Below are 143,103 nucleotides of genomic sequence, written 5' to 3'. Positions count from 1 at the left end.
ATAAAGCCCGTCGATCGGCCCGTGACCCCAAGCAGAATGCAAACATTAGTGAAGTTAGCCTCCTTTTTCTCTCGTTGCAGAGCAGAGAGAAGGAGAGTGAGGCTAACTTTTCTACGGTGTTACCGACCCAGCAGCGGCGACTCACTCGCCTGTTTTAGGTTAAGTAGATTTTACGTATGTAGTCAGTCGCGAAGTTCTTTGAAAGTTCTTTGAAAGTTTTTAAAAAGTTTTTTTACTACAGAAAAACGTGGATGCATAATTTACCGTATATAATTTAAAAATACTATGTTCTAAATTTCCCCTTCTGGGTTACACACACTTGGGGTACACTTTCGCCAAATCTGATGGGCCGCCGATGGCCTAAGTGGAAGTTTTAGAGCAGGCCATGGTGTCAATTTTTAGCAGCAAGTCATAATCCAAACGATCATACCTGTGCAGCTTCACTCAATTTACGTAAATTGAGGCTTCATTCACGATGAGGGAGTGAAGGAGAGTGAAGCTGAGTGAGGGACTTGAAAACTTTTATCGAGTGATTGAAGGTGAGTGAGGAAGGCTGAGACGAGACATGAGTGGAATGAAGGGTGAAGGAGTGAAGGAGATGAAGGATTCATCTTTTTCACTCCTTCATCTCCGGGAAAAAGGGTGAAGGAATATAATTAGTTTACATACTAAAATCACCGTGGCCATATGAAAATAGTGAGTCTCATGTCACCCCAGGAAATTCTCTAGTTGCCCCAGCCTCGTCTTACACTGTCCAGGCCAAGTCTCACATTACCCCAGCTCAGTCTCACCTTACCCCAGCCCAGTCTCACATTGCCCCAGCTCAGTCTCACCTTGCCCCAGCCCAGTCTCACATTGCCCCAGCCCAATCTCGCATTGCCCCAGCCTAGTCTCACAAAGCCCCACCAGATGGCGCCAAAGTATTTAATTTTGATGACACGAGGCACTTAATTGAATGAAAGAAAGAGTGAGGAAAATAGCTGAGTGAGGGGAATGAGTGATGTGAGAGGAATGAGGGAGTGAAGGGAATGAAGGAGTGAGAACTAGATTTATCAGTGAGTGAAGCCTCACTCAGCCTTCCTTCACGCGAGTGAGGGGAGTGAAGGCAAACTTGACTCGAGGTGAAAATGAGTGAAGTTGAGTGAAGGCGAATTCACTTGCACAGGTATGCAAACGATTAAGGTCTGCAATTGTGGATATAATTCTTGTGAAATCAATGAAATGTGCTCATAGCCAATGTGTGACAACTTTTACACCATATGACCGAGCCGTGACCTATTTTGAAATCCAAGTTTCCTTTTCGAATAGGGTGAACTTCAAAGGTTTTCCAATAGGTTTGGAAGTTTTGTCCGTGTAACTATTGGCTTCCACTGTAACCCTTTCTACTAGAGCAAAACAGCGTCTCACTTACTCCTGCCGATTAATTCCCATCCATCCCATCCCAGGGGGAAGAGACCAGGGTATGCTACCCAGGGTTTTTGGGGTAATGGGGTTTTGTGGGTCTTGGGGTAGGAAATCTGAGCAATACCACGGGTAGTCAGGGTAGTCGGGCTAGTCGGGGTTTTCAAACTTTATAAAGTATTATAACCGGGGATTATTAATAAGTCTAAAGTTAATTAGGCTGTGAAAATTAAATTAATAAGCGGCTTTGTTGAGAAATTACTGAAAAACAGATTTTTTTCAAAACCTAATACATGAGACACAGACTCAGGAGGGGAGCTTCACCACCTGCCCTTCACAGATCTTGATGCCCTTTGGATATGTGGTAGGGTCCTATGAGTGTACTATAACCCTGAAGTGGTTTGACTCCATGGCCACATTTGCGTCCGCCACACCCACTCAAAGGCGCCAAAAACACGAAAAAAGCCCTGTTTTCATGTACTTCAACTGCCACCAAAAATCCAATTTTACTCGGATTTTGATAAAATTTACATTTTTGTGATCCCAGATACTTGTGTGATCATATCCAGTAGATATCCCAACTTTTTTGAAATTTTGAATTTTTTCGAATAGTTCATCAGCTCGAAAATTTCTACAATTTCAAAAAAGTTGAGATTGCTATTGAATATTATCAGGCAAGTATCTGGGATCACAAAAATGCAAATTTTATCAAATTCCGCGCAAAATTGGAGTTTTGGTGGATTTTTTAAGTTGGTAACTTTTGTTGTTTTCATCCCTTTGAGTGGGTGTGGCGGTCGTAAATGTGGCCATGGAGTCAAACCACTTCAGGGTTTTAGTACACTCATAGGACCCTATCACATATGCAAAGGGCATCGAGATCTGTGAAGGGCAGGTGGTGACGCTCTCCTCCTCAGTTTACCCCCAAAAACCCCGACTACCCCCAAAAGCCCGACTACCCCCAAAACCCCGACTACCCGCAAAACCCAGGTATAACCCCTGGGTTTTCCTTACCCTGGAAGAGACCTTCGAAATTTTCCTACTTTTAGTGTACGTCTGATTTTTGCTTTGTACAAATCATTAAACCATCACCATCAAACATTTGCCTTGTTAAATTTACCCAACACGTGGCAAATATTCACTGGGAAATGTGCGTGTCCGATGCGACCGGCCGCAAGTGTGTGTACTCCAGAAAAGGAAATTTTGAAACTTACGATTAGTATTTTTATATTATACACACGTATATTATGCATAAACGTGGAAAATTGTAAATAGCAATTATTACCCGTTATTTGTGTATTACATAATCACTGACCAACATTGAAATACTGTTTATATGTATACAATACTGAACTGACAGTGCATCACTATATATGTGATTTAGTTCTTGGATGATGATGAAATCTGAATTGTTATACATTGATAGTTTTTATTGTCTCAAATTAGGTTCTTGTTCTATACTCATCATGTCAAACAAATGCATCATATTGTTGAACACGATCTACTTTCGTCAAACATTTGTCCAGTAATTACATAATTGTTTAATATCATTAAATATACATTTCACATTGTTTTGCGTATTGCACGCAATTCAAACTGTAACCTGTGCAGATGTCGTTTCGCTAGCTCAATATGCATTGTAAATAATAATTTGTTAAGTATTATTCTACAGTTTCAACTTGGGAGTTAGAAAGTGCTAGCCGTTTCAATAACAAAATCGAACACATTTAGAGAATTTGGTTACTATGTATTGTTACCAAGACGCGAAATATCGAAATATCAGTTATTTTACCGAAATGTGAACTGATCCTTCACTCTTCATATCTTCTATAATCTTTAAAAAAATATCTAGTGGATGTGCATTACCCAACAAGCAGTCCATTGTCCGGGTTTTAAATTGTTTTGGAAATCCTTAAATTAAGACCTAGGTACGTCAATGTGATGAACTAATCGAACATTCCATAAATTATTCAAGGAAAACGACTACATACGGTAACTACATACTGTCTTGCAGCGTGGAAATGTTGCTACAATCTTGGGGTAAGCTAGACCAGAGCTGGATGAGCTATTTTTACTTTTAGGACGAAGGTTATTTATTTTAATTTCAGATAGGGACAATTTTGTGCGGCGCTGGTCGCCTAGTTTTTCTACATGATGATGTAAAATATGATATGAACTCTGCTATACACTAGTATATACTCGTAGAAATAAATGTCACAATTTAGGTACCATTTTACCGTACTTTCTTGGTGAAGTATTTTTCAGGGACATGGTTTTATTTACTAGATTTTAGACAAATTCCAACTACAATACTGTTAATTGGTAATTACATGTTTAGCTCCCCTGGGCATTTATTTTGCACTGAATCACATCCGACATAACATACCCATCATTAATAAATAAATATATATCTAAAACCTTGGGTTATGTATTATGTTTTTGAACATCATCTATTTTCGCCAAACATTTGTCACGCAATAAATTATTTAATAATAGAAACAAAGACATAAAATTGTTTTTTTTTATTTTCATTGCACGCAATCCAAGCTCTTAAAATTAGCAAAATTTGAATTCGCTTGGTCAATCTACACGTTTATTATTCTAAATAAAATACCAACTGGCAAGTTGAACACATTTGACTGTTTCAGCAATAAATAAGATGTGCGTTTGGAGAATTTGGTTCCAGGCTAATTGTTGGACGCCAAAGATTAATTTTTCACGGAAATATGAACTGATCATTCATCAATTTATCTTAATCTATGAAATTTACTGGATAAATCTGACTCGGCAAGCAGCCCCTTGTTGCATTGTGAATCTTTAGAAAAAATTGTCACAAATTAGCATCGTCGGTTTTTTAATCTTTTTGGAAACTTCTATACATCTATATTATAAGAGGGAATGTCTGTTGGCAACGGAAGTGAAAGGAATTTGTTCGCGACGGAAGTGAAAGCAGGGAAAGTCGAGTTTCGAATGGCGCGAAAATTTAAAATAAAGCAAGTTCAAAACATGTTTCAAAAGTTAAAGGAGGGGTATCATATGTTTTAAAAGGGTGATTATCTAATGGTGGCTATCTGACGGTAGTCGTCTTTGTGTGATTCTCTAAGGGTGGGCGTACGTGAGTGGTTATCTTTGCGGGGTTGTTTATGCGTGATTATCTTTGGGGGAAGTTATCTGTGGGTGGAGTTATCAGAAGGTGGTTATCTCGATGGATGATTATCTTGGTGGGCGGTTATCGTAATGGACGGTTATCGAGATGGACGGTTATCTTGGTGGGTGGTTATCTTGATCGATGGTTATCTTGGTAGGTAGTTATCTATGGGTGGTTATTCTGGTTATCTGTGGTTGGTTAATGGTGTTATCCGAAAATTGGTTATCAAGCTCTTGCATATGGTCTTGCACTTCGTAGTTTCAAGTTGAAGTGCAAGATGAGGTGCAAGATGAGGTGCAATTGCATTTCACCTCATCTTGCATATGCTCTTGCAATTCAAGTTAAGCATTGGAGGATGCGACGTATTGCAAGAATCGACTTCAATGCAATAGCAAATGGGCTTGCCAGTCGTCTTGCATTTCAACTTAAAGATGCCACGACAAGACGTATTGCAAAAAACGACTTGAAATGCAGTAATAAGTCGTCTAGGTATACGACCGGCATTTCAACATGACGACATGTTGGTGGCGTATTTACTGAGTTGCTGCAATTATTGGACTGCTACGCTTACTGGACTGTAGCGTTTTATGGGCTAACTAGCGTATAGCCCGGCCAAGGCCGGGTTCTAGAGTTCCAGTGGGGGGTGTGCCCAAAGCGAAAAATCCGTCATACTATACTTTAAATAATTCCCAGTGGAGACTTTGTCATACTACATACATACATCAGAGTGAGGGTTTGCCCAAGTCATACTGCATTTTAATTAACCTGATCACAGTACAATTTGATTTCCCCCTGTGGGAGTAGTTGAATAGCTAATTACTTAAATTCCCGTCGTGTGGGAGTAATTGCATAACTAACTATTTATATTCCCACGCTTCACGCTCCCGTTCAGTTCCATAAACCCCAACTTCTATAATTAACGCCAAGCTATTGACGGATTCGGATTCAGCGTCAAAAATACATTCGAATTGATATGCGACATCACGAATAAGCCATATTTGGACACCACGGTCACGGCAAGGTCACGGGGGCCTCGGAGGTCAAAAACCAATGACGGCGTTAGATTCAGCGTCAAAAATACATTCGAATTGATATGCCACTCGCTGTGGGTGGAGTTTCTCAAACTAAAAAAATTAATTAATAGTGTTTATCAAGATCACTTATTTCTCTGGGATGGAAAATCTCCCGCTCTCGTATACTTCGTGATATAAATGAGGCCAAACTGAGTCTTTTTCCCTCCCACAGAGATATTTGCTCTGCAATATGTTTATATACAAAGACATTTAATTTGAGATTGATGGCAAGCGTACGTGGAAGTCACGTGCAGGCGAAGTGAGACTCATGCAGTATGAAAATTCATGCATGCAGTGGTTGCTCCGCTTACTTCTTTGTCTCCCCTATGGGGCAAATTGCATTGCGAAGACGGACCCAGGGATCATACTACCACTTTATTAGAGTAGATGGGTTTACTGGTGCGTTGACTGGGCTGATTGGTTTACTTGGCTGATGGGTTGGCTGGTGCGTTTACTGGGCTGATGGGATGGCTGGTGCGTTTACTGGGCTGATGGGTTGGCTGGTGCGTTTACTGGGGTGATGGGTTTACTTGGCTGAAGGGTTTGCTGGGCTGGTGGGTTTACTAGGATGGTACAGTTATGTAATGGGAGAATATAAAAGTTCCTTTAAATATGCGCCAATTTTAACACTTCTCGATTGCCACCACTAATCACTATCATGGTTCTTTCTAGCTAATTACGCAAATTATCTTAATTTAATTTACTCCCGTTACGGACAGGCATTCAAAGTGTGAAATTTATCGCCCGGCGAAGACGGGCTTATCAGCTAGTATACTTATATTTACTGACAATTTATTTATTTCGCCATCTTTATTTTCAGTCCTATGTATAGCCCAGTGTTTATCTGTTCACCAACTAGCCTTATATGTGATAAATTATTCAAAGAAACTGAACACGAACTTCTTACTCCTTATGACACGCTCGACAGTCCTCAAAACATACCTAGAATGTCGAATCTATTTTTATAAAATTTCAACTCCCTGCACTCAGAATAATTAACATATTTATGTTCATGCCGTCTTGTTATTAACGCAAAATTTGTAGAGAAATTATTGTCTTCCAGATACATTGTGAAAAGCTATTCTGTACTACATATATGCTGATTTTAGCTCCCCTGGGGATCTATATATTTCCATCCGAGTAAAATCCGACACGACAGACGATACCAAATTTTTCATTTTGGGCCAGTATAGTCAAAACTGGTCCGATGTGGCCATAGCCGGCAATTGACTTCACCAAATTTATTAAAAAACTACCAGTCTTTTGACCATAAGCATTGACATTTCTGAAATTCTATTCACCTGATTTCCACCAGTGTGATTTCTTATAACACGTAGAGGTATTGGCAGGGCTCAACCCATTTTTGCAAAATTTCAACTCCATGCACTTATGCTAATTAAAATATTTATGCAAGCACATACCGTTGTAAACTTAAATATTTTTAGGGAGACTGTTTCCTTAGCTTTTAAACAAGTGCAACTGCCATACGTCGATTGGTAATTATTAAGTCCCCCTCGGCATTTATTTTGCTTATATTTGTCAAATGCGAAATATTTCTCATTTTTGCGTCATATCAAATGGCCAACATTGGCTTGGAGTGATAACTTTACCCAATGTTTCCTCATATTTTTTGCTTATGTAAATATGTATCTTCATCAAACTTATTTCATCCGCAGTCTCTTCAATTTTAATTATGTTATGTAAATGTCTTCTCGTGCAGGATAATTAGTTCCCTCAGGCAATTTCAATAAATTTGTAATCTTTCAGTAAAATCTCGCAAACATTTCTGAACCGCGATAACAATGACTCACTTCAATCAACTTTATTCCACCTTCGTCATATTGTGCTGCTACACTGTACATTTTATCTTTATCGATTCCAAGGTAACATTACCCACAATAAATTTCGCATCTGTTGTATCGCCTCAAACCACTTGTCGATATCGCCTCGTTTTCAACAATATTTCCACCTTAAATTTGCCAACCACCCGTAACGTCCCGGTAACACTGACCAACCGCGCTTTTAGAATACCCAACATGAACTACTCTGCAATTGTGATACCAGACTTTTACTTAACCTTCGATATCTTCCAGAACAAGGGGTGGCTCTGCGAAATCGTCATTTTATTTGTGACCATAAATTCGCCAACTTTTACAGACACCCACCAAACATTGTTAGGATATTGGGTTAGTACTGAGAGCAGAGCATATTTCAAAGACGGTGAACTAATCGCCGATGTTCATCCAACCTCATATAATTTGATCGTAATTCCAAGTCGCTTCGAAGTACTTGACTCCCATGCGCAGTCCCCCTTATACATCCAACGTGCCCGGCTAGGAGGACAGCTACCAGTGAAAGTTGCATTGCTATTATTCCTCCCTGAAAATAGGGTGACAACCTGTTACCAAAATACCTTTATTTCAATTCTGCAAAAGTTTGTCTGCACAACGACAACTTTAACGAAAAATACAATTTTACCCGCGACGTTAAACTACCCGGAAGAATATGACCAGCATTGGGTAAACCATGTTGGAGCAAATCCGGTCCCAGCTATCTTATTTGCTACTGCATTAAATAAAATTAATGGAACCCAAAGTTCAAGAATACATGATATATGGTGCTATGTTGGCGGCAAGGACCAGGCTACCACGGAGAGCTGCTTCTATCCGGAATATTCGGTCACAATTGGATATCGTGGGCCGTCTTTAAGACGGGCTTTTAGGCTAGTTCTATTATATAACATATTTCTGATCACTGGTCACGAATATATTGCAAAGTATTTCATGTCTCAATTTCGTTATTTGGTTCACGGGGATTTTGTACTCCTAAATAAACACATACATAACCCACAACTTTTTGTGATTTGCGGATGATGCCACCCGATCAATCGCACCCCATCAATCGCACCCCGGCTAACGCACCCCACCATTGCCACCCCGGGGATAATACCACCCCCAAGCAATCGCACCCGAGTAATCGCACCCCTGTAGATGCCACCCCTCATCAGTCGCACCCCTAGGAGTATCCCACCCCCGGTTTTGTGAGATTTTGAAAAATTTTCAGGCACAAATAAATGAGTGTGCATATGCGATATGTTGCTGAATTTATTGGGGTATATATATGTATTGCTATATATATGTATATATATAGCACATGATTAATGGATAATTTTTATGGTCACGAATTAGATTTTTGTTCCATTCTATTGATATCCACATAGAACATTGTATCACGTATCATGTTTTGTAGATCATTTATTTTCTCTATCTGTCAAACATTTGTGGCAATAAATTAAATATTTAACAAAAGTGAACGCAAACATAAGATCGTCTTTTATTGTACGCAATCCAAAGTAAAAGCAAAATTTGATTTCGCTAGAAACGCAGAAACTTTTTTCTGTTTCCGTAATAAAATCTTGTACGTGGAGAATATGGTTTCTTGGTAATTGTAGGGTGCAAAATACTTATCAGTTTTACATGGGAATATGATGCACTTTATCTTAATTCGCAATATTTAATGGATACGTTTAACCCGGCGAGCAGCCCATTTTTATGTAGTTTGATCCTTAAAAAAATTAATACAATTTGCATCGTCGGTTTTTTAATGTTTTTAAACTTTACTTTCTTTATTATGTATGCACATGTATACATATTGATCGGAAATTTACTTCACTAGCGTTTTTTTAGACTTACCTACATCAGCGTTTTGCCTTTTCATCAACTAATCGCATATTTACTAAGTTATTCAAGGTACAACATACCGAACATTTACTGCACCTTCTTGGTTTTCTTGTTGCCTTTTATCGGCCTACCGAGCATTAAATAAATTATTAAAGAAAGCTGAACACGAACTTGTATATGCTTTTCACACGCTCGTGTGCTAAACACCAGAGCTCACCCATGTAGAAAGGTCTATCTATTTGCGCAAAATTTCAACCTAATGCAGTTATGCTGACAAGGGACACTCACGACCTGTCGTTTGAGTCCAGGGTACCCACTATGTTTTTTAGAATCTACTAGGACCCCAGATGAAGGGTTCATTCATATTTCCGTGTAAAACTCATATTTGGCGCCGTGCCGTGGCGCCAAATTCGCCAAATTTGATGGTTTTACATTTTAAAACCGCCATAACTTTTGAAATCCTGGACGGATTTTCAAAATTTTTGGCAAAAATCATGACAAGGAGTTCAACTTTCGTATTTTATGAAATTTTTCCCAAAATTATCGCTTTTAACTTTTCGCAAAATTTCGAAATTTTGGGTTCGTCGAAAAAATGCTAAAAATATCTCAAAAATTAAAATTTTTTTATTTTTATTTTTTTCTCTAAAATTTCGACTTTTGTGATCATTTTAAGCATAAAATTTTAAAAATCCGACATAAACTGCAAAAGTTATGAGGGTTTGAAATTGGTCGAAAATGCAAATTTTTAAGTTTAGCGCCACGCCATGGCGCCAAATATGAGTTTTACACGGAAATATGAAGGAATCCTTCATCAGGGGTCCTAGTAGATTCTAAAAAACATAGTGGGTACCCTGGACTCAAACGACAGGTCGTGAGTGTCCCTTGTGAGTAAAATATGTAAGTACATACCTTCTTGTTATTAACCTTAAATATTTTTTGGGAAGACAATTTTCTTAGTTTCAAAATATATAAAGGAAAGCTACCTTGCTGTCGATTGATAATTATTTAGTTCCCCTGGGCATTAATTTTCACCGAGTCTTATTTATATGAAAGTTACCATGGAAAACTTTTTTATCCTCGTCCCATTTCTTGTTTTGGTGTCACATCAAATGGACAAAGACGCTCGGGAGTGATATCCTTCCTCTGATAAAATACTACTTAAAAGCTTAATCGGACAATTTGCCCCTGTTACATTCATCCATGTCAATATCGATATATTTTCCATCCTAAAGATTTGCATTCCTTAAACTATCTTGAGTTTTGACTTGGTTAATTGACTTCTTTCATCTACGCGAACATACATAGTTTCGGCTCATATTTTCGATAAATTCTTAGTACTGCACTTCAATCCCACAAAAATTGTAAACCGCGCACAATGGCGCAATTAAATTACCTCCACTCCACCTTTCTCTTGCTGTGTTACACCGTAAATTTTATTTTTGTCGTACCAACGATAGCATTACCCGCTATAAATTTAGCATCGGTCCTTTCGCCACATACTACTTGTCGATATCACCTCGTCTTCAACAATATTTCCACCTCGGATCTGTCAACTACCCGCAACGTCCCCCTAACACTGACCAAGCGCTCCATTCACCCCGAATTTCTTCCTCCCTCCGAATCAATGGATAACGATAAGCAACTTAATGTCCTCCATCCGGTCGATTATAATGCGATGGTCACAAAAAACACTACCCGTCCAAAACTCGAACTCTTTCAAAATAGGGGCTGGCTTTGCGAAATTGTAATTTTGTTTGTCACCATAAATTCGCCAAATTATACAAAATCGTACGCAAATTCGGTAGGATACTGGATTTTTACTCACATAGTGGACTACTTAAGCCTCAGCAGGAATTACAAGTTGAGACTATATCCGGATCATTTTTACTTTGTCTTAATTACAAGTAGCTACAAAATATTCGAATCAAATACGAATTCCCCACTGTATGCGATATCTCGCTACCAAATGAAAACCCCGGTGAAATTTGCGGTGTTATTATATCTCCCTGAAAATATCGTGACATCTTGTTACCCAAAAAGCATTATTCCATTTCTACGAAATTTTGTCTGCAGTTCTAAAATTTCAAACAAATACACAATTTTAATCACCCCTTTCAACTACCCGACAACCTTGGGGAATCATTGGATCGATCTGGCTGGAAAAGATCCAATCTCAGAAATTTTATTTGCTACGGCATTACATAAACTTAATGCAACCCGACATTTCGAACATGAAAGTTTTTGCTTCCCGGTTGCCACCGAACCTTATTGTTTCTACCCTGAGTTCGACGGTAGATTAGTAGAGATCGATTACCGTGCTTACAGTAATCAATTTGCTATCATAACCTTGTCCGGATTCTCATTTTTCTCTTGCTATGAGTTTTTGAGTGGGGTTTCATTTTCTCTATATTTCGCTCCTTACGATCCGATCGTGTGGATCGTAAATCTGGGCATGATTTGCCTATCAACTTGCCTCATCTCGTTAGGATTTTATGTTTTGAATAAGCAATTTTACCTTCTTAAATTATTCATATATTTTTTCAGTCTCCTCATCGACGAGATAAGCAACTTGCCGACAAAATTGAGGATTTTCGTACCCTTCCGACTCTTAAGTATTCCCTGGCTCCTGGTCGGCATGTTGCTAAGTACTTGTTACCTGAGTACCTTCGTTACAAATTTGAACTCACCCCTTCCCGGGGAACGACGCGATAAGTTTGAAATAATTTTCTGTCAAGAGAAACATCAAACAATGATAAATCCCGATATGGTTAAGGACAGATATCGTGCATGGCGCGACTGGCATGGCGATCGCAACGCGAGTTACCGGGCATTTCAGATTGCAAGGAGTTTGCGACGATTCTGCCACACGATTTTGTCGCAATTCGAAGAATATGACGGATATCGGTACTTAGATAGAAATTCATTTTGGGATTACGTATTTCCCATATTCCTTGATCAATTCCTTTACTCATCTATGGACTTGGATGGATATCATTTCAACTATGTTCCGACCTATCCGCAGAATTTTTTACGGTTACTGTATTCCATGATGAATCCTGGGATTCGCTGGTATCCGGAGAAATTGAGATATTCCGACCGTTTAAATGCCACCCGTGTGAACGAGATTATCGAAGAAGATCTTTTGAGATGTGACAGATCTGCTTACATGGGAATATCGAGCCAGGTCGAACCCTACTATGAATATGTGAAGAGAAATTATCCCACTAAAAAATGGTATCGTGGAGACAAATCAATATTTCCATTTCCGATCGGATTAAGGTTTCATGTTTGGCGAGAATCGCGAATGGTGCAATATTTTAAATTGTTTTTTAGTTCAGGGATTTACAACATGCTGACTAATCAATTTCGTCTGATTGAGACAATATTACGCGAAAGGAGGGATAAATTAGGACAGAATTGGAAACTTCGGTATGAAACGACCTCATTTCGCGTGGTCAGGCTGGGTGACAGTATTCAAACTGTTTTCATTCTACTCGTCACCTGTCTGGCGGCTTGTTTGTGTTTGGCGGTTATCGAGTATGTGAAATACAATAGAGCAAATATTGCGATGAGGGTTAGATCGATTTGGACACGAGTTCATGAAATTAGGCAAATGTGCAGCAGACACTTGAAAGCAATTCGATGTAGAATTAATTTACCACAGAAGAAAAAATTGAGGAAGGGATAATTAGATAATTCCTTTCCATGCTATGGTCGGGGAATTATAATTAAGCACAGTTCTGCATAAGTAAAGCATTGAAAAATGTGGTTAATTTTAACCCTACTACCCACACAGCGTAGCCAATGAGTTACTGGTTTTTGACTGGTTTTATCCGACACAGATAAGGTTTAGGGATTCACCAACTAACTCACCTGATCTTAACATCATATAGAATCTCCGGGGATCCCCAATATTTAAGGAACAGAGAAAAGAGCTCAATCTGAGATAACTAAGCCGTTTGAATCTGTTCCAAATATCATCCCTAATCATGGAGGAGAGACACATTACGAAATTAATTATTTAAAAGTAATTTGTGATTTTTTAATAAGTGCCTTTAACCTTTTGACGTGCTTGAATTTTCCAATTGTTGAACTTTATCTCATTTCCCCTTGTACTAATTTGCACGGCAGATTTTCAGTATTACCTCATTGTTTACAATTATTATATACTAAATAAAATACACATAATTTGTCGAGCATTGCCTATTGGGTCATACATAAGTGCATAGTGTTAAGTCTGAAAATCCTAGATGATAATCTTTATAGACTCAGCTTAGATATTTGTTTCATAGTTTTCAAATTTAAAACAATTGGTTACGTATAATGTTTTTGAACATCACCTATTTTTGTCAAACATTTGTCACGCAATACATTATTTAACAAAAAGGAACACAGACAAGGGCGTGGCATTTTTCTTGCACGCAATCCAAGTTCTTACAAAAATTTTATTTCGCTCGCTAAAGCTGATTTTTTTTTCTTCTAGAATTTTAACATGGGAGTTAAAAAGTTTTCGCCGTTTCAATAAGACGATCGTGTACGTTTAGAGAATTGGTTCTGTGCTAAAAGTACTAATTTTACACAAAATTATGGCCTGATCATTCATCGATTGGGAACTTTGTATTTTGCGACACTTTGTATTTTGCGAAACGTGATTTATACTGACATTATGAGCAACTTCGCACCACCACAAAACTTTGTGGAGAATATGAATGCATTTGGTATCTTTAAAGCGCACGACTTCGGTTACGTTGTTAGATATTACATTGTAATGTTTTAACATATAAGATCTTGTAACTGTATCAAACTTTGTCATGTAAGCCGTACTGATAATAATCTTGCTATTAATTGTCCTGATTGAACTTGTCAAATTGGATAGTTATACTCATTGATCGAACTTGGTAATATGCATTTGTCGTTTTGCAAAACTGAAGTTTCAACATGTAAACCGTTATACGTTACTGATGTGAAGTTATTCATGAACCTTTATGGGCCTTAAGGGCTGCAGAAGGGCTGCAATAAATCAATTCAATTCATCGATTAATCTTAATCTACAAAAATTTATTGGATTCATATTCCTCGTCAAGCAGCCCCTTGTTAAAAATGTACTGAACCTTTAAACAATTAGCACAAACAAGCATCATTGGGTTTTTAATCATTTTGGAAACTTTGTTTTCATTATACGCGCAGACATATGCATGAATGTATGTTATTGGAAATTTACTTCACCATCTTCACTTTCTGACTTACGTCCGTCTTTTTTAGTTTAATCAACTAGTCGCTAGTTAAATATATTATTCAGCGGAGCCGAACACGGACGCCTTAGCACACGCTAAAGTTTTAACAAAGCCCAACTACGCAGAAAGTTCAAAATATAAAATGTCAAACAGACACATGCACTTCTGCAAATTAAAATATCGTCGTACTAATTCTACAAAGGCCTAAGTGCAGACAACACTTTATTTTACAAAGGCCTATGTGCAGTCGATACGAAATTTTACAAAGGCCTATGTGCAGTCAATACGAAATTTTACAAAGGCCTATGTGCAGTCAATGTTTTATTTTATAAAGGCCTAAGTGCACAATAAAAACTATAAAAAGGCCTAACTACAATTCCAAAATTATAAATAGTTAGTTAATCATGTAAAATCATTCTGGACACTGAAGTACGAATATTTTGGTCAGATAAGGTTATTCCTGATATGATACTCTAAATTTCAAAACCACACCCTGCAGGGGTGTGGTACTTGGGGTCCAAATTATGTTCACAAAAACCGCGCACTGTAATATTTCATTTTCCTCAGCCCGATAAGGAAATCTAAATAGATAATTATAAATTTGAAAACCACACCCTCAGGGGGTGTGGCTATGGGAGTCAGATTTGATTCAACAATATTTTGGCATGTAATATTTCATTTTTCTCAGCCTGATAAGTCAATCTGAATGGATTATAATAAATTTGAAAACCACACCCTCGGGGGGTGTGGCTATTGGCGTCAGGTTCAATTCATCTAGACCATACTGTAAATTTGAAAACCACTCCTTTGGAATACATGGTTCTTGGCGCCTTAATAATGAATCGGCAAATAGTAGGTTTCTTCAAAATTGTGTCTCATAAATAGAAGAAAAAATGTAATTTCAGAAACACTCTTTATGTTCAAAACATCCGGTTTTTAAGCACATATCGTCGTACTAATTCTACAAAGGCCTAAGTGCAGACAACACTTTATTTTACAAAGGCCTATGTGCAGTCGATCCGAAATTCTACGGAGACACATTGCTGCTGTTCACAGCACGAAGGAACGGCCTCGTTTCTATGTGAGTCTCATGACTGTAACAAATCCTACCTGACCAATGGGGAAGTTTTGAACCACATAAAAACTGAACATTCCGAGAATCCGACCCGACTCCCGTGCACACTTTGCTGCAAAGGATTTGGGTCGATACTCGACACATACTCGACCCTCGATTCAAAACCTCATGCATATGAATTGTGGTCTTATCGTAGTTGCATTTTAATAAAATCCGGTTCTTGCATAATTCATTTGAATGACAAACTGAACCACTTTTTTCTTAATGAGGCAAATACCTAACAACGAAAAGAATTTACTAAGTATGCATTTACCCCACCCAAAAAAAAGTGACATAAATCGATTTCTCGGCGATTTCTCAACCGATTTTGATGAAATTTTGCACAGATCATTGTTACGGAATTTAGAATCGATGTACCAGTTGACTTGGCGAATTTTTGATTTTTACCCGAGTTATGGGCGAAAAAGAGCAAAAATCTGCACTTGGAGTCACCTTTCCATCCATTGTTCCATTTGGAAGTATCATGTAGTCCTAAATTATTGGAAAAAGTTACAATAATTCCTTCTGAACATTTTAAGACCAAGTTGACCGAAATCGGTTAAGGAATCAAGAAGTTATTTAAATTTAAAAACTACAAATTTTGTAAAATTATTCTGGTTGCAAATAATTACTTTCGGTTTGCAGTGTAATAATTCCATTGACAACCCAATTACAGGTTACAAATAAACAAGGTCCCAAAAAGTGGGAAATCTTAGTGAGGCAGTGCAATTACAGCTAATAAATAAATTTGTGTTGCAGAATTTTTGCGTCACCGCTCTTGGAATCAATTCCTACAATAAATTTTGTTTTGCATACATAAATTCTTACATTTATTGAAATATTTGAGATTTCAAAACCAGGTTTTTTTAGTAACGAGAAGTTGGCTAAATTAACCGATACCAAATATAATGGCTAAGAAATTGTGAACTGTGCAAATCTATGATTTTGGATATCCAATTAATTCCTATTCTGATGAAATCAATAGACCTTTAGAGGGGAGAAAATTATTCTAAATGACTAATTAATGCTCCCAGTAAAGAATAGTACCGAGAGCGGTGATGAAAAAATTCTGCAATCTAAATTTATTTATTAGCTGTAATTGCACTGCCTCACTAAGATTTCCCACTTTTTTGGACCTTGTTTATAATTATCTACATACGTTGTGCTATACATACTTACCGTGCCCAACCAGAAGCCATAATCTTTACGGGGTTCGTGATAACTTTGGACTACACAAGTAGGCTTTCCATTGATGACATCAATTTGTTTTGAATTTTTCCCGTTAACCTATAAGACCTCGATTTTGACATTCCCTTTAATCACTAACGTGGGTTTCTACTCGTTATAAAAATACTGAGGAGCGAAAACAAATGAACCCATTATGCACTAGAAAATATAATTTGGGTTGATCGTGTAAAATATTTCAATTTTCGGTTAACAGGAATTTTTTGCTGCAAACACAATTATATCCTAATAACCCTTCCAGTAAGCAAGATTATGTAAACAATTATGTAAATGTAGAATTGGTGCAGTAGTTTATCCTGCGAATAATATGCATATCAATATACAATTTATGAACGCGAGACTTACATATATACTTCGAACATTGAATTCATTCTAATGATAAAATCGATCCAATCTAAGGGTCTTACCTAATTTATTTATCTAACAGAGCCGAAGTCCAAGGCAGGTGCAATGAACGGTGTGGTATAAAAAATTGGCTTCTCTCGGTCTCTGTCAAAGTGACAATTATTGCGGTTTATTAATATGTAACAGTTGTGCCAGCCGGACAATGGACCCAACTAAAACGTAATCTGCATGGAATCGAAGTATATGTATTTCTCCTGGCACAGCAGATTATTAGTCTATATATGTAATTCTAACGAAAAATTTCTTGCTTCTGTATTTGACATGTGCTAAGCTTGAGCTGTTGATATTACTATTAGGGATATAAATACTCATTGGGAGTAAGGACGAGGATGAGACTCACTGTAAACTGTAGAATCCGGATTTAAAGGCCAATGGTCAACGTTTCGAACCTTCGTTCTTCTTCAGGACCGGAGGGAGAATTTTTGGTGACTGCTCACGGGAAGAACCAATGTGAGTGTGAAGGAATGGGGATAGGAAGGATTGAAAGGAAGACTGCCAGACCACGTGGGCGTAGCAGTCCGAAAAGCGGACAAGGGTGGCTCAGTAGTCGTTTGGTCACGTGACCTATACATAGCTGAGGCTCTCTCCCAACTTAGTAATTCTTCATTTTATTGTAAACTTGACCACGATCCAACTCCCATTTATCAAAAACAAGTGTCTAAAACAGTCGGTGATTATGTTGGTAGTGGTGAGCTTCTCCTAATAGCTCAACGTTTGATTGCAAAGTCCCCTCGCTGTTCCCAATTTTATTTACTACCTAAAATCCACAAAGTTGGTAACCCCGGTCGGCCAGTCGTGTCGACAGTTTCATGTCCCACTTCTTTAATTTCAGCTTTCGTTGACTCCGTTTTGCATCCCATTATCGCGCAAACCCCGTCGTATCTTAAGGACACGACGGATTTGCTGTGTTTTCTGAAAGATTTTTCCTTCCCCCTTGACCCACATAATAACTCAACTTTCCTTGTTACTTCGGATGTGACCCAGCTTTACACGGTCATTCCCCATGCTGATGGCCTGACAGCCGCCAAATTCTTTTTTGACTCCCGACCTGAAAACGATCCCCCTTCCCACGTTTTGATACGTTTATTAGAATTAGTCCTCACTTTAAATGCTTTCGAGTTCAATTCAGAATTTTACTCCCAAACTTCCGGCGTGGCTATGGGCACGAAAGTTGGTCCAAGCTATGCATGTTCTTTTCTTGCGTATCAGGAGAAATTATTCTTTGAAATTTATGTTGGTCCCCTTCCCCTTGTATACAAACGCTTTATTGACGATATTTTAATGTTCTTTCAAGCCACTGAAAGCGAAATTCATACTTTTTTAAATGCTTTCTCAGTTTGGCACCCCTCCTTAAAATATGACAACAATATGTCCCCGACCTCTGTTTCCTTCCTTGATCTTACACTTAGCATTGATTCATTTAGAATCAAAACCTCAATTTTTTATAAGCCCACTGATTCCCATTCATATCTTCCGTACAACTCGTGTCATCCCAAACACATTCTAGATAGTATTCCCTTTTCACAGTTTCTACGATTAAAACGCATCTGTAGCGATGATAACGATTTTTTTACCCAAAGTTCTAAAATGCTCCAATTCTTTCTAAATCGTAGTTATCCAGCCGAGCTTTTACATAATGCCCTAAATTAGGTCACAAATCTGTCCCGAGATCATTTATTGACCCCTAAAAATAAATCTGCTGGTGAGGTTTTACCGTTGGTTGTTGGCTATTCTCCTCAAATTACTTCTGTGGTTACAAAAACTAAATCGTTATTCAGTTCCATTCTTTCCCGTAATAACAATTTCCCATCTAAACTTATTTTTGCTTATCGCCGTGCCCCCAACTTGCAAAACATCTCGTACGATCCAAATTACAGCCAATTCGTGACCCAATCAGCAACATTACTAATTTTGGCACTTTCCCATGCAATCGCCCACGTTGTAAAACCTGCACTCATATGCTTAAACGTCCCTCTTTAAAAATTAAAACGATTAATTTTGAAATTAAGTCCCTTTTTACTTGTACCAGCTCTTGTCTAATTTATGCTATCACTTGTAATAAATGTCGTGATGTAATATATATTGGTCAAACTCTTCGTAAATTAGCCGATCGCTTTCGTGAACATTTACAATCAATTCGCAATGATTCTCATACTACTGTTTCCGATCACTTTGTCCGTAATCACAGTGAGAATGATATCATGATTACTGCCTTAATTAACGCTCCGTCAGACGAGAAGGCTCGCTTGACGCTTGAGAACAAAATTATTTTTCATTTTAAGGCTAACAAACCTCCCGGTTTAAATGTAAATTTTAGTTTTCTATTAAAGTAAACTTTGTGAGTTCAATATACCCTCAGTGCTGTTTTTAATTGCCGACGGGTGCCTGGGCGACCCCGAGGTACCTGAGCCTAGACTGCTACGCCCACGTGGTCTGGCAGTCTTCCTTTCAATCCTTCCTATCCCCATTCCTTCACACTCACATTGGTTCTTCCCGTGAGCAGTCACCAAAAATTCTCCCTCCGGTCCTGAAGAAGAACGAAGGTTCGAAACGTTGACCATTGGCCTTTAAATCCGGATTCTACAGTTTACAGTGAGTCTCATCCTCGTCCTTACTCCTTATTATACTCACTCGCACATTTTACCAAATATAAATACTCATTCCTTAGTTATGGCAAATAAATTACAAATGGAATGAATTTGGTCACCAATATGAATAAATAAATAAGTATTTGCATCCTAGATACATATTTATTCCTATAATTATATTTCATATCCTCAGTCTGATCCACTGTCACAACAGGATGAATATTTAATGATCATCGCAAATGTAAAAAACTAATATCAGCATTTAGGAACATGGATACGTATATGTACATATGTATGCATTGTTACTTACATACTTAAGAAATGGCATTACTAAGAAAGCTTGTATACTTGTCATACCCACACTACAATATTGTGTTTCCTGTTAAAACTTCACGTTCCTTCAAGTTTATCTTCTTCTGTAGTGATGCAATTTCAATACATTCGCATTCCCTAAACGAAAACTACGGAGCAATTTTTAGGCACTGGAAAAATGATCAAATTAAATTATCTCTACGCAACTTTATTCGTTTCTTTTTATATTACAATTTTCTTCCTTATCAAAAACAGGGCTGCCTTAGTCACTTCCAATTTGGCATCCGTTCTCAACACTCCCACCCCTTGTCGATATCACATCTTGTTCAACAAGATGTCCACCTCGGATCTACCAACTACCCGCAAGGTCCCTCTTACTCTGAGCAAACGAGACTTTCCGGACGATTTTAATCCGTGGGTCGTACCAATCAATGTCTCCTCGAAACTTGACATACTCCAGAATCGTGGCTGGCTTTGTGAAATCTTAATTTTATTTGTGTTCATAAATTCGCCAAGTTATACAAAATCCCACCAAAGAGTGTTAGGGTGTTGGATTACTACTCAAAGCAGAGACTATTTGACACTGAATAAGAAAATAGATTTGAGAGTTTATCCAGACTTTCATTACTTCATATTAATACCAAGTAGCCCAGAAACATTAGAATCTTTTAAGAATTTCCCCCTCTACGTAAAACCCTTCCCGGTGGGCCGGGACCTACCGGTGAAATTTGCAGTAATATTTTTTCTCCCTGGAAACAAGGTGACTTCTTGTTACCAGAAAAGTATTCCAATTCTACAAAATTTTGTCTGCACTACTACAACTTTAATTAAAGACACAATATTATTCGATCCATTAAACTACCCGACAAGATTGGAGCAGTATTGGCTCGACAATTCTGAGAAACATCCAATCTCAGGAATTGTATTTGATATGGCACTAACTAAACTTAATGCTAGCCGACATTTCTGGATTGGTAACGCAGCCTGTTACAAGGTTCTTACCGAGCCTGCTTTTATCCGTCGTATCTCTACGAAAGTCGAGAGTTGATTAAGGAGTGGCAATATAGTTACCAAATTGTCATAACAAGTTTTCCAGGATTCTCGTTTTTTTCGTGTTCCTTATTTACGCATGGGATTTCGTTTTCTTTGTATTTAGCTCCTTATGATCCAATCGTGTGGGTCGTCACGGTTGTTATGCTGTTCTTACCAACTTCCCTTGTTTCGATAGGGTTTTACTTTTTGAACAAGCAATTCCGCCCGATTAGACTGTTCTTGTACTTTTTCGGTCTTCTGATCGACGAGGTGGACAACCTGCCGAAAAAATTGAGTAATTTCCTTCCCTTCCGAGCCTTAAGTATTGCATGGCTCTTGGTCTCCATAGTGATCAGTACTTGCTACCTGAGTAGTTTCATAATCAATCTGAACTCACCCCTACCCGGGGAACGGGGCGATACGTATGGAACAATTTCTTGTCAGAAGAAACCATTAAAAATGATAAATACTTCCATGGTTTGGGAAAGATGGAATAAAATTATTGAGACAGACCGCGACCTTAGCTCAAGTTTTGGAATTCAGCAGATGGCAAAGAATGTTGGAGGATTCTGTTACACAATTTTGTCTCAGTACACGTCTACACGGGGAAGCCAGAATTCCCTTACAAATTACAAATATACCCAATACTTTTTCGAAAATTTTTTAATTGGTTTTGATTATTCTCAATATCCACCGCATTTACTTCAATTACTTTATTCCATGATGAATCCAAGGATTCGCTGGTTTCCGGATAAATTCGGATTTTTAAGCAAAAACGTAACCACCACCGGAGTAAATGAGTTGATTGAAGAGGAACTTTTGCAATGTGAGAGATCCGCATATGGCGGACTGTCGAGTGAGATCGACACCTTTTACGAGTATTTGAAGAGAAATTATCCCGCTAAAAAATGGCATCGCGGGGAGAAAATAATTTTTGAAATGCCGGTCGGATTTATACTTCAGGTTTGGCGGGAGTCGAGAATGCTACAATATTTTAAGCTGTTTTTGAGTTCAGGAATTTACAACCAGGTGTCTCGTCAGGTTGGTATGAACGCGACAATATTACGCGAAAGGGAGCTTAACCATGGGAGAAATGGGAAATTTCGGTATGAAACGACATCATTTCAGGTGGTCAGGCTAGGGGACAGTATTCAAACAGTTTTTATTCTACTGGTCGCTTGTTTAGCGGCATGCTTCGGCCTGTTTTTAATCGAGTATGTGGAATACAATAGGTCAAATATCGCAAAGGGGGTTATATCAATGTGGGCAAGATTAACCAACATTGTGGAGAAATTAAAGCGATACAAGAGAGTATGGCTTAGAATAAATGGGCGATGTAACATTCGTAAAATGAATAATTCTGGTGCCTCCAAATAGAGTTTGCGATAATGGGAGAGAGTAATCATGATTAAGGATGACGGTATTAAATATTTCATCTTTCAGTTAACCAGCATTTTTTCCTGTAAACTGCATTTTTGCTGTTGCATTTATGCCGCACTATGGGTAAGCGCCTGCAATCTTGATCAGATGATTTTAGCAGCTAAATTTGGATATGATGAAGAATATCTTAAGGAGAATGATCAAATAAATACACATAGATTACTAAATAAGAAATCTCATTTACATACATGTACTTGCAATTCTGTGGCGAACTCTTAAACAAAGGGGCAAGTACAGAACTTTATCAACTGACAATAACTTATTAAACATACAATCGTCCATGCATTATACCTCTTCTACCTAAGAATGGATTTTAAATTTTTGGGAATTTTAGGTTATAATTAGTCCTTGTTCGATGACGACAGTAATAAAAATTGGTTAATCATATTTTCATGTAAAAGGCATTAATTTCCTGAAATTAAAGAAACGGGTATGCAAAAACGACATACGATTGTGTTTAAGATTCTTTGTTGGCAATTCGATTAATTTAGAAACTGCAAATTCTGTTGGAAAACAGAGTTTTATATATACATACTTAAAACATTTGGGTTTCGTGGACTTCCTGTTTTTTTGTCATGCATTCACCAGCCAATAAATTAAACACAAGTGAGAAGAAGCATGAAATTGTTTTATGCAGCTGCACGCCATCCAAACTCTTAACAAAAATTCATTTCAGTCGCTGAATTGGCATTGCTTTACGATAATATTGTATTTGTTGCCCTATACTATTCTAGCTATATGCCGATTTAGAGGCGAAGATTTTAAAATTATAGCCACGTCTCTAATCACGCTCTGTCCTAATGCCTGCCCGTGTTCGAATCCGCTCAAGGAAAACGTCCTAAATTAGGTTAGGCGCGGTTGTTAAATTAAGTATGCAACGCGAGGGGGAATGCGAGTCTAAGGCTCCAATGATATCGTGCCTATGTATGTGACACATTTTAAAGGTAGCAGGCGCGTGTAGTAAATCGCGATTCTTGCCATAGTTAATTTATGAACAGCCCCTCTGATGAAGCCTAAGGTTAAATGTTGTAAAAGTAATGTTTTAACAAGAATGCATATAAATAATCGTGACAAAGAGGAAAAATGAAATAGAAAATCTCAGTGAAACACCATGATTTTGATTTTCATGTGGTGAGCAAATAGCTCACCTATTCGATTTGTTTAACTTATAGTTTTAAAAACTCAAATTATGCTGAAATCAATTAAATTTGCGTCATCTTGTAAGGTCTCGAATTTAGGGCAGAAAGGAAGACAATATTTACCCTAGTCTCTAAGAATTTTAGCCCCGGCAATAATTAGAGTATTAAGGATAAGTGCCACCCAGAGTTGCCTGTTCACCGGCAGGTCGAGCAGTCAATAATTTATTCAAGGAAGCCGAACACGAACTTTGCTAAATCTTATGACACGCACGCTCGTAGCTATTTGCAAGGCTTAAACATGTACGAAGAAAGCGCAATCTATTTTTATAAAATTTAAACTCATACAATTTTGCTAATTAAAATACATACGTACACTCGATCTTGGTATTACCCTTAAATAAGGTGACCATTGTCTTAGGTTGTACATAAAAGAAAGCTATTAAGTATGCACTGTCGGTTTGTCTTTAGTTCCCAGGGGTATTTATTCTGCACGAAGTAAACCCCGACGCGACATGCGATACAAATTTGTCCTTGGCCAAATTTCTCTGTCTGGTGCCATGGCAAATGACCCAAAGTGATACCCTCAGGTTTTCTTAGGATTTTGTACGTACTTTAATCAAATTAAAGTCATTTTTGACCTTTTCCACCTTAACCATTTTCATTTGTTAAACGTCACTCATCTTTAATTTTTCCATGTACTTCGTACCAATGCACATAAATATGTTCCAGACTTGAATAAGCAGTTTTCTCTCGTGTTTTCGATTACTTTTCAAATTTTAGGTAAAATCCAAAACCTTAAGAACTGGGAATAATGATCGAATTAAATCACCTGTATTTTATCTTCCTCTTATTCAGTGGCACTGTAAACTTTATTTCTGTCGAATCTAAGACAGCGCTACCTTGTTTAAATTTGGAATCTGTCCTGTCGCCTCACATTACTTGTCGATATCACCTCGTTTACAACAATATTTCCACCTCAGAGCTATCAACTACCCGTAACGTCCCTGTTACAATAACCAAACGAAAATTTCCAGAAAGATACATTCCGTCCCACAAAGGAACCGATATCCCGTCACGGCTTCATATCCTCAAAAATCGAGGCTGGCTCTGCGAAACCGTTATTTTATTTGTCACCCTAAATTCGCTAATTGATTCAAAATCCCACCAAAAGTCGTTGGGATATTGGATTACTACTCAAAGCAGATATTATATCTTGCTAGACAAGGAAAATTCTTACAGTGAAGTTTATCCAGATTCTTTTTATTTCATCTTAATTCCAAGTAGCCCGAAAATCTTGCAATCCCACATGAATGTCCCCCTCTACGCACAAACTGCCTGGTCTATACTGCTACTACCCGTCAAATTTACGGTGTTATTATTCCTCCCAGAAAATAGGGTGACATCCTGTTTCCAACAAAGTAGTCCCCTTCTTCAAACATTTGTCTGTACTAGTACCACAACTTCAGATATACAAACAATTTTATTCAACCCATTCAACTACCCGACAAGATTTGAGCAGAATTGGGTAGACAAATCTGAAAAACACCCAATTTCGGAAATTTTGTTTACCACGGCGCTAAATAAACTTAATGCGACTCGACATCTAGCGATTGATATGGACGCGTGCTACGAGTCTTTAACGGAAGCCTGCTTCTACCCGGTGTATCTCTACCAAAGTGGATTGTTGATAAAGGATTATCTACATTGTCACCAAATTATCATCACAAGTTTTCCAGGTTTCTCATTTTTCTCTTGCTCCCTTTCCTCGAGAGGAATTTCCTTCTCCCTATATTTCACTCCGTACGATCCAATCGTATGGATTGTCATAGCTGTCTCGCTTATCGTATCAACGTTCCTCCTTTCATTACGATTTTACGTTTCGAACAAAAAATTATACCCATTAAAATTATTCTTATACTTTTTCGGTTGCCTGATTGACGAGGTTGGACATCTCCCCAAAAAATTGAGCACTTCGCTTCCCTTCCGACTCCTTAGTATTCCTTGGCTCCTGATTGGCATGCTGTTGGGCATGTGCTACCTGAGTATTTTCATCACCAATTTAAACTCACCTCTTCCAGGGGAACAACGCGATAAGTATGACATGATTTTTTGTCAGGATAAACGACAAACAAGGGTAGATCCCAATATGGTCAGGTACCGATATTATGCAAGACACGATGTGGACCGCGATCTCAACGCGAGTTCTACAATTTGCCCGATTGTAGAGAATTTGGGGGGATTCTGCTACACAATTTTGTCCCAATTCAGAGAATGGCTGTCGGGAAAGAATTCCTTTAAAAATTACAAATTTCCCGAAATCGTGAATGAACTCTCTAAATTTGATTACTATTATCCGACCTATCCCCAGAATGTGTTAAGATTGCTGTATTCCATGATGAATCCAAGGATTCGCTGGTTTCCTGAGAAACTGCATGTTTTAGACAAGAGTGTAAACACAAACGGAGTAAATCTAGCGATTGAGGAGGAACTTTTGCAGTGTGATAGATCAGCTTATGGCGGACCATCGAGTGAGGTCGACACCTATTATGAGTATCTGAAGAGAAATTACCCCATTAAAAAATGGTATCGTGGAGAGAAAACAATATTTGATGGGCCGGTCGGATTTACATTTCAGATTTGGCGGGAATCACAGATGCTGCAATATTTTAAATTATTTTTTACTTCAGGGATTTACAACATGTTGTCTAATCGGTTGAGACTGAATAAGACAATAATACGTGAAAGAGGGGTGAAGTTTGGAAATAGTAAGAAATTTCGCCATGCGACCCCTTCATTTCAGGTGGTCAGACTAGGCGACAGCATTCAAACCATTTTCATTCTACTCGTCATCTGTCTAACGATATGCCTCTGCTTGTTGGGCATAGAGTATGCCAAATACAATAGGGCAAACATCAAGAAATGGGTTACATTAAGTTGGGCACGATTTTTTAAATTGGTGCAATTATGGTTTCACAAAGCATTACAAGGCGTCATAATTTTACGTCGTCAGAACATGCGAAAATGAATATACGGTATTTATTATCTCGAGCAGAGTTGAGTCGTTTTTCCGTTTTTTTGGGGATAATCCGTGGCCCGATCCGATTCGTTTGGATTGGGTCGGATTTTTTTCAATTCTGAAATCGGATCGGATATTTTTGAGAATCCACAAAACGGATCGGATATTTTTCAAATCCGAAAAACGGATCGGATCGGATATTTTTTTAATCCGAAAAACGGATCGGACTAATGAAAACACGGATCTCTAGGGATATGTAACTACATTTGGGCGATTTTGTTATAAAATTCAAAATTTGCAAAAAAGTCGAACATTTTGGCTTGTATCGCGAAAACTATCCGTGTATGCCCCCATATTATTTAAAATTCTTTATGTACACAAAAAGTACCCAAATTTTAAGCCATCAAACTCGAAAATTGTTAGAGCGCGTAAAACACGCTATTTCATTGTAAATATTTATCTATCTTAACAACATAATGAAACCCCTCATTACTTACTTTTTGATTACAACCAGGGATTTTTCCGAACCTCTTTGTAAACCTTGCATTCGATATATATACCTGCATATATGTGTGTACATGCATACATATTTATCAGACATTTAACTGACTGAAGCATTTTTGTTTTCAGACTTGCGTCAATATTTTGCCTTTTCGTCAGCTAGTGGCACATGTAATAAATTATTCAGCGAAGCTAAACACGAAATTTTTTAAGTCTTATCACACATAGCGTGTGATAAGGCTTAGCCTTCTTAGCGTGGCTTAACTACGTAGAAAGCCATCTTCTATATTATAAGCTGGAAATGTTTGTCTGCAACGGAAGTGAAAGCAGGGAAAGTTAAATTTCGAATGGCGCGAAAATTCAAGAATCTTAATCTTAAAAATAAACATAAGATGGGGTTATCGGGTGTGCCTTATGGTGGTTATACATGGTGTAGCGGCCTGATGGTGGTTATCGTGTTGTGGGGGCCTGGTGGTGGCAATCGGGGTGTGGGGGCCTGGTGGTGGTTATCGGGGTGTGGCTGCTGCATGGTGGTTGTCGTGTTGTGGGGGCCTGGTCGGGGTGTGGCTGCTGCATGGTGGTTATCGGGGTGTGGCGGCCAGGTGGTGGTTATCGGAGCGTGGCGGCCTGGAGCCGGTTATGTTGGGAGTAATTATCTGATTTTGGTTATCTTGGGGGCTTTCTGATGATGGTTATCAGGGTGTGGTTATCTGATGGATTGTCGTTTGGGTGTGGTTTCCAATGCAGATCATTGTCAATGGCGGACTAGGCTGGTAGAGATGGCAGACTAGGCTGGCAAAGATAACTGAGCCAAATAGGGTGCCAGACAAAGTATGTACCAGTGGCACTGCCATTGCCACTGGCAGACTTGGATGGCAGAGATGATAGAGCCAAGTGGGTGACATTTAATTGTCCACTTTAACTTGCGTTGCAAATTGCTTTCACTTCCGTTCGCGTCAAATTGTTTTTTTTTAATAAATAGGTAGTTTGCAAGACTACGTTTTTAAAATCCCCGTAGCTTTTCCGTGAGTCTTTATATTTCTTGATTTTAGTTAAAACTTACGGATGTAATATGAAAAATGCTCAGAGGACATCTCAGAATAATTTTAGGATGGACTCCGGAAGTTTTGACAAAAATTAAGAGGGAAGAAGAGTTATGGAAAAATTACGGAAATTTCAAAAACGTAGTCTTGCAAACTGCCTAATATCTACAAAATATTTAACTGGTGAAATTTTGATAATCTAATTATCTCTCGCCCGGCAGGAGACGCGCTTATAGGCTAGTATACCTATATTGTTATACAATTTCAACTCATTATGCTGATTAAAGTATATAAATATGCACATGCGATCGTTGTGTTAACCTAAAATATTTTATAGAGAATATTATCTTAGCTTTCAGTAGAAACCAAGCTACTGAATAAGTATGCTGTCTCTTGTTAATTTTTTAAATAGTTACCTTCGACGTTTATTTTGCACGGAATCAAGTCCACTTCGACAGACGATACATAGAAAATTTCTCAGTTTGACATATCAAAACGTAAACCCTGGTCGGTCCTTTAGGATAACTTTGCTCAACATCTTATATTTTGTACTTATTTACTTAGTACGTTACTTTCACCAAATTCATTTCCTTAAACGACATTTTTCCCCATTTTTATAACATTTTTATTTTTAAACCTTTTCAATTTTGAATGTTCCAAGTCTTACATACATATGTGCGATAATGAGTTTCATCTCGTCTTTTTCATAAATTTTTAACCCAGTTAGAGAAATACTATAGAAATCAACAATGGCCGAATTCAATCAGCTCTGCAAGTCCTTAATCGTGATATTTTGCAATATAAATTTTATTTTCACCGAACCCATCATTGAATTATCCAATATAAATTTGGCATCTGTTCTTTCGCCCCACACCACTTGTCGATATCACCTCGTCTACAACAATATTTCCACCTCAAATCTACCAACCACCCGGGATATTCCTCTTACTTTGACCAAACGAGACTTTCCGGTCGAGTTTGTTCCGTGGGTTATACCAACCAATACCCCCTCACAACTCGATATCCTTCAAAATCGAGGCTGGCATGGCGAAATCGTTATTTTATTTATTACCATCAACTCACCAAACTATACAAAATTTTACGAAAAATCGTTAGGATATTGGATTACTACTCAAGGCGATCACTATTTCACACTCAACAAGAAACTCAAAATAAGAATTTACCCAGATTCTTTAAATTTTGTCCTAATTCCTAGTAATCCCAAAATATTTGAGTCTGGCATGAATTCCCCCCTCTACTCACAACCTATCATGGGAGAGCTGCTGTTTCCGGTGAAATTTGCAGTGGTCCTATTTCTCCCTGAAAATAGGGTAATATCATGCTACCAAAAAGGTTTTATTTCAATTCTATCAAATTTTGCCTGCTCCACTAAAACTTCAAGCAAATATACAATTTTATTTACTCCTTTAAACTTCCCAATCGATCCAAGATTGGAGCAGAATTGGGAAGAAGTTTCAGAGAATCATATAATCTCAGAAATTGTATTCGTTGCGGCATTAAATAAACTTAATGCAACCCGACATTTCCGAAGTAATTACGACAAGTGCTACTTTGTTTCCATGGAAGTCTGCTTTTACCCGGTGTATTTCTACGCAAGTAAATGGCTGTCGGGTGATTTAATGTATATTAACCAAATTGTCATCACGAGTGTCTCCGGCTACTCATTTTTCTCATGCGCACACTTTTCTAGTAGGCGTTCGTTTTCGAATTATTTCGCTCCTTACGATCCAGTCATGTACATCGTCACAGTTATCATGCTGCTCTTATCAACGTGCCTCTTGTCGTTAGGATTTTATCTTTTGAACAAAGAATTCTACCCGATTAAAATTTTCTTATTCTTTTTCGGTTGTCTAATCGACGAGGTGGACAAGCTTCCAAAAAAACTGAACAATTTTCCACCCCTTCGAGTTTTTAGTATTGCGTGGCTTTTGGTCCCCATAGTGATAAGCCATTGCTACCTGAGCAGTATCATAATGAATGTAAACTCCCCCCTTCCTGGGGAACGGGGCGATACTTATGAAAAAATTTCGTGTCAAGGGAAACCACAAACAATGGTGGATCCGAGTATGATTATGGACCGATTTAACGCAATTCTTCACCTGATCGACGAACTAAATGCGGGTTTCAGAATTCCTCCGATGGTGAAAAATTTGGGAGGTTTCTGCTACACAATTTTGTCTGAGTACGTAGAACGGTGGGGAAGCAAAAGTGCTCCTGCGAGTTTCAAATTTACAAATTATTTTTATCACACTTTTTACTATGTTCATTTTTATTCTCTTGATCCACCGCATTTACTACGATTACTTTATTCCACGATGAATCCAAGGATTCGGTGGTATCCGGATAAATTGAATCTTTTGGGCACCAATGCAACCACTAAAGGAATAAATCGGATTATTGAGGAGGAGCTACTAAAGTGCGACAGGTCAGCCTATATGGGGCCATTGATTGAGGTGGGCGCCTACTACGAATATCTGAAGAGAACTTATCCCGCTAAAAAATGGTATGGCGGAGGGAAAATAATGTTTGAAAGTCCGGTCGGATTTATTCTTCTGGTTTGGCGAGAATCACGGATACTCCAGTATCTTAAATCGTTTTTGAGCTCAGGGATTTACAACCACGTGTCTGATCAGATTATCCTAAACGCGACAATAGTACGAGAAATGGAGGCCAAATTTGAAAGAAACGAGAAAGATTTCCATCAAACATTTCAAGTGGTCACGCTTGGCGACGGTATTCAAAATGTTTTCATTCTTCTCGTCACCTGTCTAGCGGCATGTTTCTGCCTGTTGGTCATCGAGTATGTGAACTACATGAGGGCAAATATCGCGAAAATGGGTTCACTAATTTGGATAGGATTTACTAAAATAGTACAAAATCGCTGGCCACAGAAGAGAACGCGACGTGTGTAGAATTAGGGATCGACCGCATAAGTTTTGGGAGACGGATAATTATGTTACCACAAGTTACCTCCTTTGGTTTCTCACTACATATACTTATATTGGAGTGTATCTATACCTGTGAAGCCCACAACATATGTACTATACATAGGTTGAGTAAAGAATAGGATGCCACAACAATCAGCGACAATTTATCTATGGTTCGGTATATAATACTTGATTTATTATCCATGCTATGCAGGTAAGTTTGTGCTTGTCAACAAGGCTGAAATTGTATAATTAAGTAGCTGCTCATAAAACCAAACTTTCGTTCCTTTCACAAGCTTCAAAACGTTATATCCCGCAACCCCACAATTAATACAGAACGGTTTGATGGCTCTCAATATTCTCCGCACGTACTTTCTATCCCCACATCGCTCCAACTGTCGATCCCACTTGTTCCTTAATTGGACCGCCTTCACATTCAAACTTATCCCAAAAGGTAACAATGCTTCAATAATTACTGGAATCAGGACAGACACAGATGGAAAATAGAGATAAAGCGGCATCGGGATAACGCTGTACAGTTTAATGGTCACGAAATTGAACACAACGCTCAAAAGTAGTCCCAATCCCATCAGAATGGCGGCAGCCGGGACGACAACGCCATCAACGAGTTTCAGAACTAGGGCTAATTCTCGATATTTTCTCATCTGTAGATCTGCCTTAGATCGGTAAAATCGGATTAGAAATGCTCGCGACTCCAATTTATGGATCGCATCAAGAAAAATTGTTATGCACAATGAGAACGTGGAAACCAAGATGGGAAAAAGGCGGCAAAGTTGAAGTATAGCTAGGAACTGGAGAAATCGTAGAGGTTGTGTGACTAATTGATCTAGTAACGTGTTTAATTCGAGGTGGAGAACATATCTTGTAAAGAGAAGGCCCGGATCTAAATCGAAGTAGAATAAAAATGGGCACAAGAAATACGGATATATCGAAAACAGAGCGACATTAAAGTTGAGGAAGAGTCCGAGTGGATCAATTTTCCGGTGTGGTGATGCTGCAAAAAAATCGAATTGGTATGTTAATATTACAAGAATATGTACAATTTTGCATCCTTAGTATTTTTTCTATCGTAAAATAAGTTTCGTTAAGTGACGGTTATGAGATTTTGCAAGCGTACAGGGTGGCCCACTCTAGCTGTAAGTGAAATGGAAAGCTCTAGCTTCAACAGTTTTCGTGCTGCAAATTTCTAGTTAATTTTGGTGGAAAGCCAGTTAATTTTTGAATAGAAAACAATTATTATTTTTCGAGATTTCCTCCTCCTGCATTAATGCAGCACTGAAGAAGACGCCTGCAGTCCTCCGCCGAAGCACGCATTGAATTCTTGGACATAGTGTTCCATTTCGTGGTCAAAAAATTTTTTCAGGGCTCTACACTTTTATAAGGCTTAGAACACACCTTTGCCCCTAACTTTGACCACATTTCATATTCCGGGGATTCAAATTCATCAAGGAGCATGACAACTTCAAAGTGCGGATAAAGTCAGGAATTTGTTTTTTTAGCCACGCTTTGATCACTTTTTGCACTATAAGCTCGTGCTGAGTCCTGCACAAAGGTCCAGTCGACTTCATTGAATAGGACCTCTCCTTAGGGAATGTTCCACGGACCGAAAAACATATTTTGAGAAATTTTCTTCCTTCTCCTTCCCCACATTTTCGACAAAATGTGGAGGAATTACCCCAATTTGCTCCCACCTACCAAAATCATCACAAAACCTGGACAATGTGACTTTCTGACCCTTTGTCTATATGGGCAGACGTCTTTGATCCCTTTTGCATAGATTAGGTCAACTGGTTTGTTCAAAGATTTTTCCGATCTGAAAATCTCCTCATTTGTAAAAATAATCCTCCTCGCTTTTTCGGAGCGTACCGCTTCAAGAGAGCCCTTCATTTCTTTAGTCTGGTCTTCCTCTGAGGAATTTTCAGCATGTAACAGGTACAACGTTTCAAAGCCTTAAGTCCAAGGTTTAATTTGAGCACTCGTTGGATAATCTGCATCCACACTATCAGCCGTGAGGCTATTTTCCGTTAGAATTTCGTGAATTTCCTCGAATTCTATCTTTCAGCGCCTTCACGATGGGTGTGGTCTTTGCAGGGTTTGAAAAAAAATTTCTTCGACTGTTCTTAGTCGGCCTGGTCCCCATGAACGTTTTCATATCCCGTTGGACTTAATTGAAGTACACGTTCGATTCCTGTCACACTTTTAGAATTCGCTATTTCTCCTCTAATTTTTTTGGTGAAAAATTATCGCCGCCCGCGTGCCTTTAACATTTTCCCTGTTGATATGCTTTGCAATAATTAAAATATCGATTAGTGGTTTTTATGCAAAATCGCACGACAAATCCAACGCAAGTATCAGATTTTTATTATCTTCAACGGTTTTAAAGTTAAGAGCTACTTACAGGTAGCTTGGGCATGCTATGTATTAAGATCAGTGTTTCGCTTGGCAAAAACCAGATTGGCCAGACCGCCGGTCAAAAGCGGCCAAAAGTGGCTTTTGGCCACTTGCCAAAATAGGTCGCAAATGGTCAAAAGTGGCCAAAATGCAAAAATGGGGCATTCTACGACAAGGAATAATGATAAGTTAATGATTTTACTAAGGATATTGAGGATTTCGCCAGTATCTTGCAGAATAAGTTGCCGGCTATTTATATGTGACATCGCTCTTTGATTGGATCTAAAATTTCAAAATTGGTTATTAACTCTACAAATAAGCAATAAATTACACATTGCGTCTGATGCATGCATCATTAATTGCCACAGGAATAGCTACGAATTGATCAACGAGCCATTTCTAGTATCAAGCAAATGTATACATTACTTACTATATTTGTCCACGTTGAATTTATTAGAGTGATAATTATTACAGATTATTTCAATTGCATTGTCAGAACTATAATGTACTTTGTGCAAAGAAAGAATAAATAATAAGGGACGAGAGTCTTTTTAAACCCGCCTCGCAAATTATTAGCCAATGGAATACTTTTGACCACATTCGGCCACTTTCTACCATTTTGGCCACTTTTGACCACTTTTGACCACTGGCCAACAAAAAACCATTTTAGCCGGCAAAAGCGAAACACTGATTAAGATTTTGTCATTGAAAATCGCATAATTTTTACGAAGGTAAAAATTTTGTTTTTTCGTAAACTAGTTTATAAAGGATACAAAGAAATAAGGAGTTCACGCATTATATATTAATTTGTCCAAAACTTAAAAATCGTTTTACATACCATGTTTTCTATCATGCCTTGAAATCTGTGTCAAATGATTGCAGCCTGCCGTAAACTCCTCAACATAGAGAAACATAACCAATTCAACCGTTACAACAAAAAAGGTTAATATCGCAATGATAACACAGACAAAAAAGCTTGTAAGTGGGGGTGAAATCGTTCCGTAAATTTGTAGAAGAATAGTGACAATACATACGCCACAAACAATCGGGGTGACGAGGAAAACGACTATGATCCAGGTAATTAGTAAATGTAGTGCCTTTGTGGCGACGAATTTCTTGCTCGTTTTGTCCCAGGTGAAGGGACACGTCCAACAATAGTGGAAAGCAGTTGCAAAGTTTTGCAAAGATTGGCACGCAAGGGGGGACGCCATAGCGGAAATATTTTGTTTCTTCTTCACCAATTGCGAATAAGGGAATGATAAAACCAAGGGCTCAGTTGGCTAAATCGAATGGGTTAGTGTTCGTAAAATATTTAGATTGGAAATCAATTTATTTAGAGTGAGTGAAGTATATATTTATTTACATATACAGGTAAGGTTTAGGTAAATGCAAATGTTCCTTTGCGGAAGTAGTCATGAATTTTTAACTTGTAGAGTTCGTTATAAAACGTAAAGTAAAACTTACCGATCGATTAAGCGTGATTATTAAAACAACGTTTACATATATAACAAAACTAATAATAATATTTTTCTAGAAATGTATATACATAAGATAAAGTTGACTGGATAAAACAGTTTTATGTTTAATTTCTCTTCCGCCAATGGTGTGAAGCCCCTCACTGTTCATACCCGCGCTGTTATGCATACTATATTTATATTCCATAAATTTGGGCCCTGGAATTTGTCGGATGTTTCTGCAGCCAAACAACCTTCGTCCCCCAAGGATGATAAAGAGCAGCATCCTCTTTCTTCCGACACATAGCCTAATTTGCATTGGATATAAAATGAATCTGCATTTATTAATTAAAGCAAGCATGTTAAAATAAATACCTTTAATTCGAGAAATTCCTTGTTTCCCAGCGTTGGTGCCATTTTCATGTTCACTTCATTAATTCGAAGTGAACAGGTCCGATGTCTGCTGATTGATTCCTCCAACCCCATTACGACGACGGAGCTGGCCATTACTAACAATAATAACGCCATCGTATACCCCTAAAAATTACGAATTTGATCAAAATTGGATGCTTAGATAATTGCAGATCTAGTCAATTTATTTCATTTACGAATTTTACCTTATTAGACAGTGTATGTAACATTTATAAACCTATTTGTTCATTAATTTACCTTCCACAAACACACAGGTTTAGAATGCGACTGTGAATTTTCACGAAGTAAAATGAATGTCGCACTTTCCTTAGTAAAAACTCTTTACTAAAGAGTGAATGCGATATGTTTGCCCAACCTATGCATAATAAAGCTAGTAACCAGACGGCGGTTATGTATGTTTTTCCACCTTCTTCATACCAACCAGATGATACTAGAACTTCGTATACTAGCATCCCAGCTAAACACGATCTGAAAAATTCAAACATAGTTTTACATATTTATATGCATGAAGCTTTTGGGGTTTTAGCACATATACCTAATTGCATGCATATTTTGAAGTTTCTTCTTGCATATATTCCTACACATTTTGAGCTACATATTTTCAAAATATGAATATTTTAGTATATATGTATTTCGATTTTTTTTATGCCAGAGTAATTTTCTTCATTCAGCAATTGCGGTACATACATATATACTTTGACTTTGACTATAGACTTTGAGGAATTTAACAACATACATATCCGCCCTATGCTAAATTTCTCTGCTTGCATATCTTTGTTGAGTAAAGCTGACACTTTATTTGTTTATACCTAGTCTGGTCAGATAAAGTGTTACTGGTATAAACGCATAGAACGCTTTCATTTTTGGGAATTCAAATTTCATTTTTATTTCATTGGAAAGACAGTTAAACTTTGAACAGAAAACATGCGTCACACTTGTAAATATTATTCCCTTGTGCCGGTAAACTTTTGAAGATGCCAACGCCAAGCATCAACCACGGCACGCATGGAATTTCTTGATGTGTCACATTGCTGGGTCAGAAATTTTTTTGTCTGATCCTGCTTTGCAGGTCTAGCTTTGCACTGCAGGTCGCCGTCGGCGACCTGCAGGTCTAATTCCAATTTTTTCCGTATGCAGGTCTACGCTTGCCGTGCGGGAGGGTGGTGGGAAAGTATGATAAACGCATATTTAAGTATTTAATCTTTCCTGTACATATACGTGCAAATAATTTCGTAGATAAGTCGATAACTTATTTATCTGACAAGGGAACCTCAACTACTCTCCCATTTCGATATCCTTCCGAATAGCCTTAATCGACAGATAATTTAGTGAAATGTAAACTCTGTTATAGAACATGCTGTGCATAATTACGTTTTCATGAAATTCTGGGATTTACAGAAAATCAATGACCATGAAGCTTCTATTATAAATGACCCCAGTGACCAAAATAAGTACGCAAAGAACTGGATCAAATGAATTTTGGAATCCATGTCATTGGTCATCGTCTTCTGCAGAAAATTATTTTTTGGCTGGACGTAACTCGCTGTCAATAAGTCAAAATTGCTAAAAAGTTCAAAAGATTTGATTTTTTTGCCGAGATGAAATTGTCAAAAATTTACCCCGATGTGGTCACATTGAAAAAGACAGATTTTAAAAGCTAATATCCTAATGAATCAGAAACACCGAATGGATGGACTGGATTCAACAGAATGTGGTAGCAAACTAGCTCCAGGTGGGTGAGAAAAATTGTTTGGGAGTTTTTAGGAAGAAAGTGGTTGTGGATGCCACACACGAAACCTAGCAAACTATGGTTTAGGGTGATTGTAGGGTAGGGTCACTACTTTATCATCGTAAATTTTTAGTAAACCCAGTCTGATATATTTATGGATATCCACATTTTTATGCCAGTCTCTTGCGCTAGGCGCACTTCCCTAATTAATTAACTTTTGAGATTTTTGGTTAAAAAAAACTGTGCGCCAGGAAGACAATAGTTAAGCCGAAATCCAGTGCAAAAAGATCAGTGGCCATACTGCCCCCAAAATGACGCGTTGTCCTTCCTGGGTTTACATAATTATCATTATTAATTATGTATGTACTTGTGTAGTTTTGCACTGTATAACTTTGCAAAATAATTGGACTTTTGCTATATTACTTAACCTAAAATAACTTTGACCGCTGAAGTTTTAAACTGTAAATACGCTTTTCATGTGCTTAATGAAATTAAAATTGGATGCAATGAAACTAAAGTTGTGGAAGGTTTTTTTTTCACTGTGTATAACACTTTATTAATTTTCAATAAGTATTTTCAATGAGGGTATTCAATCACAGGATTCTATAAGCTTAGTAAGATTTTGTCATCGAAAATCGCGTTACTAAGGTTACGATTTTACGAAACTTGACCCCTTGTTTTTTTTATTCGTAAACTACGTTACGATATTAGGGATACGAAGAAATAATGAACACCCTCTGTATTTTTAAGAGCGTAAACTTATAATATTCGAGCAACATAAGTCCATTCTACGCAAACCGGTCCAAAACGTTTCTTGATTTTAGTCTTTTTAGAGCTAGCGGATTTTATGTCGTTTTTTACTTATGTTTTTTTTACTCCGCACATACATAGGTTATCCCATTGCACAACACGGGCACGGAGATGTTACGCAAACACACCCGGGGATCTGTAAAATAATTATAGCTGTATCTTAATCATGGTGCAAAAGAAATTCATAAATATATTATGGGAATTAAAATGACATAATACTTATGTATTCACTGAATAAAAGACGAAAAGTATGGTAATAACTTCTAACAAGGTTTCCAATAATTTATCAAAATATACCTAACTATTCATACACCGTTAAAAAATCAATAATGTAAGCTTTTTTTGTAACAGTCAAGTCTGTATTACATTAAGACCAGGTATTACATATGTGAGTTTTCTTAAATTGGGTTAAAATTTGAAAAGCTGGCACCTTTTAAAAAGATTTTGATTTTGGTTGAAAATTTATTTTTAAATACCGCCATAGGGTAAAACACGAACATGATAGAAAACATAAAAATATGGGGCGCTTGTTCCTGAGTGTGTCAACAATTTAAAATTAATCCGGTCAAAATCAGTGATAAGCACCTCACACCTCTCTATTGTTAGTAAATTCTACACAATCAGACCTCCAGTTCCAAACTTAATTTGATTTTAGTTTCTCTTTAAAACGAAGGGATTTTACATGATTATGATCATTTTGTCACTTTTTATTCCATGCATTTCTTAAACCTTGACTAACTTACGCAACTTCGCGGCTTATCCCAAGCGCTCGTCTGAAAGCCGGGTGGGTAACTGTTTCCGAGATTTTATATGAATCATAAATAAATAAATGAGGAATTTCACGTCAGACTTCGTAAGTCCGTAAGGACATACATAAACTTACGAACATCAGCTTAGGAACCAAAAGCTTTTTTTCTCGTAAGGTTTTTCAGTTCGTAAGCAACAATTATCAACTTTGTAATTTTTTAAGTTTACGCGATTACTGACTTAACAAGGCTGACGTGAATACCTTCAGTTAAATTCTTATCAAAGTAAATATCAAACCCATCCGTACCATCCGCCGTAAATCATGAAGGGGAAATTTTGACGACCTTGTCTCCCACCTGATCGTCCAATGCGATCCTTCTACATAAGTAAATAAGTATATTGTAAAAACTAGTTAAATATGCTGATCCTTCATTATCTCAATAATTTTGCTAATTTACCAACAAATTGGTTGGACTAATATTTGACACAATGCTGACTGATTTATTTGCAAGATTCTCTGGCAGAGCTATTTTACCTCCTGCAAGAAAAAAGTTACATAAATACATTTTATAAATTAGTCCGTTCGATATCGGCGATAACAATCTCACACCTCCTCATTTTTCGAATGAGACGATTCATATATTTGTGGTAATATGTAAATATGCGGTTGACCAATATTTCAAAATATATTAGTCCAACTTTGACTGAAAGCCTTGGGCAAAAATTTTACTAAAGTTTTGGTGCATATTATACTTGTGTATTTGGTGTATAAACCTTACCTTGATCCCCGATTTCAGTACTAGTCTTATACTCTCTTTCCATCGGTAGACTCGTACTCGTTGTAAGAAACAATGTACAAATAATCAATATATTGAGAAACTGAAAAAATAGGATTTATTTATTTATTTAGATAATATAAATTTTACGAAATTTTTCATTAGGTTAAAAATTTAAAAACAGCTTACCCACATTCTACCAAACTTTTGTTTTCGGTTAACTCACGAGGCTACATTCGGATCAAAAGAGTTAAGGATAATGAGAATAACAACCAAGATGCACAATGCGTAAGGCATAAACTTGTACCTGATAAACTATGTAAATATCTGACCCGACCAGGACAAAGTAGTTCCGTACCTCTAACAAAACGGTGAAATCAAGGAGTCAAACCGCATCGTAAAATTAGTAACATTCATCTTTCGTAACGATATACAATGTAATTTTACACCAAAACATGCCTAAAGTGTGTTTTGGGTCCACCCCAACACGCATGCAAAGGATAACGTCCGATATAGGTTCCAACCAGGATATCAAACTGTTAACCTATGTGTTCACGACCACGACCTGGTGCAATAACAATGTACTAGTTAATGAAGGTTCCAATAAAATGTAGCATCTCCAAAGATAAAACCAGTTTTAAGCTCTCATCAAAACCTGCCACAAATATCCAATCGTGTGTTCAAGGAAATATTCAAGTATTGAATTCTTTTCATGTATGTAAATATGTAAGCTACGCTTCAAAATTTTATTTTATTAACTACATAAATATACCGCTAGTTGCATTACATAGTTGTGCATGTACATATGTACATACGTATTTACTTCTATGCCAAACAAGTTAGAGTTCATTTCTTATATTTACACACGTATATATATTTGCCTTTAATACATCGGATTGAATATTTTCGTTACAATCAAATTTTCTTACGCGTGAAATTGAGGATGTGAGGGAATACATAATTGTTACATATTTACATACATAACCACGATTAATAAGGTTAATTACCCATTATGGAAAGTATGTGCGGCATTTTTCATATTTATAACAGTATTTACATAATTGGAATAACGCAGACAAAAAGAGATTCAAGGTTTTTCTCGAACCAAATTAAAAATGTTATGTGTATCACACTTTCTTATTTGCAAAATATTTATTTACAACTTGAGACATTAATTTTCCGGAAAATATATGTAGTGCTTGCAAAATATCACTTGTGTTTATTTACATAATTAACTGCTCAGTCCAGTTTGACACGATTTCCAGAACCTTCCAATTTCCGCCTCTCTATCCGACACCAGTAGTACACTGTCCAGCTAGTGTACATTGTGAGGTAGAAGATGGGCACGTACAAAAATCCGAACAGTGACCGGAGATCGTTAGCTTTAGCATTCGTGGAGGAAAATATACTCCAAAAGATGTGAAATCCTGGGATGACAAATATACCGACCCTCCAGCGTTCAATTGTTGGTAGGTCATTCTGCAAAAATTTTTAGTATCAATTATTGCAGATTCTTGCTAAGAAAAGTAATAATTCATCACCAATCTTAAGCTTTAGTGGGAATAAGTTTCTCATTTATTTTGCGTTAATACAACAGATGATCATTTTGAAACACATTATTAATGAGGGTTTTCACGCCAATTGTACATACTAAATCTGGTAAGGTAAATTTATGAAATCCCATCCTTATGAACTTTCGTATTTAAATATATGTATTTCGTAACAATTAAAAGTTAGGATATTTTGAGCACGATTATTACTTATGCTGTTAAGTCAGGAACTATGTAGCTTTCAAAGCCTTTCTTTACGAAATGAACAGATGAATATTTTTCCAAGGTCTTCCCTTTGTTCATAAATTGGCGAATATTTTTTTTATGAATGCACGGTTACGAAGTCTGTGCAAACCCCCAATTTTTTATGTCGCACCACCCACTAACCTTTCCGACTGCACGAAACAAAGTCCAGAACAAGATGGTCATGAGAGGATTGATGAAAACCATGAACCAGCTGTATATCGCCCACTCGGATGTGCTAACTGAAACAAAAGAAATAATTACGTCGTAAAGCTGGTTATGATTTTAAATAAGATGATTTTCTGGTCATGTGTACGTACTATCCTCGCACTCAGCCCTTGCACCTCATTTGCATATTTTAACGCATTCGCGAGAGCCATAGAGTTTATTCAACATGGAAAGCTCGTATCGCCGAAAATGGGCTATTGAGATTTATGCAAATGAGGTGCAAAGCCTAAGTACGGGGATAGTATGTACAATTAGATGAGATAACAAAAGTTTAAATCCCTTGCAAGTAAATTACATACGCTCAGAAAATTATGTAAGTACCTATGTACATATGTATTTCTTAAATGCAAACTTTTAAGTTGAACATTGCTCAAAGTTACACATAAAGAAAAGCTAAGTATAATATTACTAATAATTTTACAATTTTAATTAATATTGAATGAAATGTGTAATAATTCTTTCATGAAAAAGTTTCCACGTTGAAGTATAATTTTCGCAATTAATAAATATATTTCATACGTTCTGCTAAAAAATTTGCATACCTTCTTCAAATTTCGTTTTGGTGTACTCAATCAATTCTTCTGCTCTGGCAGTGAAGACGAACGTGCCCATTATGGACATTATCTGGAACAATGTAACCACGTAAATACATATGTAAAATTGTGCATGCAAATTATGAATTTTTGCATTTGTAACCCGAAGTATGAAATAAGTAACTTACGAGATTAATTATTAACACCACCTTGACAATTAGTGTCGGATTAAGTCCAAAACAAGGATTTAAATTTCGAAGGAAGGAAAACATAGTTAACAAATATTTATATGCAAAAATATGTTTCAAAATATGTAAGTGAGCAGTAATGCAACAGCTGAGGTTGTTATGCAGTCTGATTTTATTCCTATTCAAGAAGTGAGCACATATATAAGTTCACAGCTTAAAAGGAAAGTTTGCTGTATGTATTCATTAAGTTGTGTAAGAAGACGAAGATGATTTCCAGGATTTTTACATGTGCAGGATATGTACTTGCATGTATTCAATTATTATGTTCCAACCACAACCAATAAGTACTTCCATATACTTGTATGTATTTTCATGCACTCTTAATCCTAACTTTCACCTAGATTTTCATCCAAGCAAATATGCTCTAATAGTTTATTTGCTTATTGATCTTTTTATGTACATAGGTATTTGCGTACTATTTAAATGCTTCATAAGAAACTTGAACTTGTCCCTGATGTACTTTTATCACTCGATATACATAAACTCGGCTAAAAACTGGCATTAAATATTTCCTTACTGGTTGCACTTAAAAATTTGTTACTTCGTACATCCATAGAATAATAGCCAAAATGCCAACCACTATTGAGTCAGCCAAGTTTCCCAAAAAGTTAGCCTGCCAGTTGAATGCACATGAGGGGCCGTTCATGAGTTATGCATGTAACGTGGTAGTGGGGGGGGCGAGGCTACAATGAGATCGTGTCAATGTGACACATGATAAAGCGGGGAGAAGGTTAGGTGTAGAAAATGGTGATTTTTGGTTTACATAATTCCTGGACGGCCCCTAAAAGCAAAACATTAGTGACGAGTCGCCTAATTACAAATAATAAAGAAATGTAATCTATGCAATACAGGAATGCAAACATGTCAGAGTATACTTTGCAATTACTTTTACAATGTATGAGCGGATTTTTCTTACATACATTATAAAAGTCAAATTCAACTTATTTATTTATTTATTTTTATTCCAACGAGGTAACTGAAAAATTTAGACACGACATCCACATAATTAGTTTCACGCAATTTCTACTAGTTTACACCAGCCTCCAACAACGTAATAGTCCCAAGATCCGCATTCATCTCCACCTGTACGCCGATGGGGAGGGTGAATTGTTGTCCAAAGTGTCCAATCATGGCCCCCGAGAAACTTGGAATATTAGCCAAATGACTCCATCTTTCCTCCAGAAGATCTTCCACCGTCCAATGACCCGGTTTATCTGGCACACACTCCATGCAAGTTCCCCAAATGAGGCCCTTCGCATTCTCAAAAAACCCGGCCAAATGCAAGGTCGTGAGCAACCTGTCGAGCCGATAGGTGTTGTCATTTGTATCCTCCAAGAATAGAATGTACGGCTCATCCTGCGCTGGGGCATAAGGGGTTCCAAGAAGGGCCACTAAAACTGTCAGAGTTCCCCCAATAAGCCTACCCCGCGCGGTGCCGGGAACAATGGTCGTTGTTCCATTTGGTGGTCCTCCCCCCAGGGGCGGGGGATTCGAATAGATCACGTTGGGTTCTCCGTCAATCAATACCTTTCGGATGTAGAAAGTATTAAAGTTGCCGCCGAATGTGTCCGTTCCCACGGGACCGCTGAAAGTCACGAGGTCAGTGAGGCGGTTTAATGCAAGTGTGCACCCGGTTAGGTCGCTATAGCCCATGAATACTTTTGGGTTGTTCCGGATCACTTGGTAGTCCAACTAAAAAAATAAATATTAATTAATCCCCTGAATAATAACCCAATCAAATTATGAGTCCGAACCAGATCTAGAATCCGGTTGCAACCCCAGCCCCCTCTGTTGGCAATGATCCCTTTTACGTCAGGGTTAGTAAATGCCCACATAATATCCGAGGCACGTTGCGAATCGTTTCCGGCCAAACCACTCGGCCCGAACTCGAAAGCATTCGGGGAGAAGAGAACATTTAATCCAAGGGCATTAAAGGAACTAGTGACGTGATCCTTATACTCGTCAATATTTGGGAAAACGGCCTGAACTGCGCTGGCTGTATGAATAAAGTGAATTTACATGTAGCGTTAGGAAATTAATGTTTGGAAACTTTAATTTCTGACTCCAACTCAGAAATTTTAACATAAATATTTGACTTAATTTCATGATCTTTTCAACTGTACCTGGTGAGACAAAAGCAATGGTGTCCCCGGGTCTTAGCCGATTTCCTTTGATCGGTGTCCCTGCCCAGGTTGGGTTCGGTTGCAGCAACCAAGCTGTTAAGAAGATCAATCCCACGTGGGAAAGATTTAGTCGACATAGAGAATTACTCATTTTATTAAAAACTTGGAAACCCTTTTCTAGAGAAAAGACGCAATTAGACGAAGCGTATAGTAAGTAGCCTACTGTGATATGCGACTTCGCTTTAAATTTGCTTGACAATTTTTTAATAAATCTGGTAATACTATATACTAATGATGAAATTAATTGTGGAAAACACCTGTTTCCAATTGTAAATACAATCGATTCCTCACTACTGTTAACAACTAATGTAATCCAGCCAGACCTTGTATTATCATTATCACATTCCTCACGAAAAAAAGTTAGTTTGTAGTCTGTCCTGTGTAACTATGAAACCCATCCAGCCAACAAGTCCAAGTTCAACTTCAATCCAGTTTTAAAAAAGGATCGACTACGTCACCCAGACACATCTGTGCCACACAAAAGTCCCATTGTGCATAGAAAATTCCAGCCCGATCCACTTAAGCAACCTGTTGGAATCGTTTATTCATTCGTTCCGTTAAATCTATTTGAAAAGATATAGCGTCGTTGATGGCACACCAAATATATTTTTACGGGGGAGAATATGTCTGGCTGCCGCACTCTTTATTCAAAAATTTTGTACTTTCTTTAGCATACGAAGGATTGGATGACATAGATAATTTAAATTATCTGCTGTACAAGTAATTACTCGTACAATAATAATTGTGGTGTTTGCACTCACCGTGGGCTCTTCATGGGTAACTTAGGGTAGGGTTATCCTAAGAGCTTTGGAAAAGGCTAAATTTTTCTCGAGTACTCTCTGAAACTCAAAGTCATGGGGTAGTTGAGACTGTGCAACTCCACAAGAGCCGTGATTCCGTTCGCCCTCAAACACATTTTTGGGATTACAATTTTGATAGTTTTAAAATCAAGTAAATATTATTTTGCGTATGAATTTCAAATTTTATCAAAATTAGATAATTTTTATTTTTTAAGTGATCAATTAACCGGATTACGACACTTAATTTCCTGCCATTTATGCCCTTAGATTTTTTTTGTACATGCGCCACGTAAAAGCCTGTTACAAGTTTTCTGATTTTTTAAACTTCCAGTTTCAAAAAAACATTTTTATTTCCCGAAGTCAATTTCTATGTCTTGTTCAGTTTTTAGCATTGTCATTATTTTTAAAATGTCAAAAGATTGAAAAATTTTAATTTATAAATCGAATTGTAATGCAAATAGGAATACAATGATATACATAGGAGAGTATATGGTTTTGATGAATGGTTTATTCGTAATTTGGGAGAAAAAATCGCGACTACACCGTGAGAAGTGCACCTAAGAAAGAAACTAGAAATTAGAAAAAAATTGCACGTTTTGGCATTTATCTCGAAAACTGGCTAAGCGCGCCCACAATTTTATTACGAATTATTGATCTACTCAATATCACGCAAGTTTTAAGCCATCCAACTCGAAAATCGTGGGAAGCCGAAAAAACACGATTTCATTGTATATATGTATCTATCTTAACTATGGAAGCATGAGTCATACCATAACTTTAATGATTATATTTTAGAAATGAATACAAAGATTAAATAACCAAAGCAATAAAAAAGTATTCGGAGCAATCGATTTTATGACATCGAACATTCCATCAAAACTCTTTGCTGCTAAACATGAATAGTTGATTGCAGAAAGAAACCATTTTAAATTTACCTATGTATGTCCCTTGAGTTAAATACGCAATAGTTGAATAATTTGTTTTTGCCTACGTGATATTTGTCAGTATTGGATTTTCTGTACGGCTTTATTTACGTGCTCCGTATTGGAACCGATTTTTAATACAAAAATTTGGCTTCAAATTTCTATACACAAAATATTTGTAACGATTTCAACCAGCTTGGGTAACGATCGACTGTATAAATAAATCTATGGCCAATACGACAAGAGTGCACAAAATTCAAATCTGAGTTTACAATTTTAAACAAGGTTAAAATTTTAAATAAGGTGTGAATTTAAAAAAATGAACTTAAAACAATATTTCATGAAATATTTTGTTCTTTATGACACAAATTTAATTTACTATTAACAATTTATCTGAATCAACCAGACTTATGTAGATATTTCGTTGTCGTGATTTTGGTACTGGCAGGTAGCAAAAAAAGTTGTAATAAACAAGTGTGTTTGTGGAAAAATTTATTTTACAAATGCGGTGATCGTTCTCCGCTGAGAGAAATTTATGTACATCCTGCCAAAGTATTAGAATTATTGGGTCTAGAACCCATTTAGCTAGACCTGCACAATGGAAGTAGCAGCATGTCGATTTGGAAAAAAATTTGCGACATTGCCCAAACTGTATAATATTCCACAAGTTTTTGGTGTACCACGGCATGTAAAAAAGAATCCGGAAAAGTTTAGAGGTTTTCTTGCGATGCATATTTTAGATACATTCCACCTTCTTGGAATTATATTTGTTTTAAAACTCGGTCAAATAGGTTGGGTAGATATGACGTTATACGCGAAATTCTACCAATTTATCATTGGTGTTAACGAAGTGAACATATTAATGGAGAGTCATGCCATTTACGTGGATTGGGAGTGGATCAACTGGATTTCAATGGAGTTGCAGAAAATGCGTAAGTTAAGTGATCGTATTCGGGACCGGGGGTTAGAAATTAGCTAAACATCCCAGCATCTCATTGAGGGTATTAATTATGGGTTCTCACCGTTAGAGATTTTAGCAAAAACTTATTTCTGGCTTAAAAATTAATTTAGGATTTTTGTTTCAAAATTATGTACGTCTCCATACGAGTGCGTAATGAATACCCCTATTACGCTACAAAGGTTTTACATAAATAATTAATAATTACGTATGTATGTTAGTCGAGCGAAACAAGTTTCTGATTAACACTTAATATTCAGCCAGAATTAAGTTCTCTAAGCAGTGCTTCCCAATTTGTACATTTTTTACTTTTTACTTCATTGTTTTTTTTTTAATTTGACCCCAAGCATGAAGTGAAACTGTTTCTTGGGGCTATTCTTAACCCATCATACTTAGAGATATGCATTTATTGTATTTTTTTTACTTTCAAAAAGTAAGCAAGTTTTATTATATCTAACATCTACTCAGGTCAGTCCATCCTGGAACCTCGCCAAACTCCTGACCAACTTCAACGTCACAAATTAATGGTGAAAATATGTACCTACGTTCTTCAATATTTGGCTATAAATCTAGCCCAAGTCTATCTCGGGATGGCCACCACACCTTTATTTGGCCAACTTGACACGGGATATTTTCTCATGAGAGCAATTTCGCCAACCTGGCCAACCACGTGGCATGGAATGGCGGTTCGCCTCGCGGTCACCGTTCTGTTCGGGTATCATTGGTTTTTCGTTGCCGTGACGATTTTTACGGCGGTATTGATCGTAATTAGAACCTCGACGGAACTTATGCGCGTACTTGAAGAGGGGACGAAACCGTGTAAAATGGAATACGACTGTCTTCGTATTTTGGCCTTTAGGTCGAACGACGTCGGCAGGTGGGTAATCGGAACGGGACTGGTCGTCATATCAATCCAGTTCGTCGTGTCGGTCAATGTGAGTTTAAAATTTCGAGGGAAAATGCCGCTCATGGTGTATGTCATGTTTCCCCTGGCGGCGGGACTGTTAGTTGTTGTTGCGGTAGTGCTGGTATCTTTTGGAGGTAGGGAAATGACACGGAGTAAAATGTATGTCGCGAAATGGAGCGCATTGGCGAAAAGTGGAGGAGAAGGGGGCGAAGGAAGAAAGTATGAAATTCGGGTTTGGCGGGCGGTGCAACCCGTAGGCGTGGAAGTGGGGAGTTTTGGGTGTTTTGAGAAAATGTCAATCTTATCGTTGTTCGAGGTTTGGATAGACCAGAGTATTGCACTATTGCTCGTTTAGAAGGCAAGAGTTAAATAAATTAATCTAGTTCCACTCTAAGAAATTTTGTCAAACCTATTGCTTATCACCCACCGGTGATGATATGTGACCTTGGTCATAAGCAACCGCTCGGTAACATCTTGGTCTGACCAAGTTTGTCATAACCCAGAAATTAGCCACAAATGTGTATGTACATGGGTATATTGAGAAATCGCTCGAATAAATAAAGTTAAATTAGATGCAAAGATTGAATAAATGTTGATTTTCAAATTTTGAATAAATAAATACATACTACATAAATAATATTTTCCAAAGATTCAATTTTCTACGATAATTTTTTTTTGAATGCTTATCTAAGGTAGTGTTCGACTGGTATTTAAGAATCCTTATGGAATCTGGTCCCGACCACAAGTTCGTTCCTCAGGAAAGCCAGAAGGCTGAAAGAGAAAGGAGGAAAACGTTAAGAACGATAAGACATCGACAAAGCCGATAAGCCCCTCGCCCTGAAATGTATCTGACAGGACCATTTTTCCTATTGTGGGAGGGACTCTTGTTAGCCGGGCTGGCATTCCTTGGGGAAGTATGTAAGTTAACACAAGGTCACACGCGTTACGAGGGTCAGAATTTTGTTTAAGAAGAAAAATAAATATGTAACAATTTTATCTATAAGATATTAAAAATGTGTCATCTGAATTTGCATCATTTTTATTAGCTGATTATTTATTGAATTCATAAATATTTAAATTGGCTAAAGTCAAGGTTTAATTTCCCGAGAAGTTTGAAAATAACTCTGGCATGCAACTACTTTGACTCAATTTTATTATCAATTTAACGACATGGGACTTCTATGTTTATTGCTTTTGAGAACAATAATAAACCAACTACCGGTCCATCCAAACTGCTTGTTGCTAAATTTGTAGAAATAGTTGATAACCTAAGAAAGAAACCATTTTTAATTTATCTAGGTACATAAGTCGATTGAGTTGAAGTATATATGTTAAAGTCGTATAATTAGTTTTTGCATACGTGATACTGTATTTTTCAGCATTGGATTTTCATTAAGGGTTAAGTTGAATGTATACTTACTTACATATATGCTTGTGATTTTTTGTAATAACTTTTCGTCAGGACTGATTCAACAGGAAAATTCTACCAGATATAAATAGATAACGATTTCAATCAGCTTGAATAACGTAAATTAAAATTGGAGTTTGCAATTTTAAACTTGGAATTTTAAACAGTGTTTTAATTTTAAACTATGTATGTTAGAATTTCGCTCATATTTGAATTGAAAAAAACAGAATTTTGAATAATATTTCTTGAATTTCTTGTATGCCTTTATCACATTGACTTTGCCATTAGCAATTACATAATCGAAAACAGACCGTCTTGGGAATGTCATTGTCTTGTCTTGTCATTGTCTTGTCGGCAAGTCCCCAAGAAAGTTGTGCATTTCATTTCTCGTAACATTGACTCAAATGCGGTAACCCATAGTATATGTACTTATGTGTTGTTCTCTGCTAATGAGGAATGTAACAGTCCTACAAGGCAACATACCGAGGTGCTTCAAGAGTTGAAGTTGGACAGCTATGCCAAACTGGCCTGAATACATGACTTGTCCAACAAACTGAAGGTATGACCGTGCACAATTCACTTTTCTTCAAGTTGTGACGATATTCGTGAAATTTGTAAGGACTAATATTTCATTTAAGATTTTGCGTATGACACATACATGATTTTGTGTGTGATTTTATTCTTATGCATATGTACATAATGTATGATTGGGGTTGTACACAAATGGTGCATTAATGCGTACTGAGTATGGTAATTGATCAATAAGCAAGTCCTCAAGGTCAAGAAACGGTGTACGTGTTTTGTTTCCCATTGGGTAAAATAAATGAGGAACGCGATTGGTCAGAGGGCTCAAGCTTGAATGAAAAATAAATTAATTCTTGTGATCGATAGTTATGCTCAAATTTATCTTTTCCTTCGTCCCAAGTTACCTCCAGTCTTCTTTTGCAACCTGATAACTTAAGTCTTGAGTTTCATTGTCCGTAGTCCTTTTTGGTAAAATCTGAACCTTAGTTAAAACCTCCAGAGAAATGAAATATCGAGAGTTTATGAATTGATTTGTCATTGTAATTGAATTGAAGGTTAAAAAGAAAACCTGTCGCGATACTTGCGTGACCTGATTCATATGTGGATGTCCCCGAGGCCAGAATCCTTGAATTGAAATGCAGCATCTCCACGTGCCGGGGAGGAATTCATAGTGGGGACAGGTTTAGTAGATTTAGGACCGTGCTAAAAATAGTGGGTGTACTTATAATGAGGAGGTGTGACGTGGTTATTGCCGATATCGACCAGACTAATTTTAAATTGTAAATACACTAAGTATTAATAAGCGGACCCGTATTTTTGCGTTTTTTTTGAATCGGCACGTTTACGTTCTTTGGAGGAATTTTCAAAAAAAAATTTCAGCCAAAATCAGGATTTTAAAAAATGCTGTAACTTTTCTAACTTGAACCCGATTTAAAAAAATAAACCCAATTTGTGTTCAGAATTATATGCCTGAAAATTTAAAAATTTATTAAAAAAAACTGTTAATTAAAAAAATTATCATTTTTTGGGTTTCTAAAAATTAAGAAATAGGATGAAAATATCAAATTTTTAAAATTAAAAAAAATGAATTTTCATACTTTCAGGGATGTAATTCTGAATACATATGTATCGGGTTTATTTTTTGAAATCGGGTTAAAATTCGAACATCCTGATTTTGGCTGTTTCTTTAAAATTTCGCCAAGGGTGTACATAAATTTGCCTATTCAGAAAAATGCAAAAATAAGGGTCCGCTTATTTCTGGGACTGGACAATTTAAAATTAGTCCTGTCTCGATCGGTGATAACCACCTTACACCTCTCCATTGTTATTCGGTTCCTGACCTATTCTAGCTCCACGCAAGATTAAAGTTTTACCTAAATTTAGATTTCTGAGAAACTACACCACAACATAAGTCTAAAAGTCCCTTAAATGATCCTTGCGCAAAACTTTTGAGACTGACAGGTTCTCAGAATTCTCAATTTCTATAAAAGTTCAAACCTTCATGCAACGAGAGTCCGCACGTAAATTTTATATAGTTGGATAAGAATACTTATCTGCATCATGGAAGAGGCAGCACGCTTAGCCGGAAAAACGATTGTGGCATTTTCGAAACTGTACAGAATTCCTCAAATTTCCGGCGAGCTGAGGGTAAATAGAGAAGATCCGGAAAAGTTCAGAGGTTTCCTTGCGATGCATATTTTCGATGTGATCCATTTCATGGAAATTCTGATTGTTTTAAAACTCGATCAAATCGGTTGGCTCGAGCTGACGGCATACGTCAATTCCTAAATTCTACCAAGTGCTCTTCGGAATCAACGAAGTGAACATATGGATGCAGAGTCACGCCATTTATTGGCATTTAAGTTGGATCAATTGGATTTCAATGGAGTTACATAAATTGCGTTAGTTCGGTGAAGGGTATTCCGACTTTTGTTTCAATCAGAAAACCCATACCTGTTCAATTTCTTTCATTCGAGCGACTAAGGTAGGGAATAATAATGAAATTCCTGTCATTTGAATGAAAATGGCTGAATGATTCCGCAATTTCAGATGAATCATCGTGCATGAAAGGATTCTTCACTCATTTCATTTTTCATCCAATGCATAATTGTACATACATGTGTCGAAGTAAGAAATGAAGTGAGTTTGAAAGAAAATGACTGAATGTGAATGAAAATCTTCAGTAGGATTTACTTTACTGATTTACTTTTGAATGACGACCAAATTTTTGAACAGGTATGAGTAAAGCACCCCGGTTTCATATTTGGGGGTATTCGTTACTATATTTCGCATTGTTAGCAATGTTTAAAACAAAAATTTCTTAGGTTTCCAAAATATTTTGGCTTCAAAATTTATTTGCAAATTTGCGCATCCCAAAATATGCAGTTAGTTTGCAATTGTTTTTGTTAAACTACGTCGCCATGGGAATATGCGAAATTGTAATGAATACCCGTTTTTATAAACAGTTTCAATCAGGACTTAATGTTATAAATAAGTCAGGCGGTACAAGGTGCTGATCAGGATATGCTTCTCCGGGTCTTTTGGGTATTGGGGTTTTGTAGATTTTGTTGGGTTTTGGGGTAGCAAAAATGAGCAATACGCACAAAGTGAGGATTTTCAAATTTAACAAAGTATGAACACAGGGCTTTACTAAAAATTCCACAAATTAATTAGTCTTGAAAACTAAATTAATAAGCAGCTTTGTTGCAAAATTATAGAAAAACCTTGTTTTCACAGCTTAATGCATCAGGCACTGATTCCAATCTACCCCAAAACCCGCAAGACCTATGTAAAACCCCTCGGCGAATAAGGTTTCAATACCCAATCCCCGGAGTTTTCTTTACCCTAGTTCGACCGTAAGTTTTTAATGTAACGTTTTCAATCCAGGTAAAACAACGCTAGAGCCTCGCCAAACTCCTGAACAACGTTCCCGTTACAAACTAAAGGTGAAAGTATGGACCTACATTCTTCATTATTTAGCCCTAAATCTAGCTCAGCTCTACCTCGGGATGGCCACGTCGCCGCTATTCGGCCAACTTGACACGGGATACTTTCTCATGACCTCAATTTCGCCAACCTGGCCAACCACGTGGCACGGAATGGCGATTCGCCTCGTGGTCGCCGCCCTGCTCGGGTACCATTGGTTTTGTAAAAACCAAGCTATCACCTACCCGGAGTATAGTGTCTTTACGAATATTTAATTGTGCTTTGCTCGTTGGAATTAAAGAAAGTGACTGAGTGAATATACGATTATTTTATCTACTTAAACTAGATTTTATTTAAATCAATTAAACGATGGTCAACACAATTCAGAGCTCTGCAACAACACGAGTTGATTGATGACTTACTTTAATTATAAATTGATCGTGGGCAACAAAAAGAACTAACAATTCATAAATTTGACTGCCTACCACGACGACTAAAATCCAAAATGTCTGACTCTGACAACGACTAAAACTCGACTGTACTGACTATTCCTACTTACTTACTACGACTTAACAAAGAGAGACGCGCACCCAAAAATCCCACCCCCGTCGTCTCCATGGCAACCACCACCACGACAGGGGGCAATTGTAGACGCGTAATCAATAAATTTCATACATAAACTTATTTTACATTTAACAGGTTTTTCGTTGCCGTAACGATTTTCAACATGGTAATAATACTAGTTAGTACCTCGACGGAACTACTTCGAGGGCTTGAAGAGGGGATGAAACCGTATAAAATGGAGTACGACTGCATTCGGATTTTACTCTTTAAATCGAACCAAGTCCTAAGGTGGGTTTTTGGCGTGGGAGTGGACATCATATCGATCCAGTTCGTCGTGTCGGTCAATGTGAGTTTAAAATTTCGAGAGAAAATGCCGCTCATGGTGTATGTCATCTTTCCCCTGACGGCGGGACTTTTAGTCGTTGTGGCGGTAGTGTTGGTATCGTTTGGAGGGAGGGCGATGACGTGGAGTCAAGCGTATGTGCAGAAATGGAGCGTTTTGGCGAAAAGTGGAGGAGGGGGTGAAAGAAGAAAGTATGAAATTCGAGTTTGGCGGGCGGTACAACCTGTAGGGGTGGAAGTGGGGAGTTTTGGGTGTTTTGATAAAATGTCGATTTTGTCCTTGTTCGCAGTTTGGCTAGACCAGAGTGTCGCACTATTGCTGGTTTAGTGAGCAAAAATTAAATTAATGCATATTCATAATTCCGCTCTAAGAAACTCCGTTGACGGATTATCTATGTATGTATCACCGATCGGTAACTATGGGGTATGGGATGGAAATATATACACAATGTACGCTACCGCTAGGTCATACTTTTGTAACTGTCTGGAAATAACTCACCATTAGCTCTGTGATTCCCAATCAATACGGCACTCACTAGAGCCGGTAGATTCATCTCTATTTATTACCGAAACACTATCATGATATCGTGTGATATCTTTGTTAATTTTTGTATATAAATAACTTTTGATTGTGTACATAGTAGCGATTTAAATTAACCTTTATTAACTTCATTATCTAGTACTGGTGACTCGAAAATTTGTTGCTGTTTAATAGTCAAACCTTATGATTTAAAATTATTCTTGCAAAACTTATAAACTAAAAATTTCCAGCTACATATGTAAGTTTAATTGCCTTACATTAACTATTGTCAATATTAAGAAAACGAATCATGTGTATAATCTAATATTGATGAACTAATTAACTTACCCTACAATAATTTCATTAAAATTATAATCTACATACATACACAAAGCATGAAAATAAATGGCCAGACGTTTGATCAATTACATACAATTTTATACTGAAGAAACTAATGTTTGCTCTATTGGGGATTTTGTATTTAATTAAAAAATAATAATCAATAACAAATATATACACAATCGAAGCTTACTGTGGTTAGATGTTTACCTTGTTCTTAACATATTAGAATATTTTTTTGGCAATATAAAAATTATAAAGTAAAAAAATCATTGCGTAATTTACTCACTGACCACATAAGTTTTGAACAAGACTTGTGACAAAATCGTCCAAAGGATAAACGTTGAACAGGCGGCCATCTGCAAAAGTTAATTTATTAACGTTGCCTACTTATGTGCATATGTATCACGAAAAAGGTCTGACAATGCAACCAAAATTCATTTCAGCACTTACCCGCTTCGCAAAAATATAGCTCACGTGAAATAAATCACATCCACTTAACGCCACCGGTTTCAACGTTGTAATGATGCGCATCATCTCCTTCAAATATTTCGACGACTTTCTTCCACTGTTTGGATTATTGTATCGCCTCGATTCATTGTAAATTCGGATCACCAGGTTTTGAAGTATTTCGAAAGACTAAATTTTGCAAAAAATTAAAATTAGAAAACCATACGTTCAGTATTATTTTTTTAAATCTCGCGCAATATTATATCGTCATTAATTAATTGATCTCTTAATTGAAGAGTAACAACTAATTTATTCATGTGCGTAGTATGTACCTCTTCATAATTTACGCTGGCCGTGTAGTCGTACAAGTTGAGCATGGCGAGGGGAAGGTATTCCCAGAGGGGTGAATCTCCGAGAAAAGAGTTGCAACTGTTGAACACTGTGCCAGGGATGAGATCAATATGGCAGACAAGAATTAGCGGTCCGATAACCGCGTTGAGTTTGTCCATAACGCGGTCGTTCCTTGCTAAAATGTCGAGACACTAAAAAATTGGTAACACATTTTGGTGAAATGTAAGAAAAATTGAGACGAGCAGGATTTAAAAATTATACTCTTACAAATAATGTTCCCCCTTTGCTAAGTAAACTCTGAATTCCATATTAAGTAACCATACACAATCCGGAGTAACGGTAACTTGATAAAGAATTAAGTTTACTCTATTTAGATTTGGTACAATTTACTTAAGACAGAATCCCGAATGATTTTATGTTTTAAAGGAGTAACGTTATTTGTAAGAGTGTAAATTTTAAAATTTGGCATGAGTTTATTAATTTATGTAGGTATGTACCTTTGCCATTTTGTGCGGCTTATTTTTACCATCATCTTCACAGTAGCTTTTTGTGCTGTCCACTACAACGGATAAGGAAATGGACACCGACCATAGAAGGATGTTAATGTAAATTTTCAAAGTTTTGGTGTAAAGCTGGACCCCCAAATTAAGAATCGTGTATAATACGCTGCAAAGTCCTCCCGTATTGAAAGTGATGTGTAGACTAGTTGCAAATTTCTCAAGTCGGTCAAAGTTCCAGGGTTGTGCGGTCACCAAGATTGCGAAAATAATGAAAGCCTAGATGAATAAGAAAAAGTAGATTTTTTGTGTAGGATTGGAAACAAGTGGGAGGTGTGCATTCGCGTCAGCGTTTGACACGTGAAAATTTTGTTAGTATCAGAAATGTATTTTGTATGCATCTTTTTACGCAGTAAAAGATTATCGTGGAGCTTGGATTTGTTTTTTCTAATAAATTATGCATATTTTTTTGTTGAAATTTATGTAAGAAGGAATGCGACACTATTAAAAATAATTTACCTGTTTGCAAAGTAAATGCACTTCTAAGTTTATTTTAGGCAAGAAAAAGTAGTCCAGAGTGAACTGTCAACTGTAGTCTTTATCAAGCCAACGTACTTAACTCTAGATTTAGTGTACGCTATTAAGAAATAGTAGAATTTTCCAAAACTATCTCTTCATTTTGAGACAGACTATATACAATATCTAATTATGAATGCATTTATATTTCAAAAGGTTAATATAATTTTTAAGAGCTTGGGTATGATTTTTACTCATCTCCTCTGCACACTAGCTTTCCGATATGCCACAATTACAGAATATATGTATGTACGTAGTAATTAATAATTAATAATTTGTACATTTCTAAATGTATTGCACATTTAAAAAAATTCCAAAACTTACCACTCGATTCCGGATAACCCACGCTTTGACAACTTCCTCTTTGTGAGGTTGCGCATGGGGAAATTGTGAAGATAATGTGTCAACGAAATCTTGGAATTTTTCTAGCCTCGTGCAAATCATGAAAAAGTAAGACATCAAGAGTACCGGGGTAAGAAAGAGGTGCAAATATTTCGTTAATTTTGCCAATTTCGTGAAATCTTCGTCCCTCGGAAAATCTTCCCATTTGTCCCATTCCTCCGTAAAGTTGGAGATTGTGGTCAGAATTGCGAAAATTAGCAGAGTTTGGATCACAATCTGTGAAAATAAAAAATTTGCAATATCAATAGCGAAAATTGGCACACTGTTAGAAATCAGGTATATGTAGTAAGGCAGGTATTAATTTCTCTTTATTATAGTTGCTACCGTTTGGAATTAAAAATATACCGGTGCGTGAAAATTTGATAACGATATGGTCTGGAATTCTAAGAGTACACTTTTATAAATAGATAAGCTTAATCTTTTCCGCTTACCCCACGAATTGGATGAATGACCAAATTTTTCTCCGTTATTTTAAACGGGACGAGAAATCCCCAATAGCCGAAGAGCAGAAAGGTCTCAAAACATTCGAATAAACGCTCTGATTCCAAATCTTTACCAAACTTGCGAGCCTTCCTTTCGGATTTTTCGCACTTTTTCAGAGAACCATTGGCGACAGGGATGCTGTCGTGGTTGCTTTCCTCGTCAGAACTTCCATTGTAGGCCGAAATTCTACCTTGGCGTGCAATACTTTTACATTTTCGTTTAACTACTCCCATCGCAATTGTATGTTGGTTGTATTTATTTCTATTAATTATCTAATTACTTATTTGTTTATTAAATATGTCAACTAAAATAGTTGACAATATTTCTGACAATATTTCTGAAGTAGAAATATTTAAATTCTATGTAGAGAAGGTATTCAAATTCAAATGTGTAGTATGACAACTGGGCAAGGAATGGACAAGTTCTGGAAAAAAAGTCCACGTAGAATTATCGTAATCGTGACTAATCAAGGGGTAACTATTGCTCATCCTTTTAAACACGGGACCAATCCAAATTCAATAAATGGAATACCCGAATTATTAGCACCAGGTGAAATTAAAAGGCAGTGTATCATCCTACATAATCTACCCTCCTCTTGAGCAGCAAACAACACGTCGTATGTAGACAAAGAGAAAGTATAAAAGGGTGATAATTATTAATCTTTGGACACATGTTGGACACACTTTTGTTTTAAAAAGTGACAAGCAAGTGGTTTAGGATTCATGCAAATTTGGCATGCTCACGTACTCTCACCCGTTTTCGTGTGTATGTTGGTCGTACATGTACATATACTTATTAATAGAAACGTATGCATGAAAAGATTGGCGATTTTTAATGCGAAATGCAAATGTAGCACTATATGCTTATCTACGTGCATTCATTTATAAATATTTTCATATATACGTGGGTGATTTTTGTTGATATTGATCAACGCAGATATAAATAAGTATATACTTACATGTACATTTGTACATGTACATACGCATGTAAATATGTACATACATAATCTTCATTTGCATTTTTCTTCTTTTCTGCGACATAATTAATAAGTGATGGGGGAAGTATTGTATGCAAAATGTTTTACATAAGTTAAATGATTTTAATTTTAACATTAGATCCCGCATTATTTTTTATATCTATATACATATATGTACATATTTACATATGTTAAATTACTTTAGTATGTAAATGAATGAATTAAACCTGCACTTAATTTGGAAAAAAATGTGTGCACTTTTGAATTTAAACTTCCATTCACTAGGGATACCTTTTCCATGATAGTTGAAAAATGAGTTCTAATTTAACTTTTCGCATGCACCATGATATGTTTTGACTACAAAGTGCAAACATTTTTCTGCAAAACCAATTTGCAAATTTTTTAACAGACTTCAAAGTTTGCAAAACTGGGGGCGGAATAGGAGGTGTGGGAGCTTGGGGAGATGGGGGCGGTCGTGCCCCTCACTATACACTAACCACCTGTGACGGTAATTATGATTAGCGTGACCCAAGGAAATCCATCAGTAACTTATTTTTGGTAAATTTAATAAGTTAGTTGTATTTACTTGAAATTTAATTAATGGTATGAAAATTTAGTTAAGTGATTGAAAAAAATTGATGCATGTTGATGCTATTGTGCGAAGTGGAAAGATCAGTTTGCCCAGTTTGCGCACCAAATACTTAAATTCTATTGTTATTTTAGGCATCTGCTCTTTCTCTTTTGTTAAAAATTTTCTGAAAATGTTCAATTAAGTAATAATATTAGCAATTACCACTCTAAATATGGCGAGAATCATTAAAGTGTGCGAATTATTACTAGAATTAGCAAAACAAAAATACGACACCGCTAGGGTACCTATAATTGACAGTGGTTTAAATCTTAACGATTTAACAAGTGAAGGACTGATGTTAATGGAAAATTTACTTAGTTTTGAAACCAGTACATGTGAATCGCTCGTTGCATTGGAAATTGCCAGTGACGATGAAATTGACATTTACAGTGACAGTGCTGCTCAAACCGACACAAGTTCCGAAGAATCGTCATCGCAGGAATGGGAGATTGAAACTATCGAACACAATAATTATAATCTTGAAGAGATGATAAAGATTGTAAAGTTTTATGACAGTGTCAAGTCAAATAAATTGTTTCAAACTAGACGACGTTTCCCTAAAATCTCAACTTATGCAACAATTTCTCGGATGAAGACGTACATCGACCAGAATGGCAAGAAATTAGAGAAGTTAAAAGAGTTAGAAGATTTTGTGCTCGAAAGATTTAATTTTGCAAGAGAATCTCTAATACACGTTAGTGAAGTGGATTTAAAACGCTGGGGAATAATTAAATCTAAAGAATTATCCTTGTCATTTAAAGCTAGTTCAACTTGGGTTCAAAATTTTAAGATTAAACATAGAATTGTGTCTCGTAAAATAACCAAATATTTAACTAAAGCCGAGTATGCCAACAAAGCCAATGTCGAGGAAGAAGCCTGCGCATTTGTTGAGCATGTTAAAGAAAAAATAATTGGTGTTCAAGCTGACTTTGTCCTAAATTTTGACCAGTCAGGGTTCACCTACGAGTATTCCCCAAAGCGAACTTTATCAACCAAAGGAGAAAAAGATACACTTGGATTGTTGGTTTCGCATAATGCAAACACCCATTCCTATACGGTAATGCCACTAGTGTCAATGAGTGGAAAATTTGTGGGAAAACTCCTTATCTGCCTCCAAGAGCCGCAAGGATGTTTAGGTCCAACAGTTAGCAGACACCTTGAAGTCCCAGAGAATATTTACTTGGTCGTGTCGAAGTCGGGAAAGCTCGACAGAAGGATCATGAAAAAATGGATTGAAGATTGTGTAGCCCCATATGTGGATAAAAACGAAGCTGTGCTCATTTACGACTCCTGGGCTGGACAAGTTGATGAATTTACATATGACTCACTTCCGGAAGAATGCATCCGATTTCAAATCCCTGCCAAAGCTACATCCCTAATTCAACCATTGGACAAATATATTTTCAGACAGTATAAAATATTTCGCCGAAGGATTTTTGAGAAAGTCGTCCTTGATTCAATAAAGATAGATTTACATAAAAGGCAAAATGTTATTAAAATGCAATCGCTAATTTACAACCAGTTTCAATCGGTTGCTTTTGAAGCAATGCTTAAATATTCATGGTTTGCCTGCAATTATACAAGCGACCGAGTGGAGTTTAAGAATGTGGCAGAAACATTATTTTCAATAAGTTTTGATGACTGCGAGAAGGAAATGTGCGACAGAGAGACTTTCATAAAATGTTCTTATTGCTCAATTAATTTGTGTTTTCATCATTTTTACGTCGAAAACCACTTTCATTCGGACAATTGAATGAAATCAAATCAACCAGTTAATTTTCATAGAGGTAAGCTCAAATTTTTGTTTGGTTTAGTTGTGCATATTGACGATGAGTGTACGTATAGTGAGGGGCACGACCGCCCCCATCTCAACACGCTCCCACTCCGCCTATTCCGCCCCCACTTTCGCCAACTTTGAAGGCTATTAAAAAATTAGCAAATTAGTCTTGCAGAAAAATGTTTGCACTTTGTAATCAAAACATATCATGGTGCATACGAAAAGTTAAATTAGAACTCATTTTTCAACTATCATAGAAAAGGTCAGACAAAAAAAAACTGAAAATGTCAATCAATGTCAGATTTGTACAAAAATTATCCCATCTCGACTCGATATACAGGTATCTACATACATATGTACCTAGGTCTCTTTAAAATTCCTTAGCAACTCAAGTTCAACTTAAAGTAGAAACATTCATGGTTAAAATCAACTCGTAAATACAATAAAATCAATCAATACATCGTCTCCATTTTCATGCCCTTTTAAAAAATCAACATTTGAAAGGGTCCTTTATTTACGTATGCAGATCAATTAACTTTAACACGCCGAATGTTCGTGTGAACATAGATAGACTGTGAGTGACACAATGCAGTCAAACATGATGATGCTAAGGTCATACGTCCAAAATATACATATTTCTTCGTTTAAAATTCATTGGATTTAAAAACTTGAAAAAAGTTATTAACTCATTGTTCATAAATTTCTTAATGTAGTGAATGAATAACTTATTCATTCTTTATGAAATAAACGAATTTAACTACATATTACTGGTCAGGGTTCACTGGGTACCCTTCACTATTTTTAGGAAAATCCATGAAAGAAATGTTGTTACATCTACCCTAAAAATCGGCGGGGGGTAAAACAAAAGTCTAGACACTCTACTTTTAAAAAAATTTCCCAAAACTTAAATTCCTTCTAGATTGATTAAGGGAAAGTTCATAAAATACGGAAGGTAAAATTTGTCACGTGTTTACTCTCATCGGCATACCAGGTTACACTCACGTTGTACCATGTGGCACAGGTTGGCCGGTAACGCAATAGCCGACCCCTCCCTCGCCCTCCGTGTTACAGATTTTCTGAACGTTCCCCACGCGTGAAATAATGTTTGTTCCTTTCCCATTTAAAAACTATAATTAAACTTCTCTCCTACAAAGTTCGACTTTTCTTACAATTTGAACTCAGTCCTTTGCTTGCCTTCAGCGAGATAACACTTTACTCTAACTTGTATACAAAAACTTATCAAAATGAAGTCAGCTCGCTTGCTACAGGTTTTGCCCGTACTTGCACAATTTTTCTTGATACCGTTCTGCAAAGGTAAGCTCTTATCCAAACCTTAATTTAAAAACCAGGCAATATCCTCTATAATACAAAGAAATCAATACCTACGTAACTATATCAGTGTTCGAAATCATCATTTTCTAGTGGCCGCCCAGGACCCCGCCACTGATCCAAGTTGCACTTCTGGATCAATGGGTGCCATTCTGGACGATATTTTTACAGCCTTGCCACCCACTCGTCGAGATTTAAATGCGACCGCCAGAATTATTGGGGGACATGACGCGCACAATGGCGAACTTCCCTGGATGGTTGCGCTCTACGAGTTCAAACCAGATTTGGATGGACCTTTAAGCAAGTTGAAATTATTACATTTAGAAATAGTTGCATATCAAAAAATACGAATTTTTTCAAAAAATTGACACATTTTCAGGGGACAAATTTGAACAAATTTGTGGCGCCGTGCTGATTTCGGGGCATTTCGTTTTAACAGCAGCGTAAGTGTGGCATAGATGCGCATCTTCTAACCGCCTTCGGCGTCGGCTTCTAGATAAATTTTAGCCACAAGCTACCACAAATCTCTGCTTCTGCTAAATAACCGAAAGCTGTTTGCAACGTCTGGAGCCGGAAGCTGCACAACAACACTCTAAATAAAAATGAGTAAAATTTACTCAATGTTGTGTAAAAATTTACGCAACTTTGGGCAAATTTTACGCTTGGGTTGTGTCATTCTCTTTTTTACCCAACCTTGAGTAAATTTTACTCATTTTTATTTAGAGTGAACGGAGTGAAAGCTTCAATTTAAACCACAATTTAATTATGCACGCCCTTCAAGATATTTATGTATTTGGTATTTCAGCCACTGCCTGTATTTCGATGGGTTGCACGAATCACAAAACTGGGAGAAAGTCCTGGTCAAAGTAGGATCGACATCTAGAGCTATCTCACAAGGGGATACACGTTCCCAATTTATTCGTGTTGCACAAATCGTTCTGCATTTCGAGTTTGATGACGAAGAGTTGTACAACGATATCATCCTTATCCGGGTAATATAAGGTTTTAAAAGTTGAAATATTAATTTTCAGAAATTTGTAGTCTTGTTCCTCTCAACTATTGAATTACGTCGACCGACATAAATTTAGTTTTTTGCTAAATGTTCGAAAAATACGTATTTTGCTTAATAATACGAAGCATCTTTCTTTATTCGGGATGGTGGTCAGCCGATCCGACTGGACTATCCTCCACATAACATGGATAATCTACCCGGAAATCGAATGAGATCCGGAAAAAATCCGATCCTATCCCCGACGGATCGGATATTGTCGGATCGGATACACAAACCCAACTCTATGCTTTATATTTCCCGATAACATATTTGTACTCTTTACAGCTTTGTCAAGACGCATTACAAATTCCTGGCACCGCCCCTGCCGTACTTGCCGATCCGAACGATCCCGCCAATGGGCAATATGCCGTTCCAATGTTTTCCGAATTAACAGTTGCTGGTTGGGGTGAGTATTCTGTATATTTATGAAGCAACTTATTTCTCAACATTATTTTATCCTATTCTTTCAGGCTTAGACAAAAACGAAGAGGAACCAGAAAACTATCCCAGAATTTTACAAACGACGACCGTTCAACTGCAATTATTCGATGGATGCAATACTGACGTTTATGATGACGATTTGCGAAAGGATATTCAAATCTGTTGCGGGGTTCGCGGTGGTGGGCGGGACATTTGCAAGGTATGAGGTTTTGACTAGGGCATCCAAAGTCGGAAGATTTTGAAAACCCGGTTTTTGGTAAATCGGATTTGGAGTGCTTCAGATCGTTTTTTTTAAATTCTGGGTTTCGGGTAAGCTGAAAACTGGTTTTAAATAAGAAGAACAGATTTTGGATGCCCTACGCGTCTTTCTTTAAAAAACGTTCTTAATTATTTTGAACTAGCGAATTTATGTAATTTGTAAAAAATATATATCAAGGGCGACTCCGGCGGCCCACTAATTTTCCTGCCGAATATCCTCATTGGAATTGCGTCTCACCAAACGGGCGACGTCAGTTTGTGTGGTGATGCAAGTACTCCCGCCGTTTATGCGTATGCTCCGGCCTACTCGGACTGGGTGTTTAACCAGGTCCATTCCATGACTGGGAATCCGTTCGAAATTATTATAATGAACAAAAGATCGCTTGAAAATGCTACACGGAGTTTGTAATCTTGCAAATTACCTTGAATTATATTAAAAGTTAATGCATTAATTCGTAAAATTATTTATGCATGTGCTTCCATAATTCTTATGATGATAATTAAATAAATAATTTCATTGAGAATTTAATATAAGTAACTATGCAAGTACGTTATTATATTTATAATTCTTTTCTAATATTCACGAAAAATCTGCGTATTAATTTTATGACTTTAGTTATTCATGATAGTATTTTGAAAGTAGGAGGAATCTGTGCAACTTACATACCAAAATACATTTTGGTATAACGCACAATCTTAGCAGTCCAGTATGAAAATAACAACAAACCTTTTACTTTGTTTTTTTCAGATTTTGTTTGCAAAATGTACAATTCTAGCCGTGTTCTTTTATTTTGCCGATATTTACCCTCCAAAATACATGTTACAACTCAAGCAAAAAAAAATTCTATTTTGTCCAATCGCTGATAATCATGTCTGAAACCTTCTCCCCAATAGTCATACAGGCAATTTGAATATTCGTGTTGATTATGCGTGGCATCACGGAGGCATCCGCTACTCTTAACTTTGATACGCCAAGCACCCTGAAAATTAAAATTCAAAATTCAAGGAAAATTATCCAAAAATTTCAAATATTCAATTATCAAACCTTAGCTGCGAGTCCAGAACGGCCTTAGGGTCCTCCTTCTTTCCCATTTTACAAGTTCCTGAGGGGTGAATTCCATTCGCTGTGGTGAGAAAATGAACATAACATGTGTAAAGCTTGGCACAATTTTTCCAAAATTGTGACAAACTTTGGCATAACTTTTACTAACTAATCATGCATTATGTAAAAATTGAAAACTCACATGATACCATTTTTACATAGCACTTGTAATAATCATCGCTCTTAAACTCGTAGTGAGTACAGCCAGGAAAATTCTTTCCGAAAAGCTTCATTCCATATCTCCCATAGGATTTGGACCCTTCATAAAAATTTACAATAAATTTCGTCGCGATGACTAAATCCTCAAAGTCTTTGCCGTCCGGATCCGTAAAAAAGTTGAAATCAATGTCGGGCTGTTCGAAGGGATCTGCACTTGCAATTTTGACGCTGCCGTAACTATGCGGTACTCCTAGACTGACCACCGCGCTGACGGAGTCAACGTCTTTAACTTCCTTATCGATTATTGGGGCTGCTAATAAGTCCCCTCGCAGCGTGCTGACACCATTGCCGCCTTGGGCCCATTGTTCGTAGATAATGTTCGGATAACTATGGTTCCCTGTGGTACTCCATAGACCGTAGCCAGACCAAAGGCACGAACTGAGGGGACCTTTCCCTTTGGCGGCGTACCTGTTCAAAATTTCAGTTTTCATTCAAAAGTCTGTCATCGAAATTTCTAACTGAAGATTTTCAGTCATTATCGTTCAAATTCATTTCATTTCACTTCATCGGACTTCATGTCTTACTTCCCTATGTATTAAGCATAGGATGAAGCATGGAAAGAGTGGAAAATCCCTTCATTCATAGTCATTAATCTGAAATGACGGAATCCTTCAGCCAATTTCACTCAAATGACAGAAATTCTATTTTCATTAAAATGACAGGAATTTCATTTTCATTCGCTACCAAAATCAGTCAGATGAATGAAAGTGAAAGGTATGTTTGAGCGGCATACTCGGCGACTGCTTCCGGCGTTAGGTCACGATCTGGTAGGTAGGTTATGTTGCTTGGAGACGTGTTTACGATGAAGGGCCCAACTATCACGGTTGGGTGGTCCCATAACTCGGCACCGACGCCAGGCAGGTCAAGGACAGGCTTGACACCGACACTGATTAAATGTTTGGCGTCACCGATCCCGGAGAGTTGGAGGAGTTGAGGGGACTTGAAACTGCCGGCGGAGATAATGATTTCTTTGGTAGCGTTTACAGTGATTTTTTCCCAGTGTCGGAGAAACGTGACGGACGTTGCGGTAATTGTTCCGTGCGGGTTTGGCTCGAAATTTACCTGAAATAGGGAATCAGTCGTGATGGTTATCCAATCGGATTATACGAATGTTTACTATACATGATAGATCCGGAAATGGGATCTAATTTGCTAAATGTTGTAGTCAAATATGAAAAATACAATCCGATACCTTCAAGACGTAGGCGTGCCGGAGTACAATTAGATTCGGTCTCCACAAATTTGGCAACAGATACTTTTCATAAATCGAACTTCTCTCAGCCCTCACGCTTCCAATATTGACTTGTGTATGGTAAAATCCGGACTGCTGATTTCTGGTGTTGGGATCGGTAAGGTTAAACTTTAAAGATTTTCCCGTTTCGACCCATTCCTTCCAGAGTGGAGAGTACGAGGTCTGCTCAGTAATTTCGAGTGGTCCCGTTAATCCACGTTCGTCAGCTGTCAGAAATTAGAATAATCTTAATTATGCACATGATTTGGAAAAAATAATTCTTGCATATCTTGTATTTGCTATTTAAATTGTGGTCATGCATGGACTCGAATTAATTGAACCTGCATTGCAAAATATTTGCACATGCTTGCTCATATGTATCTTGGAATAATTTTGGTTTTCTTACAAGGTTGCAGAGTTCCCCGATAATGTTCAATTTTCTTAAAATAGGGTAACAGCGAATCGTAACTCCAACTATCGTCTCCCGTTAATTCAGCCCATTTGTCATAATCTCGATAATTTCCTCGAATCCAGATCATCCCATTGTGTGCGGTCGAACCTCCGAGTTCTTTACCTTGACCGATTCGAATTTTCTGCAAATTTAAAGAAAACTCTAACCTGAATTCATACTCTTATAAATCCAGTATAAAAATAATACCAGCTGCTATTCATTCATGACTCTACAACGGTGGTATTGAAATTGGTAAGTAAATACGGTGTACTAATTGAAGTTTTATCATATCGATGGCAGATTTTTAAGGACAGATACAATTTAGATACAAAGTGGTACCAAATTTAACACAGCGAAATCAACACCTGCCTGACTGTACACACCAGAATTCTAACAATATATATTTATGCTGTACCCTGTCCTGCGTTCCGAACGTTGAATTCTTCTGAGGAACGGTTGTAAATTGCCAATCAGTCTCTGAATGTCCCAACGGAAGACTCTCATACAGAGGAATTGTCGTGTTAATACTTGGATCGGGACCAGCTTCCAAGAGCAAGACTGAAGATGAGACGAACAAAAAATCATTTTCACAGAAATGTCAAGAAACAATTTAATCTAAAAAAATTGATACAAGATCTCACCAGAAAAATTGCTCTTATGTTCTGCCAGTCTTGTCGCTAGTATAATCCCTGTCGGTCCACCTCCAACTGGAAATTTTCATCAAGCAAAAACTTATGAAAATTGTACTTAAATATTTACAATGATTTATATTCTAACCAATTATGAAATCAAACGTATCCACGGCTCCGTTTGGGTTATTTGTTTCATACGGAGTTTTGACATATTGTCCTTGAACGGAAAATATTATCGAAAACGAGAGCAATAAAAATTTCCAGGGTTCCATCTAGCCAATATTTACTTATTATGCAACTTGCATCACCAAAGAAATATTCAGGAAAATAAATATGTGTCTAAACACCAGGTCGGTCTCTTCTTTTATGCAAGCTTTTTCTGATAACTAATGACCTTTTTTTAATCAACTAATTACGAATGGAACTGCCCAATACTGACCACAGGCAATTACTTTTTAATTTTCCAAACTATGTATGCACATACATATGTAAGTATACTGATAAAATATGTGCATCTTCCTATCTACCCTGATGGTAAATAGCTTCATTAAAATAGAATTAAATCTAACTTGAAAAGTTTACTGGGTTCATAGTATGAACTGCATACTTACATAATAAAGATTTCTTTAATGACATTCTTATTAAGAGGATGAAGAAACATCAAGTTCTACTTTCTACTCGAAAGCGGTGTTGAGCTCACATTAACCTCTTAACGATGAAGTACACCTATTTGTGTAGTATTTTATTTTCCGTTCACGGCTAATTACCCCGATACACACATATGTGTACTGCACAAATTACCTGGAGACCAAAATTTCTAGAAAAAAATAATTTTGCTTCGGTATTTGTGAAAAACTAGTAGGATTTTTTAAGTGAATTTATTATACATTTTTCTTCTAAAATTTTGGAATTTTGTCTATATTGACCAATGATAAAAAGTGGACTTTTCGTCAAAAACCTAGAACATTGTTAACTGAAAATTTTAATTGGTTGCGATCAAGTGTAATTATGAAATCATTTTCTTAAGAAATGAACACAAAATTACAAAAGGAATATTGTTTCAAATTTTCATAATTCAAAAAGTTGCTAAATCTCACTTAATAAGTAGTTTGAAAAATTTGTAGAAATTAAAAACAACTGTATGTATGTACTTATAATGTGTGTGAAGTTGTAGCAACAGTTTCAAAAATTTGTAAAAATTACAAAATTCATCATCATAGAATGCGAAGAAATTTGCAACTCGCGGTAGATTTTTCAAACTCTTGAAATTTTATAAAAATTAAAGGGTCAACCTCTGAACTGAAATTTTGGAAACCATTGTCATAAAATCTAAGATGCTGTGGCTTCTCATGTGGATAAATTTCGTGTACGATAAGAGGCTCATTCCATTTGTAAGCAACACGTTTGATCAAGTACCAGGAAATAGAGGTGCTAAACCCTGCTCCCTGGTGGTGGTGGTTGCCTGGCCATGTATTTTCTCTCTTTTGCAAGAGAACACTACACAACTCACACTTTGTCAATGTTCCCGGCCACGTAGGAACACAGAATTATTTACTACTGTCTACACAAGCAGCCCATGTTAATTTTACCTTTTCGAAAAATTGCCAAAACTCCAAGACGGACAAAAATCGCGTGGGGTTTTAAACTTTTTTGTTTCCTCAGGCCCAAAGGCATCGATTGGCTTATCTCTCAATGAGCGATTCCTGTCCGTCTTCTCGATAATCGAGTTTTTAAATACATTTCAAATTTCAGATTTTTTTGAATTTTTGAATTTTTTAAAATTTTTCATAGCAAATAATGAACAATGAACGAAATCTGTAAATGTAACCTACCCCTTTGAACCAACACTTTCGTGACGAAAGCATTTTCAATGCATTTGCAAATTTTCTTTAAAATGCTATATCTTTGCGAAAAAAATTAATTTTCAAATTTTGATTTTTATGATATGTTTTATTTTATATTATGCAACTGTGATATGATTGTGGACAAGATATCAAATATGGGTGCGAGGACGATCGTGTGGGTTCAGATGGAATGAGCCAAGAGCATGGTGAGTTTATGTAGTCTAATGAGATTAATTTGTTCAAAATCCAAGTTGTTATTTAAGGTTCTCTTGTTGGGCCTTAATAAAGGGTTTTGTACGTGACATAATTTATGGATCACACCTAATAGTCTAAAGTGTTTGTAATTGTCGGGCGGACTGTCGTGTTCATTAGATTGGCGATTTCATCTATTAAAATTATTGCACAACGAAAACCGCACATAACCAAATATTCCAATTGAACAATACACGCGTCGCATCTGGATCAAATTCTTAACAAAGGGCCTTTATGCATGATTGTAATTGACTTCCTGCCAGATTTAGGTTAAACTCATAAATACCACAAATCCTGTCATATCCCCTGTTGTAAAATGTACTTGTTCGACTTTGTATTTAAATTAATTGGTACAAGTCTGTTGTACTCTGTCAACCTCGCTGCGCATTAACATTTTAGAAAGATATATAAAAATTTAACCATGATAAATGAACAACTTCGGCCTATGTATTCAAAAGCGTTATCAATAAGAATGATTTTTGCACTCGTTCCGCCGATCCAGAACCTTTAATTGTTCGGATCGTGGGATCAAACTGGTTTAGGTAATTAGTAAATAATGTCAATAAAATTTCCCCACCTCGATGTTCGACCAGATCCATCTTCAAAAATTGATAAATTTGTTGAGTATTCTCCTCGTCATTTCATTCATAAAAATATTCGATTCATTATCATATTTAATTCACAAAAATACTTCACTCACAGAAACCGACTAATTAATTCTCTAATTCTGATGCGCAGATATTGGATTTTGCAATCTTTCATTATACTCTTATTTTTGTGCCTACCGCCAATGGTGTTATAACATTCATTATTGTATTCATTGTGAAGGCCGTTTGTTCAGGCTGACGTCAAGATGTGGGAGTCAATTTCTGCTTTGAGTGATTTGATAATTTGAGGTCTACTTACTTAATTTCGCTTGGGGACGATGTGGCCGCCACGTCTATGGAATGATTTTCAATTCGCACCTGCTCAAATACACTATCTGATCTCAATTTCAATGAAGGACAAATCTGGCTGATTTGATTTATTTACTTACTTTATTTTGTTTGCCATTCAGGTATGAACATGGGAAGTGCCATTATTGTTTCTCGGATATACAAGCCACTGACACGGGTATAAAAGCGTTCGTGTTTGCTACAAGTTAGCATTCAAGCAGCATACGCGTTCCCAAAATCAATCTCAAGGCCAATCTAATCGACCAAAGTAAATATATCCAAGATGTCCAATATTCCCAGATTGTTCCTCATCCTTGGAGCACTCATGGTTTCCTGCAAATCGCAGGCGACCTACTGCAACTGGCCCCAGGTTATGGGTATGCACTTATGTGTAATGCAACGGCTTAAATTTATTTCAATTTGCTGTTTAAAACTATATTCCAATTTCACTTCCATCAGGTCCAGATTCCGTTTGTTACTCCGGGGCCAACGGGGCTTGTGAGACTACAGCTGAGTGCATGCCAGGAGACCAATTAATTTGCGACGGTGGAAGATGCAAGTGCCGGAATCCAGTCAACATGTGGTACAACTCCAATGATAACACATGTACAATCAAACTGGGTCTCCCTTGTATCCCTGACCATGCAACTGACAAATGTGGAGACAAAACGGTTTGTCTGGAGGACAGCTCTTTAGCCTCGAACACTGGGTACAGTTGCCAGTGTGATGCTGGATTCATTATGGGCACAGACGGGAGCTATTGCCACAAAGGTATTTGCAAATGTTGTTCGTTGAATTTGCTGCAGACTAGATGAAATTCTATCATTGCCCTCATCTTATTTATCAGGACACTTGGAATCTTGTGCCCCATATGAATGCGGTTCTGAGATGATGACGGCCGGAGGTCGTGGCTTAGCTTGCATCAAGGGTCAGTGTCAATGCAAGAATACACCAGCTCAAACTTGGGATGATGCTAAGCAGCTCTGTGGTGGCTTGGAAGGGACAGAATGTACCTTCAACTCAGTAAACCATCTTGAATGCCACACCGGTTTGACTTGTGTTAAACAAGGTCAGACGGCTGATGGGATTTGCCGAAATGTTCCAGCAACTACTACAGCAGCACCAGCAACTACTACAACCGCAGCACTAACAACTAAACCAGCTGCTACCACCAGAGCTGCAACTACTAAGAGACCTATCGGCAAATGAGGAATAACAGTGGAACATGCAGAATGGGAACATTAATAATTTCAAATGCCATGTGGATAATTCTTTAAATTCAGCTTCTACAAATTGAAAATATAAAAATTAAGGATGTAAAATTTCGCTGTATAATTTTTATTAGCACCTCATAAAGTTCTACATGCTAACTTCCTAGCAGGCGTTTTCCTCAATGAAATTATCAATACCAACAAAGAAACAATTCATCCTGAAACCGACGAGACCCATGTTGTGAGGTGTGCATCAGATGAAATGTCACAATTATGCCCACCATTGTTTGTGGGGAACCAGCACGGGATGACCGAATTTATATGGTTACAGTATTACATCAGCCTGTCTTACGAGCTTAACGGGCAGCGCCATCTCCGTGAGCGATTCCAGATTTCAGGGGCGTATTTGTATCATGCAATTTTCAACTGAATACAGAAGAATCTAAAACCGGTCTGCGTTCTCAATAATTTTGACTAAATGAATTGTTATAAAATTAATTACTTTTTCTGTGAAATTAGGAGTATGGGCTCGTCAATATATTACGTCATCATTTTAACCATGGCAGGTTGGACAAGGTTTCCCATCGTACTGTGTTGAACATGATGGCACAATATATGTATGGACAATGCCTTGACATGAAATGGTTTTCACTGATTTTGACCAGACTAATTTTAATTTTTCAAACAAGAAAATAAGCGCAGCTCCCCGCATACATAATTTTCATATTTAAGCTCATCCTAATTCCTTTCAAGTAACTATTAACTAATTACACACATTCTTAGCTATCAATGAAATTTTAGAACACTATGGAACACTATGGTTTTTACAGTCGTACCCAGTACCACCACTTGCCCTCAGCGTTAACCGATTTTTCTGAAGTACACTAAATCTGATTACTAATTTTGTGTTATTTTTGTAAAGGTTTGAATACGTATTTCGTTTTGAAAGTAAGATTGACAGGCTGAGTATATCAAATCCTATTTGTTACACATTTGTCGCTGACATTTTTCTTATAGTGCTCATGGAATGCACTCCCGAAGAAAATAAGAGAATGCTCTAAACTAATTAGTACTTGGGGAATATAACCCACTAATCAAAATCTCTCGCTTTTCTAGTCATCAGATGTCCCACTATATGTGGAGCCACAACCTATTTCGATGATCTTCCCGTATCAGCAGCGATATTGTGTGGACCTACTTCTTGAAGTCGATTAATTTGTCCAATTTCTTTTTTTTTGTAACATGTTAAGAGCAAAAACCCCACCAATGTTATAGCACAAATTATACTGTACAGCATAAATGTTGGCCTGGTTCCAAGCGAAGTAACCAAGATGCCACCGATCTATTTAGGAACGTAAGTAATAAATACATATCTTTATTAAAGTGGTGAACTTTTTCTAGGCTAAACGTTTTAGCGAAAGTATTTACAAACCGTGTAAAAGTGTAAAGCTGTTATTAACTTACCACTGTACCAAAACCCCTCCCGAGTCCATGATATAATCCTTCCAATACGTTTTGATCTTGTAGTTTTAAATCTTGGGGTGTGTTCTTAGTCAGGTAGGAGCAGCTAGCGGCCCAGATTGTGGCGTGTGTAATACCTGTTTCAATTATTTTAAGAAGTTTTCAAAGGTGTGTTCCAAGTAGGCAATATAAAATCCATACTGTTAGAAATCTAATATAGTCATGAACGCATTATTAAATATTATCTGGCCATGAAAGTTGAACCCATACCCATACCAACATTATACTATACCCACCATAAAAATTTCCCAACGATATTGTAAATCTTATGTAAATTCCGAGCTATTTCTCCACAGTATTATTTATCAACACTTTGAGAATCATTTATGCATACCGCTTGCTATAATTTTAATACAGGATTTCTTACACCTAGTAGTACCTAGTAGTATGTACATACCTTGAACAAATTCTAACGGCAACACCCACCATGGATTGGTAAGAAACGAGATGTACAGAAATCGGACCACGTTACACAGTAACCCGACACAGAGCACGTTAACGTGTCCCAATCGAATGATAAATTGAGGCGCGAAAAAATAGGCAGCAATTTCAGAAACTTGATTTACAAGGCAAGCCAATCCAAATAGGGTCGTGGTGCCACCAAAATCCTGTTAATTTTGATATTGTTAAATATAATTAATGGATTAACTATAAAAGTAAAAATTCTAAAACCAACTTGCAAATGCCAGAATAGAAACGTGAAGATCAACCCAGCTCCAATCCCCATTATCCAGGCAATGAATAAGAATGCTATGCCAATTAGTGAATTTTGTGGATGTCTGAGCACTATAAGCCATCCCGAGATAGCTTTATTTTGTTGGGCAAACACAGTTGAACCAGGAATTCCAGTCATGTCAATGTCGGGGACCTGTCCATAGAATTGATAAGTTTTGTAATATTCTAAATAAAAATGTGCAAAATTTGCTCAAGTTCGAGTAAAAGAAACAGAATGACATAACTTTGGTAAAATTTCTCCAACATAAAATTCATTTAGCGGTAGAATAGCTTTTACTCATTTGTTGCGTCGCCTTCATTTTTACTCAAGCTTTAATAAATTTTACACCTTTTTGCGTATAGTATCCTTAAGGTTAATCAAATAACCTTCTCTACAGGCGCTTGAGCTTCATCAATGTGCACATTTTCAAATCCACTGCCATCCTCACTTTGTCGTACATCAATCTGTAATTCTCCGTCTGACAATTGCACTTCCGGGATTTTCATCGTCGAAGCTACTGCAATGGCTAATCCCATTAGCACAACAAATGCTAAGAAACAGACGGTGTAGTGTCTCTCCTATATTAACCCATCAGAAATTAGTTACATTAACCCTTTAGCGCGGTTGTTACTATGCCTCCCATTGTCGAACGACTAAGAATATGGATAAGTCTCCCAGCGTATAAGGTCACGGCTTCTGAACAAACTCGTGTCAATCGGAAAGAAATTTAAGACATATGAAATTTGCAAGAGACGCGATCTACCAATACAAGGAGTTCATGCTTGGGCTTTCTTGGGATATTTTCAAGAGAAATGGAGCAGTAAATTTTCAATATCTAAAATTTGTGAATTTCAAGACGCGTTTTTCCTCTTCGTTTGCAAATATATCCGTCGACTTTAACTATTAGCAGTTACAGATTGCATATTAAGTAAATCTGTGATCGATAACGAGTATTTTCGTCAAAATCTAAAAACATACGGTAGGCGAGACTTACATTACTACATAGTTACCTACAACAATGGTTCACACTTCCTCCATGGAAACGGGACATAATCCAGGACGAGCCCCATCACAAACGCGGCAATGCCCCATCCACACAACCCAAGTATTCTCTGATGTGCGTATCTTTTCCCGCCCTCACCTCCCAAATATCTTAACACGACCGAGTCTGAAATCACGGTTGCCGGTGAGGACAGTGCTGCACCGACTAAAACGAACACTAACAGAAGATAGAAAACTATATTGACATCTTGTTTTTTAAAGATTTGACTTGAAAGGGATGATGAAACCCAGGCGGCATGTCTACTAGGATCGTAATTCATGGCGTGGTGAACTTTATTGGGGGTTATCCCTGGATTCATTTTCGCGTTGGGCAGGTCTCTCTTCGAAACGTGGTGGCATATCGAGTCGAGCAGTATCATATTATCATTTGAAATGTCGCGCCTCTTTCTATCGTAGAATTGAACTTGGACAGGGTCAGCGCTCATAATTACTGCGGCTGTACTATTAACTTTATGGATACAGGCGACCGGTTCTGCGTGGATGAAGCCAAGGGGGAAAGTGAATAATATCCAGAAACATAACGACGTTAGCAGGAAGATCTTTAGGCGATTCCTCCTATTTAGATAACTCAGTTTTATTGATTTGTGCCACACATAATTGTACTTCTTTTACGGATGCTACAGATACCCGGTCCATTTTGCGATACTCGGACAAGGCTCGGTAGTATTTATTGTAACCGGTCTACCCGGGCGAGTAATTTAGATACAATTTTCTTTCTTGAAATTCAAAACCTTACAAAAATTTACCAATCCTAACCATTTAATTTTTGTACTTGATTAAAAAGAATATATTTGGAACGAATGTGTACACATTTGGTCATATCTTGTGTGGAAATTATCTATAAAGTTTAAAATTATTTACAATTTTTTCACCTTTGTAATATCAAGTTTGCAACTTAGAATTTTAAAAAATTGTAAATCTTTAAAAGCTTCGAAAAAATTAAGAAAATTTTCGATATTATTGAAACATAAATACTCAGCTGGGTAGCCGGTAAGGATTTCAAGTCGGGTTGCGAGTATTACTTACTACTACCCGGGGTATCCTACTTGTACATATTTTCCACAAACCTCTCAGCAAGGCTGACCCACAATGGCGCCGCAATATACTCGATCAATGGTCTAATTCCAATCAGCACCCCGGCCTGAGCTCCATTTAATCCGAGTTGTTTAAAATATACACTCAGAAATGGAAATAATGATCCCAGGGCGGCATAGAACAAGAAGTAGAAACCCTTGAAAATTTACGCAACAAAATGTTCTAGTTTTTAATAAACCTAACAAAAACTGTGTTGTAAATACCTTAATCACAGTAAGGTCGGGCCCCAGACATGTGGCAACAGCAGCTCCTGTAAATTGATTTGTTACGCTAATCTTCTTTACAGAATCGTTATTTTGCGGATGATTTGATACGTCCACTTCTGGATTGTTGGACTCTTGGAAAGGGAGAGACTCTGAGGTCCTGATGTGTGTGGTGCCTATAGTTAAATAAAATCCTGTCAATCGCACATAAAAACGTAGTATCAAAGCTTGTTAAATATTCTTTCAAATGACACCAGAAATGTCTATATAACAATATTGCATTTATGAGGGTTTGCACCATGGTCATGGTACTACATATATCAAAATTAATTACGATTTTGAATTAGCGGTGATTTTTTAAAAATGGCATCACGTTTAAAAATTAAGATTTTACTTTTGACCACGCGCCAGGGTAACCTTGCCCTTGACCACACTGACCACTCGATCGAACCAAAAATTACAAGCATATTGGCGAAAACCGGGTTTGACTATGACAATGCGTTTTGAAGATAAGTACTTTTCTCACTGAGGAATAGACGGAGAACTCAATCACATTAAGTAGCTCACACTATTTTATACTTTCATAAGTTTACATAATAAAAACTATAATTATGTACATTTGTATTTAAATAAGTTGTAATTGTATGACTATAAACAATTATACTTACCCATCATTTTTCCGATTTTATTTTTGTACTGGAAGGATTAGAAAAGTGATACAATCTTCGATTTTTATGTAGGTATAGTTCTGTTTCTGTGTTAAGGTGAATTTTTAATTAAATTTGCAACTTGCAAATTGCAAGTTAAACTTTTTCTAATTAATTCAACTGCGTAGTCAGCTTTTTACTAATATATACATAAGTACGTATGTTGCTGCAGATTTACATATGTATACGTATCTAAATAGAGCTGATGACCATGTCGCAACCCAAATGTATCATCATATTAACAAATTGTGAAGTTAGTAAGCTTGTCACTTATTGATATGTATATATGTTCATGTAACTGAAAGTACTGGACCGGAACTCATGTGGAACTTCATTTGCTATTCATCGCTAGGCTACATATGTACATGTGGTGATCATTCAAAGAATTTGGGCCAACATTTCATGCAAGACTATTCCTGCCTACATTCATCGAAGACATAACTCGTTCCGTGTAAAATTTTCACTAACTAACATTATCATAGATTAATAAACGGTTTCAACGACCATAAGAAAGTAGGGTAATGCATATTTACATATATTAAAGTGAAAAATTACACCAATTGAGTATTTAGCCATCTGTACACTCTAAATAAATTTAATTAAAATTTACTCAATTTTGAGTAAAGTTGCAGCAAGGCAACTATTGAGTAAAATTTACCCAAGGTTGAGCAAAAATCTTTCAACCTTGAGTAAATTTTACCTTTGCCAGGGTAAATTTACTCAACTTTATTTAGTGTAGCCTTTGACCTCGTGCAATCGGTGATGAATTGGTCGGGGTCGGCAATGTAAATATATATTGAGTTCGTGTTGAAATTTCCTTCAAGATGACTCCCCATGGTTAAATTTAATTTTGGACCACACGCCCAGCGGCCGTGGGAGTGGTCGGATTGGCCCCTATCTAACTAGACCGAGAATTAAGAATTAGAAGCACAATGACGAAAATGACGTTTGATTATGTTGAGGCGTTCTGCAAACATTCTGTCTACATATGTGCAAAGGGACGGACAAACGAACAGACAAATCGAGCACCTTAAGCCACTTTAATAATAGAAGAAGCCAACAAGTGAGTTTAAGTAAATGATTTGGCATTGGGTAAGCACAGTTTAAAGTTAAATTTGCTCTATGAAACGAGCTTTTAACTTTAAGACTCGTGCATGCAATTTACTGAATCGCCGCAGGGATGAGTGTTAGTGTAATCGTGACAGGTCACGGAACCAGAAACTTCTTTGTCTATTAATATTAAATCCACACAAATATTTCGCTATGAAACCAGGATTGACAGGGCATTTTTTTACTCTAACACGGGGTGTTCACATTTTTGTTAATTGGTTAAATTTATATGGTCAGCGTATTTATTGCAATTGGGCTAATCCTTCACAAGAAATGCATAACTAAATATGTACGTACAATATTTGTACAAGTTAATGGTTACTTGCATCGTAGACTATGTGATGGAACAGTATTTTCTTAGCATTTATTTAAAATTATGTAATTTTATATACATATTCCTCCTGATTTACAAAGCCTATATATTGGAAACCATGCAGGTCTTTTGTATATATGTAGATCAATAGTTCTCAATAACTTGTACATAATACAAGTCTTACATAATATGTATGTATAACAAATCATACACGTATTTAATAGAACTGTCCAAATAAGTATGTAACTCTTATTATCTCTGAATATATAACTTTAATGAAAAAACCATGTTTATTAAGTGTTTAGTCGCCGAATGCCTCGCATCATGCCAAAAATCTGCAAGAATCGCACATAACGGCTAGGCTTAGCTACCTGGTGACCATTTCTTTCTTTCTTTCTTTCAATGTCGCAACAAATCTTGAAATTTTTCAGTGAATCGATAAAGTTGTCTTCTGAAGGAAGAAATACGTCTAAACTGGAAAGGTCATGTGATTCCGTGGAAACGTACAAACTTTCCAGCACAAGAAAACACTCCTTGCAATCAATCCGTAGAAAGTTTGACACATCTTCGATATCTAAACTTGACGGTGATAATTTCCGTGTTTGGAAAGTGAGGATGTCAAGCCTATTTAGGTCGTATGACCTAAACGAAATAGTGGACGGAACATCCACCAGACCTGCAGCAGTAGGTGATCCTCAAAAAGAATGGGATAAACGCAACAATGAAGCTATGACTTCGTTATATTTGTGCATGACTGACGCCGAGGTGGAGTTTCTGGGTGTGCAACAGCCCATGCAATCTGGAATAAACTAAACACGATGTACCAAAGCATCAGTGGAGAGAGCAAACAAGTGCTGTGGCAGAAATATTACAGCATTATGGTAACCTCAGGCAAGTCCCCAGTTAAAACAATGATTGAAATACAAAATTATGCCGCCCAACTGCGAAGTATGGGAGCTGTAATTGATTACGAGATGGAGGTCGCTAGGATAATTTCCAGTATGATGGACGAAAAGTTTCGCCAATTTCGAGAGGCCTGGAGGTCAGTTGAGATTGCGAAACAAACATCAGCTCTACTTCTCTCCAGGTTGAAAACCTGGGAGTTAGAAGATGGCGAGACGTACAAAAATGCTTCACATGTCGAAGAGACATCAAAAGCATATGCAGCCAAGAAAGAGCGACCAAAGCGAACCAGACAAGAAATTAGTGATCTGAAAAAGAAAACTAAATGTCACATCTGTAAATTAAAGGGCCACTGGAAAAGTGAGTGCACCTTCAAAGATAAAGATTCTGCAAAGAAGGAACAGAAATCTGATGAAAAATCAGAAGGAGCTTATATGGCTGGTGGGCTAAGTGACCTTTGGATAAATGACTCTGGTGCAAATCGCCATTATTGTGGGCGAAAAGACTGGTTTTTCGAATATAAAGAATACCCATGCCCAAAATCGGTCAGCATGGCCGATAACTCTCTCATGCTTGTAAAAGGCGTAGGAGCAGTGAAAGTGAAAGCACTTATTAACAAAGTTTGGGTGGAAATAACTATTTACCAAGTTGAATATGTGCCAGGGGGGGCAAATTTACTGTCAGAAAATGTTCTTCTCGACAAAGGCTTAGTAGTAAGCAAAAGCGGAAATAATCAAATTATTTATTATCGCGATGGACAGCGTGATATTGAAGCCGAACGAAGAGACGGTCTTCAAATAATGAAATTCAAGCCAATTGTAAACAGAGCGATGGCCTGTATCAAGCCTGTCGTATGGCACGAGATATTAGCTCATATTAATTCCAAGTTTCTGAACGATACTAAGGACAAAGAGGCTGCGTATGGCCTGGAAAATATGAAGCGAGAGGATGTGAATTTCAAGTGCGAAATATGCATGAAAGCAAAGTCCAAGAAGAAGAGTTACGTTACAGTTGAAAAAACTGTATTTGCCAGGAGAATGCTTACATTCCGATCTTGGTTATGCAAATGCAATTTCGAAAAATGGAAATTCGTACTTCCTTGTAGTAAAGGACGAAGCATCAGCTTTTAGACAAGTATATTTCCAAAAGAAAAAAGGTGAAACCGCAATGAATGTTATAGATGCGATTAACTTCATGCGTACTCAGAACGGAAATAACGTGAAGATATTCAGATCGGATAATGGGGGCGAGTACAAATGCCAAGAATTGGTATCCTTCTTCTCTAAACGAGGAATACGATTCGGTCTCAACTCACCTCAGTGCAGTCCCAGTAATGGATTCGTAGAACGTGAAATGCGAATCGAACAAGATGCAGCGAGGTCAATGCTGATCCAAAGTCAGCTGCATGAATCGCACTGGGAGGATGCAATCCGAACTGCATGCTACGTACTCAACAGAACCTTGAGTACGAAAAATACAGAAAAAACTCCATACGAACAAGTTATAGGAAAGAAACCTACTTTACAGCATGTTCGGATTTTTGGGAGTAAAGCTTTCGCTTTTGATGCGAATTCAAAGAACTACATTTTGTATGATCCAGCGGAAGGAAAATATCACTACCAAGCTAAACATGTGAATTTTATCGAAACAAATGCTTCTCGAAGAGAGAGCATTACTAACGATTAACCTGATGAGATTATTACTACATTTTCTACCGAAGAAGTAAGAAATGATGAAACTGAACAAACAGACGGGGCAAGTGAGACAGAGGATGAAGAAGCTGAGACTTATTCGTCAGCAAGCAATTCTCCGCAGCAAACTAACCCCAAAGTTCATCAGCACAACGAAACATGGGCAGATGAGATACAATGGGAAGCATCACAAGAAGACCGTAATTTTGTGAACACCTCCCTCCCACCACAGCCCAGTTCCTCTAAACCCAAAAGGGAGAGGCAACAAAGGAAGTTTTATCAAGCCGGCAGCGGTGACGCAAATGTAGCTATGCACGCAACAAACACCGAGCCAACAACTTATTCAGCAGCTCTCAGCTCTAAATATGCTGGAGAGTGGAAGGAGGCGATGGATTCTGAAATGAGAAGTCATTCTGAAAATGGAACATGGAGACTTGTAAAACGACCCGTAGGAAAAAAGGTGCTGAAAAACCGGTGGGTTTATAAAATTAAGCACAATCCAAACGGTGAAATTGAGAAATTTAAAGCACGCTTAGTGGTGAAGGGTTTTAACCAAGTCAAAGGTGTAGATTACACTGAAACATTTGCACCAGTTAGCAGATATGAGACGATCAGAACTTTGTTGTCTGTAGCAGCAGCAAGGAAATTAAAATTAGTACAATTCGACATAGGAACAGCTTACTTGAATTCAGAACTAAAAGAAGAAGTATACATGGAACAAGCTGAAGGTTATGAAATCGGATCTGATATGGTCTACATATTGGACAAAACCTTATACGGACTGCCACAATCAGGACGGGCTTGGTTCGAGACATTTAGCGCAAAGCTGAAAGAAATGGGATATGTACAATCCAAAAGCGACAAATGCTTGTTTATGAAAACAACATCCACGGGAAAAATATACGTAGTAATATACGTTGACGATGGACTCTTTGCTGGTAAAAACAAAAAGGAGTTGCTTGCAGAAATTGAGAAGTTAAAAGCTTCATTCAAAGTTACAATTCAACCCCTTGTCAGATTTCTCGGCATTGAAATCTTACAAGTGGAGGAAGGAATATTCTTGCACCAGACCAAGTATATCGAGGATTTGCTTGAGAGATTTGGAATGCAAGATTGCATCACACTACCAATTCCTATGCAGCCTGGTTTGCAGTTTGACGGGAGTGAATGCGACCCAAATTTAGAGTTTCAACAACTCATTGGTTCACTATTATTTCTAGTGCGATGTACACGACCAGATATTGCGTATGCCACGCATTATTTATCCCGGTTTTTTGGGAGCTACAACAAACTACATATGAATGCAGCAAAAAGAATCCTGCAATACCTAAAAGGGACAAAATCTCTTGGTATTATGTACACTGAAAGTGAGGCAGACCGAGACGTCGTCTGTGCGTACGTAGATGCAGATTACGGCTCCGACACAACTTCACGGAAATCAACATCGGGTGTATTATTCACTCACAACAACTCTCCCATCGTGTGGATGAGTAAGAGACAAACCTGCATAAGTTTATCCAGTTGCCAAGCTGAATATGTAGCTTTAGCTCTCGCTGGAAAAGAAGCGGTCTGGGTAACCAGATTATACTTAGAGCTAGATATGATTTCACTTGAAAATGAACCTATCTGTCTAAAAACGGACAGCCAGAGTGCAATTAGACTGGCGAAAAATGATGAATTCCACGACAAATCAAAACACATTGACATTAGGCATCACTTCATGCGAGATCTGGTTGAAACAAACCAAGTCGTATTGGAGCATTTGCCTGACAAAGTTCAACCTGCTGATATTTTAACCAAATCAGTGGTGAGGGAGTCGTTTGAGACGAAAAGATATTTGATGGGAATGGTCCCTCCTCCTCCTGCAAAGGGAGAGAAGAGAAGAGCACTGTGCAGTGTTATTGTCAACCCAAAGCGACCCAGTTTATTGTGGAGTTTTATGGCTTTATTGCTCTCATTTTTAACTATTGGAGCAACCGATTTACACAAAGAGGGAAGTCCTGTTTTGTGGAGAAAGAGATATGAACCAGTGGTGATCGGATTTCATGCGATAAATATGAGAATCGCTTTAATTTCACTTTAAGGAAGGAGTTGTAACCATACAATATTTAATCTCTTACCTCACAAGTAAATTGGTTGAGGGGAGAAAAGTGATTTGGGACACGAAAAAAGCATGGAAGAAAAAACAAATGACTCCTGACCTTTTGGAATATCTGAATTTCACTCTGCCTTGTGGAGACGAGTGTCCAGTGGAGTTTGGAATATTTCACTTATGCCAAATGAACAAGGAGAGAACTCAAATAAATTTGGATTTCTCGGTGCCAATAGTGAACAAAAATCTCACTAAACTAACAGCAGATCCGTTTTTCTTAATGTTGAAACGAGATAATTTAACCTGTCGTATGGAATACTCAGGCCCGACTGTTGCCACATTGCATGTGGGAGAAGAATGTGTGTATGAGACTTTTTATGAAAAAGCTCACAACAACATTGAAATGACGACTTCAAACAAGTGTCGAAATGAATCGTCCTTCTCAAACGGAGGAAAACTCTATAAGATTGAGAAGTGTCAGATTTCGGCAATTGGAGATGAAAAAGAGTTTGTACAAGTAAAAATATTTGACAGTCTTTATCATGTATATTGTCCAGGAGGAGAGTACTTAGTCGGCAAGAGGAGAGTAAAATGTCCAGACAAAGTATTCACATTGCCACTATCTTTGACATTCACTCTGAACGAGGTTGAATTCAAGGGAAATATATTACGTGTCGTCTATAAAGAGCGAGAAGATCCTCTTTTTTCTGAACTCGTAAACTGGCACTTGAATCCGCGAGTCAATTGGAGTCATTTAAGTGAAGACTTAAATGAAATCTGGAACACAAATGACGAACGGATTCAAAAAGAAGCCAGGCATCTGCAGGTGTTCTCATTCAGCGATGACAATTGGACAGCATCAGAAATAACAGTGTTAATTTTAGGGATATTATTTTCACTAGTAGTTTTTCTGTGTGCAATAGTATTTCTTGTCAAGAAATGCAATATGTGTCCTAAACGGATTCAACGCCAAGCTGAGGAGCAGCCTCTCAAGGAGATCAATGGACCAAGCAATCATATTATTATTCATACGTAAATAATTGTTAAAGGGAGTGTTAAAAATAACCCTGATTGTGTATGTTATAATATGAATTATGTCGCTAAATGTGCATCATTGCACATACTTGACCACCTAATATTATGGGTGGATAAATGCATGCATGAAAAGTTGAATGACTTAGATGATGATCTTATATGTATGACAATGAGCTGCGTTTAATAAAATCAGTAGCTGAAAATACTCCAACAGTCGAGCATCTCTCTCCTTATATTTTGAACAGTTTCATCCATACGCTAATTATATTTAGGTCATGTTCTAGTGGGATCTTGTGCTCCAACTCCAGGGGTTTGCGACCCCCTCGGCTGGGTACTTGATCTTGTATTACCGAATGATAAGTTACTTGTTCTTTGCTTCTCACGATGTAATGCCGGCGTAGTAGATGTTTTATAATGCTTCTCAATAAAATTTCCATTTAGTAGATAAAAAGACGACTCACCACTGTTTATCGTTCTCTTTGACCAATCAACGTGAATTTGTTTCGCATCATATCCCAGATTGCGTAATTGAGAACGTTTCTGTCGTAGAATCCTATGATCGTTTCTTAGCGATGCGGGTAAATCTTCGTTTATAAATGTCGGCTTATTCACTTTGAATCTATTTCCATAAACTTCATTTCTTTCAAACAGTGATAAGAACCTTACTTTTATTGGTCTAGTCGAGTTTTTTGATGGTTTCCCAATTCTATATGCGGTGTCAAAGTTGTACGTGTGTCCTGTTGCTTTAATAACATTTGCCACTTGATCAAATAAGTCTTTTTGGGATTCATTGATTCTTTCAGGGATTCCTGAGAATATTAGATTAATTTTCGATAACTCGCACCAAAGTCGCTCATTTTCACCTGTAATTTCGGATACTTTAATCTTTAGACTTTTTACTTCACTTTCAAGCTCATCAAGCTTCTCTTTGTGGAGGGCGACTGAGATATCAAGATTATCAAATCTGCTGGTGAGAATTTTCGTGTTATCATTAAGTAGTTGGGTTAGTATACCAATTGTAATCGGAGAGTTATCACTATTTTCACTACTATTGGGACCAATATTCAGACCCATGTCGAAAGCCTGGTCAGGAATTGTACAAAGCTTTAACTTTTTGGGCGCAGAGACTTTACGGGCGCAGAGACGTTACATATCTTCAAGCTTTTCAAGGCCGGAAATGCTGGAAATTTCCATTCCTGTTCATTGCAACAGCAACAAAAATACATTCGGATGGAAAGGTCTTCCAGCGTGGGTGAATGTTTCTTTAAAAAGTTGTACAGATTCGGGGGCAGCTCCTCCTCTTGGTTGTGATCGAAGCAAACACCGTCGAACTCAATCTTCCTCAATTAGGAAGGAATTTCCGGCAGATATTGATTCCCATTAACGTAAAACTGTTCATTTAATACCAAAGAATTAAGTGATCTGAAAATTAACAAGTAAATCATGTAATGTGTGGTATTAAACTTGTTCCGATCCGCTAAAATTTGCTAGCACAGACATTAATATTGTGCTCTTACTTCACGGTATTCCTTTTCAACACCACTTTTGTAGACTCAAACATATGTACATCTGTGACCACCACTTGGTATTATTTTAATACTGGATTTTTATGCCTGTATGCACGATACTTACAGTGGAAACTTTGGCAGGATTCCCATCTTTGAAATTTCATATAAAAGACCTCCATTAATTCTGAGATATTCTAAAGCTGGGAAAACCCTCGAAATTGCTTGAGTAATTCCTTCAACAATTTTACTTTTCCGATCCGAGCCATATTGTAGCCCCAGTTTTTTTTAATTTTGGGAAGACGGTACCAGAAAGTGAAGCGAAATTGAAGTTGCCTTCCCAGTGAAGCCTTAATTCTTCCAGAGTGGGGGACGAGTTCAGTATAATTTGGTCGCACAAATCGGCCTGCCACTGGGCGGCATGTTGTGTAATAAATCGGACATAAATTGATTTCAGATTTCTGACTGAATTCAAGATTTTGGGGTTGATGGGGGGAGGAGTGGTGTGACGTGTGTATGGCGCCAGGAGTTGGACATTGACCGAGCAGAATTTCAGTCTTTCAGAAATAACGTCCAAAATACCCTGGTTTTCTTCAAGTGGTTCATCTTTAAGTGTGCCATCATTAGAATGTTCATGATAAAGTGGAACGTTGATCACTGCCTTGGCTTTCATGACGGGGGTGGCACCATAATTCCAAGATTTGCAAACTAGTCGACACTGCTTTATGTCTTCGACCCCAAGGAATTGGCAGAGATGGGGAATTATCTGTGCAAGTTCGAACCAACAAGAAAATTGCTAAATAAATATAAAAAAAATGATTTTTGATTAAAGCACATCTTCAATTTATAAACTTGAAAAGTGTTCAAATACGTCATAATCTTACATCTAGAATAAGACCCGGGTAAGATGTGTCATATTTATAACAAAATTTGGAATCTCCTCCCTGCAGCAAATTATCATGTATTTACATAATGTGCTTACTTAATTAGTGCATAGCTATTAGGAAAACGTAAAAAACATTTTATTTATACATATTTAATAACTTACTTCGGATTCCTGATCCTTCACCATGATCGGGATAACAACCCGTGGTAATTTTTCTTAGCCAGTCACTGAACTTCAATTATGTTCTTGGCGAACCGAATTATGCTTCGGGGATATGAAAATATGAATTGAAAACAAGGTACGAGCAGTGACTTTGATTTGCGAGGAATGGGATGACGCAAAATCCTGTTGTTGCAGAGTTATCTTATCATAAATAAATGATTAAATTGTTATGACCACGAGCAATCGGGATACCGGTAATACATATTCATGCCTTGCTTGGATAAAATCCTGTTTGACCTTTTTTGCGTTGTACCTCAAAAAATTCCACCAACGCAACGAGCAAGAAGTCAATCATGAAAATAAGCCGAATTATCTAGGTAGTGACTAACGGTTGTGCTTATCGCAAATAATCGTAAATTGTTTTGAAACTTACATAAATCATCAAGATTCTGAGACTATCGGTAATAAATAATAATTGGTTTGCAATATTTCCTGTTTCGAAATCGAGTTCGAAAGCTTGACACTATTTAAAAAATAAGTTTTTTTTGTCTGCATAAATATCTTCATACATACATAATGCTTTTGAACAATATTTCTCCCAAAATTATACATAATTTGTTTATTCATAATATTTTGCAAATGGTTATCCATATATATTTGCATACACACATATGTACATATCGGTCTACAAACACAAACGTGAGTATAATAATTCTATCCAGTTATTCCAGGTCTATGTTTATATTTTGTGATGGAGTATAATTTATGTACAAACATTACACGTGAAGAGTTACATATGTAATTAAACCTTAATCAGTCCATACACACTCGAGATCTCCTTTCTAGCAAGGTGTCGTCCACAAATTACGTGACGCAAGAAGGGGAGAGGTCTAAGGCTCCCGAGATGTCGGGCCTGCCATATGCTACACATGTTAACGGGGGAGGGGGGTCTAGTAAATCGCGAATTTTTGTGTTACATAGGTTATGGATGGCCCCTAATGCACTCTTAGATGTCTAATATTAAAATAACACCAACCGGTATTCATATATAAAGGTCGAATTGATAAGCAATTCGGTGTAGTCTTAAGAAACGCTCGGGATTAAAGTTTATCTTCTCGGTTTAAAGTTTTTTTAAGGACCGCGACCGGTACAATTTTTAAACCGCACGGTAACAACTGTAATACCTAGCAATCAATATCTACCCGACTACGCAAGATTTCTTACGGTATTTGTAACACAAATTAATCCTCTAAACCTGATCCGGATCTCCACTCTTCAATTCATCCACAAATCGGTGAACCACAAAGATGAAGTAGGACTGAAGTGCACAGGAGAGGACGAAAGGCGCCATAATTAGCTTTACAAGTCCTCCAGTCGGTACGAGTATTATCAGCGTGACGATCATCCACAGAAGGCTGACTCCCAGTAATATGTAAGAGGAAACCAACCATGGCATGATGAAACGGTGATTTCTCTACATATTTATGTATTTTCATAAAAACATAAAATTGATATGTAACCACATCATAAATTTAATTTCCGTAGAAATTCAACGTTTCACTTACGGCCCGATAGCCATGCAGCATTAGACATGACATGATGAAAAATAGTATTGCCGCAGCAAGCTGAATAAAAGCGATCGTTTTGTAGAATGTAGCTGAAAACAGAATATTTATTAATAAAAACTTATTTATTGTTGGTAATGGAAGCTAAGTAGCTTTTGTACACTCTTAGAAATCCGATTCAGGGCAGCACTCATATATAATAATCTACCAATAATAATCGGTATTGATAAGTAATACCAATTTTGTATGTAGTTATAGCTCGGTATTAAATTGTAACCATATCTTAAGTAATACAATTTTTACCGGACAATAAAAGCACCTAGTATGCAATGATTACGCACTAAGCACCTCGTATGCAATGATTACGTATGGGGGATCTGCGTGTATGGACTGAGCACCACGGGTGCTCGCAGAGACAACCAAAAATAATGATGATGATTATGGCACGAATCTTTTGAATCTACTCCGGCACGTGTAAACAACTTGTCAATAAGACTTATATTTTCGAGAGATATCTTACAACATTAGAAACAAAACTGGTTAACTTTCATTACGTCATAAATTACTGTCCATTTGTAAAGATAAATTTAAAATTTAACACTTATTTTCACACTACAATCCTGAACGGCTGAATACAGAAAATCCACCTCCAACTTCATAAAAGTTATTCATTCAAAATTAAACTATATTTGGTGATAAGACTAAAATTAAAGGAATTAGTTTGTGTTTGTGTTTTTGTTGGAAATTTGATTGCTGGACAAATTAAATAAAGTAAGTACATACATACATATCTTTATATTAAAGCGTATGCATTCTGAAAAAATATGTACTATAAAAATTTGATGATGACATGTAAAAAAAATTGAAATTCTTAAAATCGAAACGAGTCACGTCGATTTTTCTTAAAAAGGGCCATTCAGTAAGTACGTCGACAAATTGAATATTGAGGGAATTAAGATTTTTGGTGAATTTTATAATTGCATTATGTCGTAAATTATTAATATGCAATTTTAATGATTATATTTATAAAAAATTGAAATTCTTAAAACCGAAACGAGTCACGTCAATTTTTCTAAAATATATGGCCGTTCATTACTTACGTAAAAACAATTAATATTGGGGAAATTGAGATTTTATGGTAATTGAATAGTTGTTAATAAAATAATCAAGTGCCGTAAATTATTAAACCAATTTAGATATAGACATGTAAACAAATATTGGAATTCTTTAAATCGAAACGTTTTACGTGAATTTTTTTAACCAAGGGATCATTCTTTAGTTATGTACGACAAATTGAATATTCGGGAAATTAAGATTTTGGCGAATTAAACTTAAATGATTTACAAAATATTTAATAGATATTAGAGAAATTGCGATTTTTTGCGAAGTAAATTTAATGATTTATACAATATTTAATAGATGGTTCAGCAATCCCGAGGAGGTTGTTTAGTGCCGGGCTGCACCAAAGAAATGAGAAGCAAGGAACCTTTGCTCTCATATCACAGGTTACATAACAAATAAATTCAATAAATGCATTTACGGCTACTATATCTAAGTTTTTTAACAGATTTCCGCAAAAGAAAATTCACACAAATGTTTGTAAACGGTGGATTGAGGTTCTTCATCCAATTCTTCCTCCCGATTTTATGTCCTCCGATCTCGAAAAGCATACAATATGTTCCCGACACTTCAAGTCGACGGATTTTCTTATGAGGGAGATGAGAAGATCACAGCTCTTACCAACAGCAATCCCTACCGAACATCTTGACGCCACTTCACCTGTGAAGGACCCGCCAATTGATGTACGAATAGCTTGCAACATGTCACTTCAGGGAAGCCTAAAAGGTAATATCAAATTTATGGTTCAAGGCGGCAGAGATATAATTGTTTGATTTTGTAGATACCCGAATAGCTGAAAGTGGGGCACGGTTGGAAATCACGTGTCGGCTTTTGATAGAGGGCGGCCACAGAGAAATCCTTTGTGGTTCTTCTACTTGTGTCGTTACTCAAGGTATTTCATTTCTAAAAACTTTGGGGATCATCTCTTTATGTTCTTCCTATTTTCCAGACGGAAAGTTTCAAAGTGACTGTGATCTCCTTCCCTGCGCGCTACCCGTCGCTTCGAATGCTACCAGTTTCAAAGCCCTAACTCCTTTCTCTATCAATCGAGCACGTGAGGAGCATAATTACTCAAAACGTCCAACCGAATCTATTAAAGTCGTTCAGGCGCGTCAACAATTACTTGCAAAGCGTTTACGGAATGCCAAACTGTCTCTCCTTCGCCGGCGGAGATCAGTGAAGAAATTGAAAGTAAACCTAGCAACAAAATTGAGTGAGTGCAAGAAGCTTAGTGCCAATCAGTTTCAAATTCGTATGTACTTATTTCCTTGTCTAGGATCCCATAATTTGTTTTACGACATGAAGGAAAAGGAATTTCACGGCACCCTAATAATTAAGAAAATCGTTAAGACGTATATTAGGACCAGATTGTATCATGCTGGCAAAGATTACCGAATTTCTCTTGGGATATCTAGCCGGCATGGGTTAAGCAAACAAATTCTTTTTAACGGAGATTGATTTTGATGTATTTAGAGGGTAGATTATACATATGTAAATATTTATGAGCTAAGCGTGTAACTAAAAATTCACTAATTATTTAAAGACTTAACAACATTTTGTCAATAAAATAAAATTGTTTGGTTAATATGTTTACTTAGCTTGTGAGCCTGGTGCTGGGAGCATTATTGTTTTATGTAGTCCGGGGCTCATAAGAATAATTTAAGATTTAAGAATTTATTTATTTAGTGAAGAACCTAATATTAATTACTTACTATCTTTACGGTCATGTTGAAATTTGATTGTCTCGTACACTTGTTGGTAATAAATATCAAATGTTTCCTTCACATCTGAGTGCTGACTGTGTATTGGTAATAAATATCAAACGTTTCTTTTAAATCTGAGTGCTGACTGTGTATTGTTAATAAATATCAAATGTTTCCTTCACATCTGAGTGCTGACTGTGTATTTCTAGTTGCATATCGATTTAATTGTGCATAAGAGTATTATAATTTTTTGTAGCATGCCTATTCCCAACTGGAAAATGGAGATTATTGAGGAGATATTCGGCCTGTTTGACCCCTGCCTTATAGACTCAATTGTAAACAAAATTTTAATTTTAATTCAAAGTTGAAATTTATATGTAAACATTTTTAACATAATTTTCTTTTTATATTTCAGATTCTATCACATCGTCAAGAACAAATTTGCTTGAGCTTTCTGCCTATCGATGCCCGCTTCGGGTTGAGGGGCAGCTTCGGTCGCCGAGGCATGGCCCAGAGGCAGCTTTACCTCCGGGTCGGAAAGTTAAAAAAAATTTTGCTGTCCTATGGTATCACAGGAAAATTTTTTGAATAAAGTTTGACGAAAAATCAGTCCAAGATATAAATTTCAAAAATTTTGGTACATCAAATTCATCCATCAAATACTACTAATAACTCATGTAAAAAAAAGTGTCCGCAGTCTCACTTCACCCCAACCATGTCTACGGCAACCCAGGAACACATAATTTAACTGCATTTCATGTATAGTCCTATTTTAGCAAAAATCTCACTTTGCCCCAGACCACACCCCCAGTGCGGATGGGGTGTGACCCAACGCGAGAACACATAAGTTCACCACATTTCATCTATAGATTCAATTTTAGCAAAAATCTCACTTTGCCCCAGACCACACCCATCCTGCACACACGGACAAACAGACAGACAAAGGGTTCCCATAAAGTAGCGGGAGTACTTAATATATAATTTAGCGCAACTAAATCTCACTGCAATGCAAAAGGTATATGTTCAAATTGTATACGTTTTCTTTGCACAGCCCCCATGTTTCTCATATCTGTCTCATCTCTCATTTCTTTCACCTCATTACTTCACCACATCCATCCACCCACATATCTGCCATCTCGCACCAACAAGTGCGTTATTAGTGTGGTTCTCTCCGTCGCAAGAAATCGTGGTGTCCAGCTCAATGACTAAACCAGCCCATTTAAATCCAAGTTCTAGTTAAGGTAATATAGTCTACGTCTATGAGTAGGGATCACGAATTTCTACGTAGTGGAGGAAACAGGTTTTGGAGTATTAGCTGGAATGGTATGAATCGCTGAGAATTTTACCATGTGCACTCCCGTTTATATGTGAGATGAGATGATACAGGTAACATATAGGTGCATACATCTGTAGATTCGATAGGATTCGTGTGAATGTACATACACACTTAATTGGTTTATGTAGCCGGTAGACTGGCTATCGTTGCAAAACCTGTGGCGAAAACCTGGGATAATTTTGCACGTGTGCAAAATTCTTCATGTATAAAAAATTGATTTCCGTTCGTTGCTTTATGCAGGGTGATTAAAAACGGGATGTCATCTTAGAAGAAATTTTATAGAGAGAAAGTTTAAAGAATTCCAAAGTTATCCATCTATTTTAAATCAGTTAGTATGATAGTTTTAAATTTTTTTAAAGGCCAATAAATACTTCTGATTGAAAATGTATAGATTTTGAACAGCTCGGAATTAATGAATATGTACATATGCGACACAGGAAGACATTGTCTAAAATAAATAGTCTATTGCAATTCAACTAATTTTATTTAATTCAAACTTTATTGGCCTTCATTATATTAAAAAGTATTAACCAAATTTAAACTTTAAAAAATTTGTTTGCATTTTTTTTACTAAATTCATTCTCAAGTTTTTTGAGAAGGAACGACTCGGTACTCCACTTGGTCCGGTCCATAAACGACAACTTGTCCTACCCGATTCCGTCCACTTTTAGCATCCAAATTATGTATGACAATTATTAAGATACATTCCACCAGGTAAATCATTCCAATTACTAAACTCATGATCCCCATGGACATCCCCACAGAGGCAGGATTAGTCTCCGTGAAATGATTTGAAGGGATGAAGGCCCCCCAAAAATGGATAATTATGGTACCCGCAAACAACCAGCCGAACACACCCCACACCAACATAATAAGTTCCTGGAATTATAAAAAATCGCATTTTATTGATACAATTTACAAATTAAAAACGTACAATTGAAGTTTCTGAATTTTAAGAAATTATCCGTACATAAAATTTAAAAAAATAATATAGAGTCACATATATAAATATAAGTACATCTATTCGACGGTCCACTAGTATCAATTTGGTAATAACTTCAGTGGTAAATTTTTCATTACCGCTACATCACTAAACGGTAATGCCTGTTATTACCAGTGCCCGCAGACTCACATGCACATATGTATTCTAAGAGTGTACCAAATGTTGAAATGAATACTTACGAGCGGAATCCGTTTAAAAAAATTGTCCCGGTCTGTACAATAATTGATCACGTGCGAAATTAGTTGTGCCTTAGTTAACGTCATGAAACCAATGAATACTCCGGAAACGTAGGACTCGGCGTCATGATTTTTGTTGTAAGAAGCACCCATAAAGTAACCCTCGTCTCCTGCTCGATACAAAACCAATACGGTGGTATTCATAGCCTGGAATTGAATAGAAAATAGTTAATCTGAGGTAACAAAAATGGGATATTTTTGTAAGAAATTTCTTATTTAACTAACCCATTTGAATAATTGGAGTAGAATTAGGATTACTTTTAGTATGATTTTTACTTCCATTTTTGAAGATGAATAAAGTATTCGTAATTTTTTTTTCTGGGGATTTTAGCAGCTTGGCGTGTTGGATTGTGAATCAGGTAAAAACGTTGAGCTGGAAATGTATAAGTGAGGAATGAAGTGACTTAAATAGATAATCCTGTTATGCTCAGGGCAGGATGTTTGAGTTATATGTACATACATACGTACGCAAATGTTAATTCTGAGTTATCTTATCGTACATAAATAATTTAATAGTGATAACCGTCAGCAACAAGGAAGGATACTGATATTTTTTCATGCAAATGAAATGAATGCCTGTCTTTTTTGGTATAATCTGTTATGACTGTGCGAATGAAGGTTACAAAATAATTCGGAAATTTGCGAATATTTGCAATAAATACATTCATAGATTAGAAATATTCAATCATCATATTCTTATTAGTATAGTTATTTATAAGACGTTTATGCGGATAATGGTATGTTTTATATACATAAAAATTACTAGCTTTCATTCTGCCTACATTCTACAGGCTTCCTCAAGCGATTAGATATGAATTTGAAATCAAAATCTGAACAACATAATCACTTAATAAAATCTTATTTTCTACTTTAATTTACAAATTTGCCTACGCACTTCAAAGGATTATAAAAACTAAGGAGGATTGTTGTATTCTTACATTTGCATATGTAGTCTTGCATGAAAAGGAGCAGGATGCATGAGAAATATTTAAGGAACATACATATATTACGTCATCAAAAAAGCCGAATTTTTAAACCACCCACCCACTCATTTTCTACACATGTAAAGCTTAACAGGAGTAAGATAGGAGACCGTTTTGATGACATAATATACTAGGTGGCCCACTGAAACTGTAAGTGAAATGAAACCCTGTGGCTTCAACAGTTTTTATGTTACGAATTTCTAGTTATTGTTAACTGAAAGCCAGTTAATTTCTGAGTAGAACAAAATTTTTAGTTTTCGAAATTTCCTCCCCTGGCATTAATGCAGCGCTGAAGAAACCGCCTGCAGTCCTCCGCTGAAGCACGCACTAATTCCTGGGCATAGTGTTCCATTCCGTGGTCAAAAATTATTTTCGGATCTCTACGCTTCTATGAGACTTAGAACACACATTTACCCCTAACTTTGAACATTTTTCATAATCCGGAGTTTCAAATCCAGAAAGTACAATGACCATTTCAAAGTGGAGGTAAAACTCGGAATTTTGTTTTTTACCCACGCTTGGGTCATTTTTTGCACTATAACCTGATGCTAAGTCCTACTGCAAGGGCAGATCGACTTCAATGAATTGGATCTCACATAGGGGATGTACCACGGACTAGAAAACGTATTTTAAGAAATTTTATCCCCCCACCTTCCCCCCATTTTCAACAAAATGTTAAGAAATTACCCCAATTAGCTCCCACCTGCCAAAATCATCACAAAACCTGGATAATGTGGCTTTCTGACCTTTTGTCTATATTGGGGGATGTCTCTGACAGATTTGGCGTAGATTAGGCCAACTCGCTTGTTAAAAGATTTTTCCGATGTTATAATCTCCTCATCTGTAAATAGAATCCTCTTCAGTTTTTCTGAGCGTACCGCTTGAAGTTACTCCTGGGTTTCTTTAATCTGGTCTTCCTTTGGGGAATGATCGGCATGTGGCAAGTACCACATTTCAAAGACCTAAGTCTAAGGTTCAATTTGAGGGCTCATTGGATAATCTGCTTCTATCCTGTCACCTGTGAGGTTGGTTTCCGTTGGAATTTCTTGAATTTCTTCGGATTCCAACTTCCAGCGCCTTCATGATGGGTGTGGTCTTTGTACGATTTCAAAAAATCTTTCTTCGACTGTTCTTAGTCGACCCGGTCCCCATGAACCTTATTATGGTCCGTTGGACAAAATTATAGTGCACGTTCGATTTCTGCCACACTTTTAAAATTCGCCATTTTTCTCCCCATTTTTGTAGTGAAAAATTTTCGCCGCTCGCTTCCAATCAATATTTTCCATGATAATTTGCTTTGCAAGTAGTAAAAAACTGATTCGTGGTTCTTATGCAAAATCGCACGGGGAATCCAATGCAGTCATCAGAATTTCATTATCTCTAGCCGTTTCGAAGAAAACAGCTACTTACAGCTACAGTGGGCCCAGTAAGTATGGACGTTCCCTAAGCATAGGAGACAAAGCATAGGAGCGGCAGAGGTTCGAACCCATTTAACCCTTGGACAATAATATTTACTATAAAAATGTGTACAAAATAAAAGTCAAAGTTATTTACTTTGAATATTACACTTAACATAAACCCGAAATTTACTTCTTGATTAAAATTCATTCAGCTGAAGGTACTTTAATCTTAGTGATGTTGGGGACAGAGGAATCTGAAGTAAGTTACTCCATATACGAGGTTTTTAAATATGCTTCTTAGAAATTACATATGAAGTTACATATTTCTGTAATGTTTGGAGGGAAAAAATTTCCAGGTCTCTTCTGATGTTGAAGACGACCCCACTGCCTGTCATTACTCTGGCCCCATTCTAATTCCGGATGTAAGATTATTAAGTCTTTATTTTTTGAGAAAATATAAACTCGGTATTTCTTGCACAGTTACTAACAATGCACATGTCAGACAAGTTTCGCACGGATCTTCTTCAAACCACCACTAAAATATCAAGGAACTAAACACAAACAACAATTGGTGCGACACTTGAGCACTTCTGCAGAATTCGCGAGGTTATGAAGGTTTTAAGTTGGCAAAAACGCGCATTTTCACCATGCGAAACTATACGGAGATCGTCTCTCCGCTTTCCTCTTACGCTTCTCTTCTCCAGGTCATCGGTTTTCACATTTCATTCAACATTGAATTTATTAATTTCCCAACCAAGTTCTCGTCGGATTCTTCATCTTGAGCTTTTAAATGATTTTCTAACACTTTTAAATATTTAAAATAGGTTCAATTAAGTGTTTATCAGTGGAATTTTTTTTAAAAGAATTGATTCAGAATGGTGGATTCTATTTTTTTTAATTTTTTGAATTTAATTTGACTTTTAAATATTTAAAAGTGTTAGAAAATCATTTAAAAGCTCAAGATGAAGAATCGGACGAGAACTTGGTTGGGAAATTAATAAATTCAATGTTGAATGAAATGTGAAAACCGATGACCTGGAGGAGAGAAGCGTAAGAGGAAAGCGGAGAGACGATCTCCGTATAGTTTCGTATGGTGAAAATGCGCGTTTTTGCCAACTTAAAACCTTCATAACCTCGTGAATTCTGCAGAAGTTCTCAAGTGTCGCACCAATTGTTGTTTGTGTTTAGTTCCTTGATATTTTAGTGGTGGTTTGAAGAAGATCCGTGCGAAACATGTCTGACATGTGCATTGTAAGAGTTATTATATATTAATTATGGGTTCACATCATTAACAAAAAATCGAGGTTCGCAAGTGTGTAACAAGTTCTCAAAAACTTTGCAAGTCAAAGAAATTTGCTTGACAATGCATTTGCAAACTAATGTACATCTCCAATTTAGATGGAGAAATTGTGTTCAAAAATTATGCTTTCATGCTAACTCGTAATGAATACCGATTAACTTTTGTAGGTAATTCCTCACCTCTGTAAATTCCTAAACATCGATGCCATTAAACAGTGTCGACTAGTCTGTAAATCGTGGAATTACAGTGCTACCCCCAGTCTAAAGGCGATAACAACTGTAGAGATTCGACTTGAGCCTGGAAATTGTATTGTCCCACTTTCTAATCCTAACTTGTGGACATGGGATAGAAGAATTATAGAAAAATTGAAATTCAATGACCATATCAGGATTTCGTCATATAGACCCACCTTACCCCCCATGGATCTGGAAACATTTCCCGTGGTTAGAAATCTAACATCAATTTTTGTTCACTTTTATACAAGAGAACAATGGCAGAAGGACTTGTGTGACAAAATTATTCTCAGTTCCGCCCTAACTCTGGAAGAATTAAAGTACCACTGGCATTACGATCAGTATTTCCCTTCGTGCAGTGGCGTCATTTTCCCAAAATTAAAGAAACTTGATACAGATTGTGGCTGGGGTCAAGTTCAACCTCCTGGAATTATAAGTCTCCAAAGAATAGGACAGGCTATTTCGGAATCGTTCCTAGCCTTAGAATCTCTCAAAATTGACGGGACTCATTTATATGAAATTTCTAAGATGGAGATCCTACAAAAGCTTCCTCTGTAAGTTGCTTTTTCGTAGTAGCGTGAATCTCCACTTGGGGTGAGTCGGGTCGCTTGGTTTAAGCCAATGGGTATGTTTCCCTGCTGATTTGAGTATACAAAGTTGTGTGTCAACTGGAGCGACGGTGGCGCACATACCCATCTGTGTATTATTTAGTTGCTAGGTGAGAAGTGGTGGCGCTCGGGTGCAACACCTACCAGTGTATTATTAGTTGATGAATGTGCATAGACGGCGCTCATAGTGTGGCTACTATCGCTCGTCCAGTACTCCTTCTAGATATAATAGTATAGTTATGTGGTTTAAGCTTTACCCGTCCTTAATCCGATCGGGGGGTTCTGGTTCAGAATTAGCCGGGTTGGGTTTGCAAATTGTGACCCGGCATAACTATAGCTTCCGCTGTGGAACATTCATCAAACATTAATGAGCCACTGTTTATTCAAAATTAGTATTCTGTCAAAAACCTAAAAGGTTATATGACCAATGAATAGAATGTCTTTATTTTATTTAGAAGTGCACGATTTTTCAAGTTTCACCTGATTTTCATTTTTAAAATTTGACTAAATATAGATTACATATGTATATTTATTTTATTCGTCGATGGAGAGGGCGCTCGAGGAGAGAACACGTCATTTGGCTCTCCTCCATTTCTAATATTTTTTAAGTTTTAAAAATTGGACGAATAGGGTCACCCCCATTTTAAAATGTCTTCCCATCCAGTTCCTTTAGACCCTTAGTGGGTAGTGAAAGTGTTTTTCGTTGGGGGGAACGTGTTTTGGGAACTTTCTGTGGTTTTAGTGGGGCCACGTTCTTCCCAACACGTAGCAGTTCGCCCCGCCTGCCCATAGCAACCGTTGTCAAGGGCCAGTTTTCTCCCGTTTTTCACCTGTGGCCGGATCAGGAAGGATTTCCCACGACTCAGTTCGTGTAGGGGGGAGGTCCCTGCGCCCCCAGAAGCGGCACGGAGTTTGAGTGTTCCGTTTTCTGATGGGGCTGGCCTCTCTCACGCATTTTAAATGCCTTGTTCAAGCGAGATTTTTTTTTAAATCTTATTTTATAGTGGCAGGAAACCACTAATTCTTTTTGTTTCCTTGGGTGGGACTAATTGGTCTCTCTGCGCGCTCAAGGCCCCACACAGACAATGTCCACACCGCAAGGAAACGCCGATCCCCCCTCGTCGCAACCCCCGCGGGACGTCTCCACACCTCGCCCCCGCGGCCGACCCCGCAAATCCATCATCGAAACCCCCCTCTCTGCCATCGGATCAGGCGGAGATGAGCCTTCCTCGAGTGTCGGGGCGACGTCAGCCACGATTTGTGGCGCTGATCCCCCTTCTCTTTCCGACACGTCACTCATTGTCCCCCGACCTTGCCGATCATCCGTTTCCCCCACGTCCCCTGGTGTTACCAAAAAAGACACCATTTCTTCCGCCCAGGACTGGGTTCGTAATTCTTTTGTTGTTGTCGACCCCAACAATCACCCTCCTATCCGCCTGAAGAAAGCGGACGTCTTCGCCCGCTACGCTGTTTACGTCGCCCAGAGCGGGGAGGGCGGAGTCTCGGAGTCCACCATTGGGAAATACATAAAACAGTTTTTCCCTGACACCATCACCCGTCGCGTTGGAGCCAGGGGTGGCCTCCACAACTGATTTGAGGGTATCCAGTGGGTGGATGCACCTCCACCTTCACCTCAACAACAACAACAACGCGACGATTGGGGAGAAATTCTCGCCCGCCTCAAGACCACCACGCCCACTTTGCGAAGAGTCCCCCGCGGCGCAAGAAGGTCTGTGGCGCAGTGCCTCGCCACAATTCTGCAGCAAGTGACGGAATCGGACGACGAAGAAAGCTGGGGAAAGTTGCTCCTCTTTCCCTATGCAACACTCCCAGTCCCACAGAAGTCAGATCGCATCAAGAACTTGACAACCTGGGTCAAGGATCATACTGCGGGGTGGGTGGGTGGCTTCTCAATCCCTCGGCCCCTCCCACCACGCCCACCCTCTAAAAAACCCCCACTCGACATGACGGCGAAAAAGGTGGAGGCCAAGCTGGCAGACGGTGACATTCGGGGAGCAATCCGCCTCGCATGCTCCGACGACACCATTGCTCCGTCCGACGACCACACCCTTTCTGCCCTTCTCACAAAACACCCAGCCCACCCACAACCAGTCAACTTTCCTCCACCACTTGAGGATCCTGCCATTGCCCCGGTTTTGGATGAAGAGCTGCTCCGGGCTATTTCCTCTTTTCCGCCAGGGTCCGCGGGGGGACTGGACGGGATGAGACCCCAGATCTTGAAGGATCTCCTGGGGTGCAGTCAAGGAGAGGGGGGCGACCAACTCGCCGAAGCAATGCGGACCTTCCTCTACAAGGTCCTTTCCGGGGGAGTCCCGCCAACTTTTTGCCCCCTTTTTTGCGGAGCCTCCCTCACGGCGTTAAAGAAGAAGTCGGGCGGGATCCGTCCCATCGCCGTGGGGAATGAGTGGCGGCGCTTGGCCGCGAAGATCGTCGTGGGGAGAATTACTCCCCAATTAATCAAACATTTTTCCCCCCACCAATTGGGGGTGGGGATCAAGGGAGGAGCGGAAATCGGCGCCCACGCCGCCCGAATCTACTACGGCCACACCCACACTTCCCCCAAAGCGTTCCTGAAAATTGACTTCAGGAACGCCTTCAACGAAATACGGCGGGACACGCTACTCCACGCCGTCCGCGACCTCTTCCACTCAATCTTCCCATTTGTAGCGCAATGCTACGAAAACCCATCGTCGCTTTTTTATGGGACAATTCCCATCCCCTCCCTCCTTGGGTGCCATCAGGGCGACCCCTTAGGCCCCGCCCTCTTCTCCCTCGTAATCCACCCCATCGTCGAAGCAATGGAAACCGAGTTAAACTTATGGTACCTCGACGATGGGGCCATCGGGGACACACCGGAGAAGGTCCTGACGGCCCTGGCAACCATTGCTAGGATGAGTGGTGAGGTGGGCCTTCACCTCAACCACGACAAGTGTGAAGTGGGGATCCTGGGGGCGGAGCGGGACACCGCCATCGACATCCTGCTCCAATTTCAGCAAGTTGCCCCCGGAATCCAGCTCATGTCCCCCGATTCTGCGATGCTGCTGGGCGCCCCCCTTACTAACGAGGCGTTGGGAGTGGTCTTGGCCACGAAGACCCAACAATTGGCCACCTTCTCCCATAGACTCCTCAACCTTTCGGCGCATTCGGCCTTTTTCCTCCTGAGGGCGTCTATCTCCATCCTCCGGCTGATTTACTTTCTCCGTTGCGCACCATCGTGAAGAAAGTTGGACGCCCTCGTCCACTACGACGCCACGCTAAAGGACGCCCTGGAGGGGATCCTCAACTGTACTCTCTCGGAGGCTGCATGGATGCAGTCCTCCCTCCCCGTGAAGGAAGGCGGCCTGGGGGTCAGGCACGCTGTGGATGTGGCGATACCGTGCTTTTTAGCGTCGGTCCACAGCGTCCTGCCCCACGTAGAACGTCTCCTTCCGGACCACCTCCATGGCACCGACATCGCCATGGCAGAGGGGGTGCAGCGGTGGACCGACCTGGGCCTCACCGACCTCCCACCTGAGACCGTGAGGGGGATCCAGGCAGCTTGGGAACGCCCCATATTGGACAACACTTTGTCCAAACTCGCCGATTTGGCAGTTATCCCGGAGGATACTGCCCGCCTACGCTCCCTCCGTGACAAATTTGCGGTGGTGTGGCTCAACGCCCTCCCCTCTCCACAACTGGGCACTCTTCTCCCAAATGAGACCTTTCGTGTCGCCATCGCACTCCGCCTCGGCTGCGATATCTGCGAGCCCCACAAGTGCCCGTGCGGGGCGCAGGTCACCTCCCGAGGCTACCACGGCCTCTCGTGCCGCCGAAGTAAGGGTCGTTGGTCCCGCCATGAGGCCGCCAACGACGTCATCGCCAGAGCCCTCCGGTCTGCCGAAGTACCCTGCATCAGGGAGCCCGCGGGGTGCTCCACCACGGACGGCAAGCGCCCCGACGGGTTGACCCTTGTCCCTTGGTCTCGGGGGAGGTCCCTTGTGTGGGACTTCACCTGCGCGGACACATTTGCCCCCAGCTACCTCCCCGACACCGTGCGCCATCAGGGCGCTGCCGCCAGCAAGGCAGAGGACCGGAAGAGGAAGAGGTACGCTTTCCTCATGGACCGATACATCTTTGTCCCCGTTGCCATGGAGACCACAGGAGTATGGGGGCAGGAAGGACTTGCCTTCATCCTCCAAGTTGGTCAGCGGATCGCCGCCACAACTGGGCAGGCCAACGCCGTGAACTTTTTGCGCCAGCGGGTTTCCCTCGCCGCGCAACGTGGGAACGTTGCTTCGATTCTGGGTACTCTTCCTCCAGGAAAGGAACTGGAGGAAGTGTACTATTTGTAGTCCGCTATCTCTCTCCCATTCTTACGGACTTCTTCTGCGATTTTCTGCGTTTTTTTAAGTTTAGGGACTTATTTGTGCGACTGCTGAGTAGTCAGATTTTTCGATACTTTTTGTGATACATATTTTTTTTACACATACTCTGCGATACACCTTATACTAAGATTTAATAAAGAAAACTTAATTTTTATTCGTCTAAAACAAAATTTTAATATTCGTGAAATTTTGTTTTCGACGAAAATCAGCAACTATTTGACATTTAAAAATGAGGCCTTTACTACATAAACAATAACTTTGAACAAACAATAATTGTTAACTACTTTATAGATCACTTAATTCCTTGGTGTTGGGAAAGCACTTGGATACCGACGGGATGGAATGTCTCCTCAAAATTCCTTCACCGTTGAAAAAACTGAAGTTTTGGTCCGCCATTCGTGGTGTCGACCCACGCCTAGACGACCTGCCAAAAATTATTTACGAATTATTACATAAACATTCTCTCACACTCGAAGATCTTTCTATGAATTTTTCGTCACAAAAGCGCACAGCAATGGATTTCAAACTCCCAGTTTTTCCGGCTATGAAAAGCTTCGGGATTTATGGCATTGGAATGTTCAAAAAAATTGAGTTTGAAAGTAGTCCAGGATCAGGAAACTTTGGACGGATTAATTATCAAGTGTGCTTCCCAGTATTCGAAAAATTGCAGTTTCACAACTACGATTTCTCCATTGTTGCTTCATTTCTTCCTCCAGAAGATCACTCACATCAGGTCGTCAAGTCGGTGAAAAAGGTTGGTATCAACTTTTGGCGTTATCAAAAAACTGAATTGGCTCGAAATGGCCTTTACATCCGATTGTTGGACATTTTCCCCAATGCGAAGATATCGGTAAGCAAACAATGAATGTGTGTAATACTATTTTAAATACTTACATTGTTACATTTGTTTATTCGTATTTCCAGATGAAAGTTATGACTTAAGCCATCCAATTCTGGTACTAGACTGCAAAAGGGCTAGATATATCTCCTGAAAATCGTGTCAGATTAGAACATGAAATCATTTCTGGTTATATTTAAAATAATAATCTCATTAACTTTTTTCAGTATATCAGTATATTTATGTATCATTCAATATGAAAAGTCAAGAAGGATAGGTCAACCAGTATATTTATATCAAATTCGAATCTGAAATACTTTCGTGTAAAATGAAACCATAAATACAGATGTATCAAGTTCTTATTTTATTCCAAATGCAGATTCAATGTCAGTATTTTTGATTTTTTTACCGTAAGTACGTAGCCGTTGTTCATGTAAATGTGCAAATTATTGGCTTCCGATGTTGTAAAAATATGCTGCACAAAATCATATTTTGTAGATTTTGAAAATTTTATTTTTTTAGTTTTGCTTATAAGCGTCGAAAGCTTTTCGCTACTCGACGTGCCATGCTAGCAGGATAATTAATATCTATGACGTTTATTTGCTTATTATTTATTTAGTTCTGTAACTTAAATCTTCATTAGTGGATTCATGTAGGAAAAGGAACCGTGAAAAATACAAAATTAGAAAAATGTATTACTGTTTAAATCGGAATAAGTACAATTTTACAATTTTCATCGCAATAAAAATTTTCGGACAAAAACCAGAAATTTTTGTCTACACAAAATAGTATAATATATCATTTTTTATTCACTCATTTTATTGAATTTATGTATATGCAATTAAACGCGCGCCTATTATAAAACTAATTTATTTATATAAATGTCCACAAAATATATAAGTGGTTTGAATCCCATTTTTTAAATTGAATACTTCTCAAGTCTGTGAAGGGACGACGCGACACTCCTGTTTGTCCTGTGCCGGCTGTGCTACTCTATTGTCCCCATTCCGCCCATTTTTTCGATCCAAAACGTGTATCACAATGATAAAGATCAATTGAAGCAAGTAAATCATTCCTATAACAAAACTGATTTTCCCCATGGTCACACCCATGGCGGAAGGATTAGAATTCGTGAATTGGTTGTAAGGGATGAAAGCCTCCCAAAAATTTATTATGATGGAACCAGCAAACATCCATGCGAACCCACCGCACACCAACATAATAAGTTCCTGCAAAAGTATGTATACATTCTTAGAAATTCGGTATTAAAATAATACTACACGGTATTCATACTTATGTAACTCTACCCAACTGGAATGAAGAAGTAATACCGAGTCGGTATTACCGACCGCATAGTAATAGCTTGGTATTAAACTTTTAAACAAATGAAACTTGTAGCAAATTTATAAGGGGCCGTCCATAAATTTCGGAACGCGAGAGGAGTGAAGTGGGGGACTTTGGCTCTAATGATATCGTGCCTATGTTAAATATGTTGGGGGTCAGGGGGATCTGTAAAACGTGATTTTTGCGTTACCTAATTAATGGACTGTCCCTACACTCCTATCACCTATAAAGCGATAGCAACTTTAATCCCAAGAATTCAGTGCCTGCCTGACTATTCCAGATTTATAGCAGTGTAAATACACTTTTAGAAATATTGTTACCACTTTGAAATATAAGTGCACTCTAAATAAATTCGCCATTATTTAAACTAAATTATGTATGTGAATCCATATTAGCATTAAATTGAGAAAGTGTAAAGCTTAGGATTAGTCTGGATTTTGTTTAGTATACTTAATTCAGAAATAATAATACATTTGCTTTCCAAATGCGTAACATTATTTTAAACAAATTCAAAGCATTTAAAGTTGAGGAATTTTAATAAATTATGCAAATGCAAAATGTTGAAGTACTTATGAGTGGAATCAGTTTATAAAATTTGCCCCGATCCGTACAATAATTGATCACGCGAGAAATTAGTTGGGCTTTATTTAGCGCTATGAAACCAATGAATACTCAGGAAACGTAGGATTCGGCGTCATGATTTTTATTGTAGGAAGCACCCATAAAGAAACCCTCGTCTCCTTTTCGATACATGACCAATGCAGCGATGTTCATAGACTGAAATCCGACAGAAAAATAATTACTTTCATGTAACGGAATTGAGGAATTTTTATCAGAAATTTCTTACCCATGCGAGTAATTGGACTAGGATCAGAATTACTTGGAGAATTATTTTTGTTTCCATGTTGAGGATTAATTATTCGTAATTTTTTGTGGAGTTTTTGCACTTTGGAGGTTTGGATTGTGAATCAGGCAAAAACTTTGAGCTGGAAACGTATAAGTGAGGAACGGAATGGCACAACCAGATAATCCTGTTATGGTCAGGACAGGATGTTTTGAATTATTATGTACGCATGTGTATTGCTGAGTTATCTTATCGGAAATAAATAATTTAGCAGTGCTGATAACCGCGAGCAAAAACGAAGCATATGGGTATTTATTCATGGAACTGAAATGTTTACCTGTTTTTCTCCGATGTAATCCGTTCTGATTCTATGCGTATTACGTCGAGACTGTCAAATGTTTCGTAAATTTGTGACTATTTTCCTTAAGTACATAGATATTTGTATGTCGACTTACACTTGTAGATATTTGTAACACTTACATTTACATATGTATTACGCTTAGATTTGTACACGGCTAGAAATCTGGTATAGTCGGGCAGGTATTGATTTCCCCCGTATTAAATTTGCTACCACTTGGTATTAAAATTATACCGGTCCGTCAAAATTTGATACCAATATTGTAAAACTTTAATACCGGGTTGTTACCACACGGTATTATTTATTAATACCACGTTGGTAGATTCATAAATATATGAATACTGCCTGGTACATATTATTTTAATACTGGATTTCTAAGAGTGTAAGTTATAGGAACACCGCATTAATACAGCACTTGCTTAGATATTAAAAATGCGATGTTTTCTGCATATGTTTTTGTAATACTTTCATATCTATTTATTTATTTACATTTTTGTCTACTCTTTTGGCGGAGCGGATTTAAATTTCCGTCCTGAGGATGAAGACGACCCCCACCCCCAGTCTATATTGGGTGACCAAAGTATAGAATAGGACCAAAGTTTGGTCCTATTCTTCTCCTGAAAAAAATCGTTACTTGTTGCTTGGTTATTGCTGTATGTACATAAGTATTCATTACGAGTTCGCATCATCTGTATTATAAGCCGGAAATGTTGTATATATAAAATACTAAAATAATTCGGTGGAGTTATGAACAATACCACTTAATTTTCACGAAAATCAAATAAGCCCTTCGCCGGCCGTGAGACGGGCTTTTACGCTAGTTAACAATAAGAGCAAAGTTCACACGTTTGCAAAAAAACCTTATCACCATTAAGTATTTTATGGATTAATTTGATAATTTAAATAGACATGATAAAATTGGATTATTGGATTAAATATGACAAATTTAAAGCTCTGTTTTATGTATTCTGAGTATAAATTCCGTACGACATCATTCTCTATTTATTGATATGTATTGTTGGAATATATTTCTAAAACGTGTAGAATCAAACTATCTAAACTCAGCAGCATTGACCGCTCCTGCGACGAGCTTTTTAATAAATATCTATTATTATTTTATCCGTTCTACCCAGCGAACATAAACACTGCAATGAAATACATTTCAGATAGTATCTTTTTATGTAAGTAAATATTATCTGCGTACGTATTACATATTTCAACTCATCTTACCAAATGCATTGCTACATATCTCGACTTCTGATTACCAGGTCAAGATCAAGGTCAACTTCCATGTCTCTAAGTCAAGTTTCTAAGTGAATTTCCTCGCCTTCACCAGACAAAGGGACACGGTTTGGTTAATACAGAAATTCTGCATAACCAACGGTGTTCCCCTGTCAATGTAGTTTGAGCTGAATTTGATCTTGAGAACGCCACAGGCTTTGACTTTCCTCATTAACAAAGCCTTTCTCCCACCTTGGCAACCAACGATTCTCTGTGTTAATTCATGTAGTACCTGTTTCGACGAAATATTTACGGAGGAAGCCAGCGTTATAACAAGTATGTTGTTTATCGCTGCGATAAGTACAAACATGGGGTATATTGCGAATCCAGGGAATGAAATTTCTCCATGCAACGTGATGCATACGTAGAGCGCCGATATTTGAATTGCTGGCAGGCAGGATATTATCATAGGAACGAGCGCAACCGTAACGAAAGCGTTGAACGATTTTTCCAAGATTTGAATATAGCAGTACAATCGGATGCAGGCAGTTACATCGCTTCCATTCTCAATTTCTCTGAATTAATAAATTATTGTCAGTTAATATGTATTTAACGTTTGAGTCAAAAATCACATACATACTTTGAAAAATATTCGTACTTAAATGCTATTGAATTAAAGATCAGTTCGTTTCGAATCGTTTCATTCTTTTAAATGTATGAAATTTAACCGTCAGAAATTGCGACATTGACTTTTTGTATTATTACTCAGTTCGCTATTTAACTTACTAATCTATCGTTTTAACTTTAATCACCTTTTAAGAAGTTGAAAGTAATGCAGAAGAAAAGCTATTCCGACGAAGAGGACGTACAGAACCCACGTAGTTCCAGAATACGTGATATGGTAGAACATCCAAGTTTCGAAGATTTGAACCGCAAGCGTTTTTACGTAGCTAAGGGGCATTTCTGCGCCACCTGAGCTTTCACACGTTGCTACAATGGATAAGAGGAAGGGCGGCGTGCAGGGTAGAAATCGTAACAAAAGAAAGATGAGAATTGGATATGCGAACGTGCCCAGCTCAATAAAATAGATGAACGTTTTCATTGCCCTTGTTCCCCCGGTGAGCGGAAGGTTTGGACGATCTGTGGATGATAATGATGCATAAGATATGATATGGTGCCCAGAAATGTTGGCTTTAGAATAGTCCATAAGTCTTCTTACCCGACATAACTCTTGCTTCGAAATCCAGGAAGGAATTTATTATTTGAATCGGAGCGATATCGATGGAATAATTCCATCTTGGAATAGACGCTGCTAGGCAAGCAATAAATATCGCGAATCCTTGCAATCTACCGGATCTGGTTAACGGACCGAAACAAAGATTCAGGAACAGTGCAGTGCAATAAATCACGGTCAGTGTGCATTGCAATTTGAAGATGCGAATTATACGAGTAGATTTCGTTTTAACAAAGCTTTTAGAATTTATGTCAAATTCAAATGGGATGCACTTCAGCCGTTGACATATTCTGACGTGGAAATTTAAAAGGGAGAGAAATTCTTCTTGATACATTTTTGAGATTACATTCGCCTAAAATGGTGACAAAATACATATGTAGTATCCGACGAGGTGTTAGACTGTGCTAAATGTGTATATTTCATGGGAAAAGTTATGTTAACTTTCGTCCGAAACTGTGCCGATTACGTTGTTAATTAGAAACATTAATGTATCTAGATAATCTGCCTAGCGTAATCAAAATTTAGTGCCGGGCGTGGAATGTATTGTGCACACGTTTGCAAACTGGTTGCCTATTTTTGGGCTATAAGTAGGGCTAATTATGGCTTAATTTTTAACAAGTTTCACTATTGAAAATTGTTTAACTGATTTTATTTTCCAAGCGTCAATTACAAATATTTATGAAAACTTTTATGAAAACTCTGATACGCCACTTCCTCCTTTTTTGGACAATGTCTTAATTGTACGTCAAATAAGACAATTACTCATTGGTCAATGCTACCTATAATTCGTTGAATCGGTTTTGACCAAATTGAGATTTTGCTGATAAATAGTAATTTAATTTCGTTAGTCTATTCTTAGTTATCCACACAGACGATCCTATCAGAATCAGAATTAAGAGGTTATTTAATTGCAAGTTTTTTATCTGTTAGATAATAAATCGATACCAAATCGATAACATATCGATATCGATATAAATAGTTGCTCAAGTAAATATAAAATAACTTTAATTACGTGATAAGTTTTCACAATTACATATACCTAAGTTAAAAAATTATACTCTCTGAACTCGGCATTACATAATTACGATTACAAAAATTAACTTTACTTAGCGCCATGGGAACAAATTCTACCACGAAACTCGCACCCATAACGAGTATGCATGCCACATACAGCTGAAAGGCGACGAGGAGATTCTGAAAAGTGTCAATTTTCACCTGCTCAACCACCGGGTATATTATTGGATACCCCACTTGGATATACTAATTATTTAGGTATATAAATTTGCATGCATTGTACAACTTTATTGCCTCGTAGTTACGACACGAAAGAAAAAAAGTTATAAATATAATTTAGATAAAGATTCAGAATTTGAAGGGTGACAAACGCATTTATTCATTTTTTAGTACTTCTTCATGTTCTTGTTGGACAATGAAATCTTCGACAAAACCATTTTGTACAATAGAGAATTATTTATGGATATATGTATGTATGTAGCTAGGAACTTATTATATTAAAGATTACGAAACATTCTATCGTGTTGTGAAATTCTACATTAATTTTTTGATAAAACATGTCCATTATGCAATAGTTCGCTGTCTTTCATACACATACATTTCAAATATAGTGCTTGCAGGTGCATGCTTATTACCAGTTTGGTTAGGTTATCGACAGGATCAAAAGCGTTCGAACATATTTATACTGAATTTTTAATGGGGAGTGCAGTTTTGAATTTTAACCTTCTACAGTCATTTCGAAATTATATCTGGCAAATTATTTAATCCTTAGTGCATATACACATCCTACTGTGATATGTGGTTCGTAGATTACGTTCCGAGTTAAATTAAACCGTTGTCACGCATCCAGATATTGCTTGTTTGCACCCGACCTACAATACTATTAATTCTTTCTTTCTTTCCTTTCTGTACCTTTGCATATCCCAATTCCCAAATGAATATAACCGTGGCCAGTGTTACCACAACGGAACATAAAGCTAACACGTACCACAAAGATCCTGCAGCCTCCTCGTCTTCATTTTCTGTAAAGATTTCGCGAAACCCCGTCACCCCCTTAAAATTAGAATTCAATTTCAGAATAAACCTGGAATAAATTTCTTTCCCTAATTTCTTGATAAATTTCAATTTCTTGTTTGCTTCTTCAAGGTAATTGAACCGAGCCTGGATACCAGTTTCCGCCAAACTCCGCAGAAATGCCTGAATCTTTGGAGATATGAAGTTTCGCCGACCAAATGCCACCCCATTGAAGCAAAATGAGACATCCGCATTCCTCTGGATGACCAGCCTTTTACCGAGAATACGTAACGAGTCGACATACAATTGTAAATCTTTGACCATGTCCATAATCGAAAACGTTGGTTTAGTTGATATCCATTTCGAAGTTTGGCTCGACCTAATTTTTATCGACTTTGAAATATTTTTAACCATATATGTCTTCGATTCCACCATTAATGTATTCCATTTTCGAATTCATCTGATGCAAAAAGTTGTTGAACCTTTCGCTGAAATTCTTCTTTAAAATGTCTGGAATTATGGATGATTTTAGGATCGAGGTTGGTTCTGGAAGTTTCGATGTTTCTGAGGGCTTAAGTATTTGTGAAGTCGTGATAATTGTCATGTTCGATGCGACAAGTTTTTGGAACGTTCTGGGAACCTTAGGTGGATACAGGACGGTCAAGTCAGAGTAGATGCTTCCCTGATAGAGATTTTCCATGAGAATGTAGCAAACAAAAAACCAAATCGCCAACAAAGGTCGAGCTACTTGCTTGTTTTTAACGCTCTTAATAATCTCGTCCGCGATAGCTTGCCCAAAGAGGAGTGACTGAACCATAATGAAATCCTGAACAGATCTTAAGCCACTAAAATTGCTTGGTAAACCTTTCCCTTGAAACTGCAGGATTACACTAATTCCTATACAAGATGCCAAAATCGACCACCAGATGGCACCTTCAAACGGGGTAAAGACACCCCAAATGCTATTAACGGCTTTCGGGATTTGGGTCACGATTATGAAATCGATTTTCGCTAATTCGACATCATAGATTAATAATTGTTGTGATTTAATTCCAGTAAGGAATAGCTCGTTTAAAAATATTTTAAAATCCATTTTTCCAACAACACCTTGCAATCGATTAGTTTTATCCTTAGACACTCCCATTGTTCTAACAAACGTGAAATTATAGCGTTCACTTAAAAGCTGTAACGTACACATATTCGAAGCATCAGTTGCGCCAAACCGACTTAGGCTGACGCCACAAATAGTGGCGGGGTTCTTGGTTTTAGTCACAGTTAGCATGACACCACCATGGAGATTGTGAGTGTTTGTTGCATCCCACAGAGCGGCGACTCCAGCTAATGAGGAGGTACGCATGACTGGTACAAAGGAAGGAGCAGTACAGACTATACATGGCATCACGATCTCTGTCGTGTTTAAGAGGTTAATAAACACCAGGATTGCGGGAGACGACGACTCCGCTGCATAATTTAAGTAATATTTTCCAAGTGGAGGAAACTTCACGGAGGCGAAGACATAATCTGGATTAGTTTGTCGCGTTGCTGCCAATAATTGAAAATAGGGAGGAGGTTGGACTTGTATGGAATTATTAATCGATGCAATCAAATTAACGATTGTTGTCTTAAGCAGGTGAAATTTTCTTTGCCAACTGTAAATTTGTTCCATATTCTGAGTAAAATTATTGTTATGATATTTCACTTGAATATTTAATGGCGTATAGATAGTCTTCTTTCTTAATGTGTCAAATAATTTATTAACGGAGGAAGAATTATTGCCAATAAATTTGTGTTGAATAAAGTAAATTTCACAGTCTTCAAGAGAGTTGGGCATGTACAGAAACGGCATGTCAGGCAGGGAACTATGGGCAAGGGATGGACGACTTAAATCGAAGAAATAAAAAGAAGATGCAAGGGTCCATAAAATAGTAGTCATTTTATTCCACTTTTTTAAAACCTGTCAGTAAGTATGGATTCTCAAAATAAAAATGATAAAACTTTAAAACTTTGACGATATGCCCTTTCCCCGCAGCGATTTGGTCAACAGGATATTTCTTAACAGGAAATCCGTTCGATAGTTCATTTAAGTTTATTTATATTTAAGTATATCTTTTGTATTAATGTAGCAATTTATTTTGTAAATTGTGTTCAACGCGTAACACGAGCAAAGAAATAATAATAAGTCTAATGACAACAGTTCGGGTGCAGGATGTCGAAACTTAATTACTGATACGAATTCATATTCGACGGTAATAATGAGAATGGAGTTGGCGTGTCACAATTTTAGTACCTTTTATTTGGAGCTAGAGAAAAAACAAAATTTATTTTAAAAAATATCTATATGTGCCAACATATTTTTTTTATTTCTTATGTATTTCTATAAACCTCTGGCGTTTCTCAGAATTAGTAGATTTTGAAAGTCCACATTTTTTAATTTACAGGCCTTCAAAGTGTTTCGCTACTTAACCTGTCCTAATAACCGGATAATTAAAATGAATAAATCAATAATCTTCAAATTCAGCCTGAAATGAATTAAATACGTACTTATGAAAGCGTTCGTATTTATTTGTGAGTTTCTACCTACACATTTAAATATTTATGATTACATAAATAAGTATGTCAAACTTCGCCAATTTTCTCTCCTCTGAGATATTCTTCACAATATCGTTCTCTTCCCGAACTCATTTTATTCACAACATACATACAACTCTGCATCACATTTAATTTCTCACACAACGCTACTTGACGAAGTAAACAGTTAAATACATACAGTAACTCAAATTATTGATGGCACCATTCGCAGTCATGACACAAACCTTAGTGTTTTCACGTTCTGGGAATATGCCAGTATTGTGAAATATATCGATTTGATGGGAAATTTAATGGGGATTTCAAAAATAAAAGCAGTTTATTGCTAACTTTAGCGGTTTTCAAAATATTTTAAATACAGCCGCAAAACTTCCAACATGCATGCAAAATAATTAATGGCACCGTATTAATTTTTTATTGAAATGTACTTGTCAATTTTTATCACCACTTTATCAAGCCCCCTTTTGCATCGATAACTGCTTGGTTGTGACGTATAGTAAAATCCACGAAGTTTTTAACCACTTCCGGTCCTAGATTCCTCCATTTCTGGCTGATGATCACTTATAACTATTTTTTGGTTTTGGAGTATTGTTAAAAATTCTCTACTCCAATTCCGCCCATAAATTGTCGATGTGGCTTACAAGGGACACTCACGACCTGTCGTTTGAGTCCAGGGTACCGACTATGTTTTTTAGAATCTACTAGGACCCCAGATGAAGGATTCATTCTTATTTCCGTGTAAAACTTATATTTGGCGTCGTGCCGTGGCGCCAAATTCGCCAAATTTGAATGTTTTTATTTTTGAAACCGCCATAACTTTTGAAATCCTGGACGGATTTTCAAAATTTTTGGCAAAAATCATGACAAGGAGTTCAACTTTCTTATCCCATGAAATTTTTTCCAAAATTATTGCTTTTAAGTTTTCGCAAAATTTTGTAATTTTCTTAAAAATGGGGGTTCGTCGAAAAAATGCTAAAAATATTTCAAAAATTAGAAATTTTTTATTTTTATTTTTTTCTCTAAAATTTCGACTTCTACGATCATTTCAAGCATAAAATTTTGAAAATCCGACATAAACTACTAAAGTTATGAGGGTTTGAAACTGGTCGAAATTGCAAATTTTTAAGTTTAGCGCCACGCCATGGCGCCAAATATGAGTTTAACACGGAAATATGAATGGATCCTTCATCTGGGGTCCTAGTAGATTCTAAAAAACATAGTCGGTACCCTGGACTCAAACGACAAGTCGTGAGTGTCCCTTGTTAGTCCTGGACATTGGGCAACCCAATAAAGAACGTTTATCCTAGTTTGCTCGAACTACCGCTTGATGATATTCGCCATATGCTGGAGATGCCCTTACTGTTGGGAGGCAAATTTATTCCCAAGACGCAGATATCTGAATAAAGATACCAAATTTTCCCGTAAAATGGTCTCCTGTACCTATTTAGTTATTATTATAACAATAAAGTGCAATATTTAAACTTAATCCAATGGTTAAGGGCCCAAAACCATTACATTTCTGCCACCATGTTTCACGGTCTTCCTCATGCTCTGAGGTTTCAGTGCTTCCTAAGGTTTCCATTAGATTTTTAGTGTCCCATCGGACCCAAATAGGTTAAATATACTATAATCTCTCTAAATAAGTCGTTTACAGTCGTTGATAGTCCAATCACTGATTGCTTTTGCCCATTCGAGATAATCCTTAATATTCTGAATATTGATTGTGGGGAAGAAAAGTATGAGTGAGATTTGACGGGTGCATTGATATGGTGGTCGCGTAGTACAAAGGAGTACGTCTGGGGCTATACCGGGAAATGTTTCCTTCGATGGGGACCGGGGTCACCAAATTTTTGCACTATACCGTTATTTCTCATTCCTACATGCGTCTGTGGGCGTTGGTCTTCCGGTGGGCGCTTGGTAGGTCAGAGGTGAGTGCAGTCGGGACGGACTGGGATGAATGTTCCGGAAGGACACCACACAGTTTGGGGGCGTAAGGCCGTATGTACGATCGGCAGCCCCACTTATGATGTGAGATACACGAAAGTTAATGTTTTATCGGATTTAGCACTCGAAATCGGTCACCGAAATATAATATGCGTCACCCCGAGAGTTATTGTTTTTACATAGCAACTAGTTATCAATTTATTTTACGTAGCCGTAGGATTTTACATTTAGGTATTAAGAAACCAAAATATATTTAGAGGTTGTAGATATTATAGAATTATGGGGGACTTTTAGGATGGCAGTTGTGGAGAGAGGAGATACGTCTTGGTAGACGCCGGAACTCCGTCTGCCAGGATTCTTGGATGGAGGACAGTATATGTCCTTGCTGAAGGAGAGGATGTCCTTCAGTCGATGTATGGATAATTTAGGAGTGAGTGGCCGGTCGAGACATCAATGTATGAATATGGAGACGAGGAAGAGATAGGAGGGGAGGATGCATATGATATGCATAGTTCCCTCATGATGAATGGTCTCTTCGGCGCCACTTGGCCCTTAAACACAATTTCTCGAATTTTGTTGCAATTCGTTTGAGGTGTAAAATGTATTTTGAATTGTTAGTGAACTTCAGAAGTGATTTTAGGATAGGAGGTCCTCGGTGGGTCAAAATTTTACGGACTATATTTGGACCATTCCGATATCGTTCTCTTCCCGAACTAATTTTAAATATTCACAACATATAACTCTGCATCACATTAAATTTCTCACACAACACTACTTGACGAAGTAAGCAGTTAAATACATATATTACCAAAAACATGTCCGTAAATAATGAAAGATGAATATTTTACATGTACTTATCCTTTATCCTGTTATACTATCAATCTCAGTCAGAAACCCAAACTAGGCATATGATGAAACATTATCCGTCCTCAATTTTCCGGTCGTATCTTAATTCTACGTCGTATTTTTTTGTGACGCCCGAATTGCACAAATTTAATGAAGCGTGCCCAAATTAATGCCACCCACTTGGCGATATTTGCCCTATTGTATTTCGTATACTCTAAGACCATCAGACAGAAACATGCCATCAGACAGGCAACAAGTAAAATGAAAATAGTTTGAATACTGCCGCTTAGACTGACTACCTGAAAAGAGATCGTTTCATACAGAAATTTAACATTTTCCCCTTGTTTAAGCTCCCTTTCGCGTAATATTGTTTCGTTCAGGTTAACCTGATTAGACACAAAGTTATAAATCCCCGAACTCATATAGGTTTTAAGATATCGTAACATGCGTGATTCCCGCCAAACTTGAAGCATAAATCCGACCGGGATTTCAAAAATTATGTTCTCCCGGCGATACCATTTTTTAACGGGATAATTTCTCTTCAGATACCCATAGTAGGCGTCGATTTCTCTCGACGGTCCGCCATAAGCGAATCTCTCACACTGCAAAATTTCCTCCTCAATCATCCGATTTACTTGGTTTGGGGTTGCATTGTCGGACAGTCCTAATTTCCCCGGGTAAAAGCGAATCCTTGGATTCATCATGGAATACAGTAACCGAAGTAAATGCGGTGGGCATAAAGAGTGACTAGAACGCTTGAAAATATTGTGATAAAAGTAATAGGTAAATTTGTATTCTTCATAGAAATTCTTCCTAGTTCTCAAAGTTGTTTGGACAAATTGAGACAAAATTGTATAGCAGAATCCACCCGCGGGATTTCTCAATTCCGCGGTCTTGTTGCGCTTCGTGGAAAACAATGCGCTCATCCCTCTTTTATAAAGCATAGAGGTATTTACCATTGCGGTTGGTTTCCCCTGACAAGAAATTTTGTCATACGTGTCCCCCTGTTCCCCGGGAAGGGGTGAGTTCAAATTAATTATGAAACTGCTCAGGTAGCACGTGCTTAGAAGCATGCCGACCATGAGCCAGGGAACACTTAAGAATCTGAAGGGAAGCGAAGTGCTCAATTTTTTCGGAAGGTGACTCACCTCATCGATCAAGCAACCGAAAAAGTATAGGAATAGTTCAACTGTGTAGAATTGTTTGTCCAAAAGGTAAAATCCTAACGAGAGGAGGCAAATTGATAAGAGCAGCATGATAACGGTGACAATCCACACGGTTGAGTCGTAAGGAGCGAAATACAGGGAAAACGAAACCCCTCTCGAAAAGTGGGCGCAAGAGAAAAATGAGAATCCATGAAAAGCTGTGACGACAATTTGTTACCGATATCTCTTCTCGCTAAGTATGAATCTATTTTCGTAGGCACCGGTCGGGTAGAAACAGGCTTCCGTGAGAACCTTGTTGCAGCCAAGGAGGTCGAATTGTTCAACTCCGAAACGTCTGGTTGCATTAAGTTTGTCTAATGCCACGGTAAATAGGATTTCTGAGGTTGCATCGCTCATTGACTGGTCGACCCAATGCTGCTCCGATTTTGACGGGTAGTTTGAAGGAGTGATTAAAATTGTATCCTTACCGGAAGTGGTGCAGACAAAATTTGGGAAAAGTGGAATAGTTTTTTGATAACAGGATGTCACCTTATTTTGAGGGAGAAATAATAACACCGCAAATTTCACGGAATTCTTATGGGAATCAAATATTTTGTAGCTGCTTGGAACTAAAATAAAATAAAAATCTTCAGGATAAACGTGTAATTTATGTTTCTTATTTAGTTGGAAATGGTGTTCGCCTTGAGTAGTAATCCAATTACCTAACGACTTTAGGTGGGATTTTGTGCATTTTGGCGAATTTATGGTGACAAATAGAATGACGATTTCGCGAAGCCATCCTTTATTTTGGAGGATATCCAGTTGTGAGTGGATATTTTCTGATGATCGAGGCATAGAAAAAGGTTGCTTGGTCAGTGTTACTGGGACTTTGCGGGTAGTTGGTAGGTTTGAGGTTGAAATATTGTTGAAAACGAGGTTATATCGACAAGGGGTATAGGGCGAGAGAACAGATGCCAAATTGATAACGGGTAATGCTATTGTGGGTTCGATAGAAATGCAATTTACTGTGCTAAACAACACGAATGAGGACGGACGGAGGCTTCACGGTTTGATGGCTCCATTGTTCCCAATTCTACAGTTTTGGGTTACACTATGAAAGATTTAGAAATATATCGAACAGACGAGAGGAAACTAGTTATTACAAAGAAGAAGAAATTTGGCAAACTCAAAATTAAACAGAGTTTAGTAGGTGAAAATGGTTAATAATCTTAGTATTTTCTTAAGATCGGACGAAAAATATGTCGCTTATGAGGGAATGAAAGGAACAAACAACACACAGTACAAAATATTTGAAAACTTTATGTATACGCAACTAACGTTTTGTGTGTCGGATTCGCACCTGTGGTAAATATGTAAATGCTCAAGGGAACTAAATAGGTAGAGCATAATACTTGACTTGCATTTGCTTAAAAGCTTAGAAAACAATCTGCAAAAAATATTTAATAATGATAATACCAAGATTGTATGTGCGCATATACAAGGGGGGGGGGTAGATAAATAATCGGCCTCGCCTTGAAGGGGGGTCATTTTGCTCCACTTTTTTTGTCGGTGCGAAAGATAAACTCATATATATCTCAGATCTCACAGCTTAAAAATTCACGGTCACGGCCGAGTCTAGGAGATCATCCGATGTGATCAAAAACCACGAAACAGACCAAATCGATAAAGTTTAGCCCATGTTTGTTACGTTGATTTAGACCGTCAAAACGGAAACATGTACTTCTTTTTTCATTTAATCACTGAGTAATGAACCTAGGTTAATTATTATGACCTTGAAATTAGACAAAACACCAAGCAGTGGAAGTACCCACCCACAAAGCAGCAAACCGGGAACAGAAGTTGCTATGATGGCTTTGGCCACCTGTTTTGGAACTCAGAAGTACTTCTGGTACTGGACGTTGTGGCTCCGAAAACGGCCATACCTGGTGCATATTAGTAATATGCAAAACTTTGTAAAATTCAAAACTGCGGTGTAATATGATATTACACCGCAGTTTTGAATTTTTAACCCATGCCGTTGTGGAGAAAAGACGAGAAAAAAAATCCCGTCGCTCACGAAAACGCTCACGGCGAATTTCCAGTAAATCTATGTACCAAGTAAGGCCGACTCATGAACCATTTTTTAGGATAAGTCGTATGTACATAATGTAATTTTAAAAGAAATGTCAATCATTCGGACTTCTTATACTATTTCACTACATATATTCGGGTTCAAAAGTTTACTATTAACTGTTTTTATCATGCAGGATATCGGGACCCCACTTTCGGAAATCAACAATTCTTCATCATATTTTGGAACCCCGATTCAAACCCAAAATGATCAAACCATTCAAAACACTATTTGTCTCTCAAACTTGAACCAAGCCCGAGCAAGTTATGGACTTGACCCAGTCTCCTTCAATCTGCAGGTTGAATGCATTACAAATAATAAAGTAGCTAAATTAACTAAATTAATAATCACTTGATCAGGTGCAAGATGCCGCTTACAAGCACAACTCCCACATGCTGCGTACCAATTGTTTCTCTCATCAGTGCCCAGGAGAGCTGTCAGTTGGTGGCCGACTCGATGCCACGGGTTACAACTGGGGTGGCGTCGGCGAAATTATTGCCGTCGGTCAGGGGACTTTTAGGATGGCAGTTGTGGAGAGAGGAGATACGTCTTGGTAGACGCCGGAACTCCGTCTGCCAGGATTCTTGGATGGAGGACAGTATATGTCCTTGCTGAAGGAGAGGATGTCCTTCAGTCGATGTATGGATAATTTAGGAGTGAGTGGCCGGTCGAGACATCAATGTATGAATATGGAGACGAGGAAGAGATAGGAGGGGAGGATGCATATGATATGCATAGTTCCCTCATGATGAATGGTCTCTTCGGCGCCACTTGGCCCTTAAACACAATTTCTCGAATTTTGTTGCAATTCGTTTGAGGTGTAAAATGTATTTTGAATTGTTAGTGAACTTCAGAAGTGATTTTAGGATAGGAGGTCCTCGGTGGGTCAAAATTTTACGGACTATATTTGGACCATTCCGATATCGTTCTCTTCCCGAACTAATTTTAAATATTCACAACATATAACTCTGCATCACATTAAATTTCTCACACAACACTACTTGACGAAGTAAGCAGTTAAATACATATATTACCAAAAACATGTCCGTAAATAATGAAAGATGAATATTTTACATGTACTTATCCTTTATCCTGTTATACTATCAATCTCAGTCAGAAACCCAAACTAGGCATATGATGAAACATTATCCGTCCTCAATTTTCCGGTCGTATCTTAATTCTACGTCGTATTTTTTTGTGACGCCCGAATTGCACAAATTTAATGAAGCGTGCCCAAATTAATGCCACCCACTTGGCGATATTTGCCCTATTGTATTTCGTATACTCTAAGACCATCAGACAGAAACATGCCATCAGACAGGCAACAAGTAAAATGAAAATAGTTTGAATACTGCCGCTTAGACTGACTACCTGAAAAGAGATCGTTTCATACAGAAATTTAACATTTTCCCCTTGTTTAAGCTCCCTTTCGCGTAATATTGTTTCGTTCAGGTTAACCTGATTAGACACAAAGTTATAAATCCCCGAACTCATATAGGTTTTAAGATATCGTAACATGCGTGATTCCCGCCAAACTTGAAGCATAAATCCGACCGGGATTTCAAAAATTATGTTCTCCCGGCGATACCATTTTTTAACGGGATAATTTCTCTTCAGATACCCATAGTAGGCGTCGATTTCTCTCGACGGTCCGCCATAAGCGAATCTCTCACACTGCAAAATTTCCTCCTCAATCATCCGATTTACTTGGTTTGGGGTTGCATTGTCGGACAGTCCTAATTTCCCCGGGTAAAAGCGAATCCTTGGATTCATCATGGAATACAGTAACCGAAGTAAATGCGGTGGGCATAAAGAGTGACTAGAACGCTTGAAAATATTGTGATAAAAGTAATAGGTAAATTTGTATTCTTCATAGAAATTCTTCCTAGTTCTCAAAGTTGTTTGGACAAATTGAGACAAAATTGTATAGCAGAATCCACCCGCGGGATTTCTCAATTCCGCGGTCTTGTTGCGCTTCGTGGAAAACAATGCGCTCATCCCTCTTTTATAAAGCATAGAGGTATTTACCATTGCGGTTGGTTTCCCCTGACAAGAAATTTTGTCATACGTGTCCCCCTGTTCCCCGGGAAGGGGTGAGTTCAAATTAATTATGAAACTGCTCAGGTAGCACGTGCTTAGAAGCATGCCGACCATGAGCCAGGGAACACTTAAGAATCTGAAGGGAAGCGAAGTGCTCAATTTTTTCGGAAGGTGACTCACCTCATCGATCAAGCAACCGAAAAAGTATAGGAATAGTTCAACTGTGTAGAATTGTTTGTCCAAAAGGTAAAATCCTAACGAGAGGAGGCAAATTGATAAGAGCAGCATGATAACGGTGACAATCCACACGGTTGAGTCGTAAGGAGCGAAATACAGGGAAAACGAAACCCCTCTCGAAAAGTGGGCGCAAGAGAAAAATGAGAATCCATGAAAAGCTGTGACGACAATTTGTTACCGATATCTCTTCTCGCTAAGTATGAATCTATTTTCGTAGGCACCGGTCGGGTAGAAACAGGCTTCCGTGAGAACCTTGTTGCAGCCAAGGAGGTCGAATTGTTCAACTCCGAAACGTCTGGTTGCATTAAGTTTGTCTAATGCCACGGTAAATAGGATTTCTGAGGTTGCATCGCTCATTGACTGGTCGACCCAATGCTGCTCCGATTTTGACGGGTAGTTTGAAGGAGTGATTAAAATTGTATCCTTACCGGAAGTGGTGCAGACAAAATTTGGGAAAAGTGGAATAGTTTTTTGATAACAGGATGTCACCTTATTTTGAGGGAGAAATAATAACACCGCAAATTTCACGGAATTCTTATGGGAATCAAATATTTTGTAGCTGCTTGGAACTAAAATAAAATAAAAATCTTCAGGATAAACGTGTAATTTATGTTTCTTATTTAGTTGGAAATGGTGTTCGCCTTGAGTAGTAATCCAATTACCTAACGACTTTAGGTGGGATTTTGTGCATTTTGGCGAATTTATGGTGACAAATAGAATGACGATTTCGCGAAGCCATCCTTTATTTTGGAGGATATCCAGTTGTGAGTGGATATTTTCTGATGATCGAGGCATAGAAAAAGGTTGCTTGGTCAGTGTTACTGGGACTTTGCGGGTAGTTGGTAGGTTTGAGGTTGAAATATTGTTGAAAACGAGGTTATATCGACAAGGGGTATAGGGCGAGAGAACAGATGCCAAATTGATAACGGGTAATGCTATTGTGGGTTCGATAGAAATGCAATTTACTGTGCTAAACAACACGAATGAGGACGGACGGAGGCTTCACGGTTTGATGGCTCCATTGTTCCCAATTCTACAGTTTTGGGTTACACTATGAAAGATTTAGAAATATATCGAACAGACGAGAGGAAACTAGTTATTACAAAGAAGAAGAAATTTGGCAAACTCAAAATTAAACAGAGTTTAGTAGGTGAAAATGGTTAATAATCTTAGTATTTTCTTAAGATCGGACGAAAAATATGTCGCTTATGAGGGAATGAAAGGAACAAACAACACACAGTACAAAATATTTGAAAACTTTATGTATACGCAACTAACGTTTTGTGTGTCGGATTCGCACCTGTGGTAAATATGTAAATGCTCAAGGGAACTAAATAGGTAGAGCATAATACTTGACTTGCATTTGCTTAAAAGCTTAGAAAACAATCTGCAAAAAATATTTAATAATGATAATACCAAGATTGTATGTGCGCATATACAAGGGGGGGGGTAGATAAATAATCGGCCTCGCCTTGAAGGGGGGTCATTTTGCTCCACTTTTTTTGTCGGTGCGAAAGATAAACTCATATATATCTCAGATCTCACAGCTTAAAAATTCACGGTCACGGCCGAGTCTAGGAGATCATCCGATGTGATCAAAAACCACGAAACAGACCAAATCGATAAAGTTTAGCCCATGTTTGTTACGTTGATTTAGACCGTCAAAACGGAAACATGTACTTCTTTTTTCATTTAATCACTGAGTAATGAACCTAGGTTAATTATTATGACCTTGAAATTAGACAAAACACCAAGCAGTGGAAGTACCCACCCACAAAGCAGCAAACCGGGAACAGAAGTTGCTATGATGGCTTTGGCCACCTGTTTTGGAACTCAGAAGTACTTCTGGTACTGGACGTTGTGGCTCCGAAAACGGCCATACCTGGTGCATATTAGTAATATGCAAAACTTTGTAAAATTCAAAACTGCGGTGTAATATGATATTACACCGCAGTTTTGAATTTTTAACCCATGCCGTTGTGGAGAAAAGACGAGAAAAAAAATCCCGTCGCTCACGAAAACGCTCACGGCGAATTTCCAGTAAAAAATCTAAACTTTCGAAGGGTGCCATTTTACGCCAAAAAATGCCAAAATTATTTCATCTCCCTTACAGTCCACACCTGGCCTCTAGTGACTAGTGTACATCTCGACATTTTCAAAAAAACCTCAGGTGGAGGAGATTTCGACGATTGATGAGGTGAAAACAGCGTTTTTGACTTTTCTTCGAAAACCATTTATCAAATCGGGATAGAGCGTTTGAAATTTAGCGGACCAAGTGTGTTAACCTCGCAGCGGACTACATTTAAAAGTAGTAGGGAAAGTACCCCAAATTTGTTACCGGATCATGGCGAGGCCGATTACTTTTCTTCCCCCCCCCCCTCGTATGTACATATGTACATACATGCGTATTTTAATTAGCATAATTGCATGAAGTTGAAAGTATGTGTATGTTTGAGCAATTTAATGGAGCTCTGTTACAGTGTCGGACAGATGTCTACGTCCACATAGTCGCGTCAATTTCATTTTCAAATTGTCACTGAACTACTGAACCAATTTTCATCATTGATATATCAAATTCTCACAAATTTAACGTAATTTCATAAAACATATGAGTTATTTCTGAAAATTCTGGGAAAACTGAGAATCATAGTGCAGAGCGAGAGAGGATGAAATTTGAGCGGACAAAAGTCTACGTCCACTTCACTTTAATTGTTAACAACAAAAATCTCTCCAATTTATAAAATCAGGTAACTTAATAAATCTATCAATAACATATGCCGCATTAATTTTTAAATAATTTTCTTCCAGAAAAATATGATGGCGTCGACACGCAAGGAAATTCCTATCGCTATTCGAGATCTTGTCATTCAGGACTGGAAGGGTGGACAAAAAGGGGGCTGTCGCAGAGACAAATATGGACCAAGTATAAATTAGCAAGGACAACCATCCAGACAATCATTAAGAACTTTAAAGCTAATGGTTCAGTCCAAAACAAGGTCAGAAGTGGTCGAAAACCGATTTTGGCTCACCGAGAAGTACGCCACGTGCTCAACAAAGTCAACGTTACACCCTCACTTAGTGCTCCAAAGCTATCTACCGAGATCAAGGAGATGTTCGGCAAACAGGTTAGTCCTATGACCATCCAAAGAACACTGAATAAGGGAAATTTGAAATCCCACAGAGCAGTCCGGAAGCCTCTTATTGTACCGAGGAATGCAACCAAACGAGTGAAGTTTGCCAGAGACCACATTTCCAAGCCACAAACATTCTGGGACATATTTTATGGACTGACGAGTCAAAGTTCAATGTCTTTGGGTCAGATGGGCGTCTTAGAGTGTGGAGATATCCAAAAGAAGCTTTGAATCCAAAAAATCTCAACCCCACAGTTAAGCACGGCGGCGGGTCGGTAATGGTGTGGGGATGCATGGCTTCAAGTGGGGCAGGAAAAATGGAATTTATTGACGGAATTATGGACCAATACAAGTACCAGGGAATACTTGACCGTAATATCCAGGAATCTGTTCGAAAACTTGGACTTGGACGACGATTTGCCTTCCAACAAGACAACGATCCGAAACACTCTGCCAAGTCCACCATGGAATACTTCAAGAAAAAAAAATTCCGAAGCTAGAATGGCCTCCCCAATCTCCAGACTTGAATCCCATTGAGCATCTGTGCGACCACATTGAAAGAGAAATAAGAAAACAATCTTTTTCAGGAATTCCGGGCCTTAAATCCAGAATTCGTGAAGTTTGGGAAACCATTTCTGAAGATGTGACCAAGAATTTGGTAAACTCAATGACTCGACGCCTTGAAGCCGTCCTTAAAGCGAACGGAGGCCCAACCAAATATTAAAAATTAATTGTTATAACATTCCTTATAAATTACAGTTTTTTTTGTATGTTTTCTCTGACTGGACGTTGACTTTTGTCCATCCAATTGTTTTCATTTTGAATTAAAATACATCTCTGGCCTAAAATAAATTTTTTAGCGGAAAACTAATAATGTGCTATGAAATTACGTTAAATTTGTGAGAATTTGATATATCAATGATGAAAATTGGTTCAGTAGTTCAGTGACAATTTGAAAATGAAATTGACGCGACTATGTGGACGTAGACATCTGTCCGACACTGTAAGAGCTGAGTTTGTGATAAAATTTAAATTAAAAGTTCGTGCTCAGCCTCCTTGAATAATTTAATGTTGTTTACGATTAGTTAATGGAAAACTAAGAACAATTGGGTGCTTAAATTTGACAATAAAGATTGTCAAGCAAATTTCCGAATATGTGTGCATTGAATACAATGTTTCCACAAGGATACATACATAGATACAAATTGAAGAATTGTTGTTATTAGTAGGATACTGTTTAAGAAGGAACTTTCCCCCGAGTCATACGTCTCGAAGAGTTGTAAGTTTTTAGATGGAGATAGTCAAAGGATATTGCCGTGTAAAATGGATATTTGACATTTTATGAGGTAATTTCGCGGAATGTGCAGAAATAAATTTTTCAAACGGTCAAAACTTTTTAATTCCCAGCCTGGATTTAAAATCATAAGGATACAGATAGACCGAAATGTAATTTTGTTAATTATAAGACTGGCTTGCGTGCAATAAAAACAATTTTAGTTTTGTATTCACTTTTGTGTAATAATGTTTTGCGTTGCGAATGTTTGGCGAAAACGTGATGTTCAAGCATATTTAGGTATGTATGTACGACACGTAACCCAAGGTTTTAGATATACCTATGTATATACGTATGAGTATGTTATCAAATGACATTGGGCAGATTAATCTTGCTAATCCAACTGACTACCTCAAACTTTCAAACTTCCTCAACATTGCGTAAAATGTGAGCCAATTTCTCAGTAAAAAGGGCAATAATAGGGGATGAAGTTACATATGTGTATAAAAAATTTGTTCATGCCTTCCAGATACTTGATTAATTGCTAATCTCTAAATTGAGCCAGATCATAACCCAGGTTTAATATGTGTACATAATGAATGCCAATCAATCTTGCACAAAACTGGGTCATTAAATGCCTTATCTGTACAAAGTACGATGCATAAGCCGTACACAATAATTATGACAGAAAATTATACAATCGTTTGAGTTCCTTGAGATTATATTAAACCTGGATTATGACCCTGCCCATTGTATGGATTATTACAATTAATTATTATAATCCTGTAACCAGCAAATTGTTTATAAATTCTCCATCTCCTTATATTTATTGCTCCCAATACCGAGATATTGACTTACTTTTTACGCAACACTGAGGACCGTTCGAGAGTTTGAGATCGTAATTTTTATTAGCAAGGTTTAGTCGCTGCGCGTCAGTTGATAACAAGTTTTATATAAAATGGAGTTGTTCGAGATGGAGAGAGCATCACATCTTCTTGCAAACTTGGCGAGTTAAGAACCTACTTTCTACATACAATACTCACACGATGGCGTCAATCCAAATCATCCTACTCGTCGCATTGGCCTGCGCATTTGGTAACACAATTGCCAACCAAATCTATGTACCAAGTAAGGCCGACTCATGAACCATTTTTTAGGATAAGTCGTATGTACATAATGTAATTTTAAAAGAAATGTCAATCATTCGGACTTCTTATACTATTTCACTACATATATTCGGGTTCAAAAGTTTACTATTAACTGTTTTTATCATGCAGGATATCGGGACCCCACTTTCGGAAATCAACAATTCTTCATCATATTTTGGAACCCCGATTCAAACCCAAAATGATCAAACCATTCAAAACACTATTTGTCTCTCAAACTTGAACCAAGCCCGAGCAAGTTATGGACTTGACCCAGTCTCCTTCAATCTGCAGGTTGAATGCATTACAAATAATAAAGTAGCTAAATTAACTAAATTAATAATCACTTGATCAGGTGCAAGATGCCGCTTACAAGCACAACTCCCACATGCTGCGTACCAATTGTTTCTCTCATCAGTGCCCAGGAGAGCTGTCAGTTGGTGGCCGACTCGATGCCACGGGTTACAACTGGGGTGGCGTCGGCGAAATTATTGCCGTCGGTCAGGGCGACTGCCCTGCCGTGGTGAATGCCTGGATGAACTCGGCTGGACACCGGGCCAACATCTTGGGAAATTATCGTCACGTTGGTTGCAGTGGATTGACTTGTGGAACTTGTGCGAATAAAGGGCCTTGGTGGACGTGTGTCTTTGCTAGCCCAATGTAACAAGCTACACGCATCAATTGATGGTATAAAATTAGTAATAAATATGTATGGCATATTTGGCAATAAATGCCTTTCAAAGTTTTAAATTTATGTTTTAAAATGTTGTGACTAGATTAAAAACTCACATAATAAGGTTAAATAAAAATTGAGATATGTATTCAATTGGCCGATACTTCTGTCCAATTAGTTAACTAAATGTTGGTTATAAAGCCGCATCGGCATTCAATCCATACCAAAATTGAAAAAAAATTCGTTTAAACTTGCATTAAAATTTGCATACTGTGCATATTTACGTACTTAAATTAAACGCTTATGGTGAATCAATTTGGTTTGAGTTAAATTTGTGACTTTTACTCATTGGATTATCAATTTTATTTGCAGAGTATTCATTATTACGTTTTGCATCATTATTTAAAAAAGCTAAAATGTATGTACACGCGTATGTGAATATGTCAAAGTTTATTTAATTTATATCTTTGTACTTTAAACAAATTCGAACATAAGGTACATAATTTTATACGTATGCACATATGTACACATGTATTCACTAATATTTACAAGTGGGTGTGTAGCCACATGTTGAAGAACATGATTCCGCGTTAAGTACCAAAACACTTTCAAAGCTAATAAATATATATGTAAAATTAAGAACGTAGTTTATATTCCATACTTTTTCCTTAACCAACAAACTGTACTTGTACATATGTGTTCAGAACCTTTGTCATTGTTTTGTGTAGCAATAAAAGCACAGGACCTATTTATTACATAAACATACGTACTTCTGTAAAACTAAAATTGTGTACACCCGTATGTATGTGTACTTCACCGCATATGTGCAATCATAAATCAATTCTTCACCCTTCATCCTCTGGATTCGCAAGTTGTGGTGAATATGTGTCAGTGTTTTCATGATACAAATTCAACCTCCGTATTTTGTTAACAAATTACAAATATGTCCCTGTGCTGTCAAGAAGATGACATTTTACCGATTATTTATATACTTCCAAACCAATTTAAGGTTATGAATCATATTTACCTTGCATAGCATTAGATTATATGTATGTACAGGTGAAAACTTGACAAGTTCAGAAATAACTGTTTACCTTGAAATATTTACCAAATTAACTCGTGCACACATTTAAATTGAATCAGAAGATTTATATTCGAAGGATGTTCATATGCCCGAGTCGACTTTGTAGTAAATTCGAGGTCAACACGGGTGTAATAAATTCGATTAGTTTGCTATTTTGTTAATAATAAATATTAGCACAATACCTTCAATCTCTTGACGGGATGATTAACTAATTCAATATGGTAGAATTATTGTTGTGGGTCACCTCAATTATTGGCGCGGGTTCATACATATTTCGACGTACTAACGAGGGAGTTTACAGACACTTATATGCATGAATTAAACATGGAAAGTCCGTGTCGCCGAAGATGGAATGGATATATATGTTGTACATATTTAGTATGATTTATGCGAATGCGGTGACTCGCAACTACAGTTCTACTGTACATGGATATATATGTACGTATATGTACATACTGTGTTCGGATCATTAAATATGCACATATCTAACTGTGGAAGAACTCATAAACTGCTGCTAAAAAAGACCACCAATTCGAACAAAAATTTAATTTATTAATTTTCCCAATTTATTCCTGGAATGGTTGTGGTAACAGATGTTTCAAATATGAAGAATGGAACCAACTGATATAAAAACGAATTACTTGATCCATTTTAAGCACATTGAAGTACAAACTATCTCATTTCACTATGCAAATCTACCCATCCGTCGCTCTGGTCTTGTTGGCCGTTGCATTCCAGGCTAATGCACAAGCAAGTGAGTACATATATTAAAATTCAGTTCAAAGATAACGATTCCAATCGACTGACCCAGCATTACTTATTGACCTTTGGTTATTGAACGATTTTTATTTTACCCCGAATTTTGTCACGTGGTAGAAAATAGTTGGGTTTAAACTGGACTTTAAAATAATAAAATTTTGTGTAATAAATTAATATAATTTCAACCTCATTAGCGAACTGGCGAACCGCATCGTTGACCGCGCATAACAAGTACAGGTCGAAACATGGCTCGCCAGCGTTAGCATTGGCGGATGATGTAAGTAACGAAAAGGTTAATTAACTAATCCAGCTTCAATACATAAAAGAACAACTTTATTCTCAGGTGAACACCTCCGCCCAAAAATGTGCGGATTACCTCGCCTCCAAAAAACAGATGGCGCACATCTGCCGAGAGAAATTTGGTCATAACTATGGAGAAAATTTGGCGAGTGGGAGTGGTCTCGGGGCAACCGCAGAAAAGGCGGGTGTCACCTCGACCGACATGTGGTACAACGAGGAACCCAAGTACGACTATAGCAAAAATGCGTTTCAACCCGCTGCCGGGCATTTTAGCCAGGTCGTGTGGAAGAGCTCGGCCCGACTCGGGATGGGTTATGCGGTCAATGGCAGCTTTAAAATTGTCGTTGCTCATTACGACCCCGCCGGAAATATGGGGGGACAATACACCGCGAACGTGCAGAGACCCCAGAACTAGACGATTATTTAAAATGAATCGGGGTGTGAAATTCATATATAAATTTGTGTGAGGAAACTTTCCTCAGGAAAGGTTAAAAATAAAATTGAAATTTGATTTGTTGTTTCAAATTTGATGTTTCAAATTTTTGCATAATGCATTTGCAATTTGTTGGATAACAAGTCAACAAAAGTAAGAATCATTAATTTACTGAACAATCCTGATTTATTATTTAATTTATATAATCAGTCCCTATCCATTGGCGATAGTTTTCAATTGTGTCCACACCTGACACGTTAGAATTTTATCGACCACCTAATTTTCCTCCGCGTAGCTTCAGTCTTTGAAAAATGAGGTTACATATCTCCATATTGAGGTCTTCGGCGTCTTCTTCACCCAATTTTTGCAACATCCTGTCGTAATTCGAGTACATCGAGAGATACTTCAGCGCAGGTGCAGGGGGTGCCATGGAATTGGGCGTTAATAGTGACCCGACCATTTTCTGCCAGTTTGCTTCTGGTTGTAGGTCACCTCCGATCTCCACAGGATTCCCATACTGTGACGACTTCGGCGTAATATCCCCTTCAGGTCTGACCACCGGATAAGCGAGAAAATCCGAATCGGTTGCAACTTCCGCATCAACAGTTAACTTTTGACTTGTTTGGGTTTCCTTATCATCTTGTTGCACGGCAGGGGAAGAAACTCTAGTAAATATGTAAAAATGTCACAAATTATTAGCCAAATATATGCTTAAAAGCTGTAGTTCTCTTACATTCCATTATTGGAAACTGTACTATTATCCTTTTCAAGTTGGGCTAGCTCGTTTTCCACCTAAAAAATTATTAAATTAAAGCTAAATTAAATCGTTGGATCGATATAAAATTTAGGTGTAAAATTATAATTTGTAGTTGTAATAATTTTTAATTTGGATTTGTAGCAGCAAAATATTCAGATTTAGTCAAATTTTTAAGATGCGTTTACATTACGTCAGCATGATCTCACTCGGCAACTTCAAATTATTTTAATTTGGTAAACAATATACAATTGGGAAAAAAAGAAAATTCCGAGACTAATCAAAAATCGAGCTGGTCCAGTTGTGATACGCCGTACATAACCCAAAATTTACCTGAGTATGCAAACCTGCCAGAAAAGATGAATCCTTCTCAGATCTATCCAACATATTGCTGACCATGGCGTAGACACGCTCGAAATCGTCGGCGAAGGGCAAGTTTGTGATTTTTAGAGCGACAGCGGGAACATTCCCGGCATGAAGGGTTTTCAGTATGTGAACCATGGCATCTTCCGGTTTCTACGGGTAATAAGCAAATATACTTTTTATGTCGCAGAATCATCATACATACATAAAATGTTACGATTTTGAAAAATAAGTGCACTTTCAATTCTACGTACTTTCAATTCTTGGTAAGTAAAATACACTATATCCAGGGTAAGCTTTACTCTTTCTCAAGTCAACGTTACCCTAGATTTAGTATAGTTTACTTAATTCAGAATTCAAAGTGCACATATTTTTCAAAAGGCCAGGATTACATAAATACACTATAGATAAAAATGAATAAAATTTCCTCAAGGTTGTGTAAAAAAAGAGGATGACAGAAGCAAACCGTAAAATTTACCCAACATTGGGCAAATTTTATCTTTTGCTTGTGTCATCCTCTTTTTAACACAACCTTGAGTAAATTTTACTTATTTTTATTTAGAGTCTAGTTTTAAGAGAAACCTTACCAAGTTGGATAAATCTTTGGGTACCACCGGCACAGGTACAGTCTTCGGTTTCGTATTGATTTGCGATTTAGAAGAACCTGGACTATCAAATTTTGTTGACGAGACTGGCTTGCTCATAACTTCGGATGAATTTGATTTCAACGACGTTGTTGAATTTGATAGCGTCGTTTGTCTCGAAGCTGGTCCAAAAGAAGAGCTCGAGCTTACAGATTCTTGCGACGATTTAAACGATGGCGTCCCTGACTTGGGAGGAAATGCGTCTTGGAAAGATTTTGAAATTTTCGGTGGGGGATTGGACTGATTTTGCTGGATTCGATCCACTATAAATTTCCAACCGAATTGTTTCTGGCGAATCACGTCCTTGAAAAGAACAAAATTTTATGTTTTTACAATGCTTCTAATAATTTTTGTAAAAAATTGCTCACATGCAATTTGCTACGCGTCTCGCCGGATAAACTTGGGTCCTCTGAACATTTGTTTAAAACACGAAATTGTGCCTCCATCCAGTCCGGGTGAGGAACAAATTTCGGCATGGGAAGAGTGGCACCGGATTGAATGGATTTCACCCGATCAGATATAAAGTTTGTCTGCTGTTCCAACTGCTTCCCAGCGATGAGCAAGAGATAGCACAAATCTTGAAGATTATCATCAGTCTTTGAAGCTGAAAATACATGAAAAAAGATGTCTAATCAATCTGAATTTATTAAATGTACTCGCCCTACAGCTTCAAGTTTACGACTCTGCAAAAACGTGCATAATTGTAGGACTTCAACTTACACATAAGCATCTCCACACATTCAAATATTCCCTGGTGATACATCGCTTGGTGCAAGACGAACAATTCCCCCATTAACTGCAGCGTCCCACGCCTGTTATTGGCACCCCCACCCACCCTTCGATGCTGAAGGTTTTGGAAGCACAAGTCTGTAATGAGCACCTTGAACCTTTTTTCGGTAATACTTTTCTGCTTTTTGCACACTAAATGAATCTTTTAAATAGGAAAATATTTTAGCAAAACAATTCAATAAGTGATCTAAATATGTATGTATTTAATTGTAATATTCTCACAAACGTGACGAACTTCGTGGACGAGGGGACATCTTCGATCGCCTTTTCAAAAACCATTTTCGCCGCAACGGTGATATTTTCTTCGCTGCCGAGGAAAGGAAGTTCCTTGAATCGTTTCACCATGGATTCGATATTATAGGTTGTTAATCCGTTTACAATTTGAGCAGTCAAGTTTGGGATGTTCTAAATTCAGGGGGGTAAATTGTTTAAAGCGTGATTTAATTTTTGTGAGATTTGATTTTTTATTGGCAGATATTCTTTAGTGTAAATTTAAGTTGTAATTGATTGACACTAATTTTGTCAAATTCGGAGAGGTTACAGATAATTTTAGGTTGGGGACCGTACATAAATTATATAACTCAAAAATTACGATTTTCTATGCCCCCTGTAAAACTTGTCACATAAACATGATATTACTGGAGATTTTGACCCCTCATTGCCCCTAATCGCGTTGCATAATTTATGAAGAGCCCCTTAACCACCCGGTATTTTTACTTCTACCGTTCGCCGCTCAATAACATAGATGATGTAGGCGATTCTATCCCAACTATTTATATCATTCATTAGGCGACGAACGGTGAAAGTACAAACCGGGCGTTATGCAACATATATAAAGTAAATATTTGCAAAAATCTTACCACAACTGGAAGATTTTCCTGTCCTGCAGGGAACGGATGACTATGAACGACTCCTCTACTTGGTAGATTCATCATGTTTTGTCAAAATATGTACTTGATTAAAACGTTAACAGTTCTTAATTAATATTTACAAATAGTTGCTGTCTGCACAATTAGTTTTAATAAGGACGCACAAAACATTGAAAATATTGATGATCTTGGGGTCAATGTAAATGAAATATATCGAGCTTCTTTTAAATACTCTGCGCTTCAAAATTTTATGCACTAAATTGTAAAATGCATTTTTATTGTGTCTTGTTTTTTACAATATTTAATAAGTTTGCGATAGGAGAACTAAATATCTGTATAACAAACTTTGTTTTAAGAGTATTCCACAGCTGCAGAGAATGTGCCACAAAGCGAGGCCAAAATGATAGTAGGGATGGCATGGTACACACCATTCACTCACCAAGCCAGGGTTCTGCATATACATACATAAATATATTCAAACAGTTGACAATTATTGTGTGAATTTCCGATATTTCGTGTAATTCAGTTCAGACACACCATACTTGTTATGTACCTGTAATGAGTATAGTGTAATGTTATGCATACATACGTAGTTTACGTGAAATGCGTAATAAATATACTACCTTACCACTATTCCATGTATTCATATGGTTGTGGTTATGGTACAGCAATAGTGCTGTTACTGTACTATATGCTGTGAAATATACCACACTGCTTTAATAAAGATGGTAAACATTTCTGAAAAATTCCTTTCTATCTTTTGTCACCTTAATCATGCTTTAATGAATTTTGGGAACGACGACACGAAGCAAAAACTACTCTCGTGATGGGAACCCTGGCACCTTGTGAATGAGAGGGGCTTGATTCCTTTGTGCATGCATTTATGCCTACCCCACACTCGCAAGTTCAGTTTTTCTTTGTTTGTTAACAAAAAGTTTTCATGTAAATACAATGCATGTAGAAAGATAGAAAATTCCTGGATATAGGAAGAATGCATGTTCTACATAACTGCATGTATAGAGTGCATGCAATGTTAAACCAAATATGTACAGAACATATGTGCATGCATGCATTTATGTAGACTGTACGTACGTACAAATGTATTCATACATATTTATGTACACGTTATTTGTTTAATGATCATAAATATGAATAAATTATGCTTTGAAATTTTTAGAAACCTGCGCTAGTCGTCCCTTAGATATCTACTATAGGTTTCCTAAATAGGTACATATATAGTAAAAAGCTAAAAATCAAAGTGACTTTGTATGCAAATTTCATGAATGAAAAATTCGAATGTATTCGTGCGAGAATTTGATGTGAGACGAGCACCTCGCTCTGGCTTCCGTCTCAAGAATCGCAATGCAGTTTTCACCTCTGTAAATTGGTAGTATTTTCACGAATTTATATTTTTCTCTCATTTTCTCGGAAATCTGACATATTCTTAGGCTCAAGTGGTACGTACTAAATACATATGTGGACGGCAATTTATTTAATCACTAGTTATAAGCCCGATGAGCAGCATTTTAAAATTTAAAAATCGTAGGTCTAACAATATGGATGCCTCAGGTATGGATTAATATGTAATCATGAAATTAATTTACCAAATTTCGCTAAGCCTGTGGAACACTTTTATGAATATATACAAAATTAGTGACATTATTTTTTATCAATAAAAGTTTGGTGAATTTGATACTATGCATTTAATTAAATATCAGCGACCTGACATGACATTATATATAATTCTGATTTCTCTTTAAATTTGTTAATTGGAAAAATATAATTTTCATATTATTACATATTCATTTGTCTCGAAGTTGGTCCAAGAGAAAAGCTCGTCGTGACAGACTTTGGCGACGATTTAAACGGTGGCGTCCATGTATTGGATGGAACCGCATCTTGGGAATATTTCCTAAAATTGGTGGCGGATTGAACGCATTTTAACAAATTCCACCTTCAACATTTATCCAACCGGTTTCTTTCAGACGAATCAAATCCTTGGCAAGAATAAATTTTTTTTATTAAAAGACTTCTCAAAATTGTATGTACATACTGAGAAATCGCTAACCTCCAATTTTTTACGCGTCTCGCCGGACAAATTTGTGTCTTCCGCATATTTTCCTAAAGCTTGAAATTGTGTTTCCATCCAGTCAGGATTTGGGACGTATGTCGGCATGGGGAAATTGGCACCAGATTTAATGGATTTCACTCTTTCTGATATAAAATTTGTCTCCTCCTCCAATTTCTTCCCGACGATGGTCAAAAGCTGGCATAAATCTTGAAGATTGTCGTCAACTCTGGAGGCTGTGAAGTGAGAATAAAATGTCAGTTGGACAATTTTTCGGATCCATCCGAACAGAATCCGAATTTTCCGGTTGTAAAAATATTCGAACCGAATGATTTGGTTCGGATGAATACTTTATCCGAATGTCGGATAACCGACTCTCTGTTTCACACATTGCAACTACCTCTCAATTTAGTGGAGATAAATTATTAAAGAACCGTGCCTAGCTTAAATAGAAAAACCATAACCTACACATCATCATCTCCACGCACTCCACAACTCCCTGGTAGGAGATCGAAGGTTGCAAGACGAACAATTCTCCAAGCAACTGGACGCCACCGATTTTACTACGTCTGACATCGTCCCCCACGACCCTTTGATATTGAAGGTATTCGAAAAATAAGTCTGTAATCAGCTCCTTGAACTTGCTGCCTTGTTTCGCACAAACTAAATGAATCTTTTCAAAAGCATATGTATGTACAGATAAATAATAATTCAGTTATAAAAAATAATGTTAATAACATGGCTCACAAACGTAACAAATTTTAAGGAAGAGTGGATATCCTCGATAGCTTTTTGGAACACGACCTTCGCCGCGACCGCAATCCTGTCCTCCTTTTCGAGAAATGGAAGTTCATTGAATCGTTGCACCATGAAGTCAATTCTTCCACTATTTGAGCAGTCAAGGCAGGAATATTCTATTAAATAAATTCGTAAGGGTAAGTTATTAGTGTTATGTAAATGTGAGGCAATCATATTTTTCATATTTAAGAATGCCCCGAACCCCCAATCATGTCTTTACACCACACTCTAAGAAATTTTATCACCAGCGCGGTGGTCATATGTGACTCTACCGGCAGGTGGCAGAAGACCACCGGAGGGTGGATGCCCATCACCAGCTTAGTGATGATCAATCACCGTGCGGTGGTGCAGTTGTCACCGTTCGGTGGTTGCAGCTGTCACCATTCCGGTAGAGTCACATATGACCACCGCGCGGTGATAGTTATCACCAGGTTTCTTAGAGTGCACCACTAAATATATCAAAATTTAATTGTAAATTAATTTTACATGTAATTTAATTTTTAATATTTTAAACATTTTGTAGTATTTTTAATAGAAAATTTTTGAAAATTTAATTAAAATTTATCCAACCATTATGCAAAATTTGTCCAAAATTTCTTCTTACGAATTGATAAATTTTGCAAAACTTCGGATAAGTTTTACATGTTTAAGTAAATTTTACTTATTTTTATTAAGTGTATTTATAGCTTAATCAAAATCAAGTTTAATGCACTACGAGGCCTCCGTTATGAGTTATTTTTCTAAACTTATGTGTGCAGGACAATAATAAATATTTGTCAAGATATTACAGGGGCTGGAGTCTGATACACAGTTGGGAAGGAACGAACACGAGTATTTTTTCCATTTCGTTTATTCGTCATTTCGTCACTAATTTTTTTAAAAATGGTATTAAAAAATAGTTACCGCACTCTTAGTTAGATTTAACATGGATTTAAAACACGTAAAATATTTTAGGCTTCTTCTTCTCTACATTTGTATGTAGATGAAGGATATTCAGCTTTTTAATGCCAGCGGTTTCAAAATTTTTAGACAATTGTCAACAATTATATCAAGCAAACATTTAATAAATATGGGATAGAAGAAGAATTTATTTATATGGCCAACTTTAACACAAGCTGTTTCTGCAAAGAATTTACCTCGAAGCATAACGCGAGGTCATTGAGATGAGATGATGTACATACATAATAATAGTGATGGCACGCCTCTCTCTAAAACAAGATCAGAGTGTACATTTTTCTAAATTTCTGATATTTTGTGTATTTCGACTAATCCATCCATGCCGCCGCACTATGGGCCAGATTTAATAAATTTGGGCCAAAAATATATAGGAGCCGAATTTGAAGAAACAGTAATTAGATTTTGCTGTGAAACGATAACCTAAGGCATATATTATATGAGCAAATCTTTAATAGTCACATGCCACACCCCCAGTGGGTTTGGTCCTCGGCGACTTTTCGATTTTAATGAAACAATGTCATGTGATATATCATTTTTCTCAGCTAGACGAGACGATCTCGACAGAGTAATTAAAATTTTGCCACCACAACCCCAGTGGGTGTGGCCCAAAGTAAATTGTCGATTTTAAGAAAACCATGCTATGTGTTATATAATTTTTCTCAGCTCGACAAGGGGGCTTCGACGGAATTCATAAAATCAGCTTGCAGCGAGTTTTAAATTCTAACTATATCATGTCATGTCATGTAATACATCATATATCTTAACTAAACGAGGGGATTTCTACAAAATAATTTGAATTGCATTAAATTAAGAAAAAGCCATTTTCAAAAATTGTAATTTTTTACAATTTCTTGTTGCATTTTTCAAAATTCGGAAATAGATGCAAAGTTTTAAATTTTCAGAAACGTATTTTCATAATTTTATTTTGAGTAATTTTTGAGAAAAAATTTTTTTTTCTTTCGTTGTTAATATAGCGTTAAAATGATAAAACATTAAAATTTTTGACAAATTTAAATTTGACCTGAAAATGCACTCAAAACCGCCGCAACCGAAAACACGAGCCTTGATGGAAACGTAAAAATATCGGTGCTGCTATTTCGGTGTGGGTGTAATTTAAAATCGGACAAAACAAGTCGCTGAACGACACTGGGGGCGTGGTTTCAAAAATCAAATAATTCTGTCCGGATCCCCTCGCCGAGCTGCGAAACATGATGTAACACATTTCATGGTTTTATTAAAATCGAAACTTTTCTGAGAACCACACCCACCATGGCTGTTTCCCAATCTTAGATACCGTGTCGAATCCCCATTGTCGAGCTGAGGTAAATAACATACCACATGACATGGTTTCGTTAAAATCGAAAAGTCGCCGAGGGCCACACCCACTAGGGGTGTGGCATGTGACCATTTGAACATTGCTGGTAGTTCCCACGGTGTCGAAGTATTTTTTCGACATGCAGTTCGATTTATAGGGTTTGAAATTTAGCGATATTCATTAATTATGTTGTACTACAATTTCTTTGACTTTGTGAGCTTATTAATCTCGAGCGGGTGTGGTCGAATTTATAAAATCTGGAAATATATATTTCGCCCATTGACCTAACGTTTCCAAACAGTCATAACTTTGAAAATCGGTCAATAATTTGAAAATTAATCCGAATTTTATTTGTCAATGTTGTTAAGCATAACGAGATCATGGGGTTACTTACTAGGGATACCCTTTCTATGATAGTTGAAAAATGAGTTCTAATTTAACTTTTTGCATGCACCATGATATGTTTTGATTGCAAAGTGCAAAAATTTTTCTGCATAACCAATTTGCTAATTTTTTAATAGCCTTCAAAGTTGGCGAAAGTGGGGGTGGAATAGGCGGAGTGGGAGCGTGTGGAGATGGGGGGCGGTCGTGCCCCCCACTATACGCTAACCACCTGTGACGGTCATTATGATATGTGTGACCCAAGGAAATCCATCAGTAACTTATGTTTGATAAATTTAGTAAGTTATGTTTACTTGAAATTTAATTAATTGTAAGAAAATTTAGTTAAGTGAATGAAAAAAATTGATGCATGTTGATGGCATTGTGCGAAGTTCGAAGATCAGTTTGCCCGGTTTGCGCACCAAATAAAGAACGTCCGGGAATGAATGGGAATGGTCTGAAAATGTGGTCATAAAATCACAATGAGTTATCGGAATTTTAAACTTTTTGCATATGTATAATACCAAATATGTACCTACATAATTTAATTAATAGCTAAGGCCGCCACACCCCCGTTGGCGACTAGTTCGATTTTCTTGCGAAGATTTTTCATTAAATTTTTTCCCGAAGTTTTTGCCACTTCCGAGGTGATTTTCTTCCATCGTCCTTTGAATTTTCGAAAGGTGTCAGGCACATCTTGAAGCCGGGAGTATACTGACTTAGAACGTGCCCAGAATTTTTCGATTGGGCGGAGTTGGGGTACATTAGGTGGGTTGATATCTTTTGGTACGAAATCAATATTTTTCTTTCTGAGGTACTCGGTCACTTTCTTTGCATAGTGACAAGTGGCGAGGTCAGGCCAAAACAAAACTTTATCATTTTTGTGACACCTATTAATAAATGCTTCCAATCCAGCCTTGACGCAATTTTTCAGATAAATATCTTGATTGATATTCCCTTCGAGAACTACCGGGTCTGATACATGTCCGTGACTGGAGATGCATTGCCAAATGCAATATTTCTTTGGAAATTTGTCTTTTTTTCGTACTTTTTCTTCATAAGCCACTTCAGAGGGATCCGAGCTATGAAAAAAATGGCGCCCTGGAAGATTTGAAGGGTCAACCGGAACATACGTTTCGTCATCCAGGATCACTACTTTTCCACGCATTTTCTTCAACAATTTTTGACAGCAATCCTTGATCCGACTTTCTTGTACGGGCTTGTAATTTGGTGCAGGTTTTTTGGTCCTTGCTTTGATTCCTAATTTATGGACCTTAATTTCCCCCAGGTAGCTTTTGGAAATTTTGACTTTCCTGGCAGCTACAGCTACTGACGTTGATGGCTTGGTTTTGAAAATTTTTTCAATTCTATTTTTCACTCGAGTGGTCGCTAGCTTCGCCGGACGACCACCTGGCTTCTTGAATTGCACATTTTCGGAATCCTTGAACTTTTTTATGTAGGAATACACATTTGAACTTGGAATTCCTTCCTGCTTAAAAAAGTTCCAGGTCACCTTGGAGTCTCGGTTGGCTGTCGTGTTGTAGAACTCCATCACTCGTTTTGCTAACAGCTCCCTTTCAAACAAGCTTCTTCTACCCTTATCCATTTTTGAAATTTAAGAGTGATATACCAAATTGACCCTAATGAAGTGGGCTTTCAGAAATTTAAATTATTATAGTTCGCGGGTTTATTGATTTGTCAATATACTCGCTAGAGCGCGCATTCCCATTCATTCCCGGACGTTCTTTACTTAAATCCTATTGTTATTTTAGACATCTGCTCTTTCTCTTTTGTTAAAAATTCTCTGAAAATTGTTCAATTAAGTAATCATATTAGCAATTACCACTCTAAATATGGCGAAAATCATTAAAGTATGCGAATTATTACTAGAATTAGCAAAACTAAAATATGACACCGCTGGAGTACCTATAATTGACAGTGGTTTAAATCTTAACGACTTAGCAAGTGAAGGACTGATTTTAATCGTAAATTTACTTCATTTTTCAACCAGTACATGCGAAACGCTCGATGCATTGGAAATTTCCAGTGACGATGAAATTGACATTTACGGTGACAGTGATGCTCAAACCGACACAAGTTCCGAAGAATTGTCATCGCAGGAATGGGAGACTGAAAGTATCGAACATAATAATTATAATCTCGAGGAAATGATAAAGATTGTAAAGTTTTACGACAGTGTTAAGTCAAATTTGTATCAAACTAGACGACGTTTCCCTAAAATGTCAACTTATGCAACAATAAATAGATCGGATGAGTTTTATAGGGGTAAGTACAAATTGTTGTTTTGCATAGTTGATGCATATTGACGATGAGTGTATGGTGGGGGGCACGACCGCCCCCATCTCCACACGCTCCCACTCCGCCTATTCCACCCCCACTTTCGGCAACTTTGAAGGCTATTAAAAAATTAGCAAATTGGTTTTGCATAAAAATTTTTGCACTTTGCAATCAAAACATATCATGGTGCATGCAAAAAGTTAAATTAGAACTCATTTTTCAACTATCATAGAAAAGGTATCCCTAGTTAGACAAAAATATGTAGGCGATGATATCTACACCCCAGGGGGGTGTGCTTTTTGAATTTAGTGCTCTGAATCCTAATCTCCTCATATAATCCAGAAGAATGACAGGTTGCATGCCTGGGTCTACTTAGACTAAAAATAGCGTTGATTGCGACACCCCCTGGGGGTGTGCGAGTTTGCTATTAAACATTACCTTTGGTAGCCCATATTTTACTTTATACTTTTACGCAAACAATTATTTTTATGACTTTAAGTGAGGCCTATATATATTTTTCACCAGAATTCGTAAAATCTGGCTAACAGTGCAATGGCCACACCCCCTGGAGATGTGATTTTTAAATTTATTGTTCCCCATAGTAATCTCCTTTGATAGCCGAGAAGAACGATATGTCGCATGCCTATATTCACCTAGATTAAATATGTTTATGATGGCCACACCCCCTGGGGGGTGTGATTTTGACAATGAAAATTTGTCCCTGTGACCGCCTGGCATGGTTATGGCATATTGCATGCCAGAGTATGCTTTGAGTTGGATAAAATATACCAATTTAGCTTGAATTTGATTTCTTGATTTCAACAACTTTGAGTGGGTGTGGTTAGACCAGATAGGGGTTACCGCAGCTATACGCAGCAGGGAATACTTATCATACTACTGGTTACCGAATGACGTCAATAGGGAGTCAATTGAGCCCGGAGATGAGCGGAGATGTTAGAAAATGTATTTACCCTATCTCCGTAATGTATTTGAAAAGGTATAACCCCTTGGTTCTCCTGAGTGGGTGTAACGTTTAATTTAATATTATGCACCGAGGACAAGTTGGTTATGTAGTACACAATGGTATATGAGAATAGCCAATTCAAGACACTGCCTTAATGGCCACATTTTTGGGCCCCTGGCCCATTGTGCGCCGTTGGATAGGTTAATATTTATGTATCCTATCGTGTAAATATATGTAGTTGCTCGAAATGTATCATAAATGCATTAGCTTACAACCACATGGTTATGGAAATACCACACTGTTCTAGCTATATGCATGTATGTATGTAAAGACTGTCAACATTGCTGTCGAAAATTTATTTAATGAGTGTCTGTTCCTTGGTGATTTATGTCCTTAACCATGCCCTAATTATTGGGGAGTTTTGCAAAGAAAGACACCAATTAAAAACAACTTTACGAACCCTGGTG

General features: G+C 37.6%; 13 protein-coding genes and 2 long non-coding RNA genes across 18 annotated transcripts; 6 read left to right on the top strand and 9 right to left on the bottom strand.

Annotated features, from left to right (window-relative positions):
* Positions 1-37,889: 37,889 nt before the first annotated feature.
* Positions 37,890-39,905, bottom strand: LOC110855518. The gene is made up of 6 exons (XM_022103922.2): positions 39,866-39,905; positions 39,680-39,779; positions 39,359-39,438; positions 39,208-39,278; positions 38,897-38,945; positions 37,890-38,289 (listed from the first exon to the last, which is right to left on the bottom strand). The coding sequence occupies exons 1-6, from the start codon at positions 39,869-39,871 to the stop codon at positions 38,236-38,238; spliced, it is 360 nt and encodes a 119-aa protein (XP_021959614.1). The 5' UTR covers positions 39,872-39,905; the 3' UTR covers positions 37,890-38,235.
* Positions 39,906-40,732: 827 nt separating this feature from the next.
* LOC110855685 lies at positions 40,733-42,611 on the bottom strand. Its single transcript, XM_022104097.2, has 4 exons — positions 42,419-42,611; positions 42,240-42,321; positions 41,614-41,711; positions 40,733-41,155 (listed from the first exon to the last, which is right to left on the bottom strand). Exons 1-4 carry the CDS (start codon positions 42,500-42,502, stop codon positions 40,916-40,918), a joined length of 504 nt encoding a protein of 167 aa, XP_021959789.1. The 5' UTR covers positions 42,503-42,611; the 3' UTR covers positions 40,733-40,915.
* A 782-nt stretch (positions 42,612-43,393) lies between these two features.
* On the bottom strand, positions 43,394-44,991 carry LOC110855655 (putative carboxypeptidase SCO6489). The gene is made up of 3 exons (XM_022104067.2): positions 44,602-44,991; positions 44,233-44,474; positions 43,394-44,170 (listed from the first exon to the last, which is right to left on the bottom strand). The coding sequence occupies exons 1-3, from the start codon at positions 44,750-44,752 to the stop codon at positions 43,505-43,507; spliced, it is 1,059 nt and encodes a 352-aa protein (XP_021959759.1). The 5' UTR covers positions 44,753-44,991; the 3' UTR covers positions 43,394-43,504.
* Positions 44,992-62,200: 17,209 nt separating this feature from the next.
* Positions 62,201-64,503, top strand: LOC118437488 (trypsin-1-like). Its single transcript, XM_035856515.1, has 7 exons — positions 62,201-62,329; positions 62,438-62,644; positions 62,724-62,787; positions 63,150-63,336; positions 63,681-63,801; positions 63,866-64,035; positions 64,273-64,503. Exons 1-7 carry the CDS (start codon positions 62,260-62,262, stop codon positions 64,501-64,503), a joined length of 1,050 nt encoding a protein of 349 aa, XP_035712408.1. The 5' UTR covers positions 62,201-62,259.
* A 342-nt stretch (positions 64,504-64,845) lies between these two features.
* On the bottom strand, positions 64,846-68,103 carry LOC110855674 (oxygen-dependent choline dehydrogenase). Its single transcript, XM_022104085.2, has 9 exons — positions 67,875-68,103; positions 67,739-67,804; positions 67,513-67,655; positions 67,053-67,239; positions 66,608-66,873; positions 66,149-66,477; positions 65,339-65,823; positions 65,140-65,218; positions 64,846-65,074 (listed from the first exon to the last, which is right to left on the bottom strand). The coding sequence occupies exons 1-9, from the start codon at positions 67,999-68,001 to the stop codon at positions 64,939-64,941; spliced, it is 1,818 nt and encodes a 605-aa protein (XP_021959777.1). The 5' UTR covers positions 68,002-68,103; the 3' UTR covers positions 64,846-64,938.
* Positions 68,104-70,743: 2,640 nt separating this feature from the next.
* LOC110855680 lies at positions 70,744-72,082 on the top strand. The gene is made up of 3 exons (XM_022104089.2): positions 70,744-71,137; positions 71,220-71,531; positions 71,608-72,082. The coding sequence occupies exons 1-3, from the start codon at positions 71,044-71,046 to the stop codon at positions 71,967-71,969; spliced, it is 768 nt and encodes a 255-aa protein (XP_021959781.1). The 5' UTR covers positions 70,744-71,043; the 3' UTR covers positions 71,970-72,082.
* Positions 72,083-72,281: 199 nt separating this feature from the next.
* LOC110855517 (major facilitator superfamily domain-containing protein 6) lies at positions 72,282-87,080 on the bottom strand. Of its 3 annotated transcripts, XM_035856277.1 has the most exons (12): positions 86,972-87,080; positions 86,808-86,867; positions 85,936-86,719; positions 84,880-85,840; positions 76,568-76,743; positions 76,337-76,500; positions 75,218-75,824; positions 74,594-74,785; positions 74,169-74,360; positions 73,890-74,100; positions 73,436-73,569; positions 72,282-73,313 (listed from the first exon to the last, which is right to left on the bottom strand). In XM_035856277.1, the coding sequence occupies exons 8-12, from the start codon at positions 74,741-74,743 to the stop codon at positions 73,122-73,124; spliced, it is 879 nt and encodes a 292-aa protein (XP_035712170.1). In that variant the 5' UTR covers positions 74,744-74,785; positions 75,218-75,824; positions 76,337-76,500; positions 76,568-76,743; positions 84,880-85,840; positions 85,936-86,719; positions 86,808-86,867; positions 86,972-87,080; the 3' UTR covers positions 72,282-73,121. The 3 variants fall into 3 exon arrangements, with proteins under 3 accessions (XP_035712170.1, XP_035712171.1, XP_035712169.1); XM_035856278.1 differs by lacking the exons at positions 84,880-85,840; positions 85,936-86,719; positions 86,808-86,867; positions 86,972-87,080 and having other exon boundaries at positions 76,568-77,169; XM_035856276.1 differs by lacking the exons at positions 72,282-73,313; positions 73,436-73,569; positions 73,890-74,100; ... (3 more) ...; positions 86,808-86,867; positions 86,972-87,080 and adding an exon at positions 77,236-77,530 and having other exon boundaries at positions 74,749-75,824.
* Positions 87,081-88,866: 1,786 nt separating this feature from the next.
* On the top strand, positions 88,867-91,911 carry LOC118437380. The gene is made up of 3 exons (XR_004836068.1): positions 88,867-89,307; positions 91,615-91,693; positions 91,774-91,911. It is a non-coding gene; the product is annotated as an uncharacterized LOC118437380 (long non-coding RNA).
* Positions 89,962-91,561, top strand: LOC118437379. Its single transcript, XM_035856341.1, has 5 exons — positions 89,962-90,041; positions 90,104-90,381; positions 90,437-90,547; positions 90,605-90,846; positions 90,932-91,561. The coding sequence occupies exons 1-5, from the start codon at positions 90,007-90,009 to the stop codon at positions 90,956-90,958; spliced, it is 693 nt and encodes a 230-aa protein (XP_035712234.1). The 5' UTR covers positions 89,962-90,006; the 3' UTR covers positions 90,959-91,561.
* Positions 91,912-93,159: 1,248 nt separating the features above from the next.
* Positions 93,160-94,334, bottom strand: LOC110855701 (protein snakeskin). The gene is made up of 3 exons (XM_022104109.2): positions 94,159-94,334; positions 93,877-94,080; positions 93,160-93,573 (listed from the first exon to the last, which is right to left on the bottom strand). The coding sequence occupies exons 1-3, from the start codon at positions 94,213-94,215 to the stop codon at positions 93,277-93,279; spliced, it is 558 nt and encodes a 185-aa protein (XP_021959801.1). The 5' UTR covers positions 94,216-94,334; the 3' UTR covers positions 93,160-93,276.
* Positions 94,335-104,478: 10,144 nt separating this feature from the next.
* LOC118437348 lies at positions 104,479-106,050 on the bottom strand. Its single transcript, XR_004836040.1, has 2 exons — positions 105,872-106,050; positions 104,479-105,801 (listed from the first exon to the last, which is right to left on the bottom strand). It is a non-coding gene; the product is annotated as an uncharacterized LOC118437348 (long non-coding RNA).
* Positions 106,051-127,130: 21,080 nt separating this feature from the next.
* LOC118437487 (uncharacterized protein YkwD-like) lies at positions 127,131-127,851 on the top strand. The gene is made up of 2 exons (XM_035856514.1): positions 127,131-127,481; positions 127,543-127,851. The coding sequence occupies exons 1-2, from the start codon at positions 127,236-127,238 to the stop codon at positions 127,849-127,851; spliced, it is 555 nt and encodes a 184-aa protein (XP_035712407.1). The 5' UTR covers positions 127,131-127,235.
* Positions 127,852-129,576: 1,725 nt separating this feature from the next.
* Positions 129,577-130,528, top strand: LOC110855665 (Golgi-associated plant pathogenesis-related protein 1). Its single transcript, XM_022104077.2, has 3 exons — positions 129,577-129,698; positions 129,898-129,980; positions 130,047-130,528. Exons 1-3 carry the CDS (start codon positions 129,632-129,634, stop codon positions 130,416-130,418), a joined length of 522 nt encoding a protein of 173 aa, XP_021959769.1. The 5' UTR covers positions 129,577-129,631; the 3' UTR covers positions 130,419-130,528.
* A 71-nt stretch (positions 130,529-130,599) lies between these two features.
* On the bottom strand, positions 130,600-134,243 carry LOC110855664. Its single transcript, XM_022104076.2, has 8 exons — positions 133,847-134,243; positions 133,209-133,391; positions 132,918-133,128; positions 132,566-132,801; positions 132,141-132,500; positions 131,524-131,706; positions 131,170-131,228; positions 130,600-131,101 (listed from the first exon to the last, which is right to left on the bottom strand). The coding sequence occupies exons 1-8, from the start codon at positions 133,919-133,921 to the stop codon at positions 130,702-130,704; spliced, it is 1,707 nt and encodes a 568-aa protein (XP_021959768.2). The 5' UTR covers positions 133,922-134,243; the 3' UTR covers positions 130,600-130,701.
* Positions 134,244-135,271: 1,028 nt separating this feature from the next.
* Positions 135,272-137,806, bottom strand: LOC118437349. Of its 2 annotated transcripts, XM_035856299.1 has the most exons (5): positions 137,625-137,806; positions 136,671-136,837; positions 136,392-136,596; positions 135,924-136,159; positions 135,272-135,852 (listed from the first exon to the last, which is right to left on the bottom strand). In XM_035856299.1, exons 2-5 carry the CDS (start codon positions 136,791-136,793, stop codon positions 135,796-135,798), a joined length of 621 nt encoding a protein of 206 aa, XP_035712192.1. In that variant the 5' UTR covers positions 136,794-136,837; positions 137,625-137,806; the 3' UTR covers positions 135,272-135,795. The 2 variants fall into 2 exon arrangements, with proteins under 2 accessions (XP_035712192.1, XP_035712191.1); XM_035856298.1 differs by lacking the exon at positions 137,625-137,806 and having other exon boundaries at positions 136,671-137,158.
* Between the last annotated feature and the right edge of the window lie 5,297 nt (positions 137,807-143,103).

This window comes from Folsomia candida, unplaced genomic scaffold (genome assembly GCF_002217175.1).
Source record: "Folsomia candida strain VU population unplaced genomic scaffold, ASM221717v1 Fcan01_Sc013, whole genome shotgun sequence".
NCBI classification, from domain to species: Eukaryota; Metazoa; Arthropoda; class Collembola; order Entomobryomorpha; family Isotomidae; genus Folsomia; species Folsomia candida.
Note: the sequence above shows the minus strand (reverse complement) of the source record. Positions and strands in the feature narration are given on the sequence as shown.

Bases quoted from the DNA above. Each gene is read 5' to 3' on its own strand.
- LOC118437349 (XM_035856298.1), bottom strand. From the start codon at position 136,904: ATGAAAAATATGATTGCCTCACATTTACATAACACTAATAACTTACCC. The intron at 136,160-136,391 runs GTAGGTTATGGT...CTCACTTCACAG, and splicing joins GTGCGTGGAGATGATGATGT to CCTCCAGAGTTGACGACAAT. The intron at 135,853-135,923 runs GTTAGCGATTTC...ATTCTTGCCAAG, and splicing joins AGACGCGTAAAAAATTGGAG to GATTTGATTCGTCTGAAAGA.
- LOC110855665 (XM_022104077.2), top strand. From the start codon at position 129,632: ATGCAAATCTACCCATCCGTCGCTCTGGTCTTGTTGGCCGTTGCATTC. The intron at 129,699-129,897 runs GTGAGTACATAT...CAACCTCATTAG, and splicing joins CCAGGCTAATGCACAAGCAA to CGAACTGGCGAACCGCATCG. The intron at 129,981-130,046 runs GTAAGTAACGAA...CTTTATTCTCAG, and splicing joins CGTTAGCATTGGCGGATGAT to GTGAACACCTCCGCCCAAAA.
- LOC110855664 (XM_022104076.2), bottom strand. From the start codon at position 133,921: ATGATGAATCTACCAAGTAGAGGAGTCGTTCATAGTCATCCGTTCCCT. The intron at 133,392-133,846 runs GTAAGATTTTTG...CCCTGAATTTAG, and splicing joins AGGAAAATCTTCCAGTTGTG to AACATCCCAAACTTGACTGC. The intron at 131,102-131,169 runs GTAAGAGAACTA...CATATTTACTAG, and splicing joins ACAGTTTCCAATAATGGAAT to AGTTTCTTCCCCTGCCGTGC.
- LOC110855674 (XM_022104085.2), bottom strand. From the start codon at position 68,001: ATGGAACCCTGGAAATTTTTATTGCTCTCGTTTTCGATAATATTTTCC. The intron at 67,656-67,738 runs GTGAGATCTTGT...TCTCATCTTCAG, and splicing joins ACATAAGAGCAATTTTTCTG to TCTTGCTCTTGGAAGCTGGT. The intron at 66,874-67,052 runs GTAAGAAAACCA...AATTTCTGACAG, and splicing joins TCGGGGAACTCTGCAACCTT to CTGACGAACGTGGATTAACG.
- LOC110855655 (XM_022104067.2), bottom strand. From the start codon at position 44,752: ATGAGTAATTCTCTATGTCGACTAAATCTTTCCCACGTGGGATTGATC. The intron at 44,475-44,601 runs GTACAGTTGAAA...TTATTCATACAG, and splicing joins CATTGCTTTTGTCTCACCAG to CCAGCGCAGTTCAGGCCGTT. The intron at 44,171-44,232 runs GTTCGGACTCAT...TTATTTTTTTAG, and splicing joins GCAACCGGATTCTAGATCTG to TTGGACTACCAAGTGATCCG.
- LOC118437488 (XM_035856515.1), top strand. From the start codon at position 62,260: ATGAAGTCAGCTCGCTTGCTACAGGTTTTGCCCGTACTTGCACAATTT. The intron at 63,337-63,680 runs GTAATATAAGGT...TACTCTTTACAG, and splicing joins ACGATATCATCCTTATCCGG to CTTTGTCAAGACGCATTACA. The intron at 63,802-63,865 runs GTGAGTATTCTG...CTATTCTTTCAG, and splicing joins ATTAACAGTTGCTGGTTGGG to GCTTAGACAAAAACGAAGAG.
- LOC110855517 (XM_035856276.1), bottom strand. The intron at 76,501-76,567 runs GTATTTACAACA...TAAATTTTCAAG, and splicing joins CCGACCTTACTGTGATTAAG to GGTTTCTACTTCTTGTTCTA. The intron at 75,825-76,336 runs GTTTGTGGAAAA...TTATCTAAATAG, and splicing joins TGGGTCAGCCTTGCTGAGAG to GAGGAATCGCCTAAAGATCT.
- LOC118437379 (XM_035856341.1), top strand. From the start codon at position 90,007: ATGAGAAGCAAGGAACCTTTGCTCTCATATCACAG. The intron at 90,548-90,604 runs GTATTTCATTTC...CCTATTTTCCAG, and splicing joins TACTTGTGTCGTTACTCAAG to ACGGAAAGTTTCAAAGTGAC. The intron at 90,847-90,931 runs GTAAACCTAGCA...TTCCTTGTCTAG, and splicing joins GATCAGTGAAGAAATTGAAA to GATCCCATAATTTGTTTTAC.
- LOC118437487 (XM_035856514.1), top strand. From the start codon at position 127,236: ATGTCAATCATTCGGACTTCTTATACTATTTCACTACATATATTCGGG. The intron at 127,482-127,542 runs GTTGAATGCATT...TCACTTGATCAG, and splicing joins CAGTCTCCTTCAATCTGCAG to GTGCAAGATGCCGCTTACAA.
- LOC110855701 (XM_022104109.2), bottom strand. From the start codon at position 94,215: ATGGAAGTAAAAATCATACTAAAAGTAATCCTAATTCTACTCCAATTA. The intron at 94,081-94,158 runs GTTAGTTAAATA...ATTCAATTCCAG, and splicing joins TACTCCAATTATTCAAATGG to GCTATGAATACCACCGTATT. The intron at 93,574-93,876 runs GTAAGTATTCAT...TTATAATTCCAG, and splicing joins TTTTTAAACGGATTCCGCTC to GAACTTATTATGTTGGTGTG.
- LOC110855680 (XM_022104089.2), top strand. From the start codon at position 71,044: ATGTCCAATATTCCCAGATTGTTCCTCATCCTTGGAGCACTCATGGTT. The intron at 71,138-71,219 runs GTATGCACTTAT...CACTTCCATCAG, and splicing joins CAACTGGCCCCAGGTTATGG to GTCCAGATTCCGTTTGTTAC. The intron at 71,532-71,607 runs GTATTTGCAAAT...CTTATTTATCAG, and splicing joins CGGGAGCTATTGCCACAAAG to GACACTTGGAATCTTGTGCC.
- LOC110855685 (XM_022104097.2), bottom strand. From the start codon at position 42,502: ATGTTTTCCTTCCTTCGAAATTTAAATCCTTGTTTTGGACTTAATCCG. The intron at 42,322-42,418 runs GTAAGTTACTTA...ACATTGTTCCAG, and splicing joins TGGTGTTAATAATTAATCTC to ATAATGTCCATAATGGGCAC. The intron at 41,156-41,613 runs GTTAGTGGGTGG...AAATTTTTGCAG, and splicing joins TGTTTCGTGCAGTCGGAAAG to AATGACCTACCAACAATTGA.
- LOC110855518 (XM_022103922.2), bottom strand. The intron at 39,279-39,358 runs GTAAATTAGCAA...TTACTTATGTAG, and splicing joins TTAGTCCAACCAATTTGTTG to AAGGATCGCATTGGACGATC. The intron at 38,946-39,207 runs GTACGGATGGGT...TCTCGGAAACAG, and splicing joins TTCATGATTTACGGCGGATG to TTACCCACCCGGCTTTCAGA.